Source organism: Raphanus sativus, chromosome 5 (assembly GCF_000801105.2).
Source record: "Raphanus sativus cultivar WK10039 chromosome 5, ASM80110v3, whole genome shotgun sequence".
NCBI classification, from domain to species: Eukaryota; Viridiplantae; Streptophyta; class Magnoliopsida; order Brassicales; family Brassicaceae; genus Raphanus; species Raphanus sativus.
Genome location: NC_079515.1, coordinates 23,406,015 through 23,507,330, shown reverse-complemented (window position 1 = coordinate 23,507,330; position 101,316 = coordinate 23,406,015). Strand labels below are relative to the sequence as shown.

General features: G+C 35.0%; 13 protein-coding genes and 3 long non-coding RNA genes across 19 annotated transcripts; 8 read left to right on the top strand and 8 right to left on the bottom strand.

Annotated features, from left to right (window-relative positions):
• Positions 1-470: 470 nt before the first annotated feature.
• Positions 471-5,942, bottom strand: LOC108861635 (two-component response regulator ARR5-like). 3 transcript variants are annotated; one of them, XR_001950882.2, is made up of 6 exons: positions 5,356-5,942; positions 5,192-5,268; positions 5,015-5,092; positions 4,853-4,923; positions 1,394-1,735; positions 471-993 (listed from the first exon to the last, which is right to left on the bottom strand). XR_001950882.2 is itself a non-coding variant. In XM_018635549.2 (5 exons), exons 1-5 carry the CDS (start codon positions 5,504-5,506, stop codon positions 1,561-1,563), a joined length of 552 nt encoding a protein of 183 aa, XP_018491051.1. In that variant the 5' UTR covers positions 5,507-5,942; the 3' UTR covers positions 1,161-1,560. The 3 variants fall into 3 exon arrangements, 1 of the variants encoding a protein (XP_018491051.1); XR_001950883.2 differs by having other exon boundaries at positions 471-926; XM_018635549.2 differs by lacking the exon at positions 471-993 and having other exon boundaries at positions 1,161-1,735.
• A 5,896-nt stretch (positions 5,943-11,838) lies between these two features.
• Positions 11,839-12,876, top strand: LOC108857552 (uncharacterized). Its single transcript, XM_018631540.2, has 3 exons — positions 11,839-11,997; positions 12,127-12,215; positions 12,515-12,876. Exons 1-3 carry the CDS (start codon positions 11,971-11,973, stop codon positions 12,663-12,665), a joined length of 267 nt encoding a protein of 88 aa, XP_018487042.1. The 5' UTR covers positions 11,839-11,970; the 3' UTR covers positions 12,666-12,876.
• Positions 12,877-18,860: 5,984 nt separating this feature from the next.
• On the bottom strand, positions 18,861-22,628 carry LOC108856312 (aminoaldehyde dehydrogenase ALDH10A9, peroxisomal). Its single transcript, XM_018630085.2, has 15 exons — positions 22,445-22,628; positions 22,051-22,193; positions 21,912-21,992; positions 21,675-21,823; positions 21,403-21,495; positions 21,197-21,320; positions 21,011-21,076; positions 20,843-20,909; positions 20,678-20,754; positions 20,124-20,237; positions 19,910-19,987; positions 19,676-19,827; positions 19,525-19,585; positions 19,319-19,425; positions 18,861-19,110 (listed from the first exon to the last, which is right to left on the bottom strand). The coding sequence occupies exons 1-15, from the start codon at positions 22,551-22,553 to the stop codon at positions 19,020-19,022; spliced, it is 1,512 nt and encodes a 503-aa protein (XP_018485587.1). The 5' UTR covers positions 22,554-22,628; the 3' UTR covers positions 18,861-19,019.
• Positions 22,629-23,181: 553 nt separating this feature from the next.
• LOC108859292 (uncharacterized) lies at positions 23,182-23,674 on the bottom strand. The gene has a single exon (XM_018633180.2). The coding sequence runs from the start codon at positions 23,525-23,527 to the stop codon at positions 23,279-23,281; it is 249 nt and encodes an 82-aa protein (XP_018488682.1). The 5' UTR covers positions 23,528-23,674; the 3' UTR covers positions 23,182-23,278.
• A 3,356-nt stretch (positions 23,675-27,030) lies between these two features.
• Positions 27,031-30,012, top strand: LOC108856964 (serine/threonine-protein kinase ATM). Its single transcript, XM_018630876.2, has 2 exons — positions 27,031-27,298; positions 27,483-30,012. Exon 2 carries the CDS (start codon positions 27,495-27,497, stop codon positions 29,799-29,801), a length of 2,307 nt encoding a protein of 768 aa, XP_018486378.1. The 5' UTR covers positions 27,031-27,298; positions 27,483-27,494; the 3' UTR covers positions 29,802-30,012.
• A 2,747-nt stretch (positions 30,013-32,759) lies between these two features.
• LOC108856191 (putative pentatricopeptide repeat-containing protein At1g13800) lies at positions 32,760-35,956 on the top strand. The gene has a single exon (XM_018629942.2). It carries the CDS (start codon positions 32,861-32,863, stop codon positions 35,753-35,755), a length of 2,895 nt encoding a protein of 964 aa, XP_018485444.1. The 5' UTR covers positions 32,760-32,860; the 3' UTR covers positions 35,756-35,956.
• A 1,793-nt stretch (positions 35,957-37,749) lies between these two features.
• LOC108856317 (uncharacterized) lies at positions 37,750-40,779 on the top strand. The gene is made up of 4 exons (XM_018630090.2): positions 37,750-38,030; positions 38,347-39,886; positions 39,977-40,132; positions 40,310-40,779. Exons 1-4 carry the CDS (start codon positions 38,023-38,025, stop codon positions 40,427-40,429), a joined length of 1,824 nt encoding a protein of 607 aa, XP_018485592.1. The 5' UTR covers positions 37,750-38,022; the 3' UTR covers positions 40,430-40,779.
• A 158-nt stretch (positions 40,780-40,937) lies between these two features.
• On the bottom strand, positions 40,938-44,186 carry LOC108856798 (G-type lectin S-receptor-like serine/threonine-protein kinase At1g11330). Its single transcript, XM_018630684.2, has 7 exons — positions 42,762-44,186; positions 42,547-42,675; positions 42,274-42,476; positions 41,979-42,189; positions 41,652-41,889; positions 41,424-41,568; positions 40,938-41,357 (listed from the first exon to the last, which is right to left on the bottom strand). The coding sequence occupies exons 1-7, from the start codon at positions 44,056-44,058 to the stop codon at positions 41,049-41,051; spliced, it is 2,532 nt and encodes an 843-aa protein (XP_018486186.1). The 5' UTR covers positions 44,059-44,186; the 3' UTR covers positions 40,938-41,048.
• Positions 44,187-46,420: 2,234 nt separating this feature from the next.
• LOC108805115 (G-type lectin S-receptor-like serine/threonine-protein kinase At1g11330) lies at positions 46,421-50,957 on the bottom strand. 2 transcript variants are annotated; one of them, XM_057010947.1, is made up of 7 exons: positions 49,588-50,957; positions 48,072-48,179; positions 47,810-48,006; positions 47,515-47,725; positions 47,201-47,438; positions 46,973-47,117; positions 46,421-46,898 (listed from the first exon to the last, which is right to left on the bottom strand). In XM_057010947.1, exons 1-7 carry the CDS (start codon positions 50,870-50,872, stop codon positions 46,590-46,592), a joined length of 2,493 nt encoding a protein of 830 aa, XP_056866927.1. In that variant the 5' UTR covers positions 50,873-50,957; the 3' UTR covers positions 46,421-46,589. The 2 variants fall into 2 exon arrangements, with proteins under 2 accessions (XP_056866927.1, XP_018432586.1); XM_018577084.2 differs by having other exon boundaries at positions 47,810-47,997; positions 49,588-50,956.
• Positions 50,958-51,652: 695 nt separating this feature from the next.
• Positions 51,653-55,020, bottom strand: LOC108836970 (G-type lectin S-receptor-like serine/threonine-protein kinase At1g11330). Its single transcript, XM_018610057.2, has 7 exons — positions 53,532-55,020; positions 53,349-53,456; positions 53,065-53,258; positions 52,780-52,990; positions 52,451-52,688; positions 52,215-52,359; positions 51,653-52,141 (listed from the first exon to the last, which is right to left on the bottom strand). Exons 1-7 carry the CDS (start codon positions 54,829-54,831, stop codon positions 51,833-51,835), a joined length of 2,505 nt encoding a protein of 834 aa, XP_018465559.2. The 5' UTR covers positions 54,832-55,020; the 3' UTR covers positions 51,653-51,832.
• A 280-nt stretch (positions 55,021-55,300) lies between these two features.
• LOC130512589 (uncharacterized) lies at positions 55,301-57,283 on the top strand. The gene is made up of 2 exons (XR_008946156.1): positions 55,301-55,553; positions 57,049-57,283. It is a non-coding gene; the product is annotated as an uncharacterized LOC130512589 (long non-coding RNA).
• Positions 55,658-59,057, bottom strand: LOC108858576 (G-type lectin S-receptor-like serine/threonine-protein kinase At1g11330). Its single transcript, XM_057010731.1, is given in 9 exon segments — positions 55,658-56,134; positions 56,209-56,353; positions 56,433-56,670; positions 56,760-56,970; positions 57,038-57,231; positions 57,315-57,422; positions 57,496-57,991; positions 57,994-58,451; positions 58,660-59,057. Coding segments are annotated over 9 exon segments (2,535 nt in total). The 5' UTR covers positions 59,036-59,057; the 3' UTR covers positions 55,658-55,825.
• Positions 59,058-62,318: 3,261 nt separating this feature from the next.
• LOC108863494 (MLO-like protein 2) lies at positions 62,319-65,984 on the top strand. Its single transcript, XM_018637937.2, has 14 exons — positions 62,319-62,763; positions 63,084-63,141; positions 63,260-63,528; positions 63,605-63,721; positions 63,825-63,885; positions 63,971-64,134; positions 64,362-64,456; positions 64,536-64,585; positions 64,662-64,702; positions 64,779-64,952; positions 65,030-65,065; positions 65,162-65,229; positions 65,316-65,376; positions 65,464-65,984. The coding sequence occupies exons 1-14, from the start codon at positions 62,641-62,643 to the stop codon at positions 65,875-65,877; spliced, it is 1,731 nt and encodes a 576-aa protein (XP_018493439.1). The 5' UTR covers positions 62,319-62,640; the 3' UTR covers positions 65,878-65,984.
• Positions 65,985-72,202: 6,218 nt separating this feature from the next.
• Positions 72,203-73,518, top strand: LOC108838390 (F-box protein At1g11270-like). Its single transcript, XM_018611337.2, has one exon. The coding sequence runs from the start codon at positions 72,327-72,329 to the stop codon at positions 73,494-73,496; it is 1,170 nt and encodes a 389-aa protein (XP_018466839.2). The 5' UTR covers positions 72,203-72,326; the 3' UTR covers positions 73,497-73,518.
• A 10,221-nt stretch (positions 73,519-83,739) lies between these two features.
• Positions 83,740-85,234, top strand: LOC130512773 (uncharacterized). Its single transcript, XR_008946358.1, has 4 exons — positions 83,740-84,302; positions 84,522-84,733; positions 84,927-85,060; positions 85,144-85,234. It is a non-coding gene; the product is annotated as an uncharacterized LOC130512773 (long non-coding RNA).
• A 4,238-nt stretch (positions 85,235-89,472) lies between these two features.
• LOC130512606 (uncharacterized) lies at positions 89,473-91,307 on the bottom strand. The gene is made up of 3 exons (XR_008946178.1): positions 90,318-91,307; positions 90,016-90,126; positions 89,473-89,812 (listed from the first exon to the last, which is right to left on the bottom strand). It is a non-coding gene; the product is annotated as an uncharacterized LOC130512606 (long non-coding RNA).
• Positions 91,308-101,316: the final 10,009 nt, after the last annotated feature.

Here is a 101,316-nt window from a genome sequence, read left to right as displayed (position 1 = left end):
CTATTTTACTCTGATTATCAACTTGTTGCTTCACTTCCCCAAATCTGTTGATGATTATATGCTCTGTTTTGTTTTTTAATAACAGAGTAAAACTAGTTTGCAATATCACAATCTCAGATTATCAATATCACAATATTTTGATTATCAATATCAATATACCCTCTTAACGAAAAAAACTAACTTCATATGAGAATAATTGTATACTCCCTCCGTACCATTTTATGTGATGTTTAAGCATTTTTATTTTGTTTCATAATAAGTGATGTTCTCACATTTCTAGATAGAATTTAATGTCAATTGAAATTTGTAACTAACTACAAAATACTACATGTTTTTCTTATTGGTTAGACTGATTTTATTTAATGTGATTTTATATAACCAAGATAAATTGCATAAAATTTTGTATTTTTTAATATTTGAGTAAAAACCTTAAACACCACTTAAAATGGTACAGGGGAAGTAGTTTACAAGACAATGAAAATACTTTAAATAGATTTAAATAGAGTCGAAACAGTACAAAAAATAAGACAAAGAGTTGCGTCTCTAACATAAGATTTGCGTCTCTTCTTTCTCATGACTCTAGATGAATAGCTAACTGAATAGCATATTACTATTCTTAATACGTAAAAAATAAAGTACTTAGGAACTCAATTATTCGACCACCAAAATCCAGCAATGAGGCATTGTCTGTTCCTTGTGCTCTGCCAAGAAAAAGGGAAACATCAAAAGGTACTACAACTTTTTTTTAGTCAAAACATACAAGGATCAAACAATGGAGCAGTGTTGCGCTGAGTGACCAAGGCTTGCATAGCTTGGGTGAGCTGAGTGATCTGCTCTTGCATCTGTTCTAGGGTTCTTTGCTGGGTTTTGGCTTGCGTCTCTTTACATGTGCGCGGCATGATAGTTGTTTTTGTTCTGATACCGACCTAATGGCCGGTAAAAACAATAATTTAACTCAATATAGGGATTTCAAAGAAATCATTATATAGGGACCTGTAATTTGAAGAAATAAATTTAATCAAATCTTGTTCAAGGTTTCTTGAAAAAAAATGACCATAATAGAGTTCTTTTTATAGTACTCTTACACCGTCATTAAAGATCCATAACCTAATAGTAACAACTAAAGATTTAAAACCAAAGCAATATGTAAAAAGGAAATATAGAGAATAAGAAAATTAGTTTGAATCCGTTAGTTTGGAGTTTTTAGGATGCTGCTGCATCGTGACCCAACAGGACAGCTGACTTAAAGAACGTTTTTCCCCGTAAGCGAATCCCAAAAAAGCACACAAAGTTCCTAGTAGTAAACTTCCATATTAACAACACCATTTTACATTATCTCGTGTATAATCAGTCCTCTCTAATGAATCCTTCTGTCTAAACTTTACATTTCTACCTCATAAAAATCCTTCGTTTTCCCTCTCCTCCGTTGTCACTGATTCCATCGGCAAAAGAGGCTGTTGAGTTCTCAAAAATTGTAAGCCGAAAGAAGCATGACATGCTTATGTGTGTGAATCGTTAAGCTTTTAAGATCATATCAAGGAATATGAAAAACAATATGACTCAGATATTTACGCGTTTTAGCTGTGAGTAGATATCATTAGCTTGTAGCTCTCTTTTGTGCATAATATTCTTGCAAGCTCTTTCGTCGGCTTTCATTAACGAGTCTCTTAATCTCTTCACATCAGCAAGTTTCACAGGCTTCAATAAGAAATCTTCAGCACCTTCTTCAAGACATCTGAATCAAAAAATAATCCGCAGAGAGAATCAAATATTAGTGATCTACTCCATAAATTTGATAGCTTTGGATCCAGAAAATGGCCAACTCATTACTAATAAGCAATTATATATTATTCGACTTAATTGTTGGTAATGATTGTTCCTTGGTAATAAGCTAAAGCCATGTGACTACCACTAGAATGTGATTAATAACGACACTACCAAATAAGTATTATGCATTATGCAAACGAATTAAAAGCATAAATTATAACTTTTGGGGTTATAACACATCACCGGCAAAAGAATCAAATCTCACGAGAAGATTTTGCTTAACTTATTATTATGGATTATTCTTTTCTTATTTTGTCGCCACCAGGCAGACTAAAGTTACACCAAATCTTAGCTTAATCCCCTATATATTAAAAGAAATGCATTTGTCTTAAATGCTTTCACATTAGACTTGACACGTGGCGGCTTGAGAAGAGTTTGAGATGAAAGACGGTGACGTGGCGAGTTTTTAGAACTTTTCAAAACTTTTATTCTTCATAGTTTCCTAATTTAGAAAATTTATGAGACGACAAAAAAAAATTGAAAAACACGTCATATGTTTGAGGAATTGGCTCTGTTTGAGGAATTGAAAAAGACGTCAAGACAGAAGGAGGAGAAGAGTAACTTAGAGCACCAAAGGTTTGAGGAACGATTTATATATTTTGAAAACTGGAGAATTCAACATCGTCACACAAATATAATATATCGGAAGCGTGTTGTGGAAGTTCTGGAGACATACTGTTTATATTCTATAAAGACAAAACACAACACGAAATACCAATAAGATCGGAAGCGTGGTTGCGGAAGTTCTGGAGACAGACTCTTTATATGTTATAAAGACAGAACACAACACGAAACACCAATAAGGACAATCAAAGGAGGGGAAGTGAAGACCGAAGGAGCAAAAGTGAAGACAGAAGGAGAAGAAGTGTAACTTCTAGAAAACAGGCATGAGGAATTGGACATGATCAGACATGTTTGATTGGAGAATTATTGCAGAGGGTCTATACCGTTGAACGGTGTAGAACGAAAGCATCGTGTTGCCATTGTTGATCCTCTACAATTCTATAAATCAACCCTGTCCATTGTTGAACCTCTAGAAGTACGTTTAGTCATGGAAGTACGTTTATGTTAATCGTTGATTTCGGTCTGTTCTAGATACATATTTGGTGCATGGACGTGTTTTTTATCAGTTATAATAAAAATTGACGTGTTTGTTAATTCTTGGAAGTCAAGTTTTTTTATTGTTACACATGCACGTAGCTGTTTTCACTCAATAGGTAATGATAATGACGATGTAGTGATAAAACTATAGATATTTTAGGATGATGTAGTTAATCCTATTAAACCAACTCTGACGATAACTAACCCAATCCAAATTAAACCAGAAAAAAACGAGACTTGATGTAATATTTAATGGTTGTATGACATTCGCAAGGTAAATTAATGAGCCGTGTATAGAAAATATTCGCGTATATATGTTATGATAATATATATATATATATATATATATATATATATATATATAACTTTGAGTGAACGGCAAGGTGAGAATATATGTTATTAATGTCTATTTACCCGTCATATATGGACTGTAGAATTAGGTTTAAAAACTTATATAAGTCTCCTTTCACCTATTCATATTATTGCATCTATACACTCGAAAACACGTCAATTTTTATAGATTCTACTATAATGGCTGCGGTAACTGCTGTCTGTGATTTGAAACCATTCAAGTCCATGTGGAAGAGTAGAGTTAAGATCATACGTTTGTGGAGATCATATGTTTGTGGAGATAGTACTCTGCTGGTGGTGGTCTGACTATCGAGATGGTTCTAAAAAAATTATACTTAAAAAAAAAAATTGGGATCATACGTTTATGGCAGCTTGAGACTTTGTGTTTTCATATTTAAAAAAATTTGTATGCTAATTTTTTCTATTATTGTTATAAATTTTTGTAGGGTGTTAAGATCAATGCTTCCATTAAAAATGATTTGGTGAATCAGTTTGAATTGTTTCTTTGACAAGACAGTTCGAAGATTCTCATCAACTTCTCACTCAGCCCTTCATGATGTTCATACCAAACAGCCATACATCCATACGAACTTGAATTTCTCTCGACAACATGTGTGAGTTTTCGTTTTCTCTCTCCAAGACTGAATATTTAATTTGAATATTTGAGGGTACCGTATATTTTTTTTTGTCAACTTAGAGGGTACCGTATATAATGTATTCTTATGATATGTTGCATAAATGTAGATGTTATCGGTCAGATTGTTGAGGTTAGTTCTCTTGAAATTGTTTCCGTGATTGGAAAAAACACTGCAAAAATTTCATGTGAGCTGCATAAAATACATGTATATATATATATATATATATATAAATATAAATATCTACAAAATTAAATATTCACCGGAAGTGACGAGTCTAAATATATAAGAATATCAATAATTGTATTTTAATAGTTTATTTGACTTTTAACCAAATTATAATGAAATATTTTTTATGAATTTATTTATGTCGTTAACAATTCTTTGGATTTGATATAACATAAAACCAAAATAGTACTTTTAGTCATTGGGTTATCACCATAAAATCAAAAACCTCAATTTGACCCAACAAAAAATATGATGTAAAATACAGTTATCTAATTAGACGACATTATAATCCGAAACAACCAATCCAAAACAATCTAATATCCAAACAAAAATAGATTTGATGTATTTATATCTTTAAAACTACAACAAAATTAATCATCTCATCCTGCGCAAGGCGCATGTCTTATCCTAGTCAAATATAAAACCACCACCATAGTTACCCACGATGCTTCATAGAATAATATCATATTTTATATCATACAAAAATGATATCATCTGTACAATTTAATTTGGTCAAAATACATATCGGTTAAATAGTGTGATTAACTTAAAAGTTTCCATAAACAAAACCTTTTTAATCACCAAATCTCTTGAAGTAGTAAATGCGAATAAGAAACCTAAGAAAATTACTATAAGTGGTAAAGCATAATCTTGCGTCATTTTGAATTTAAACAAGGAGTAAGGATCGTGATCAGGAAAACAGAACATACCTATCAATACGTGGCAATATATTCTCTGACGACATAATCACAACGGGTATTTCTCTGAAAGCTGCTGATTCCTATAAAAAAATCAATATCAATAAGCACAGATTAGATAAAACTTTCATTTTATTTTTCAAATCGATCAGAAAAAAGGATGGGCAAACTTACTTTAATCTTTTTCATTAGTTCATATCCAGTCATGCCAGGCATAGAGTAATCCGTCATTATCATATTAATCTTCAGATCCTGGAAATATTAGTTCAAATAAAAAATCTTAAATACCAAACTTTGAATGGATTCTCAACAGTCAACACTAAGGATAATTATATATTAAGATTATATTACCTTAAATCCAACAGAACTATGGTTTCCATCTAATCCAAGGTATTGCAAAGCTCTTGTCGGGCTATCGACAACAGTAACTGAGAAATTTCAAAATGTAATAAAAACTGTCAGATTACGAAAATTTACAAAACGAAAACGATAAACCGAAACTTCTTCGAGTTTACCTTTACAAGACGACACTCTGAGCAACCGCTCAATGAATTTCCTATCAACGATGCTATCATCTACGGCAAGAACATGAAGAAGCTCAGGTGATCCTAAGGAAGAAGTTTCGTTGGACATGTCCAACTTTTCTGGACGCATAACCTCCGCCATATCAATCAAAGAATCTGCTTATGATCTGACAAGAAAGTACTAAGTGAGAGATTTGATTTTGCAAAGGCAATGAAAGAATAGGGATTTATAAGGAAGAGTGAGAGGGAAGGAGAGATTCTGAGAGATCTTTGCATATCTGTGGGATTTTGCCTGTCCATGGCGTATGAATATTATTTGTTTATTCTGTTTTCAAAAAGTCATAATATTCAAACTTGGCAAATTCAGATATAAATAGTAAAGTTTTTTGAGGAAAAAAATCAAAGTGGTGGAGATTTTATATTATTTTCCTTGAAGAAGAGTCAAATAGAGCTGAGTGGAAGAAAAAAAAGAAGATCAAACTGGAAATCGTATCTTGACAATCTCTCGATGATTATTCAAAATCGTTGAAATTTTATTTGTATTTGTACATTTCCCATCATTTTCGTATTTTTTCTTAAGTTTTCCATTTAGGAATTTACTAAAATAGAACATGTAATATTCGATAAAATGAAAAACAAATCGTGCAATATAGAAAACTTATAAAGCAAAGAAGAAATCATTTTAGGCCGTTGCCATTGAGTTTGAATGCAAGTTGTCCAGACTTTTTGCTGCATATGTTCTGCTAAAATTATTTTTTGAGGGTTTATTGTTTTGGTAAAATTTTGAGGATTTATTAATAGATTGATAATTTGCACTGATTTTAAAGACATTCATAACTGTTTCTTAATTAATCAACAACTAGATTTTGACCCGCGCTTAGAAAGCGCGGATTTATTTTTGAAATTAAGTATATATTTTTAAAATGAATTTCTACGCAAGATAGTATATAGGTCTAATTGTATTTATGGAAAATCTAATCGTACGAAAAAATCAACATTGAACTAAATTTCATTATAACCGAGTAGATTCTATATTTTTAAAACCAAAAAACTGAAACTGAACTGAAAACCAAATTTACCAGATTTTTTAAATACAAATTATATATCTACAAATATTAATTACATTTATTTAAATCTTTTTAGTGGGGAAATATATATGGTTTATAGACGAATTAAAATATAAGTATTGTTTTCATATTTGGACCTAGGGTCTAACCGATAAACTTGTTGATCTTATATAATCCAAACTGATTCAAATTTTTCATGTCGCATTTTATCAGAGATTGTACCAACTGATATGCTTCTATAAAATTTAGATTTAATAAAAATCTATTAATAAAAATTTGATAAAACTTTTTTAAAAAGTGATTTAGGGCCTAATAACTAATAATTACGGATCCGGCCCTATAGATGAACAAAGTATTATTTTTATTTAATTTTTCCGAAGTTGATCATTGATTTGAAAACAGTGTATATAAAAATTAGTTGATACTTTTTAACTATGATTGTAGGTGATAATAAGAACACAGTGGCAATGGTTGAACAAATATAAAACACAAACTTAGATTTGAAGTATTAATAGTCATAGAATTAAAAGAAATATAGAAAATATGGTTCATTATAAATGTGCTGTATAACTTAAAGGATTGGCATAACTTCTTAATTTTATTATGGTAGTGAATACATAACAAAACAAAGAAAATGTAACTTTATTCGTAACAAACAATAAAAAAGAAAAGAAAGAATATTCACATCAAACTAAATCAAGGGAAATGGATCCCACATATTTCATTTTATTCAATTGATATAGAATTGGTTTGTTATAATTATATGTAAGACCATTAATTAATTACTATAATGCCATTAATGAAAGAGTCCAACAACCTTGCATTGATAGATTTTTTCAGAATATTTCTCTTTTAATAGTATAGATAAAATAATTTAGTTAACATGGTTAAATGTTAATCCATTTGGTTAGTGGTTTTCTAATTTGAATTCAAATTTGACCTTGTTCGATTATGTGGTTTTAGAATTGAAAATTTAATATAAATTAAAAATATGGATCCGGATATCCAAACATGAAAATCAAAATATTTGGATCCATTTGATTTTAATGCATTTGAGATTTTAGTATCCGGATCAGCGGATCCAGATTCAGACACTCTAGACATTTTATTTTCGGAACGGATTCAGAACAAATCTCAGATTATATAGGATAATAAGTTCCACTTCTAGTTTGAACATGGATCTACAAACAATAAAGGAAGTACCAAATATATTTTTTGGGGGAAAAGGAGAGGGGTTTGAATTTAACTCAGGTTTTTTAATATACGAATCAAATCCAAATTATTTCTTATTTGGTTCCGTTTTGGGTTTTCTAAAAGATAGAAAACTGATACGAACCTAACATTATCAAACCGAGTCAATAAATGTTTGATTTATAAACATGTCCTAAACATCTCAATCCAAATAATTCGAACAATGTCATGGCTCTAAACTGAAAACCCAAATGTGCAATGTTAGTTTGTTCACTGAGTTGATTGGTTGAATATGGAAAAGCAGTCATTGATAAATTTAAAATTAGTCGTCAATCTAGCGTAATCAGTGCATCTAACTACAAGTCTATAACCAAACATTGTTTTGTATATCATTAAGAAATAACTAAAAATTTAGGAAAATTTGCAAGTACATGGTATTTTATTGACAATACAATCATGTAAAATGCCAAAATAAGATAAAACTAATGCTAGTATAATCTTAAAAAAAATATAGAATAGTATTGGAAATTTCAAAAGTAAGTTGAGTCTAAAATCAAATTATGGTCATCGTCTGAAGAAAATCAAATTAACCGATTTTTCAAAAACAAAAATAAAATCACACAACTCAAAATTGCCAAAATTAAGCATAACTGTTTCCAAATACTCCCTCTGTTTCTGAATAAGTGTCGTTTTAGAGTTGTGCATACGAATTAAGAAATTATTAAATTTTGCATATTTTCCATACAAAAACATCATTGCCCATACATCTCAACCAATAGAAAAATAAAATACAGAATAAAGTTAATAAATTCTGCATTGAAATACTAAAACGACACTTATTTTAAAAATTTTCTCTACAACGACACTTATTGAGAAACGGAGGGAGTAGTAGATAGATGAGAATCATCAATCGTATCTTGCAACTTGCCCCAATTTCAAATGAAAAATTTATACTATGAGACAGTTTCAAGTTTTTAATTACAAGATGGAGCATTTAGTGCTATTAAGGCAGTTTTTTGTAACAGCTTCCCACTTATCATAACTAGATGGTCACCACATAACTAAAAGCATTAACACTTTGACTAACTAAATCTAGTGTTTTAGCGGGAACTTCTCTCCACCCCTCATCTTTATTTTTTTGGACGGTGTAGATTTTTTCTGAATTTTTTGACAAGATTATATCTACCAATTCACAACCATCCGATTACATCATCCATCTCACCAACTGATGGTCCAGATTTTCTGAATTTTACCATCTCACAGTTCCTTTTCAATTTTTTTTTATCTTTTTCATTTTAACAAAAAAAAGAAAAAACCAAATTTCAGAAAAACTTCATATTCCTCGGACATTTTGCTGCAAAAAATAAGTTTGTTCTGCTTATCATTTCTTTCATCTTCTCAAACCCTCCTTTAAACTATTTTTTCCAATTCATTTCGCAAGTTATAATGTTGGACCATTGCATGGTCATTCCTGGAGAATTGACCTCTGTCGGCTCGTTTTAGGAGTTTTTGATCGACAAGAAGAAGACGACACGTATTGCTCCTGTCCGCGCGGGCATACATACGTGTATACATTAGTCCCCATGTTCCACAGCGTCCACAATGTACATTCACGCCTTTGCCCGTATGTACACTATATGACGGTGTCCGTTTGTACAGTAACGTCTGATGTCCATGCATAAACGATTATCTATGTATTTCAATGAACATGCATGTTGTGTACATGTGTACAGTTAAGGCCTATGCCCATGTACACCTTAGTGTCCATCGGCCACAGCGTGTACAATGTATATTCATGTCTGTGTCCATGTATACATAACTGGGCGTCCAAATGTACTATGAGTCATTTACAAAGGTTGTACCCACGTGTATACATTAGTTCCCATGTTCCCACATGTATAAACGATTATCTATGTACAACAAATGTTCAATGAACATGCATGTTGTGTACATGTGTACAGTTAAGGCTTATGCCCATGTACACCTTAGTGTCCATCGGCCACAGCGTGTACAATGTATATTCCTGTCTGTGTCCATGTATACATAACTGGGCGTCCAAATATACTATGAGTCCTCTACAAAGATTGTACCCACGTGTATACATTAGTTCCCATGTTCCCATATGTATAAACGATTATCTATGTACAACAAATGTTCAATGAACATGCATGTTGTGTACATGTGTACAATTAAGGTCTATGCCCATGTACACCTTAGTGTCCATCGACCACAACGTGTACAATGTATATTCATGTCTGTGTCCATGTATACAGAACTGGGCGTCCAAGTGTACTATGAGTCCTCTACAAAGGCCTTACCCACGTGTATACATTAGTTCCCATGTTCCCACGTGTATACATTAGTTCCCATGAAGGCCTATCAGCATGTATACCTTAGTGTCCATCGGCCACAGTGTGTACAATGTACATTCCTCTCTGTGTCCATGTATACAGAACTGTGCGTTCAAATATACTTTGAATCATGTCCAAAGGCCGTACATATGTGTATACATTAGTTCTCCTGTTCCACAGCGTCCACGAACATGATGTACATAAAAACATGGAGTTAGTTTACTCAATATACTCGTGTACATGTTGTACATAAAAACAAAAATGAAACATGGAGTTTGTTTATTTTATCCGAATTAATCATAATCTAACAAGAACATGATGTACATCTCTAACTCTATCCGAAAGAATCAAAATTTAAATAATTAAGAAAATTAGACTTTACATTGAATTCTCCTATTGCATAAATTTTGTGTACACAAATTCACCATTTGAACATACAATGTTGAAACTTGTAAATCTATGTTACAAATTCATAAATGTCTAATTGAATGTTGCACCATGGTAAAATATATACGTCGATACTGGTAAACAAATGTACATATAGATATGTTCATTGTTGAGCTACTTATAATATTTCAAGATGTAATGGTTATAAAAAAATTCTACATTTGTAAAGCCACATTTGTTTATCTTTTTGAAATATCCACCATACATAGTTTCATGTGGACAACTATATTAGAATGTATATGTGTATAAGATATATTTGAATGTACAATCTTTTTGTTGATTAGCCATATCTTTTTATATATGTCCTCCTTACACGATGTTCCATCAGAGTGTACATGTGTACATTATCATCAAAGTGTACATGTGTACACTATGTATCCAAAATAAAATTATACAAAAACTGAATGATTAAATGTGTAAAAAAATCAAAATTGATCACTGTTGCTCGAATTTCATTTTGTGCCCATGTACTGCTGCTCAGAAATGAACCAGTGACAATGAGGTGAGACTTTAGACAAAGATGACAGTGAAGCTTTATCTCTTACCTCTGATGTGGAAGAAGAAAAACGACGAAGAAGATGATGTTACTGGTAGTCACTCGTCGGATTCTTCCACCGCTGGTGGTTCTGCAAGTAAACAGAGAATTTTTTTTTCTACAAAAACACAATAAAACAAAAGAAATCAAAGAACTTACCGTATGTCTTGGGTTTTTTGCAACTTGCCTTGGAAACATCCTATGAACCACTCTGGTCCGTCACAAATAGCTTCTCTAATAACCTTTCTTTCACATTCGCAACCTATCTCTACAGAAAAATTCCAAAATACAGATACAAATTTCCTAAAGTTCTACTGAGATAAACACAAGAACCTTCACCGCCGTCCTTCTCTTTCCCACGCCGATTACGTCTCCATGGCATCTTTCTCCGAACAATTTACTGAGATTCTTTTTCGTTGGAATTTCCGTCCTTTCACTTCTTCTTCTTCGGTAAAAGTAAAGAAAACAAAATAAAAAAATTTTGACATCCGCTTTTTGTAAATTAAAGTATGTTAAGTCTCATTTTGGGCCCACCACTAATTTTTGAATTTCAAACGTGAAACCAAATAAAACCCATCTTAACTAAATCCTATGTCACCGGTTACGTTTTTTGAAGGTCAATTTGAGTCTTTTCACTCAAAAACTACTTCAGTAGTCGAAACTGTTCTATGTTGTAAATAAAAACTGTAAACCGGTTCTGGATGTAAATGATTCATTTCAAATCAGCCATTTGGCAATTGCTGTCATTTGCCTCGAAAAGTTATATGGACAGATGTCAATAATTCATTGGCTTCAAGCAGGACAACTCACTGCCAATCAGAAATTAGTTTTAGAATTGACAGAAAATATTTGTAATTTCTTACACTCTCCCGAAAAAGAAAAAACAGAAACGTAAAACCTAAAGTCAAAATAAAAAGGGCGTTGAGGGGAGAAGTCTCTTTACGTCTCTCAACAACATTCGCCGTCTTCCTTCCTCTAATCTCTCTCTCGATCGATTTCTTCTCCGCGATTCCAAATGTCGAGCCGTTGGTTGAGACCTGAGGTACTTACATTCATCTTTGATCAGGAGTCCTCCATCCATTGATTCTCTTTTGACTACGCCAAGTGTTAGATCTGGTATCGATTCTTCTAAGATCCGCCTCGTGTGTTTTTTTTTCTTTGCCCTGTTCAGGTGTATCCCTTGTTCGCGGCTACAGGAGCTGCGGTTGGGATCTGTGCGTTCTCGTTGATTAGGAACATCACCGGAAACCCTGAAGTCAGGTTTGTATCTCCTATTAACAGTTGTTGACTTATCTCTCGTAGATATTGCTATTTTGCAAAACGATGTCGTTTAGTCCAGATACTCTGTAAATGAAACAGAAAAGTGTCTTCATAGGGCTATGAACCAGTAATGCAGTTCTGTATAAGATTATACTTAATGTAATGAAATAAGTATAGCTAGCTATCTATTTAGACCAATTTTTTTTTTTTGAGCTTTTGGTTGTTAACATATCTTGCAATATTAGAATAGAGGTTGTGTTCTAAAAGTTGTGGTTTTTTTTTTTGGTTTTTTTCTGCAGATGTACCAAGGAGAACAGGGCTGCCGGAATATTGGATAACCATGCAGAGGGAGAGAAGTACAAGGAGAATTTCTTGAGGAAGTATGTTCGCGACAAGCGTCCAGAAATCATGCCTGGCCTCAACAAGTTCTTCACCGATCCTACTTACTGAACCTACCATTTTTCTCAAGACTTTCTTGTATTGTTTTCTGGAATATTGGGATTTTGATTGAATCTCTCTCAGTGTCTCTTAATAAAAATATCATTTGTCATGTTGCTACTTCATTTATGCTGGTGGCTTATGTTGTCGCTTTTAAGCAGAACTACAACTATCTGTATTGAACTGCTCTTTGGATACATAACTGGAGTTTACTTTGACAGGATCTCAAGTTTGTAAACTTAAGCTCTTACTGTAAAAATTTCATGACTTTCGCATTGTGCTCTATTAGACGAACCCCTAGGCCCTAGCCCCCTTCTGACTAAGGAGACGATCAATTATTCGAAGCAACAAGTAGTGTATGTTATGGACGCTTCTTAGATGTCAAAATGAACACGTAGAGAGAGAGAGAGCGCGAGAGGTCATGTCATTGACAAAATAAAAAGGCTCGTATTATGAAATCTCGTCACTCTATGTGTAAACTAAAGTGTTAACAGTGGAGAGAAAAAAAGTTGGGGTAAATAAACTTTCAGGATCACTGTAATCAAGTAGACAGGTGCAATATATTTCTGCTTCTTCAAACTTCTTGTGAGTTTTGAAATGTGTAGCAGGAAAAACCAAATCTCGGACATGTTTGGTCCTTCTAACCTTTCAGCATCCAACCTCTCAGAATCCTTCTCGAAGTAAAGTAGCTTCTGGTGAAGCTTTGCTAGCTGGTTAAGAACTATGCCGTCCGTGTCAGTACAGTTAACAGCTCTTTTGTAACACTTAAGTGGCTTCCCCAAGCATGTAGCTGTTCGGTTTGATAACGTTTAGCCATGGTTATCTACAACCTAGATTTGTTTGGAAGAAAGAATATGGCTTTGCGAAAATAGTGAAGCCCATACAAAGGCATCCCCATCAGGCCATCACTACAGCTGTCATGTCAATTGGTGTCCCCGCCTCTGGGCAAACCCAATCCAATTTATTATGGATGTGCTACCGAAACGTCCAATTAGAAAATGAGCCTAAACCAAATAGACAATAAACATGCCCAAAACTAAAAAAAAAACCAAATAAACAATAAACATGCCCAAAACTAAAAAAAAAAATTGGATAATTTTTTTAAAGTTTCTGTCACAAAATAGTCTCCAAAACAAAAACAAAAAATTAGATAATTTTTTGTCACAAAATAGCCTCCAAAAACAAAATAACCAAATTAGATTTTATTTTAAGTTAAATATGCATTTATAACCATTGGGTTAACTAATCTAAAACTTAAGGTTTAGAGTTAAGAAGTTGATTTTTGGATGGAGTTTCAAATTTCAAAAAAATAAAAAGTAAATATTAAAATTTTCAAAACAAAAAAGGATTACGTTTGTCGTTTTATTTTTTGAAAGTTTTTTTCTATGACAAAAACTTAAAAAGACTATTTGAGAGAATTTCCTTTCAAAAAAGGTTTTGTTAATTTGAGTAATTTTTTATTTTGAAGAAAACAAAATATACATTTTTTGATGGAAAACAGTTTTATAAAATATTTAATTTCATTTGACGGTTTCACGGTTTTTATGGAAACATATAAATTTAATTTTACAGAAAATTATAATTTTAATGTTTTAGCAGTAAAATACAAATTTACTGTTTTGATGGAAAAATCTAGTTTTGTGGTTTTGGCGGTAAAATATAAATTTACGGTTTTTTGCTGGAAACACACGAATTCATGGTTTTGACGAAAAAACATAATTTTACAGTATGGCGAAAAACATAAATTTATGATTCTGACATGATAATTAGTTTTACGTTTTTGGCAAAAAAACATAAATTTAATGTTTTGACGAGAAAAAATAATAATACAATTTTGACAGAAGTAAATTTTTATGATTGTGAAGAAAACATAGTTTTACGATTTTGGTGGTATAACATAGTTTATAGTTTTCGTAAGAAAGCACAAATTAACCACTTTGATTAAAAAGTGGTTATAGGTTTTAAAAAGAAAACTTCCTTTTCAGGTTTTGACAGGAAAATATAATATCTCAGTTTTAATGTGAAAATCATAAATTAATTAAAAATTAATTATAAATATTATTAGATGTCTGTGGACCTATTCATTTAAACATGATTTTTATTGGACTTGGACATTTTCAGACATTGTCATATATATACCGACGCTCAAAAGGTACTAAGGCATTGTGTGCTCACTCATAGATAAAATGCCCACCAAAGCTAAAATATATTATATGGAAAATATTTTAGGTTGTTTACCAGCAAGGAAGAATTTACGGAGTAGAGGGATAAAATGTGACACACTTTGTGAGAGTTGTGGAGTAGAGGAAGATATGGTTAATCACATATTATTTGAAGGTCTTCCAGCCATGCAGGGTTGCGCCTTATCCCACATCCCAACTTCACCATAATTTTTTTGGTGCATTCGGATTTTGAAAATATGCATAATTTGTTTTGGAGAATTGCACATTACAAAGAAAATGATAAATTCATTTGATTTTTTGGTATTTCTGGAAAAGGTGAAACGACAATATTTTAATGGATCTTAAAAAGAATTCTGGATCCTTAAAAATTCATACGGTCCTAAGTAGAGAGAGAGAGAGTGTACGTTCATATTGAGAGAGGTATTTTGGACAAGGAAAGGCGCTGTGGCATTGCCATGCAGCCAGTATCCCCGTTTACGAACCCCTTCCGCTAACTGGGATAGTTCCAAAAGCATGCGTATAATACGAACGTACCCTCCTTCTTCTCACAAGGTCTTTCATTGTTCGAAATATCTTTCTCACACTTTGGTTCCGCATTCTCCAGTTAGAATATCCTGAAAATTTGCACATATTTATTAGTAAAGAATGGGAGTGTATCAACATCAACAGAAAAACTGGTGTTCGATTACCTCTTTGTAGAAAGTAAAATCTGTACTATAGAAGAATTGACTGCAACTATGACAAGCTACCGTGCAACAGCTCTCTGAAGAGCTGCTTCGCTGTTTGTAGGTACTCGTCTGACCGAGCTGTATATGGATACATGGTTTGGGTAGTGATCCCTTTCTCCATAATAAATTTGAACACGAAACTCTTCTCACCTGATGTAGAGTTATTGAGCTCCGAGGTACAGTCCAACAGGTATTATTCGGACAACAATATCAAGAGTTTTGTCCGAATGAAGTTTAACGCTTCAACAGTGGTCACCATTAAGGCCAATTTAGAGGGCAAGCCATCCAACCACCGATTAGGACATCTATCTTATTAAAACAGGAACATTACAACTTCTTCTAGGTAGAATTTTAAAGGTGGACTTCATATATTTAAATTAAATGACTCATTTTTTATATATAATACGTACCATAGTCTAACTTTGCATTGATGTATTTCTTTAAATACAGTTCTTTTTTTTGTCCATATTCCATATATAACTTTTTACATTTATTACATGTCGATTTAAATAAAATATATACTAAGAATACTAAAAATATTAATCGTTCTATAATTACCCCATACAATTCATTTTAAATTGATCAGTATATTTTCATTGGTCATATTGATTTTATTGGTGCGAATAACATTAGGTAGATAAGTCATAGACACATACATAAAGATATGACTATTTTTATAACTACGTTGTGCTTAATCTACTTTCTAAAACAAATAACACATAGCTTCATATATTGTATAGAATATAATAATATTGTATAGTATTATACTTATACAATAATACTAAAAACAAACCAAACTAAAATATAATGTACATCGAAAATGCTTTGAACCATTACACACCAAATATATTAGACCTCAGAGATAAAATTCACTTTAAAATTAAGTAATAATTATTTTAAAAAATAAAATTTCGTCATGTACAAAAAAAATAAGTTTTATATAAAATTGTGTGTTACAATAAAAAGACACAACTCGCGTTTGCAAAATGTTATTTTTACATACGGAAGACAGTTTTGATATTGTTCTTTAAACACAAAATTGAATTATACAAACTCGATACTACAAAAAACTAAACAATATAGAATACATTTTAAAAATAAAATCCGTGCGGGTGCGCATATGTTTATATAATATATAAATATATTATGTTACACATATTTTCATATAAATAATACCCCAATGTAAGTTTTGTATGATAAATGTTGAAAATACAAAATATATAGCACTATATATTTTAAATAATATAGAAAAATCTACTTTACGTTATCATAAAATTTAAAAATCAAATTTAGTAATTAAGCACATTGTTTATTTAAATATATTAGTACACATTGTTATTTATTAAAATTTTGTATTAATACACATTGCGATCATGTATAACATTTAGTAAAAACAAAGATAAAAAAAATTGACTCCCGCTCGGTCGAGCGGGTGATGATCTAGTTCAAATTAAAGAAGCATATTTCTGAAAAAAAATATTAGTATTCATAATTATGCAAAGTTTTTTAGATAAATATTACTTGTTGATAAAATTATATAAACAGAACTAATTTTTTATAAATATTATTGTTATTATTAAATAAAAACTAAATATGCTTCCATATAAACTTTAACAAAACTAAAAAATATAAGTAAAAATTAATAAAATATAAGTAAAATTTATATAAAATTTAAGTAAAATATTATTTTTGAAATGTGAGATTTGTATTAACAATTGATTTTAGTAAATTATAAATGATTATGGTGAAATTGTTGGTGATAACATTAACAAATATTACTATACAATTAATTTTATAATATCTTTAATAACTATTAATGCAGTTGAATTAGTTAAAAATTAATGTGATATTCATAAATGATTATTAGGAAAAATATAAAAATATGTTGTTAAAATTTTGTTTTAGGGTATTTAAACATGTTAGATCCTATGGCAAATGCCCAACAACTTCCTGCAGAGAAGTATAAGATCTCAAATTATAGACTATTTTAATTATCAGTAGTACTAATATAATTTGCCTCATATAGATAGTTCTAGATCTGGTCCAAGAAGCACTACTGTAGGGAAGTTATTGAAACCGTTGAATTCTGATCTCATATATGTATCAATACTTATACGAATCTCATAAGCATACCGCAGCTGTTTTTGTTTTTTGACGTCGGTTACAGCGCCTTGTTTTCTCCAGTCCACGGAATCAGGAGTCTTCACATCAGTAACGTCGTCGTCGATGATCATCGTTTCCTCATCAGAAGATATGCATGTTTGCATATTAACGGCCTCGATCTGTGTTAGATTGGCGAAAAGATTGAGCGTGAGAGAGTAGTGTATTTTTCTTAATTTTGTCTGACAATAATAGGGGATTCACGTATTTTCCGGTTCGTAAATTTACGTTAAGCTAAACTGAAAGTTATTGGTAAAAGAAAATTTACAAACGGAGAAAAATAAAAACCGACAATTCCGATCAGAACCGTAAACGGAACAGCTTGACCACATTTGAAAAGCACTCCCAAGCAAAAAGAAAAAACAAGTGAATTCAAATTGGTTTTTCATAGAGCTGCTTGAGTTGTATCTTTGGATGTGCGTCTACTGTTTAGGCTAGGATCGTCTCCTCCCTTGACGAGGCTACAAAATTACTGCTTGTAGATGCCCACAACACATCAATAATGAGAAGTAATTGTCCTCGTCTTGCGACTTTTAGACCCTTATGTTGCACACTCACTTGAGATATATGCTGATGAATGAGTGTTGAAACGTTGGTATCTTTTCTGCAGCAAAAGTGAGGCTGAGGCGGCTTTATGATATTGCGAATGTCTTGTCATCATTGAATCTCATTGAGAAGGTAAACTAAAACTATATACATGAACCATCTAAACTATGATCTGTAGATGTAAACTAGTCTAACCATCTATTCTCTCTGGTGACAGGCTCACACATTAGATTCTAGAAAACCAGCTTTCAAATGGTTAGAATACAACGGTGGGCCTACTTTCACATTCAGCAGCGATTTGATGCAAGCCGAAACCAAGGAAAGAGTTTTCGGAACTGATCTCAGAAACGTCAATGTCAATAGAACTAAAACCAAAGAAAATGTTACAGAGGAGGCTGTAGATGACAAAAACATGCAGTGGCAGAGTTATTATGACAAGAGCATTGATGTTCATGTATCAAGACATGGTCCAAGAGGTTATGAGTTTGGTCCTTTCGCACCAGTCACTGGTACATATCCACACAATCTGCAGGTATCTGATATTAAAATGCAGATTGCACAACCACTGTGCTTTTGAAGTCACAGTAGGCTGTGTAGAAATTTTTCGCTTTGATTTCTGATGCCAGTTGTATGCAACTTATGACAAACACAATAATAATATCTGTTACAGAAAGATCTCTTGCTTATCTTGGTATAAACCCAATTATTATATCTTTCAAGGAAACATTAGGAAGTATAGTGTTTTTGACTCAAAGCTTGGAAGGAGGTTTGTACCATCCCCATGGTTCATTAGAGATATACTGTGTCACCTGCTTCACACTCAAGTAGTTCTCAAGTCCCCTGTAATAAAGCAAATATGTTTCAATTCAACACCAAATACCAAAACAATAAAGCAAATATTGTTTCAATTCAATATCAACGACGAACAAATTGGTCAATTTTTGGGACTTAAAAGGTCAAGTTACCATGGACGAATCAATCTGTTGGAGATTCTTTTTATGGTTTTGGTAAATATATTTGTAGGTATACTAATAATAAAGAAACTTACCATTCTCCTAGTTCACGGCCAAAACCACTGCGTTTGGTTCCACCCCATGGAGCCTGACAGAAACATGGCTGAGAGCAGTTGACCCACACAATACCCGCCTCGAATGCCTGAAAACACAATGTTCACGATTCAAAACTGAAGAGATGAAATCTAATCATTAGATGCGTGCAGTTACTCTTTTTTTCTACTAATAGTAAATTAGATACCTTACTAACGCGATCACACCTCTCCAGATCATTTGATAATACAGCGCCTGCTAATCCATATCTGCACATACAGTAAAGTCGGGCATACAATGTTATACATTTATCAGTGGAGTTTCTTGTTCATGAGAAGAAGAAAAAAACTTAAACTCACTGGGAGTCATTTGCCAGCTGTATTGCCTCATCCTCAGTGGAGAATGTTTTAACACAGAGAACAGGACCAAAAACTTCGTCTCTCCAGATTTCCATTGAAGTAGTCACATTTGATATTATAGCAGGTTCAACAAAATACCCCTTCTTCAGATGCTGCAGAAATAAACAAACCAAATTTTAACTGCTAATAGTATCTTAAACATACAGCCCAGGCTTGTCTAGATCTTTCATGTACCTCAGGACGAGCTCCTCCGCAGAGGACAGTTGCACCTTCCTTCCTAGCGTTTGATACAAACTTCACTACTCTCTCGTACTGCACGAGTTTAAGATGTATGACTTAGCTAAAAGTCGTTCTTGAGTCTTGACTACCCCAATTGATAGATAAGAAGGTTTCGAGGGGAATGAAGTTCTAGTTCTTGAGAATATCAATTTGCGTTTAGTTATATTACCTGTCCTTTGCTGACAACAGGACCAAGCCTACAGCCTTCTTCAAAAGGATCTGAAATCTTAATGTTCTTTGTCCACTTTACCAACTTGCGCAAAAATTCGTCAGCAATCTTTTCCTGGCATTTCATAAGAATTTTCTTTTCATCAAAACAACATTACTAGACGTATAGCGATGCTTCTCTATCCTACTTACTTTTAACAGTGGTTTTCAAGGTTTTACAATCACTAATACTAATCCAAATTCTATTTGAATAGCTGATGAGCAATCTTACCCCAGAAAATGGAAAAAAGAAACCCTACTGAACTGTGTATTAATCTTTCCATTGCAGGTTTCATGTAAAGGAAAGGTTAAGAAATGTCTTAATATTTGGTGCTTATTTCAGGATTTGAGAAAGTCGATAATTCAATTCACATAGCAAACCTTTAATTTTATTGCAAACATCATAGTGCTTCTATAGAGCAGCTATGTGGGTTTTAAGGATATATATCACATATCATATACAATTAGGTGAAATATTTGTAATCAGAGACTACTGTAGATTCTATGATCACTTACATGCACAAGAAGTCGAGATGTCGCACTGCAAATCTGACCATTAGTCCAGAAACAACCAAACATAGTCCACTCCACAGCTGATTAGAACAAAAATGTCGTCACTAATTGAACCAATAGTTAAGAATACATATAGCATGATTCTCTTAAGGTTCCAAACGCACTAACCTTTGTCAATGTCAACATCCTCAAAGACAATGATAGGGCTTTTACCCCCAAGCTCCAAGGAAACAGGCTGTGGAATTAAAAAAGTAGAAGATTCACACTCGGACCCGGAAAATATAGGTAAAAAAAAGATAGATACATGGAAAAAGCAACAAGGACACTTGGACTTACTTTGACCAGTTTGGCAGCAGAAGTCATAATGTTGCTTCCAGTTGCCGTGCTTCCAGTGAACACAATCTGGTTAAGTCTAGAATATCAATACTTAAACTAACCAGAAAAATCGAAAGTATAAATGCTCTATCCCCAATTGTTCGACTTTCTGGATACTCGTAAAGATAAAACTGAGTATGATCAGACCTTGTCAACGTTTGGATGCGCTGCCAATGGAGCACCTGCTTCAGTTCCTAAACCAGTAAGAATATTAAGAACACCGGGTGGCAGACCCACTTCGCGGCAAATATCAGCGAGCTCCAAACATGTCCTGAAGTAAAACCATATTAGATTGGCGGGTTCATGAACCAATAGAAGGTTAACTATGGTGTCAACAGAAATAAAATACGCACACGGAGGCCAACTCTGAAGGTTTCAGTATTGCCGTGCACCCAGCAGCAAGTGCAGGAGCGACTTTCCAGACAGCCATCAGTAACGGATAATTCCTTCAATGCAAATATTAGATTATTAGCTGCGTAATACGTGGTGTCGTTCTTTTACATATTGTATAGAAAGAAGAAAGAGCACTTATATGTAAAAAAGATTAACTTCACATATATAACAATAATTTGAGGGGTTTGTCACACCATAAGAGTAGTTTTAGGAACATGACATAGCGACATACCAAGGAGTAATGAGCCCAACTACACCAAGGGGTTCCTTGAGAACGTATCCCTTAAAAGTATCTAACGGAAGAGAAAGAGGAGCCTTCTGCTTCGCATCCAAGCCTTCAGCTAGGTCAGCATAATACTCAAAACATCCAGCCACATCATCCTGCAAAAAGGTTACAAAGCCAACCATGTGTAAGCGTAACATCTAAAAACCACAAAAAACGTTCACAAAGAGGAAAAAGCGAGAATACCACGTCCCATGCTGCTTCATCTAGAGGTTTACCGCAATCAATAGCCTCGAGATTAGCTAGTTCAGACTTCCTCTCCGTTACCTAGATATAGATGATATATCAGCTAGGTAACAAAGAATGCAAGATAGATCATCAATACCTTAGCTGCAATAGCACGTAAGTATCTGGCACGAACAGCCCCGGATGCTCGTGACCAATCCTTTCCTTTGTTCCTAGTAAATGCTTCCCTAGCAGCTACCACCGCGAGCTCCACATCCTCAGAAGTTGCAGCTGGAATATAACCTAAACAAAACACCACCAAAAGCATAAGAGGGAGATCTGTTAGGTCCTCCAAAGATCTAGATAAGGATTTTGCATTCCCGATCATCTAAATAAGCAGACGAAGTTCAAATCTCTCTTGAGTATACATTATCGTACTACTAATTTCAGCTTATTGAATCAAAACTCGCGAATTCATGCTTGGATCCAGTGAGAATAACAGAAATAAAAACAAAAGAGATCATAAATGAGAGTTGATGGAGAAGAAAAAGTACCGATGATGTCCTCGGTGGCGGGATTGACAACAGGGAGTGTATTCCGGCGAACGGGATCGGTCCATTTACCGCCGATGAAGAGCTGACGTCTCGGCACCGTAATCGCCATACTCTGGCTTATTTCTTTTGTGTTGGTTGGTGAATAGAGTTTCGTTCTGATTTTGACTAGATAGACTCTCCTTTTTTTTAATGTGTTATAGCTGTACTTTAAATAAGTGTATTTTAATTTTTTAATTAAGGGATTTAAATTTTTTTAATTATTTTCTGAAACGTGCGTTGCATTTTATCTGTAGAATAGGTTAAATATAGGCTTATATAAATAATAACTAGATTTTATACATTTGGTGATAGGATATAAAATGTTTGAATTTAAATTGTTTTAATTTTTTTAAATTTAAATTATCTTTTCAGCTTACAGTGTGAATTTATCTGTGTTATATTGTATTATTTTATTACTGATTAAATTATGTTCACATAGATAATTAATAATATTTTTATTTAATTGTGTATAATATTATCACGGCATCAAATGATAAGTCGAGGAAGTGTGATTTTTTCTCGTAAAATAAAACTAAACTTTAATTAGGAAGCAAAGGGATCTGGCACACCAATCGAAGAACATTTTTTTTTTAATTTTATAACTTTATAGTAAAATTAAAGAAAAAAGATTTTGAAATATACTTGGTGAATCTTCTTCACATGATCAAACAAACCTAATCTGTCCAACACATCACAAGAAGAATCCAAAACAAATAATATTCGATATCAACCAGATCTGTTCGATTATACAAAAAAACTTTTATTACTTAATGGGAAAGCGAAACGCAAAAGAAATCAATTCTTCTTGGCGGTGGTTTTGGCATACTTGTCTTTGACCCAGCTAAGACCCAACGACGTTCCCGCCTTCACTTTCTTAAACCCCGAACTCGCCGCCGCTTTCGTCTTCCCTAGTCCAGCCTCCATCTTCTCTTTGTATTTACCAGACGCACCACCGCCACCACCGCCGCGGCTTTTACCGTCGTCGGTTGTTTTCGCCGTCGATTGATTGTTGTCCCACAGATCTGCCCAAGAATCTTTCTCCATATTGTTGTATGAGACGAGAGAGAAAGTTTTGACTTTACTTTTGTAGAGAGAGATTTGATTAGGTGAGGAAAGTATCTATTTAATTTGATGAAATTGTGATTAACGTAAGAAAGTCACGCTTTTTTATTTATGTAGAGTTCGGTGGCGGTAGATATATAGATAGAAGATTACTTCTTCGGATCTTTTAATACTAGTTGGCAATATTAAACATTGATTTGACTCTTCATTAATCGGAATTGAATTAAATTATAACTAACTGCATTTGTTGCTATGTTACATTTGTATAGTAAAACTCTATAAAAATTTAATAATGTGAATATTAAAGTAATTTATTAATTTACAATATTTTTAGATTTATGTTGTATACATTAATTAAATTTTAAGAAATTGACTCTTCTTATTTTATTATATTATTGATATCTATGAAATATGTTTCATAAAACTTAAATATTGTTTTAGATATACTTTTATATATGTTATGAAAAATATATTAAAATTTAAAACATAGATGAATTTTATTGTGAATATAAAATAAATCGATTTTTGTTTGTACTTGTATAAACTATATACATAAATTATTAATTTTATCAATTTATGTCATATTTTGAATTGGTTTTATTCAAATCATATAATTTTATTAGTTTATCAAATTTATCGATTTATGTCATATTTTGAATTGATCTTAAAGAAAAAGACTAAAATAACACTAAACCAAACGTTTGTCATAAAATAGCATCACAAGGAGAAAAAGGACCAATTTTTTTTATTAAGGGTAAATATGTATTTATAATCATTGGATTAATTAATTTAAGACTTAGGGTTTAAAGTTAACGGGTGGAATTTTATTAAAATTAAAATTTTCAAAACAAAAGAGCTATTTTGGTTATTTTATTTTTTGAGTGTTATTTTTATGACAAAAACTTAAAAAGTGATATTTTTATCTTACTCAAAACTGTATAACTTTATTAATTTATCAATCTACTAATTTATCGAATATTAATTTATAAAAGAGAAAAAGATCAGAATAGCACCAAACCAAGTTTTTGTCACAAATAACATCACAAGGAGGAAAATGATTAAAAGAAGCTTTATTGAAGGGTAAATATGCATTTATAATCCTTGAGTTAATTAATCTAAAACTTATGGCTTAGAGTTAAGGGGTGGGGTTTTAGGAATATATTCAAATTTGTAAAAATAAAAACATTAAAATTAAAATTTTCAAAACAAAAAAGTGTTATTTTTGTCATTTTATTTTTTGAATGCTATTTTATGATACAAATTTTAAAAAGTGTTATTTGAGAGAATTATCCTATATAAAATGTATACTTTATTTCTTTGTAACTAATTTCTATCGTGTATTGTTTGTAATAAATCAGATTTCTTGAATCTGACGACCATGTATTTATCTTATTAAATTAGAAATACAGATAAAAAAATATTCCTAGATTTACCAATTAACTACACACTAAAATGTACAAATATATCAATTCCTATGTTATATTCTTAGATTATAGAAGTTTATACACGCTGACAAAAAATGTAAAATACACCTAATTTTGAAATTATGAATGAAGTTTTGTTTTTGAAGATAAAACTTTGAAACTTCAAATATAGAGTTTTGCAGAGTTCATAATAAATAATCTTTTTATAAATGCTCATAGTGTAATCAACTTTATTTTATTTACATGTCATACTATCTAGATTAACTTAGAAAATGTTAGAACATTTTCAATACAACTCTATTTTTCCTCAAAAATGGTTACTCTATTCATGAAATAAATCCATGTTTAATATATTAAAATAGAATAGGGTCAGAAGATTTGTAACAGTAAACTCTATTTTAAAATAAATCATGGAGTTGAACTGTAAATGCTCTTAGTAGACCTCATGCAACATCCCATATTGATTGGTTTGGGTCAATATATGTGGGCTTTATCACTAGAAGTGTAGATTAAAATTCCACCCCATCTTAACCGGATAAGCTTGTTCCGATCCAGTTTAGAACTAGCAATTTTTTTTTTCCATCAAAGAGAAATATATTAGAAACGGGCCTGGCCTAGACATTAACAGAAGCCAAATTACAACAAAAAAACAACAAGAGCCCAACAAGATTACAGGCTATAATAAAAATCAAACGAGTCTTCGGCCCACCACATCCAAATCCTTCTCGCGACCCAAATGGAGATTAGGTCAAGGAGATTGACTCGCCACGTGGCGAGATCTGCTCCATCAACGCGGATCGCGTCGTTTCTGTCTCAACTCAACCTCATCCGCTTCACCGTCGCCGGAACTAACACCCTCGAGATCCTCTTTCGTCGGAGCTCATAAATCGTCGAGCCTCTAACACACCAAACACCGTTCTTATCGCACTGTCTTCACTGCGGAGAGTTTGATCGAACCTCTAGCTCTCCTCCGGCTTTGAACCACATCAAACCCTATACCCGCGAACCGGAAACCCCTTTTTCCTTGCAACTCGTAACTTCACCGGAGAGCTTGCTCGTCTATCGACGTCTCATCTGCCATGACCAACCCCACCTTAACGGAAAACTCACCGGACTTGAAACAAATCGAACCTAAAAACTTTAACCCAAAGAACCCGGGTTCCAGATGCGGCAGCGCAGAGCTTTGCTAGCCTCCGCTCTTTGTTACCAAAAGCCGGCGAAGGCGAATCTGACGGAGACTCCCTTCCCGGTAGCTAGAACCGACGATTGTGGAACTGCATGAGCTTCCACCTCCCGGAGAACACCACCACTGAACAAGCAAACCGCTCTCACTCCGCCACAGACCTCAAGATGACCGCGTCGTTACTCCAAAACCGAACCACCGTTTGGGTTAGTATCGGGACCAGAGCTCGGACAAAGCAATCATTTGCAAAGCAGCGGAGAGGGAGCGAAGGAGAACAGAATGACTCAAACAAACACTACTCCGGCACGGACGCACACGCGCTGGCCGCGCCGGAGAAAAAATAGATCAAACTTTTTCTTTTTCTCTTTTCTTTTTCTCACTGGAATGAAAATATCTCTATGACTAGCAATTTTTCTTAGAAAAATTACTGTCCAGTGCTTTCTTGTTCAAAATCAAATTTATAAAAAAGAATTAGTGATTTATGCCCGGTATACTTTAAAGCAGTGTTCAAGAAAGCGCTAGGCGCTAAGCGGGCGGTCACCTAACGCCTAGCGCCTAGAACGACTAAGCGGACGCTTAGATTATTAGCTAAGCGGTCTAGACGTTTATAAATTATAGCAATATATTAAATATATGTAATATTTTTTATATTTAATAATAGTAAAAATTATTATTTATATATGATAAAATTATTTTCATAATAATATATATTACAAATATATTAATTATTATAATTTATGAATAATAAATTATATATTATTTATTATTACAATATTATAATTATTTAGGCGGTTTAAAAAGTAATCGCCACGATCCTGTAACGCCTAGCGCCCTAGGCGGCTGCCTAGACGGCTTTTTAGAACACTGCTTTAAAGAGATGATTGGTCGGCTTGGTCGGGTTTGAGTTGGAGGATCTCAGGTTTGCTGTTAAGATGGTTTTGATAATAAATTTCCGGTTTGAGTTGAATATTCTCCGACTCAGTGGTAGTCGAAGATCGTACAAAATACCTTTGGTATACTTCTCTTCTTCCGTCTTAAGACTCTCAACGCTCACTATCACCACCACACACTCAATTTTCGTAGCAGCGTGAATCAACATTGCTTGAAACAAGAAACATCTTAACCCCCAACAAAACTAAAACCAAGGTTTCCTTTTTGTTGCAACCCTTGTCTTCTGCTAGTTTTTTTTCATATAATAAAAAATCGAATTGATTTTGATCATCCTGATTCAATTTTCTTTTTTTATAATTTTGGGGATTTTTCCCGTTGATCAAATGTGAGCAATATGGTCTCTTGATGCAAAAAAAGTTTTTTTTTTAATTTCTGGCAGGTGAAAGCAGGGATGAAGAAATTGGAGAAAATCCTAAAAAAATCTAATCCAATGGCTGTAGACTCTCAAGTTCCGGTGACGGAGGTAACAATGGGAGAAGATGATGAGGGTTCAGCCCAAGGAGGTGGTGATGATGAAGTGAGGAAGATTGATGTCTCCGGGGGAGACATATCACTTGTTGTTGATTTTAGCAGCTCTTTAACTGGGACTAGTTCCGACAATGTCTTGGAATCTAGTAAAAGCTGTCCGAATGAGAATGAAAACCAGGCTCAGGAGGAGTGTCTGGTTGGGAATCTTGTATGGGCGATGAATAAATCCAAGAAATGGTGGCCAGGGGAAGTTGTTGGTTTCAAAGAGGAGGAGAGTGTCATGGTTAGATATCTTGGTGGTCAGAGCCAGCTTGTTTCTCGGTGCGCACTTTCTAAGTTGAAGCCTTTCAAGGAGAGCTTTGAGGAGATGGTGAATCAAAGAGAGGATGTGGGGTTTTTCGTCGCGGTGGAGAAAGCTATGAGCTTGTTGGGAAACGCTTTGAAACTTGAGATGACTTGTTCTTGCGTTGCTGAAAGGAACGGAGTGGTGCCGGTGGCAGCTATGAAGGCAAAGCCTTTGATACTGCGTGGATTCTCTGTAGATGGAATGGAGACGAGAGAGTTTGTCAGTCAGCTGAAGAATCTGGCGAGATGTGTTTCGAGTGGTGGGATACTTGAGCTGACTGTTATGCAGAGTAGGTTATCAGCTTTTTATTCTTTCTGTGGGCATAAGCAGATACCAATTGACCAGCTACACGGCGAGGTTAAGACGAGTTTGAGTGTGAAAGACAGTCGTGAGTTCGTTGGTTCTCCATCCGTTGTTTCAGTTAGAAGCAGGAGGAGGTTTAGGAAAGAATGGTTTAGGAAGTTTGTCAGCGAGGTTGACAATGCTTCTGTGAAAGACGATCTAGCAAACACGTCTCCTTCTGATTTGGTATCTAAACTGAAGCTGCTTGCTATGGATTACAAGTGGTCGGAAGAGACTGAGAATATGGGTCTCTTTGAGTGGTTCTTTTCCAAGTTCAGAATCTCAGTGTTTCATGATGAAAATGCTTACAAGATGCAGCTGGCTAACATGAAGGATTTGATGGTAGATAAAGATGCAAATCCGGGTACTGAGCAGAAAACCTCCAAGTCAAAGATGAAGCGGTTCAGTGGTGTTCCAGTTGCTGATACCGAGCAGAAGACCTTTGAGTCAGAGAAATCAAATATGGAGACTCTTCTTAATGTTGTTTCAACTCCTGATAACGAGCAGAAGTCCTTGAAACCAGCGCAGAAAAAGACCAAACATACCATTGGTCGTCACTCAGATCTCTCTACTTCTGTTGCAAGTGAGCCGTTTGCTAAAGAATCATCGCTACAATCTCTACATGGGGAAGCTTGTAGTATGGCAGATACACTCAGCAGACCTGCTGCTACATTTGTACAACCGGACTTAAACAGCGGAGGTAATGCTTTAGCCTCTGCAGGATTTGACCATTTACAGGAACCGGAGAGTTTAATACCTCCCAAGGTCCTGCCACAAAAGGAGGAGACGCCAAGAAGTATGATGTTAAACTTTCAGGAGGCGGCTCAGTGTTCAAACTTCACGAGCGCAGACCTTTTCAGTAATGTGATAACTAGTTCAGAGAAGAAAAAGAGAGGAAGGAAGAGGAAGAATCCAATAGTTGGAGATGGCACTAGTGGTATACCTGACTTAAATGGAATAGCTACAGAGCCAGCTTCTCTCCTGCCTCAGCGAAGAAGGCGTCTCAAGAAAGAGGAGTTGCCTAACGGATTAACCAGAGGAATCACAATTCTCTTGTTGAAATTTTCCTCAAAAGTGTCAATGCCTTCAAGGGACGACCTAACCTCCACGTTCTCTGCGTTTGGTCCTTTGGATGCTTCTGAAACACACGTCTCAGAAGAAGAGTTTAGTGGTGCGCAGGTCGCCTTTGTGAGCAGTGGCGACGCGGTAGAAGCAGTTAAAAGCTTAGAGAAAGCTAACCCGTTTGGTGAGACCTTAGTGAGTTTCAGGTTACAGCAGAAACTGATAAGCGCTCAGAGGAACATAGCCCCACCACGAATGCCTGTAGTCTCTCACCGTGAACTGAACGATAAACCGACGAGTGTGGATTCAGTGAAGCAGAATCTGTTGATGATGACTGCAATGCTGGAGAAATCTGGGGATCGTTTATCAAGAGAGACCAAGGCAAAACTGAAAAGCGAGGTCACAGAGCTTCTGGAGAAGGTAAGTTCAATGCCTTGCTCTTCTTCTTCTTCTTCTTCTTCTTCTTCTTCTTCTGCCTGAACAGTCCCTAACATACTTCAATGGGATCCCCTCTCAAATACCTGTTCTATGAACTCCGTTATTATGTGTATCTATCTTTTTTTTGTACTTCTAGAAAAAAGATTAGGTAAAGGAAGATGCTGACAATGCTCTATAGAAAAATCAAGCCTTTTTCATTGTTTACATGTTTCCTTGATCTGTCTGTAGTTAAAATCTCAACTCTTCAGAGACAGTTCTTGCTTTTTGCTTGGATGTTTCCTAACAAAATTGAGATGATAAACGCTGGTGCAGCTCTTGTCTCTTTACATGTGAGGATCTAAACATGCGTCAACAGTTCTGTTTTCCATCACATCGAATCAGACCCGTATTCACAAGAGCGAAATGAACACTAAAAAGCATTGCCATCTGAAAATAGTGAGAAAAGAAATGATGGTCTCGAAGATTTTAATTTTTTTAAAATTCAGTTTTTAACCACTAAAACCGGAATATAACTCGTTCGATTTAAGTATAAATACTAAACCGGATAATCTAACGATTCGTTTGCGGCATATAATGGGCCTCGACGTTTGGATACTCCTTGGGTGTGGGTAGGATATTCAAGTATCGTTTTCGTATTTTGAAAAATGAAAAATGGTTTCATTTGAATCCTAAAAAAAATTGGATCGGTTTACAGTCGGATTCTTCCAAATCCGGATGAACTGTGGCATGTGGAATATGTGTTTGAACTGTGGATGATTCACAAACCAATTCTTCTCTGCCACATTATCGGAGGAACTAATTCGCCAAAAATTTTCATTACATCAGCAATAGAACACTTCGTCGAAATCTTAATCTTCTTCCTATGCTCAAACGGTGGAAAGTACATGCCCAACGGTTTTAACGTCTTCATAGTAGGAGTCCTACGAACAAAAAAACATAAAAGTGGAAATTAATTGTACTTGGTTATACCAGTATTACAAGATAACATGCTCTCTATTTTATGGTATTCCTACCCGAAACTATCAGACACATTACTAACACACTCCAATTACTCAATAAGCTTATTTCTTGCTATCACAAACACACCAGTTATCCTTAGTTCTTTTCAATTTTTTTTTAAACTAAGAGACGCATGTAGAAATACTAACCTCGTTTAAGGTTCCACTGCTACTGCTACTTCCTTCTTCTCTAACTCTTTCATTTATCTGCACATTTTCACCAGGAGAATTATCCTCATCTACTTCATGTTCACCCAAATTCGTTTCTTCTTCCTTTGAGCTCTTGTTCTCTTCATCTTCGGCGAGGCTATCTTGGTTTTCCTCATCTCCATCATCAACATGGTTCTCGTTCTCTCAATCTTCAACAAGGTTCTCATGGTTCTCGTTATCTCCATCTTCAACAGGGTTCTCGTCGTCTCCATCTTCAAGAGAGTTCTTGTCCTCTCCATTTCCAACAGGGTTCTCGTTATCTCCGTCTTCAATAGGGTTCTCGTTATCTCCGTCTTCAACAGCTTCGTTATCGTTATCTCCGCCGTCTTCACTCATTTCTTCGTTCTCGTTATCTTCGTCTTCACTCATTTCTTAGTTTTCTTTATCTTCGTCTCAACAACGTTCTCGTTATCTTCGTCTACAACAACGTTCGTCTCCTTCTCGTTCTCAACAGACTTCAGAATCTCAACCTCCACAACGGGAAATTTCTTTAATACCCTTTAGTATTTCATAAAATAAATCAAATAAATAGTTTTACAAACTAAAAAAAATAAAAGTAGTAACTAGTGATGAAATACCTATATCAACTTATTAGTATTTTTTTCAAATTTGAAAAATATTTAAATCATAATTTTATATTTTGTTCTACAAAATGTAGAATAGACATTCTACAGAGTAGAAAATATGATCCATTTTTTTCCATTGAATTTACTATATTAGAATATGTGATCTACGTAAATAATAGTAATCTAAAAATATATGGAAAACACATTCTGCGCTTATCATATCGTTCCAAAATTTGAAGAAATTGGAATCTACACATTACTATAAATCTAAAATCTTTAGAAATTGGAATCTACGGAATACTATAAATCTAAAATTATTAGAAATCAATTTCGAATATGTTAACTATATTCTAAAAATAGTAAAATACAGATTCTACGGATAAAAATAAGAATAATCAGTTCCAAAAATATGGGAAGAAAATATTTGGAAATACTCAGCTTTCTTATTTGTTAAATCGATTTAAGAAACTGAAAAAAGAAAATTGTGATTTTAATGGAAAGAAAATATTTGGTAATATTTTGTTTCCATATACGAATAATATATTTTATTATAATATTAAATATATCTAAATACATTATAATGATTTTTCTGTTTTATGTTATTATTTCTTATAATTATAATAAATATGTTATTATAATATTAAATATATCTAATACATTATAATGATTTATTAACTATAATTACGAATTTCAAATTAAAATTTTGATTTATTAAAAACATTTCTTTGGAAATATTTTTTTTCATATATGAATAATAGATTTTATTATAATATTAAATATATCTAAATACATTATAATGATTTATTAATTGTAATTACAAATTTCAGATATAAAAATATATTTTATAAAATATTTAAATATATCTAAATACATTACAATGGTTTAGAAGTTTTTTATTTTTTTGGGGTTTTCATATATTTTTAAAATAATTTTAGTTAAAATTCATATTTTAATATTTAACAACTATTTTATTAATTATAATTTCAAAATTTTAATTGAAATTAAGGGTAATATTGTCATTTAAAAATATTTAATCTAATAGGACATGAATCATATGAGAATAATATAATAGAACATAGTTACCATTTTTGGCATCAAATGATTAGGCTATTGGTACAAATGAAGTACAATTACTCTTGATTTTCTTTTTTTTTTGGTGCACATCAATTACTCTTGAATAAATGAATAAAAATAAGCTTAATTCAAAAAAAAAAAATTGTTAAAGAAAGTTAAAGTGGTCGTAGTTAAGTCTTTGTAGGAGAGGGGCGAGGGGGTTTAAACCTTTTTGTTAATTAGTCTATGGCTGCCGTTGAGACCAACCGAGATTATGGGTTTGGTTCCGATTTGCCTATTTTCACACATGAGAGGAGGACTAATTCGAAGCGCGCGGCGATGTTATGGGGTTCCTGCACTTCGCCGGCCGACATCAATCTCACACTCTGAGCAAGTCGAGAAAGAAGGAAGTAAGTTGAAGGTTAATAAAGCATTGGGAATAAACGAAATTGGGGTTTTGCAAGTACTGACTAGTTTGAAGGATCGTCCTTACCGTGCTTTATCGTTTCTGAAACGAATTGAAGGAAACAGAGATTTGCTTTGTGTCCAAGCTTATGCCACTGTTATCAGAACCCTGTGCAATTGTAGTAGCTGTCGTTTAGATCAGAAGCTGGATCAGTTGCTCATGGAACTTATTAAGAAAGGAGATGAAGCACGTGGTTTTAGCGTGAGGGATTTGTTGAATGCAATTGAAGAAGAAGAGGGAGAAGGAGAAGGAGAAGGAGAAGGAGAAGGAGAAGAAGAAGAAGAGGGTTCATCATCGCTGATGTTGAGCAGGCTCTATGGTTCATTGGTTAAAGCTTATGCTAATCTCAACATGTTCGGCCAAGCTATCGATATTTATTGTTATTCCTTACCATGTACGCGTTCGTTGAATTTCATCATTACCCGTCTGAACGCTTGTGGGGAACACGATATGGCTCTGTCTATCTTCCGTAAATACGGTTCGGTTGCGGGTGATGCGGATGATACTCGCGTGCTGGTGGTCCAGGCATACCGCAAAGTGGTCGTTCGTTTGTGTCACGAGATGAAAATGGACGAGGCTGAAGAGCTTGTCGACGACATGGAGAAGAAGAAACGCGGGATTGGTCAGGACGTGTGTGTTTACTCCGCCATCATCGAAGCACATCGCAAGACCATGAACTTCCCTAGAGCTTTGCAGTTTTTCAACGACGTTGTGGTGGGGAAAGGTGAGAGAAAAATGAAGATAAACCGTGTGATCGCGAGCTCCATCCTCGAGTGCTGCTGTCACATGGGCAAGTTCGAAGAAGCTTACGATCTCTTCAAGCAGTTTCGTGACTTGAACGTTTCGCTCGACAGGGTTTGCTACAACGTGGCGTTCGATGCTTTGGTGAAGCTTGGTCAAATGCAAGAGGCTATTGAGTTGTTCAGAGGAATGACGCGTAAAGGGATATCTCCTGACGTCGTCAACTACACGACTCTGATTGGTGGTTGCTGTGCGCACGGCAAAGTCGACCAAGCGCTTGATCTGGTTATGGAAATGGAAAAAAATGGTATAACGCCTGATATCGTCACGTACAACGTGCTCGCCGGTGGGATAGCTAGGAACGGCGATTTAACGAGCGTAAACAGAACGCTAGAACTGATGGAAAGCCGAGGTTTAAAGCCCACTAACCTCACACACAACATGGTCATCCAAGGCCTGGTTGTTGCAGACAAAACAGAGGAGGCTGATGCTTACTACAAGGGTTTGGAACATGATAGGGGATCATATGACGCAACTTTCATAAAAGCTTATTGTAAAACTGGTCGTCTGGATGAGGCCTTTGAACGATTCAATAAGCTGAACTTCCCTCTTCCCAAGAATGTCTACTTCATACTATTCAGTAGCCTTTGCGCCAGTCAGGGTCATCACATCTACAAAGCTCAGTTAGTACTGAACAGAATGTACAAACTTGGAGTTGAGCCTGGGAAGAGCATGCATGGGATCATGATCGGAGCTTGGTGCCGAGTTAGGAATGTTGTAAATGCACGGAGGAACTTCAAAGTTTTACTTAATTCTAGAGAGATTACCCCTGATAAGTACACTTACACAACCATGATCAACAACTACTGCCTGATGGAGCGATTTGACGAAGCCTGTGTTTTTTTTAAAGACATGAAAAAGAGAAGAGTGGTTCCTGATTTGGCAACGTACACAGTTTTCGAAGACCATAGTCCGATACATGATATCATGAGAGAAATGAAAGCCCGTAACTTCGAACCAGACCTTCACTACTACACGTTTTTGATTCATAAGGAGTGCGAGAAGGGGGGCGTTGAAAATGCGGAATATATCTTTCGTCACATGGTTGAAAACGGGGTGGAGCCTGATGATGTGGCCTACGCAGCGCTAATAAATTGTTATTGCAAGAATGGATGTGAAGATAAGGCGCAGAAACTTATTCATGAGATGATGGTGGGAAAGGGGATGACGCCATTTGAATCTTGCATGGTTACATATGCTCTACTTAAGCAAAAGATGGTGGAAAATGGGATGATGACGCCATTTAAAGCTTGTGAGGATCTTTATGCACTTATTCATGAGATGTTGGAAAAGGGGATGAGGCCATCTAAAGCTTGCGTGGATCTCTATGTTATGCTTAAACAAAAGATGGTGCAGAATTTGATGATAACGCCAGCTAAAGCTTGCGAGGATCTTTATCCACTTATGCAAGAGATGATGGAAAAGGGAATGAAGCCACCTGAGCCTTGCATGGATCTCTACGTTAGGATTAAACAAGAATCGGTGGAAACTAAGAGGATGACGCCATCTAAAGCTTGCGAGGATTTATATCTACTTATTCAAGAGATGTTGGAAAAGGGGATGACGCCACCTGTAGATTGCAAAGTGCTATTTGTTAAACTTATTGGAGAGATGATGGATGATGTGGTGAAGCCACCTGAAGCTTGCAAATATCTCTATGTTATATTTATTCAAGAGATGGTGGAGAATGGGATGCTGGCAGAGAAGGCTTGCAAAGAGGTATATGTTACACTTTTTAAAGAGATGATGGTGGAATATGAGATGAGGCCACCTGAAGCCTGCGGAGATCTTTATGTTGAATTTTTTGGTGAGATGGTGGAAATGGGGGAGAGGACACCTAAAGCTTACATGGATCTATATGTAAAACTCACTCAAGGGACGGTGGAAAATGGGATGACGTAGCTGTGGGATGATACACTAATGGCCATGAGGGTTTCTCGCAGATTCTCTGTCAGATATGTAACAGTTTGTAACGGTTAATATATAGAGTGTTCTTTTACATCATCTACTTGTTGAACACATGTTTTAGTTGGTAATTTAGGTGCTGTGCCAAGTTCATAGAGTGTTCTTTTCATTTTCATACAAATTTGGATTGGTTTTCTAGCAATGTCATTAGAAAAAGCTACAACATGACTCTGAAGCTATAGACAATTCATGTCGACTATGCAGAAAGCTAAGCCGCCTCCTTATTCTCCAAATTAAGCCTTGCGTTCCTGACTCCTTTCCTCCAGCTTAGAGAATCTCTCTACTTACTCTTGGCTTTAGGTCCTTGAGGAGCAGTCTTCTTCTGCTGTTGATCTGCAAAGTTTTTAACAGAAGATCACAAACTAGCAGTTACACAATTTCTTCACCTTGGATCATCATCATCATATCTTGCAGGCAAATAAAACGTTCTCTTAAAGGTCTTAGTCTTATTAAAGCATCTAAGGAGGTTAGAAATCTTTACTTTCTTCTTAAGCGCACGTCATTTGAAGAAACGTCCAAAGCCTCCACAAACCAGAAACCAATACATTTTAGCTTCTTCCTTCGTCTACATTACTTGATGCATCTTCAGAGCTGTTACCTTTTTCTGCAGAGGTGATTTTCCCAAGCATGTTACAGTAACTGTAAGACAAAGCTAGTTAGCCAATGGATAGAGTTGATACACATACCTGTAATCTCTTATCTTTCCTACGCCTAGTGAGGCCATCTCCTTCTTCATCTATCACCAAGAAAATATGCAAATTAGGAATGAATTAGCACTTTAACAAAAAGAACACAAAGAGTGGTACAGATAATGAGTTAAAAATCAACTTTCAACGGTTAATAACGTCTCACCTTCGTTAAGGTTTTTGGTTGCTCAATCCTGACATTTTGCTTCCTTTGTTCTCCGCTTCTGTTGCTGCTTACCATCTGATTCCTTCAAAAAATTCTAGTCACCCTTGTCACCTCACTCGTCTTCTTTCTCAGCTATCTAGTTCTTTCACAGCAGTAAAGTTCAGTTCATACAGTTAAGTTGTCTAGGGCCTGAAACACATGACTCAGGTATCAGCAGTGTATAAAATCATTACACAAGTTATAGCAGATAGCTAGACAGAAGAAGTTAGTGGCAACCATCTAAAATTGTCAATTTTCGCCACAATGCAAGTAAGCAGAAGCTGCAGACATAAGCAACAACTCAAGAAATCCACAAAAAAAAAAACCCAGACATTCAAACAACTAATGACACACTTGGTACACCTACACAACTCATCAGTGCCTTCAAATTCATGCGAAAATCAAAAGTCATAAACAAAATAATCAAGTGACTCAATTCAACACTAGCTTTGACCTTTTCCAAGTAAAAAAAGTTCTAAAGCTTTCAAAGTAGAAAACTTTGGGGAGAAATATTCCTTTGGCTGACCAGAGGCAAAAATAGAGAGTTACCAGATTAACTACTACACCTAAGGTTCAATAGAGAGTGAGAGAGGAAACTGACCTTTGGGACGCAGCTTTACTCCGTCTCCGGAGAGACCAAATCCGGTAAGAAGCAAGCGGTTAATAGTGAATGAAAGAGGTTTTGTCGAGCGTCACTTGACTTGACCCCAAAAGAATGAGATCGAGACAGGTTAACAACATTTTTCGTGAATTGAATTCGATTGGAGAAGTCCTATTTAAAAGTATTTTTTTTTGGTCCTAGTCAAGACACAACAATGAACAAATAAATAAATATTCTAACACGACCAAAAAAATGTTATAACGAGACGCTGTCTTTGGATCGACCAAAGGGTAGGTTTGATGATGTAGTTTGGTGGTTGTACACAATTCACATAATAATTGCAAGGGTTGACAATGTCACACGTCGACTATAATCAAATTTAGCGAGTTTAAGTCTTAAAATAAGACCAAAGCCCAAAGAACTTACCTTTGTGGGCCTCTCTCTCTCCTGACCTATTCTCTCTCTCTCTCTCTCTATTCGGGTCGGCTTTTGGTCTTGTCCGGGAAGGTATTCTATTCTCCAAACCCAATTAACGGGACGCCGGGAGGCAAAAAAAAAAAAAAACGGTGATCGACTAACCCTTGTCCCTCCCCCTCCCTCCCGCACCACGACCAAGTGGAAGTCAATGAGAAAATGCTCCTTAATCTCAACGTTTTAGAGATCCATACCCCTACGTTTTCGCATTTTCTCGGATTTGTTTCTCTCCACCGCCATGTCAAGGTTTGTTCCGATTGTATATTTTTGTTGAATTCTGATCTCCTCTGCTTTTTTGTGATTCCCATTTCCTCGGAGACTCATTTATTTATGATCATTTGTCCATTCTTTTTCTTTTACTGAATTTTATGTGTAAAGTTTCAAACTTTATACGTCTTTAATGTTAAATCCGATCCTTCTCAAGGCTGCTCTCTCTGATGATCCCAAATCTAGATGTCCTTATTTTTTTTCAAAACTCAATTCAGGTGTAAAGTTTTCAACTTTGAGGTGTATACTTGTTTAGTCTCTCTTAAGCTCATGATCTCTCATTGCTTTACTGCAGATTTTTCATCTATAGACTCGTTGGAAAACAAACTCAATCTCTTTTCTCTAACCACATAGAGACAAGATCCCAATGGGGAACCTTTAGAACTAGTGCTCTAAGGTCTCCTCACTTCAGAGTTCACTCTTCCTCCGCTAGGATTCCCACTAATGTTTATTCTACTACCAGAAATGTAGTTACTCATCATGCTCAGGTTGCTTGGAAAAGGCTTCTTCTTCACCGCAAGTACTCCATGCGCCAATGGAACTTACCTCGTATCAACACCATAGCTCAAGCCTTCTGCTTGTCTCTCTCTCTCCGTTCACACCTCTTAATCCCCGGCATCGCCGCCGTCACCTGCGGAAAGCTAGCGTTGGCGCAGCAGAAGAAGAGACCTCCTCCCTTAGATCCCTACCCTTCGCATAAATCACTCTACACAAGAGCAAAGAACGGTCCCATCTTTCTAACCTCGCTGCTGCTTTCCCTTATAGAGTTCTTCATCTTGATCGGGAGAGCTTTCTATATCTCTTGTCTGTTCACTCCAAGTATCTTGATGGGTCTGGTTGTTGAACTATGCGGGCCTCGGTTTAGGAAAGTGTGGCTCGAGATGGTCCATCGAACTCTCGAAAGAGCAGGTCCCGCTTTCATCAAATGGGGTCAGTGGGCGGCCACCAGACCAGACCTCTTCCCCAAGGATCTTTGCGCGCAGCTCTCTAAGCTTCACAGCGATGCACCTAAGCATAGCTTTGCCTACACTAAAAAGACTATAGAGAAGGCCTTTGGCCGTAAGCTCTCCGAGATATTCGAGGAGTTTGAAGAGGCCCCCCTGGCGTCAGGGAGCATTGCTCAGGTCCACAGAGCTTCTCTGAGGTTTCAGTATCCAGGACAAAAGTCGAAGTCTTCTTTGGTTGCTGTTAAAGTTAGGCATCCCGGCGTTGGTGAATCCATCAGGAGAGATTTTGTGATCATCAATTTCGTGGCGAGGGTATCGACTTTAGTTCCGGCTTTGAAATGGTTGAGGTTGGACGAGAGCGTGCAGCAGTTTGGTGTATTCATGTTGTCTCAAGTGGATTTGGCGAGGGAAGCTTCTCATTTGAGTAGGTTCATATACAACTTCAGGAGATGGAAAGATGTATCTTTCCCTAAACCTGTGTATCCGCTTGTGCACCCTGCTGTTTTGGTGGAGACGTATGAGCATGGAGAGAGTGTGGCGGGTTATGTTGATGGCATGGAAGGACATGAATGGATCAAGACTAGATTGGCTCACATCGGGACTCATGCTCTCTTGAAGATGCTCCTGGTTGATAACTTTATTCACGCTGACATGCATCCTGGGAACATCCTCGTCCGGAAGAAGGTTTCACGTGGAGTGTTCAAAACAAAGAAGCCACACATTGTTTTCCTTGATGTTGGAATGACTGCGGAGCTCTCAAAGAACGACAGAGAGAATTTGCTTGATTTTTTCAAGGCGGTTGCGCTTAGGGATGGCCGGACTGCTGCTGAGAGAACGCTCAAGTTGTCAAGAAAGCAAAACTGTCCCAATCCAGAGGCTTTTATTGAGGTAATAATACATTTGACTCAAAGCTTCCTTGTACATACACCTTAGTTAAATTGTCAAATAACGTGATGATACGTTTATATGATGTGATAGGAAGTAGAAGAAGCATTCAAATTCTGGGGAACCCCTGAGGGAGATTTAGTGCATCCTGCAGATTGCATGCACGAGTTACTTGAGAAAGTGAGACGTCATAGAGTTAATATTGACGGGAATGTGTGCACCGTGATGGTCACAACATTAGTTCTCGAGGTGAGCTAAACTCTTTTTGCTATTTTCAAATATTTTAGTGTAGGTTTCAGATCATGGTACTTTGGTATAGAAATGCATTCCTATAGAGCATCTATGCATCTTATAGAAACTGAGTTTGAAGATGGTAAGCCTAGGTTTGCTTCAGTGAGTCTTATGGTTGTTGGTTTTGGTTTATAGGGTTGGCAACGGAAACTTGATCCAGGGTACGATGTGATGCACACGCTGCAAACAATGGTGCTGAAAACCGACTGGGCTAAGTCTCTTTCTTACACGGTGGATGGTCTGATGGCACCGTAGGAGAAGAAAGGTTTCCATCTTTTTTTTTCAAGTTTTGTTTGTCATCATAATAGGAGTCGAATCGACAAATTTTTACAAATCTTAGATGAGGGAACATAGAAAGAAAGTACATGTTCTTGATGTTCATCTTTGTTTATTTCTCTATTCTTTTTTTTTTTTTTTTGCATTTTGTTGTTATGGATTTTGGTTCATTCTAACTACATAGATTGTATTTACGCGGTTAGTTACCTGTATTAACCAACCGCCCGTTTGTTCTCTGAACTGAACTGAAGAACAGTGAACATAAAACAATGAAAAAGACTGCCTGAGAATGATGGTGCAGAGAATTTGAATAAAGTGTTCTCCTTGTATGTCTCTGTGTATCTATCTAATTGCCTTGTTCCCTTTTTGGCTTTTCTGATTTGATTTTGACAAGGGTTTTAGCAAGAACCGCTTTCAGTAATAACAAACCTTTGATCAGTGTACTTAGACATAACTTCTTTGTTGTTCACAAAAAAAAAGACATAACTTCTTTGGAATGCTTCTCTTATTCTTTAATCAAACAGTTAAACATTATAGTTTCTCAAAACATAGTATCATACAAACAGACTGCAAACAGACAGATTGGCTTTTGGTGAGCTTAACGTCCTGTTACAGTTGTGAGGCTCACATCATTGATAGAGACCTTCTGACTACTCTGGTCAGAACATTCAGCCTCGTAATCTCCTCTCCTTGCTATAAATGCAGGATGCTTCGGCTTAGGGAGGTTCGTGATCTCGGTAGTTAGCATCCAGATCACTGTTGAAACACTTGGTCTATCGTTTGCAACTTCTTGCACACATAACAATCCAATCTGAACACATTTCGTTATCTCCTTCACAAAAGACTCATCCAGAACTGTTGGATCTGCTAAAGAAACAGCCTCATCCTCATTCCACAGCTTCCACGTCTGTAAAATTTACAGGTAATTTTCAAAGCTAGTAAAGTTACTAAACACAAATTAGTACATACTTACATAAGCTAAAAGGTTTAGATCATTTTCTTCCTTGTGAGAGTTTCTTCTCCCACTTATGATCTCTAGAAATATAACCCCCAAGCTGAAAACGTCTGATTTTTCTGAAAATAAACCTTCCATTGCATATTCCGGTGACATATAGCCGCTGCAATAACAAAATTTTCATTCTAGTTGTTATGATAAAACTGACAATGCTTGTTGTGTATATTGTTGGGAATGGGTACTCACTAAGTTCCAACAACCCTTCTTGTGTTAGCTTCATCTTCATTCACTTGAAAAACTCTTGCAAGTCCGAAATCAGATATCTTGGGATTCAGATTGTCATCTAACAAAATGTTGCTAGCTTTTAGATCTCTATGTATGATCTTTAGTCTTGAATCTCTGTGAAGGTACATAAGACCTCTGCATATTCCTTCCATTATGTTGAAACGAGTCTTCCAATTAAGAATATTTTGCTTAGATGGGTCTGAGAAAAGCTAACAAAATCATTAGTTTTCTCTTCAATCATGCCAAGTAAAAAAAAATAGAGTTAAGAAACAGAGGAGATAAGTATACCAAATAGATAGGCATCCAAGCTTTTCTTTGGCATGTATTCATATACTAGCAACCTTTCTTCACCTTCAATACAACAGCCAAGTAACTTTACCAGATTTCGATGCTGCAACTTGGAAATCACAACCACTTCGTTCATAAGTTCCTCTAGCCCTTGTCCTGACGCCCGTGAGAGCCTCTTCACTGCAATTTCTTGCCCTTCAGGCAACATCCCCTGAACCAAAAGTTAGCCAGCAACTCAATTAGTCTGAGATTATTGATACCTCTTATCAGAAGGATTCTTGTTCAATGCTTTTACCTTGTAAACAGGACCAAATCCGCCTTGCCCGAGCTTGTTTATGAGAGAGAAGTTATCGGTTGATGTAGCTAACACTTTAAACTCAAAAAGAGGAAGATCTTTGAGCTTGACTTGGTTAGAAGCAGACTTTTTATCACTTGTAAGTGCTTCCATTCTTTTAAACATTAGCTCTGCACTTGTATCTTTCTCTGGTGCTGCTAAGCCTAATGATCAATGAAGCAAACAGTCTGAAACTATTATCATCGCGTAAAAAAAAAGAAAAAAAACTCTAACCTGAACGCTTTTTGAATTTACGGCATGCCAAAAGAATGCAGAGCACAGCAACAAACGCAACGCCTAGCACGGATGCTGTGATCATAATTGCTCGCTTACTATGTGTTTCTAAAGGCCTACCATGTGTTTCTACAAGATGCGTTGAAAAATAAATAAGTCAAACTAAATAGAGAAGAAGCAAAACAATAGAGACTATCAGAGTTTAGGTTACTCACCGAGTTCGGGCGCAAGACGAATAAAAAGATCAATACCACTCCTCAAAGATGATTGCATATCAACCAAGTCACCACTCCAAAGCATGCATCCTATTCCTTGATCATATGCATAAGCAGTGCAAGAACAGTTATCTAAACAAACGTTAGGACAATCCTTCTCAGTAGCTACAGACTGTTCCGCATTGGCTGGTACTTTCATCTTCTGCATTTTAGAAAATACATCTCCTTTTCCTCCACCACCAGTACTTACACGGCACTGCAGTGGAATACTTCTTAAGCATTCACTACTCCAGCTCCCTCCACTCCTCTCTGTTTTATTCCTCGGCACAAACCCTTCAACGCAATTACATATCGGAACTTCCTTTGAACTGCAGCTCGCGAATGGACCGCATGTACCGTATGCATCACAGGCTGTCGTTGGAATAGTGGTACCGATCTCCCAAGCTCTCGTAGTAGTACTCCAACTTCTTATATATAGAACTCCATCAGGATCCAAGTTCATGTGGTACATGGGAGAATCAGTAGCATATGACACTGTAAATGTTCCTTCATTATCATCACTGATAATATTATACCCATCAAGAAACAGAAGAGCTACCTCATCCTCTAAGCCGACGAATATCTGACCGTTCCATGGTCCGCTACGCCAGATTGTGACATTGCTTCTCCAGATCATAAGCTCACGAAACGGGGAAAGAGAGATACCGGCTGTGTAGTTCCCTGCTGAAGGATCTGTGTAGCTTTTCCATGAAGTAACCTTTAGATTCTCTCCGGTTCTGTTGCTTTTCCCAATGGTCATTGCTGCCAAGAAAGAATTGTAAGGATGCTCGAAACTCTCCCACAGAATCTCACCCTTGTTTCTGTTTTCTTGCAGCCTAAGATTCCCATTGTCCGTTAGCTGAACCCATGCAGCATTTGGAGCCACTGGTAGGGCTACGTTGGTCGACCACAGAAGGTGGTTTCGACCATTTGTGACCACGAGGTTTCCATCGTCAGAGATGGAAACAACACCGGAAGAGTCGTTGATAGGAGTGTCTTTGTTAGCAACCCAAACAACGGTTTGAACTGGAACCTTAGCGTACCAGATACCAACATAACGTAAATGACCAGTGGAGTTTACAGGAGTGAAGAAACCGAACCTGAAAATACCATTGTTGCTGAGAAGTGTCTCTGAGTCTTTGATCGGAGTCGTGAACGTGATCCTGTCCTCGCCGAAACAGAGCTTCAGAAAGAAGCAAGAGAATGTTGCAAATAGAATTAGAACAAGAAAACAACGTCTGTTGAGTAAAATCACCATAGCTATTTGAAATGGAATGGTGTTAATTTTGCTTTCTTGTTTCTCTTTGGGAGATATTCCTCTTAAGAGAAATCCAAAGAGAGGCCAATTAATAGAGCAGTCGTCTTTGTCTCTATAAGAAGACTTTAAAGAAGTTTGTGGTTACACTAGTAGACTTGTGTTTTTCATCTCTTGAGTAGACTTGTTTACTTGCACAAGTGACCAAAATCAATATAGCAAACCAATCCAAAACAGAAAAGAACGATAATGCATGTTGGTTTTGTTTTTTCTGCCTTTTCCATCCAGTTTAGTTAGTGCATGTCGGCAGTGGCCGACCAAGAACTTTTTTACCGTGTCATAAATTAAATTAATTATTTAATTTTAAATATTTTAAATAATTAAAATTTAAAATAATATTAAAATAGTAATTATATATAATATTAATTTTTTATTTTTTATTAAAAAATAAAAAAATCCACTTAACATTATTTGTAAAATTAATTTGCTTATAAGTCTTCACACATTCATTCTCAACAAAAAAAATAGACTTGTTTTTGAAAAATATGACATTTCATGAACCTAACAGTAACATGTATAATTTTCTTTATAAAAGTTTTTATTTTTGGGAAAAGAATTAAATATAGTTAAAAGTTATGTGTCATCACTAAAGTAAATTGTCTAGATAAATTTTGAAATATATATCACAAACTAATAACTCATATATTACTATTAATATATATATATATATATCTCACATTAATAAACATAAACTAAATATAGTTACTATTAGTTTTTACATCAACTTACATATCATATTTTGTATGATAAATAAATAAATATATCTTATCAAAATTAATTGTAAGTGTACAATAACAAATACAAAACTATAGCAGTACTAATAAAATATTTTTTGTTGATACTTAAATGATTAAGTATTTATCAGTTTATTAGATTAATTAATATATTAACTTTTAACATATTTATAGGTTAAAGAATAAATATAAACAAAAACTTTTTAGAAAAATATTTAAGTTATGATATATGCGCATAACACAGAAAAACTCCTAGTTATTATACATAAAAGTTTTGTCAATAGTGTGAAAATTGTCAAATTGTTAACTAAAAATTTATCACAATATTCAATTTGGATTAGTAAGAAAAATACAGTATTCAATTTGGGTTTACAAACCCAAATACATAAAAAATACAATAACTTTAATTAAAACTAAAACTATATTGGTTTCCGCACGAATTTTTGATTTAACTTGTGTTAACGTAAACTCATAAATTGTCATTTTATAAAAGAAAATCTCATGTATATTTTATGTTGTAGTTTACATATATAGTGGAATATATTATTTTATAATATAAATGTTTGATAATAACTTTTTATTTGTATATAATATTATATTAAAAAATTTATAATTTGATATAATTTGATGTAATTGTACTATTCATCAAAGTTACAATTTGATACAATTTTTGAATTTTTTGGAATCTTAGTAAAAATTCATCAAATTTTTCTTAGATCATTGTAAAAAACATTGGAAAATTAATCTAATTTTTAATATAAATTTGAATCATAAATGAAGAAACGAGAAGAAAAACTAAATTCTGTACTATAGTAAGTAAACCATACAATAACTAAAAAAAAGTGAACAAATGATACTAAAACGCTTGATCACCCAAACACACACAAAGCCACCATGAGCACCAAATAATGGTCAACTCCATTACACAAAACTGTCAACATGAACGCCACCAAACTATGTCCATATTGGATTCCATCAAAAACTGCTTCTCACCAAGCTACACCACCAATATATAATGAAATCCCTCTTTTCCTTCTATGAGATCTTACTTTCTCATAAGGCAGATCTCTTCTCCTATAATAAGACCAGAATTTGCTCTTTACATCTTCAACTTGTTTTCCAAATCTTTTAAATACACATATAATAATTTTTTTTAATAGAAAACTTTATTTTCAAGCAAACTCCATTTTGCTTTATTGGAAAACGTCCATATATATTCAAGCATATATTCTTTTTTCTTTTTCAAACTGAGTAAGTCCACACTCATCACAAAATCCGAACTCTAATTCACTTCCATCTTTATGACACACGTCTGTACTACATCCTGTAATACTTCACAAACTGACACAGATCATCTCAACAGACTGCATCTTCATAATGTTTTAGTCCTCGCTGTCAAGGGAGTACTGTGGCTTCTCAAGAACTTGTATCGGTTTTGTTTTTCTGATTATATTCGGACTCAGTTGTTTCTTCATCCAGGTTAGTTAATGCATCTCAGAGTAGGTCCAGTACTAGAATCTATTGAAATAATCATCACATCTCACTTTCACATAAAGTGTTTTTAACTGAGGTAAACAATACCAAATCTGTAATTAGTGAATCTGAACATAACTTCTCTGAACTACATCTCTTATTCTTTAATCTAACAATTAAACATGCGCAAGATAACAAAATGTGGGAATATAGGAGTTTTATATATATATATATATTAAATAAACATACAGAATGGCTTATGTGAGCTTAACGTCCGGTTATAGCTGTGAGGCTCACATCGTTGATAGAGACCTTTTGACTGCTCTGGTCAGAACATTCAGCCTCAGAAACTCTTCTTCTTACTATAAATGCAGGCTGCTTCGGCACAGGAAGGTTAGTGTTCTCCGTAGTTAGCATCCAAATCACGGTTGACACATTTGGTCTATCGCTTGCAAATTCTTGCACACACAACAAACCAATCTGAACACACTTTGTAATCTCTTTCTCAAAACACTCATCAAAGACAGTTGGATCTGCAAGAGAAGCAGCCTGGCCATCATTCCATAGCTTCCACGCCTTTAAAAAAGATCAAATTTACATAAGTTTCAAAGCTTAAGCATAAGTTACTAAACACTGATAGGTAAACTTACATAAGCTAAAAGGTTTAAATTGTTGTCTTCCTTGTGGGAGTTTTTTTTGCCACTTATGATCTCTAGAAATATAACTCCTAAGCTGAAAACGTCTGATTTCTCAGAAAAGAAACCTTCCATTGCATATTCCGGGGACATATAGCCGCTGCAAAAGCAAAATTTTCATTCTAGTTGTTATGATAAAACTAACAATGCTTGTTGTGTATTTTGTTACGTATGGATGCCTACTAAGTTCCAACAACCCTTCTTGTGTTAGCTTCGTCTTCATTTACTTGAAAAACTCTTGCAAGTCCGAAATCAGATATCTTTGGATTCAGATTCTCATCTAACAAAATGTTGCTGGCTTTTAGATCTCTGTGTATGATCTTTAGTCTTGAATCTCTGTGAAGGTACAAAAGACCTCTGCAAATCCCTTCTATTATGTTGAACCGAGCCTTCCAATCAAGAATACTTTGCCTCAATGTGTCTGAGAGAAGCTAGAAAAAGCATTAGTATTCTCTTCAAGTAAAAACAGAGTTAAGAAACAGAGGAGATAAGTATACCAAATAGATAGGCATCCAAGCTTTTCTTTGGCATGTACTCATATACTAACAACCTTTCTTCACCTTCAATGCAACAGCCAAGTAATTTCACCAGATTCCGATGCTGCAGCTTCGAAATCACAACCACTTCATTCAAAAGTTCCTCAAGTCCTTGTCCTGATGCCCGTGAGAGCCTCTTCACTGCAATTTCTTGCCCTTCAGGCAATATTCCCTGAAGAAAAATATTTACACGTCACTAAATTAGTCTGAGATTAATTGTACATCTTATCAGAAGGATTCTTGTTCTATGCTTTACTTTGTAAACAGGACCAAATCCACCTTGACCGAGCTTGTTTCTGAGAGAGAAGTTATCGGTTGATGTAGCTAACACTTCAAACTCAAAAAGAGGAAGATCTTTGAGCTTGACTTGCTTAGAAGCAGACTCGTTACCACTTGTAAGTTCTTCCATTCTTTGAAACAACAACTCTGCGCTTCTATCTTTCTCTGGTGGTACTAAGGAAATGATCAATGAAGCAAACAATCTGAAAATATCACTAACGAGTAAAAAAGACTCTAACCTGGACGCTTTTTGAATGTCCTGCATGCCAAAAGAACGCAGACCGCTGCAATAAACACAACGCCTAGCACGGATGCTGTGATCATAACTGTTCGCTTACCATGTGTTTCTACAATGAAAAAATGAAGTCAAATCCATACTATTTGAAAATTGATTTTTAGCATTAGAGCTCTGACGTTAGAAGTTGAGTGACTAATATTGTTTTATTTGATTACATAAGCTATTAAGATTAATAAGGTAAAATAGTTTTTTTTGGCCAAAAAATAATAACTAAGTCCCATTAGTCTAATCTCATATAGTTTATGTCCTATTAGACTATTTTTTTTCAAAATGGCAATACTACCCCTAATTTCAATTGAAAATCCGAAATTATAGTTAGAAAAAAATTTAAGTATTAAAGTATATTTTTAAACTAAAATGATTAAAAGAATATATTAAAATCCAAAAAAATTAAAACGTCGAAGACATTTTTTTTTCTTAAAACGAATTTCTTTTTTTCAAGATTTTCTTTTTTTTTTAAGATATTTTTTTTTTAAAAAATATTTTTTCTATTTTTTAGATCAATTTTAATCAATAAATAATAAAACAAAATATTCTCAAATATTCTCTTCTAATATTATCTTTATCCGTAGAACTTGTATTCTAAAATAGGTAGAATATAGTAAACATGTTAGAAATTGATTTCTACTAGTTTTGGATTTATAGTAATATGTAGATTCTGATTTCTACAGGTTTTAGACTTTTAGTAATGTGTAGATTTCGATTTCTACATATTTTAAAACTATAGGTTAAGCGTAAAATGTGTTTTCTAAATATTTTTAGATTACTATTATTTAAGTAGAACACGTATTTTAAACATAGTAGATTCAATAAAAAAGTAGATTACATTTTCTACTATGTAGAATGTGAATTCTACTTTTTTGAACAAAATATAATTTATGATTTAAACATTTTTTGAACTTAAAAATATATCTATATGTTGATATAAGTATTTCATCAGTACTTACTATTTTTTGATTTTTTTTTGTTTGTTAAACTATTTATTTGATTTATTTTATAAAATACTAAAAAATATTACAGGAAAAATGGTACAAAAAAAATTAGATTAATGGGACATAATTGTTGTTTTTTTGGTCCAAAATTTTTTTTTCCCTAATAAAGGATAAAAATTATCCAAAATCTAAAAATATATTTTAAAATAAATAATCATTCCTATATAGTATATATTTGTGTTGTTATCTGAAATTTTTTTTTAATAAAAAGTTCAAAATTAAAAACAAAAAAAACAGATAACTAATATTAATCAAATTTTTTTTTAAAATTTATATAATTGAAAATAAATCATTGAATGATTTGTAAGAATTATTTATCAATAATAAATATATTGCACATACAAATTTTTAATACATGTTTTAGTAAGTAACTATAAAATGTTTATGTGCGCATATGCGGGCGAACCACCTAATTAAATGTAGAAGAAGATAACATATGTGACTATTAGAGTTTATTTTACTTACTGAATTCGGAATGCGAAACTCGAATATAAAGATCAATACCACTCCCCAAAAGCGATTGCATATCAACCAAGCTACCACTCCAAAGCATGCATCCTATTCCTCGATCATAAGCATAAGCAGTGCAAGAACAGTTGTTTATACATTGTTTAGGACAATCCTTCTCGTTAGCTATAGACTTCTCCACATTCGCTGGTACTTTCATCTTCTGCATTTTAAAAAACCCATCTCCTTTTCCTCCACCACCTCCACCAGTACTTGCATTGCACTTCAACGGAACTCTTCTCACACATTCACTAGTGAAGATCCCTCGATTCCACTCAGTGATATTCCTCGGCACATACCCTCTGACGCATTTACAAGGTGGAACTTCCTGTAAACTGCAGCTCGCGAACGGACCGCATATATTGTATGCATCACAAGTTGTCGATGGAATAATTGCATCGACCATCCAAGCCCTCGTAGAAGTATTCCAACTTCTCATGTATAGATTTCCATCAGGATCCAAGTTAAAGTGATGCATGAAAGAATCAGTAGCGTATGAGATCAAAAATGTTCCTTTGTTATCGTTGGAAACGTTGAACCCATCAAGAAACAGAAGAGATATCGAATCCGGTAAACCGATGAAGATCTGACCGTTCCAAGGTCCGCTACGCCAGATTGGGACATTGCTCTTCAAGATCATAATCTGAGGAAACGGGGAATGGGAAATACAAGCTGTATAGTTCCCTGTTGAAGGATCTGTATTGCTTTTCCATGAAGTAAGATTTAGATTCTCTCCGGTTCTGTTGTTGGTCCCAAAATTCATTACTGGCAAGAAAGAGTTATAAGGATGCTTGAAACTCTCCCAAAGGATCTCACCGTTGTCTTGTAACCTAAGGTTCCCTGTGTCCATTAGCTGAACCCATGTAGCATTTGGAGCCACGGTTACTGCAACGTTCGTCGACCATACAAGGCGGTTTAGACCATTGGTGACCACGAGATTTCCTTTGTCAGAGATCGAGATAACACCAGAAGTGTCGTTGATGGGAGTGTCTTTGTTAGCAACCCAAACCACAGTTTGGACTTGAACCTTATCGTACCAGATCCCAACATAACGTAACCGAGTAGTGGAGTTTAAAGGAGTGAAGAAACCGAACCTGAAAATACCGTTGTTGCAGAGAAGTGTCTCTGAGTCTTTGATAGGAGTCGAGAACGTGATCCTGTCCTGGCCGAAACAGAGCTTCAGGGAGAAGCAAGAGAATGTTGCAAATAGAATAAGAACAAGAAAACAACCTCTAATCACCATAACTATTTGAAACAGAATGGTTCCAAATTTTCTTTTGTTGTTTGTCTTTGGAAGATTTTCATCTTAATAGAATCCAAAGAGTGATTAAATTAATAAAGTAGTCTTTACAAGAAGACTTTGAAGAAGTGAAGTGAGTGGTGGAGTTGGTGGAGACCAAATTTGAAGTGGGACGAAGAAAGCAAGAGGACTAATTGCGTTAGAAGACTTTCATCTCTTGAGTGGACTTTGATATGACTTCATGAAGGGTATGTTTCTGTGAAAACGTATGTATTACACTCTCACTACGTATGGTGAGCCTAAGACTTGAGAATAACTCTAAGCCTTCCCCAATTACAAAATGTGTAAAAGACCATCCTTATTTTCTAGAGTTACAATCACAACTCTTAACAACCTTATTGTAACGGCTCCACGGCTTAACTAACTGATCCACGTCAGCTCTCCTTCTTCCCTTGCTCTGTTCCGCCAGTTGCTCTTTTTCTCACCATTGTTTTCCTTCAGTCTCTTCCATACATAGCACCTCCAGAGCTTATCAACTTGTTTACTTGCAGAAGTGACCTAATCAATATAGCAAAGCAATCCAAAGAAAACGATAATAATGTTCTCATTTTCTCTGTCAAGACAGAACCTACTGTGGCTTCTCAAGAACATGAGTCGGTTTTGTTTTTCTGATTATATTCAGAATCAGTTGTTTCTTCATCCAGGTTAGTTAATGCATCTCAGAGTAGGTCCAGTGCTAGACTTTATTGAAATAATCAACACAGCTCACTTTCTCACATGGTGTTTTTAACTGAGGTAAATAATACCAAATCTGTAATTAATGAATCTGAACATAACTTCTCTGCAATACATCTCTTAATTCTTTAATCCAACAATTAAATATGCGCAAGATAACAAAATTTGCAAAGATAGGAGTTTCTAAAAACGTAATATTAAATAAACATACAAATTGATCTTGTGAGCTTAACGTCCTGATATAACTGTGAGGCTCACATCATTGATAGAGACGTTCTGATGACTCTGTTTAGAAGATTCAGCCTCAGAAACTCCACTTCTTGCAATAAACGCAGGCTGCCTCGGCTTAGGGAGGTTCATGTTCTCGGTAGTTAGCATCCAGAGCACGGTTGAAACATTTGGTCTGTTGTTTGCAACTTCTTGCACACACAGCAAACCAATTTGGACACATTTTGAAATCTCTTTCTCAAAACACTCATCAAAGACGACTGGATCTACTAGAGACGCGGCCTCGCCGTCATTCCATAGCTTCCACGTCTTTAAAAAGACCAAACTTAAATAAGTTTTAAAACTTAATCATAAGTTACTAAAAACTGATTAGTACACTTACATAAGCTAAAAGGCTTAGATCATTATCTTCCTTGTGAGAGTTTCTTCTCCCACTTATAATCTGGAGAAATATAACCCCCAAGCTGAAGACGTCTGACTTTTCTGAAAATAAACCTTCCATTGCATATTCTGGTGACATATAACCGCTGCAATATAACAAATCTCATTCACATTGGCTATGATACAAGCGAAAATCAGAATATTTTGTTGTGTATTTTCTTGTGCATGGATACTTACTATGTTCCAACAATTCTTCTTGTGTTGGCTTCATCTTCATTCGCTCGGATAACTCTTGCAAGTCCGAAATCAGATATCTTAGGATTCAGATTCTCATCTAACAAAATGTTACTGGCTTTTAGATCTCTGTGTATGATCTTTAGTCTTGAATCTCTGTGAAGGTACAAAAGACCTCTGCAAATCCCTTCCATTATGTTGAACCGAGTCCTCCAATCAAGAATCTTTTTCTTCAGTTGATCTGGGACAAGCAAACAAAATCATTAGTTTTCTCTTCAAGTAACAACAGAGGAGATATAAACAGAGTTAAGAAACAGAGAAGACAAGTTTACCAAATATATAGGCATCCAAGCTTTTCTTTGGCATGTATTCATAAACTAACAACCTTTCTTCACCTTCTATGCAACAGCCAAGTAACTTCACCAGATTCCTATGTTGCAACTTCGAAATCACAACTACTTCGTTCAAAAGTTCCTCAAGTCCTTGTCCTGATGCCCTTGAGAGCCTCTTCACTGCGATTTCTTGCCCTTCTGATAATATTCCCTGAAGAAAATATTACCAGGCACTTATTCGGTGAGAGTCTCTTTTGAAAATGGATTCTTCGTTAATGCATTTACCTTGTAAACAGGACCAAATCCGCCTTGCCCGAGCTTGTTTTCCAGAGAGAAGTTATCGGTTGCTGTAGCCAACACTTGAAACTCAAACAGAGGAAGCTCCTTGAGATTTGCTTGGTTAGAAGTAGGCTCATTACCACTTGCAAGTGCTTCCATTCTCTGTAACAATATCTCTGCGCTTCTATCTTTTTGTGGTTCTGTTAAGGCAGTTATGGACAAAAGCAAACAAGTTTTTCTAAGAAAAAACAGTCTTGACACAACCTTCAATGAGTAAACAAAACTCTAACCTTGACGCTTTTTGAATTTCCTGCATGCTACAAGTACGCATACCGCAGCAACAAACGCAACGCTTAGTACGGGTGCTGTGATCATAAGTACTCGCTTGCTATGTGTTTCTACAAAAAATTAGGTGAAAAATATAAGTCAATGAAGAGTAAAACAAGTGAGAGACTTAGAGATTTTTTACTCACTGAGTTCAGAATGCGCAAGACGAATATAAAGATCAATACCACTTCCCAAGAATGATTGCATATCAACCAAGTCACCACTCCAACGCATGCATCCGATTCCTTGATCATATGCATAAGCAGTGCAAGAACAGTTATCTAAACAAACCTTAGGACAAGCTTCCTCATCAGCTGGAGACGATTCCACATTGACTGGTACTTTCATCTTCTGCAGTTTCAAAAACCCATCTCCTTTTCCTCCAACACCAGTACTAAGTCTTTCACACCGTAATGGAGCTCTTCTCACACATCCATGAATCCAATTCCCTGCACTCCACTCTGTGTTATTCCTTGGCACAAACCCTTTTACACATTTACACTGTGGATCTTCCCTGGGATTGCAGATCCCATATGGACCACATGTACTGTATGCATCACAATCTGTGGATGGAAACCTAACACCAACTCTCCAATCATTCATAGAAGTTCTCCAATCTCTCTGATATATAGCTCCGTTAGGATCCAAGGTAATGTGATACATGAAAGAATCATTTGCATAGGTCAATGAAACCGTTCCTTGGTTATCATTGTTAAGGTTAAACCCATCAATGTTCAGAAGGGTATCCATATCCGGCAAACCGATGAAAACCTGACCGTTCCAGGGACCGCTACGCCATTTTGTAACATTGCTATACTTGATTAGAAGCTCAGGAAACGGGAAAGGAACAAGACTAACCGTGTAGCTTCCTGGTGAAGGATCTACATAGCTTTTCCAAGAAGTAAGTCCTAGATTCTCTCCGGTTTTAAGGTTGGTCATAAGATTCATTCTTGGCAACAAAGTATTGTAGTTATGCTTGAAACTCTCCCACAGAATCTTTCTGTTGTCTTGTAACACCAGATTCCCATTATCCATTAGCTGAACCCATGTAGCATTTGGAGCCGCGGTTACTGTGACGTTCGTCGACCATACATGCCCGTGTAGACCATCCTTGACCACAAGATTTCCGTCTTCAGAGATTGAAACAACACCAGAAGTGTTGTTGATAGGGGTGTCTTTGTTAGCAACCCAAACCACGGTTTGAACTGGAACCTTATCGTACCAGATCCCAACATAACGTAAATGACCAGTGGAGTTTACAGGAGTGAAGAAACCGAACCTGAAAACACCATTGTTGCAGAGAAGTGTCTCTGAGTCTTTGATAGGATTTGAGAAGGTGATTCTGTCTTCACCGAAACAGAGCCTTAGAGAGAAGCAAGACAATGCTGCAACTAGCAGAAGAACAATGTGACGACGTGCGTTGCCGTTTAGTAGAACCACCACCATAACTATTTGAAACGTAGTGGTTCAAAGTTTTGCTTTGTTGTTTGTTCTCTTTGGAAATTGGAAGGTCTTCCTCTAAAGAGAGGTATATAAGTATAGTTGTCTTTGTCTGAATAAGAAGATTTTAGAGTATGATGTGAAACCTGAGTCCTAAGAAAAATAATAATGTAGAGAAAACATGCGGTCCAAGAAAAGGGGCATGCATTTACTTCAACAAAAGTCTTCAGAGAAGTCATCAATTAACATCCATCTCTCTGAACATGATAATAATGTGCTGTGAATGTCCTTTTTCTACTTGATTTTCTTTGTCTTTTTGTGAAGTCACATCCTAATTATTCTTATGAAGAATATGTTTAAGAATTTGTGTTTAATTATTTCAGGTAAAGTTAAAAATGCCAGAACTCTGTCAGGTTGGAATGCCGACATACTAACTATAGATTTTAGTCCTGGAATATTTTAGTATTCACACAGCTTTACCATGTCCTCTGTGTGGTTTTGTTTGGGTGCAATTACTGAACCACGGACCAATACAAATGTCAAGGTTGCTGTGTAGTTAATGAATTCATAAAAGTCAAAAACTCATCTTCTCCGTATCCAAGTTTGTCTCAATACATATAGTAAAGTTACCCAAAAGGACAAAACCATAATAATGTTTTCATTCTCCAAACAACCTACTTCTCAAGAACATGGATCGATATTCTTTCAGGTTCTCTTTCTTCATCCAGGTTAGTTAATTCATCTACGAGTAGGTCAAGTTACAGTACAAGAATCTATCGAAATTATCAACACAACTTGATCAGTTTTACCTATGTTGTAATAATTTTGATAATAGTACCAAATCTGTGATTAGTAAATCAGAACTTTACTTCTCTCAAGTACATCTTTTTAGCTTCACTCTAACCATTAAACATACACAGAATATCAAAACTTCGCAAACATAGAAGGTTCTTAAAACATATATCTATGTATTATTAAACATACAGATTAGCTGTCTGGCTTAACGTCCGGTTACAGCTGTGAGGCTCACATCGTTGATAGAGACCTTTTGACTGCTCAGGTCAGAAGATTCAGCGATTGAAAATCCACTTCTTGCTATAAACGCAGGCTGCTTTGGCTCAGGGAGGTTTGTGTTCTCGGTAGTTAGCATCCAAATCACTGTCGAAACATTTGGTCTATCGTTTGCAACTTCTTGCACACATAACAGTCCAATCTGAACACATTTTCTAATCTCTTTCTCAAAACACTCATCAAAGACGATTGGATTGGCTAAAGAAGCAGCCTCACCGTCATTCCATAGCTTCCAAGCCTTTTAAAAAGACCAAACTTACATAAGTTTCAAAGCTTAATGATAAGTTGGTGAACATTGATTATTACACTTACATAAGCTAAAAGGTTTAGGTCATTTTCTTCCTTGTGAGAGTTTCTTGTCCCACTTATGATCTCTAGAAATATAACCCCCAAGCTGAAAACGTCCGACTTTTCTGAAAAGAAACCTTCCATTGCATATTCCGGTGACATATAGCCGCTGCAGTAACAAAATTTTCGTTCGTTAATGATAAAACTGACAATGCTTGTTGTTTAGATGGTTGGGAATGGATACTCACTATGTTCCAACCACCCTTCTTGTGTTAGCTTCATCTTCATTTGTTCGGAAAACTCTTGCAAGACCGAAATCAGATATCTTGGGATTCAGATGGTCATCTAACAAAATGTTGCTAGCTTTTAGATCTCTGTGTATGATCTTTAGCCTTGAATCTCTGTGAAGGTACAAAAGACCTCTGCAGATCCCTTCCATTATGTTGAACCGAATCTTCCAATCGAGTATCTTTTGCTTCAGTGGGTCTGAGAAGTTAGCAAAAGCATTAGTTTTCTGTTCTAAGTAAAAACAGAGTTAAGAAACAGAGGAGATAAAACAGAGGAGATAAGTATACCAAATAGATAGGCATCCAAGCTTTTCTTTGGCATGTATTCATATACTAACAACCTTTCTTCACCTTCAAGGCAACATCCCAGTAACTTCACCAGATTCCGATGTTGCAATTTCGAAATCACCACCACTTCGTTCAAAAGTTCCTCAAGTCCTTGTCCTGATGCCCGTGAGAGCCTCTTCACTGCAATTTCGTGCCCTTCTGGCAATACTCCCTGATGAAAAGATTGCCAGTCACTTATTCCGAGATTATACACATCCATTCTTGTTTAATGTCTTTACCTTGTAAACAGGACCAAATCCACCTTGCCCGAGTTTGTTTCCGGGAGAGAAGTTATCGGTTGCCGCAGCTAACACTTTAAACTCAAAAAGAGGAAGATCTTTGAGCTTGACTTGGTTAGAAGCAGACTCATTGCCACTTGTAAGTTCTTCCATTCTTTTATACATTAGCTCTGCACTTGTATCTTTCTCTGGTGCTGCTAAGCCAAATGATAAACGAAGAAAATAAAATTATGATTCAAGAAACTATCATCAAGAAGTAAACAAAACTATAAATAACCTGGACGCTTTTTGAACTTCCGGCATGCAAAAAGACCGCAGACCGCAGCAACAAACACAACGCCTAGCAGAGGTGCTGTGATCATAAGTACTCGGTTGCTATGGGTTTCTACAATGATAAATCAAAATTTAATGAAGTGAATAAGAAAACAGATGAGACTGTTAGAGTTTATTTTACTCACTAAGTTCGGAATGAGCAACTCGAATATAAAGATCAATCCCACTCCCCAAAAATGATTGCATATCAACCAAATCACCACTCCAAAGCATGCATCCGATTCCTCGATCATAAGCATAAGCCGTGCAAGAACAGTTATCTGAACACTGCTTAGGACAAGCTTGCACATTAGCTAGAGACTGCTCCGCATTGATTGGCACTTTCATCTTCTGCAGTTTCAAAAACCCATCTCCCTTTCCACCACCACCACCATTACTACTTACATCCCTCTGCCTCTCGCACCGCAACAGAGCTTTTCTCACACATCCGTTACTCCAATTCCTTGCATTCCACTCTGTGTTGTTCCTCGGCACAAAACCTTTTACACATTTACAAGCTGGATCTTCTCTAGAGTTGCAGATCCCGTATGGACCGCATCTACCAAATGCATCACAATCCGTGGATGGGAACCTCACACCAATCCTCCAACCTCTAGCACCCCAATCTCTCTGATATATATAGCTCCATCAGGATCCAAGTTAAAGTGGTACATGAAAGAATCATTAGCAAATGACATCGAAAACGTTCCTTGGTTATCATTGATGAGGTTAAACCCATCAAGAAACAGAAGAGAGTCCACATCCGGTAAACCGATGAAAACCTGACCGTTCCACTGTCCGCTACGCCAGATTGGGACACTGTTCTTCCAGATGAGAAGCTCAGGAAAGGTTAGCTCAGGAAACGAGAAAGAAGCAAGACCAGCTGTGTAGTTCCCTGTTGAAGGATCTACGTAGCTTCTCCATGAGGTAAGCTTTAGATTCTCTCCGGTTGTGTTGCTGGTTCCAAGAGTCATTCTTTGCAAGAAAGAGTACTTATAAGGATGCTTGAAGCTCTCCCACAGAATCTCACCGTTGTTTCTGTTGTCTTGTAACCTAAGATTCCCATTATCCATTAGCTGAACCCATGTAGCATTTGGAGCCACTGGTACTGTGACCAGAGGCGAAGCTACGTTCACCACTAGGGGTGCATGTGCACCCATTATATTTTAGATATCTAATTTTTTGTAATGGACATGTATGTTGGAAGAGGCTAATTTGCTTATGATGCACCCATAGTTTCTCAAGAACATGAATTTGATTCTCCTCATACACCGTCTTTTGCACCCACTCAAAGGAAAGTCTGGCTTCGCCCCAGACTGTGACGTTCGTCGACCACAGAAGGTGGTGTAGACCATCCTTAACCACAAGATTCCCGTCTTCAGAGATTGAAACAACACCGGAAGTGTTGTTGATGGGAGTGTCTTTGTTAGCAACCCAAACTACAGTTTGAATAGGGATCTTATCGTACCAGATCCCAACATAACGTAAATGACCAGTGGAGTTTACAGGAGTGAAGAAACCGAACCTGAATACACCACTTTTGCTGAGAAGCGTCTCCGAGTCTTAGATAGGAGTTGACAACGTGATCCTGTCTTCGCCGAGACAGAGCTTCAGCGAGAAGCAAGGCACTGTTGCAAGTACAAAAAGAAGAATAAACGGACGACGTATGTTTGGTGGAACTACCATAACTATTTGAAATAGAGCTTTGCTTTGTTGTTTGTTCTGCAAGAAGTAAGATTTGGGTTATCTATGTTTCTATATAAGAAGAAGATGATGTAATGTTTCTTTCAACGAAGTAGTAATGTGTTATGGTGGATTCAATGAATTAGCAATGAGAGTGGAATGAAACTCCAGTCTTGACTTATCTTTTGATGCAGCGTGCGTGGGAGGAAGTCTACTTGCCTTAGTGCGATTTTAGTGGAGTCACTGTTTAAAACGTTTTGAGTACTTTTTTTACGAAATATAGAAAACAATTATTACTTTTTGACTTAATTGTTAATGGAGCGGAGCCATTGTTTAAAGTCTGCGGATTTGAACCCTGGTCGCTACAAGCTATCGTCAGACACTATCAAATTTTTTTTCAAGACATAACTTGCGTCAGACACTTATCTCTTTCTCTACACGTTGCAATCAGTGTTAAACTAGAAGACTTGTGTGTTACAAAAAAAAAACTAGAAGACTTGCATTAAGATCATAGAGACCAGTGGGACTGAAGCATGAGAGCTACGGTTAGTTACAAACTGTGTGTGAGATAAACAAGAGCTGGACTTGAGCTAAACCGATGGCCTATGTTAAATCTGAGATGTGACTCCACCTGAAACCGATCATGATTTCTTGAACCATCGACTACTCCCACCAGTGCTCATTCTCCCCAACCAACTTCATCCTCTGGGTTTGATTAAATAAATGTTTTGAGAATTTGATTTTGAAAAGGATGAATGTTTTGACCATTTGGTTTCTTAAGCTGGTTTGATTCGGTTTTTCTCTAATTTTGATTTTTCCCCGGTTTTAAGCATTTCGATCGAAATTTAACAAACCGGAATAGTTCGGTTTGGTTACTTCTTTTTAAGCAGCTTTTGACAGCTTTATAAACGAAAAATAACAGTTGGTCCAGTGGGCTTTTTGTCACTGTTGGTCTTAGGAGGGAGGAGTAATGTTTTGGATCAGCATTTATATTCAACTACTAAAGTACATATCTCCGACAAAACGAAGTTACTAAATTTGTTAACATAATAATTAAATTTTAAGTAAATGCCATTACGATTAATTATACTAGTATTTATGTCTTCCATTAATTATGTAAAGTGTGAAGAGGAGATGACTTATCTTGAATAGGAATGGTCAAAACGTCCATCGAATATTTATAATAACGTTCATATTTATTTATTATAACTTATCAGTTATAACTAACTCCAAATTAAATTGTATTGACACGAATTTTCTTTAAAAACTTTCCTGTCATTTCTTCGATCAAGATAGTCACTGTCTCGTCTTGGTTTATACCTAAATCTTATTCAAATATGATTAACACGTCTTCGCATTTTCAGACGATCTTGTTGATTAAACATTACGCCTAAACGACCTATTAGGAAATCTCCTAATACGACCATTCAATCTCACAATAATAATGTGTTCTTTCTTCTTTAGTTTGATATACAGTGAATTGTTTATCTTAAAAGTTAGTAAATTTTATTACATTATAATTGTATATCTAACAGCCTATGACAACATTGACAAGTGACAATTTTTTCCTGGTGACACATTTGCAACTTTTTTTTTTGAGAAAACACACATTTGCAACTTGATTTCAAATAGTTATAATAATGATATACTATTTCAGCCTAAATAATAAACAAATAGTCTACGGTATAACTTTTTTAAATTAATAATCGATAGATTAATATTTTTATAAATTAATATAATTTCATAGTCCCAAATTGAATTTTTGATTCAATTAGTATCTTGATAAATTAATAATCTCTATAAATTAATAAAAAATATAGTTTTGGTGTAGTCCCAACATTATTAATTTATAGAGGTTTCACTGTATTTTTTTATCTTCTAACAAATTAATTAGTTTTTTGCCTAAATCTAACAAATTAATTGGTTATGCATATATGTTTTTGCCGACAAGTGTTTGATATATTTTTCTGTGTCAGTACATATATGCAAATTGTTATTTGTTACTCAATAAAGTTGCACTTGTGTCAGTCATAAACATGAAATACGGTTTATAATATATACTTCGATAGTCAGTTATAATCATCTACAGACCCGTCTGCTTTAAACTCTAAAAGTACATCGAGTCATCGACGAAGAAGAAGAAGAAAAAAAGAGTATATATGCATATCATTGATTCCTCAATACTTTTCTCACTTGATCTGATAATTACATTCAAATTTACATTCAAATATATGTATACATGGTATGTCCACTTGCAGTCGGTATTAGGCGTTTAATCTTTTCTTTTTCCGGTCAGTGTCGTTGTTTAATCACATGTTACGTAAGGACCACTCTGAGCCTTTTAAAGATATTAATGGAAATCTGGAAACATTCATATAAGTCTTCTGTATATATAGTTTAAGGGGGCGCCATTAGATAAAGACTATTGCGCTGGCTAATGGAAAGTCAGCTAATTTCACAACATTTTCCAGTAACCAGAATAATTATATAACTATTAATTAATCATTGTCGCATGCATCGGTTCATTCATCTGTCATGCTTTATCTTCCGAATATTTTGTAGGTGCGACAAAGATCATAGTTCAAAATTATTATTTTTTTTTGAAAAAAGGGCTAAAAGAAAAAATTCAAAATTAGTTTCATTGGATTCTAGTATAGCTACATCAGACGAAGCAGCCACATGTTTTTTTTTAGCAGCCACAAGTTAAATTACGCAACAGTCCGTTTACTCCCTTGCAGTCTTTCTCTTTTGATATTTTCATAGGGAAGTATCTCATTCTTTGAAATATTTTATCTTTAGATAGTATATTAAGACAACAAGATCATCAAACAAAATAAAGTAAAAGCATACAGGTTTCCAGCCAGATCCCATTATGCTAATTATGGTATTGTTATTCTTAATTAATTTATGTCAAGTGCCATTTGAGATAACTATTGTATTTGTTTGGTCAAATGGATAACTATAGTATTATACAACAAGAGAACACACAAAGTAGAACAACAAAACTAAACAACTTTTAAGCAAAAAAACTAAAATAAATAACTAACAATAATTAATAAATAACCAAACCAAGCTGAAACCCGAGTATGATTAATCTAGTTGCCAAACAAGACTAGAAAAGATCTGAAAGGGAAATTAAAAAAAGAAAAAAAAAACATGATTGATTGACCCACAACAACAAGGCCAAAGGAATCACAATGAACAAGAGGAAAAGGCACAAAAGAACACGGTTAATAATTGAGAGAAGTCATCACGTTAAGACATGAGCGAACAAATTAGAAAGTCAACGTTGAACGCTTCTAAAAAAGACGTCAGATTCAGCCTTTAGTTTACAGTCTCTCATTGCGGGAAGTCTTATCTTCATCTCCTCTCTTCCTTCCTTCCTTCCTCTTTCTTTCGTCTTCTCATAGCTCCCTCTATATATTTATGACCAGACAACTGGTTTGTTCAAAACTGCGTAGCGTATTAATTCAGAATTGAGAGCAAAAGAAGAACACGAAACTCTCTCTGTGTCCTGTCTCTCTCAGTCTGTGTTTCTATTATATAAAAAAAGACTAGATTTCGGGGAAGGACATAGTCACTTGGGCTTTTTTCCTTTTTAAGTTCTAATGGCGGATCAAGTAAAAGAGAGGACTTTAGAGGAGACCTCTACGTGGGCAGTCGCTGTTGTTTGCTTCGTCTTACTGTTCATTTCCATTGTCCTTGAAAAATCCATTCACAAAATTGGAACCGTAAGTCCCCATATGTTTCTCAAGATTCCTCTGTTTAGTGCTCTTGCTCTGTTTCCTCTGTTCTTTACATCTCTTTTTCTTTCTTTTTTCCCCAATTTTTTTTTTTGTTTCGGCATAACTTTTCTTGTTTAGATCTTCTCTCTTTGCTCATCTTGTGCTGTGCATATCTCTTTTTACCATGTTTCGTATTCTTGTTCTGCTTTCTACTCTGTTTCTGCCTTGTCACTCTGTTTTTCTTACTTCCTCTGTTTCTCTTACTTCCTCTGTTTCAGTCCTCTTCTCTTATGACTAAGTCTGCTCTTTGTTTTCTTTAATGGCAGTGGTTCAAACAGAAGCACAAGAAGGCTCTTTATGAAGCTCTTGAAAAGGTCAAAGCAGGTAACAAAAAATTGACAGCACTGTAAACCCCAAAGAAAAAAAAACATCTTTTGCTACCTAACTTCATCCATTAACGAGCTTCTTGGTTTAACACTATTTTTTTTTTTGGTTATTAAAGAGCTTATGCTTTTGGGATTCATATCACTACTCCTAACAATTGGACAAACACCAATCTCAAACATCTGCGTCTCCCAAAGCGTTGCATCATCAATGCACCCTTGCAGCGCCGCACAAGAAGCTGAAAAATACGGAAAGAAGAAAGACTCCGGCAAAAAAGGAGGAGACGATGATGAAAAACCCAGTCACAGACTTCTCCTTGAGTTAGCTGACTCTTTTATCCCTAGACGAAGTTTAGCCACCAAAGGTTATGACAAATGCGCTGAGAAGGTAACTAAATAATCTTCCATTATCCGCTTGTTGTTCATCCTATAGTATATGACTGTGATCGATGGATTTTTCTCAGGGGAAAGTGGCTTTTGTATCTGCTTATGGAATCCACCAGCTGCATATATTCATCTTCGTGCTCGCGGTGGTTCATGTTATTTACTGCATTGTTACTTATGCTCTCGGAAAGACCAAGGTAACTACTTTTCTTGTGCATGCTGCAGTGACCAGATCATCAAGAAGTACTGTTTGCAAAAAAAAAAAAAGATGTTGATTTACTGTTCTCTTGAGTATCGCAGATGAGGAGGTGGAAGCATTGGGAGAATGAGACCAAGACCATAGAATATCAGTATTCCAACGGTATGCCCTATGCCTTGTTAAATCAGATTCAGAGTCCGAAAATAGTACGAAACTTTATGGTGGATGCATTCATATTGTTATGTAGATCCTGAGAGGTTCAGGTTTGCGAGGGACACATCTTTTGGAAGAAGACATCTCAATTTCTGGAGCAAGACTAGTGTTACGCTATGGACTGTGTGTTTTTTCAGACAATTCTTTGGATCTGTCACCAAAGTTGATTACTTAGCTTTGCGACATGGTTTCATCACGGTAAGGAACTTATATAGTGATCTTTTTGTTTTGTTCATATACTGTTTAGTACAACAGTTACTAAGATGAAGAGATAAAGCATGAAAGACAGAGAGAGCTCAAATAATGTTTTCTATATATTGACTTAGTGTTCACACTGTTTATAGTACAACCTTCACAAACCAATCCTCTAACCACCATTACAAACTCATATTTAAGAAAATAATCTAACTTATTATTTTGTTTAGGCTCATTTTGCTCCTGGTAGTGAAAGAAGTTTTGATTTCCGCAAGTATATTCAGAGATCATTAGAAGAAGACTTCAAAACTGTTGTCGAAATCAGGTTAGGATCAACTTCATTACCTTCTGATAGTCTGAGAAAAAAATTCAAATTTGTCTAAATCTCTGCTAACTTTATGCAGTCCGGTTATCTGGTTTGTAGCCGTGCTATTCCTCTTGACCAACACTAATGGTAACACTCATTGCTTACCGCAATATCTATGCATCAATATTTGCACAAAACTGACATCAGTTTTCATTTGAAACAGGACTACGTTCTTACCTCTGGCTACCATTCATTCCACTAGTTGTAAGTACCACAAACCATTGAACCAATAAACATTTCCTCAGATATGTCCTTTTAACAGAATGAATGTTATGTGCAGGTGATTCTAATAGTTGGAACAAAGCTTCAAGTCATTATAACCAAACTGGGTCTAAGAATCCAAGAGAAAGGTGATGTGGTGAGAGGCGCCCCTGTGGTTCAGCCTGGTGATGATCTCTTCTGGTTTGGCCGCCCTCGGTTCATCCTTTTCCTAATCCATTTGGTTCTTTTCACGGTACGGTTCAATATCCTTAACCACTCGGTTTATCCTAACGGTATGATGATAAACTCATGAACCCTTCACTTTTGCAGAATGCATTTCAACTTGCCTTCTTTGCCTGGAGTACGGTAAGAATTCCATTTCACATTTTATTTTCACACAGACATTGATATTATGGAGCCATCCATACTAATTGTTATGTCATGAACTTTTGGTATATGCAGTATGAGTTTAATCTCAGGAACTGTTTCCATGAAAGCAATGCAGATGTGGTCATTAGAATTGTAGTTGGGTAAGCTAACATTAACTTAGCTGTTGATTCTGAGAAAACGCGGGAAAATTATAAGTCCTTAACTAACATAGTCACAACCTTTGCAGAGTTATTGTACAAATACTTTGCAGCTATGTGACCCTTCCACTCTATGCTCTTGTCACTCAGGTACTTTGACACAACAAACATTACAGTTAGGATATGATCTTAGTCTTTTTTTCCTGACATCATTGCGTTTTGATGAAATGTGTGTAGATGGGTACTAAGATGAAGCCAACGGTATTCAACGAAAGAGTAGCCACAGCGTTAAAGAAGTGGCATCACACAGCAAAGAAAGAGACAAAACATGGAAGACACTCTGAATCAACCACACCTTACTCTAGCCGTCCAACTACACCAACTCATGGCTCATCTCCAATCCATCTCCTTCACAATTTCAACCACCGAAGTGCTGAAAGTTTCCCGAACTCTCCTTCTCCTAGATACTCTAGTCATCATGATGGACACCAGTTTTGGGATCCTGAGTCTCAACAACACCAAGAAGCTGGACCTTCCTCACATCATTCTCTTGCCCATGAAAGCTCGGAAAAGAAACCTGTTCTTGCGTCCGTGGAACTTCCTCCTATAAGGACTAGCAAAAGCTTAAAAGATTTTTCATTTAAGAGGTAGATGATTCTTGATTTCATACAGTGTGAGTTTGTTATATTAAAAGTACGTGTACATTATTATATGTATGAGACCTAAAACATCTATAAAAGATAGATGGATTTATTCTCTGCCCACGCTTAAAGAGCTTAATTGAGTTACATATAAGACCATTAGTCTCCCCTATGTTCCAGATTCACCATACCTATAAAACAGAGAAGCTTTTTAGAGCTTGAGAACAGTCTCAAGGGAGTTACGAAACACAAGAGTCGAATTTAAGTTACTTCTTTCACTGACAATCTCTAAGAGTATCACTCCTAAGCTGAAAACAATCTTCGTGACCAAAAAAAAAAGCTGAAAACAGTCCTCCCGTTGCATATTCCAGTGACATATAGCCACTGCAGGATAAATATACCGGTTTAGTACTGTCTCTGTAGAGAAGAAGGTGTAACATATCGTTAGAATGGAGTAACACTTGCACATTTCCTCTTTAACAAACCTATGTTAATCCTTTCACCAAAACCTTAACCCAATAAGACAAAAGAAACAACTTTCCATAAGAAAATCACAGTAGAAAACACAAGTATGATCAATCGTCAGCCATTTTCTAAAGAAGAAGTAAACATTCCGAACCATATTGCAATACTTGTTGAGGAAGGTTCTAGGAGTCTAGAACCGATATACACGGAAGAGAATATGATGGAGAGATTATAGGAGTTGTAATATATTGAGATAAGGTTGTTGTAATATCTGAGTCTATCTAGTGTCGAGTATCCGATGTATATATATGATGTAACCTACGTTGAAGTAAATAACAAGTATTCTTCTAAGCTTTCTCTTGATCTTTCATGGTATCAGAGCCAACAGAAAATTAAAACTTTCTGTGAGTTCGTAGACAAGAGAACGAGAAGAAAATGTCTGGAAAAGAGATTGTGAGTTCATCGGGTATAGCAGAAGAACGGAGGTCTCCGTACTATCTTGCGCCGTCAGATAACCCAGGGATTTCGATCTCTCCGGTGGTTCTCAATGGAGAAAACTATGCCGAGTGGGCATCTGAACTAGAAAACGCCTTGCGTGCCAAGCGTAAGTTTGGTCTTGTAGACGGAAGCTTGAAGATGCCGGATGAAGTGGAGAAGCCGGTGGAGGCTGAGATGTGGAGAACAGCCAACTCTATGGTCGTGGGGTGGATCAGGGCTTCTATCTCACCGACGATACGATCGACGGTTCCCTTCTCACCGGACGCCAACAAGATGTGGACAGAGCTAAGGAAGCGCTTCTCAGTTGGAAGTGCGGTACGAGTGCATCAGCTCAAGTCGGAGTTAGCCTCCTGTAAACAAGATGGTTCTACTGTTATGGACTATTTTGGAAGGCTTTCTCAAAAATGGGAGGAGTTGTTGAACTGCAAACCGATTCCTACGTGCAAGTGTGATGCAGCTGAGAGCTATGCGAAGGATTATGAGGAAGAGAGAGTTCACCAATTCCTTCTAGGACTTGATGAGGCGAGATTTAGCAATGTGTGTGCGCATATCATTGGATCGGAGGTGCTCCCTGATCTCAACACTGTGTACCAACGAGTTGTTAGAGAAGAGAAGAGGCTCGGGGGTACGCGTCTTGAAACCAAGGAGGCACCAGTAGGGTTTGTGGCAAGGTCGTCACAAGAAGAAGGTGCAACAGGGGCGGTTGCTCGTGGTCGTAGCTCTGTTGTGTGTGGACATTGTGGTCGTACTGGTCATGAGAAGAAGGAGTGTTGGCAACTTATAGGGTTCCCGGAGTGGTTTACTGAGAGAAACCAGACGAGTGGAAGAGGTGGAAGAGGTCGTGGTCGCGGCAGAAGTACCTCACCACGAGTCAATGCAGTGCAGACAGCGGGCACTTCATCCTCTGGAGGTCAAGGCTTACCAATACCGAACATCAGTGCTGAGCAGTGGGCGTCACTTGCTTCCCTGATTGAGCGTCAAAGGCCTGCTCCTATTCCGGATAAGTTGAATGGTACTGTACAGACCGGTGAAGTTATCATCGACACCGGAGCTTCCCATCACATGACGGGAGACTTATTGTTGCTTAGTGATGTCCGGAGTATCATACCTTGCCCAGTAAGCTTCGCAGATGGGAGTCATGTGATGGCTACCAAGAGTGGTAGTCTGCGGTTGTCGATGAAACTGACCTTGGAAAATGTTCTTTTTGTTCCAAATTTGAACTGTACTCTGTTATCAGTTGCAAAATTACTTCGTCAAACTGGTTGCTTGGCTGTATTTACAGATACTTTGTGTATTTTGCAGGACCGTTTTACGAGGACTCTGATTGGAGCCGGTGAAGTTAAAGATGGTGTTTATGTTTATCGGGATGTCACAGTGGCGAGAGGACACAGAGTTAAGGCTTCAGAGGATCAGACTTTGTGGCATCGACGTCTCGGACATCCTGCGTTTGGTGTTTTAAGTTCTTTGCCTTTTGTTTCTGGTGTTAAAGATGTTTCGAATAAGTTTGGTGGTTGTGACATTTGTTTCCAGTCCAAACAAACAAGAGAAGTGTTTTCTACAAGTATTAATAAAAGTTCATCTTCATTCGAGTTGATACATGTAGATCTTTGGGGCCCTTATCGAGTCCCATCTTCTTGTGGTGCTATCTATTTTCTTACAATAGTAGATGACTTCTCCAGGGCAGTTTGGATTTATCTCTTGTTAGAGAAGAGCGAAGTCAAGCGAGTCCTACCGAACTTCATTGCACTAGCGTCTCGACAGTTTGGCAAAAGTGTTAAGACGGTAAGGAGTGATAACGGGACAGAGTTTATGTGTCTGTCTAAGTATTTTGCAGAAGTAGGGATCGTGCATCAGACTTCTTGTGTTGCGACGCCGCAGCAGAATGGAAGAGTGGAGAGAAAGCATCGCCATATTCTGAACATTGCGAGATCGGTTCTGTTTCAAGCTAATCTCCCGGTTCGCTTTTGGGGAGAAAGTGTGTTGACTGCAGCTCATCTCATAAATATAACTCCGACGAAACTTCTTAATGGTAAGACGCCGTATGAACTTTTATATGGCAAGGCTCCATCGTACCGTGATATCAAGACGTTTGGGTGTTTGTGTTTTGCACACAAGACGAGAAGAGACAGGGATAAGTTTGGTTCTAGGAGTGTGAGGTGCATCTTTGTAGGTTACCCATATGCAAAGAAAGGGTGGAAGGTGTATGATCTTGACAAAGAGGAGTTCTTTGTCTCGAGAGACGTGGTGTTTGACGAAGAAGTCTATCCATATGAAGAAAAGAAGATGGAGCAGACTTCTTGTGTTCCGCGTGTGCTGAGTGAGGAACACGAAGAAGATGACCAGTGTGGTGAGATGGCCGATGAAGAAAGCAGTCATGTAGAGGCTGAGGAAGCTGTAACGATCGTGGAGAAGAGTGCTTCGGGGGGTACTGATCGAGTTGCAGAAACTGGAACAGATGGAGCTGAGAAACAGAGTACTCAGGGGGAGAGTAATGAAGAACTTCTGGGTCGGGGTCATAGAAAATCAGTTCCGTCGGTTAAGCTGAAGGATTACGTGACCTACAATGCAAAAGTGAGTTCTGATAAACATAACATTGTCGCTAGCTCCCGATCAGAGACCCCGTCAAAACGGTCAGGTAAGAAACAATCCTTGTATCCTATTACAGAGTTTGTAACTGATGCTTTCTTCTAAGACCACCACCAAGTTTTTCTTGCAGCTGTTAGCGCTGGTGTGATTCCGAAAAACTACAAGGAAGCTTTCAATGACGAGAGATGGAATAAAGCAGTATCAGGAGAAGTGACTGCTCTAGAGTTAAACAGAACTTGGGATGTGGTAGACCTTCCTGCTGGGAAGAAGGCTATCGGAAGCAAATGGGTGTTTACTATCAAATACAATGCGGATGGGACAATAGAGAGATATAAGGCGAGACTCGTGTGTTGTGGTAATCACCAGACTGAAGGTGAGGACTATGAAGAGACGTTTGCACCAGTGGCTAAGATGGATACGGTGCGTTCACTACTGCAAGTTGCTGCAGCCAAAAACTGGGAGGTTCACCAGATGGATGTACACAATGCCTTCTTGCACGGAGACTTGGAAGAGGAGGTGTATATGAGATTACCACCAGGTTTCAAGTCGGATGATCCTAACAAAGTATGCAGACTTAGGAAGTCTTTGTATGGGTTGAAGCAAGCTCCAAGGTGTTGGTTTGAGAAGTTATCAAAGGCATTGGAGAAGCTTGGTTTTGTGCAGTCATATGAGGACTACTCACTGTTCTTTTACATACGAGGAGACAAGAGTATACGAGTCCTAGTCTATGTAGACGATCTGATCGTGGCAGGTAATGATCTCATGCTGATAGAGAAGTTCAAGAAGAAGTTGAGTGAGATTTTTCATATGAAGGATCTTGGAAAGGCAAAATATTTTTTGGGCATAGAGATAGCAAGAGGTCCGTTGGGAATGTATCTGTCACAAAGAAAGTATGCCATCGACATCATTAGTGAGGCTGGCATGCTTGGGAGTAAACCTGTCGCTACACCAATGGAGGCCAATCATAAGTTACTGAGGAACAAAAGTCCACTGTGTAAGGATCCTGCGAAGTTTCGGAGGGTTGTGGGACGTCTAGTATACTTGACTATCACTCGACCGGACTTGTGTTACTCAGTACATGTGCTCTCTCAGGTTATGCATGAGCCGAGAGAAGATCACTGGGATGCGGCTATGAGGATCATAAGATACCTTAAGGGTGCTCCAGGACAAGGTATAATGTTGAAAGCAGAGTGCGACTTGCGTATAAGGGCCTACTGTGACTCGGATTGGGCATCTTGTCCTCGTACTAGAAGATCACTTTCGGCATACATGGTGTTGTTGGGAGATTCACCAATTGCCTGGAAGACAAAGAAGCAAGACACCGTGTCGCATTCGTCAGCAGAGGCTGAGTATAGGGCTATGGCGGATGCGTTAAAGGAGCTCTTGTGGTTGAAGAGACTACTTGCGGATATTGGAGTGATACATGAGGGTCCGATGGATTTGTTTTGTGACAGTAAGTCGGCTATCTACATTGCAGCAAATCCAGTGTTTCATGAGCGTACGAAACATGTGGAGAAGGACTGTCATAGTGTACGAGATGGAGTGAAGGCTAAGATCATTGCTACACGTCATGTACGGACGAATGAGCAGTTAGCTGACATCTTGACGAAGGCATTGGGGACGCCTGCGTTTCGTTACTTGTTATCCAAGTTTGGAGTGTGTGATCTACACTCTCCAACTTGAGGGGGAGTGTTGAGGAAGGTTCTAGGAGTCTAGAACCGATATACACGGAAGAGAATATGATGGAGAGATTATAGGAGTTGTAATATATTGAGATAAGGTTGTTGTAATATCTGAGTCTATCTAGTGTCGAGTATCCGATGTATATATATGATGTAACCTACGTTGAAGTAAATAACAAGTATTCTTCTAAGCTTTCTCTTGATCTTTCAATACTAAACACTAACTTATTCAAAGTATTCAGTATAATGCAACTGAGATCTTTTGATGAGCGATGCATTCATGCACCAAGGATGATGTACAAAAAAGTCAAACTAATGTGATATGTAAAGAAGCGTATGGTCTCTTTGGTCAATTTTTAGGATATGTGAGTTAATGTCAAATATGCCAATATGATTGCTTGGTGGTCAAGATAAGTTGTTTGAATACCAGTATAAAATAATTTAGGTTCCATTCTTATTCATCTGAAATAAAATCAACTTTGTTTGAAAAAAAAGGACTGTATACATCTGAAATTCAAGACTTCATACTTCTGGTTTAATTTTGTATTATTAAAAAAAAACAATCACACTGACTATATAATAAAAAAGTTATATGTTTTCTTATATGTTATATTTTGAATTTTGTAAAATGACTATAAATTACTAAAAATGGTAAAAGCCTCACATTAAAAATTTGGTGATCAAATGTAATGTCTTTTAGTTCAACCCATCGTTTTTCTTTAATGGGTATTGAACAATTTTTAATGATTAACTAAATAGACTAATAGAATGTTTTTCTTCAGGTGATGCAATCGTACTTGAATCTTCATAAGACATATATAATTATGGCAGTAGAATCGTCTTTAATATTTCTTAGAATTTGTAATAGTATAATATATCCAGCTTTTTAAGAAAAAAAAAAGACAAAGAGGACTAAGAAAACAATATCAGCCACTTAAATTTGACTCTTAAAACAAAAATAAGAAGAAACATATTTTGATTAAAGAAAAAGAGAAAGCAGCATAAATAAAAATCTAACTTTAGCTAGAAAGACGTAGCAGCTCAGAAGATAGGAAAAAACTTGGATGAAGAATGGAAATCTTTGGAACTTCCTCCTTATCCTTAATGGAAATAATCTGATCGAAATTTTCCTTTTTTTTTTTGTATTCCGATTCCTAGCTCGTGTGTGTGTATATATAATAATAATAATATAAAGCCTCTTTTGATCAATTAGAGACGAGGAGATACAATGTTCAAAAGACATTGCTCGAGGGTGGTATTGAGAAGACATGGCTCGAGTGTGGAAGCAATTCCACACGATGTTGTAGAGCTGATACTGGAGAGACTTCCGGTGAAGTCTCTGCTGAGATTCAGGTCTGTGTCCAAGAAGTGGAAATCTGCAATCGATTCCCCAAGTTTCCAGGAAAGACAGTCGATCCGTCGTAGGCAAGCACGAGGTCCAGATGCCCTTTTCGTCACCACTTATTATTTTGCTGATGTTGGTCTGAACACAGATGCTCGAAGGTTTGTGATTGGGTCATCAACAGCTTATACGGTCAGGTTCCCTACTTTGGGCAGTTCGCTCTGCCATGGTACTTGTGACGGTCTAGTATGCCTCTACTCTGTTTTCGACCCGAGGGTCAACGTCGTGGTGAATCCCGCCACTAAGTGGGATCAAACTTTTCCTCTTTCCACCATTCAACACTTCATAAACGACATGTCTGAAAAACACGTGTATTTCACACCTCCTAAACTTGGATTCGGTAAAGACAAACTCACCGGCACATACAAGACGGTTTTTCTATATAACTCATCCGAGTTTGGCCTAGACAACGCCACCACTTGTGAAGTTTTCGATTTTAGCACTAAAGCTTGGAGGTACGTTCACCCTGCTTCTCCTTATCGGATAAATCCTCACCGTCATCCCGTGTATTTAGATGGTTCACTTTACTGGCTCACCGAGTGCGAAGAAGATACCAAGGTTTTATCTTTTGATCTTCACACCGAATCTTTCCAAGTCATCTGCAATGCTCCCTTTGCTCATGTACCTGACGACCTTTATAGCGTCACCATTTGTATCCTTGATAATCGCTTGTGCGTATCCAAGAAAAACTGGCCCACCCAAGAGATATGGTCGTTCGATTCTTCTTCAAGTGCGTGGATGTTAATGTGTTCGATAGATCTCACCAAAACTTTTTCTTGGTTTGGCGAACCCAAGTTTGCGCTCTCACCAGTAGCAATTCTGGACAAGAACAAGTTGCTGCTCCAAGGTCGTGACTACTTTGACGCATTGGTGATACATGATCTATGTACCAAATCTTATGATATTCTCTTCAAACCTTCTACCAGCCCTGTAGGTTCTGTTTATTATTTTGAAAGTTTGTTTTCTGTTTTATCAAACCAAATTTGGTTTGTTTAAGTGAATCTTTGTAATTTTGACATCGATACTATTAAAATTGAAGTTGTGTCCATTTAAATAACTGCTATTTATATGAAGTTGTGTCCATTTAAAAAAAATATGAAACCTAAAAAAAATCCTTATATGCGTGTGTATATATATAACTGTTATAATCTAAATAACTGTTTATGCTCTATGCGTGTATACCATGGGTGTTTCACTGTTTCATCGGGAGATGATCAAAATTTGGGCCTTGGGCTTTGATATGTCACGATTTTTTAGATGAATACAATTGGTCTTGAATGTTGAACCCGTAAAAACTCATACGCTGTTAAATATAATGATTGTTCATTCTTCTGACACCTGAAAAAGCACTTATGCTTATCATCAATACAGATGTCATTTATTAGGACATATGTCTTTATTTTATCACAAATAGTCACCATCTCTTGTCGATGGATTTGTCTTTTTCTTCTATGGTCACCGTCTTTATTACAGTATAAATAGGTCTCTCATGTGTTTGGAGAGTGAAGTCATCACAATCAATAAAGCTTCATATTTTCCAGTTCACGTGTTCTCTCTCTTCCTTAAACAAAAGCTTTATCATATATATATACTCCCTCCGTTTCATATTAAATATCGTTTTAGAGAATTTTTTCGTTGCAAAATTAATATCGTTTTAGAGTTTCAATGCACAATTTATTAATTTTATTCTCCATTCTATTTTTCTATTGGTTGAATTGTATCGGTAATGATGTTTTATATTGAAAATATGCAAAATTAAATGATTTCTTAATCCGTGTGCACAAGTCTAAAACGACACTTATAATGAAACAGAAGGAGTAATAAATACAGATTAATAAATATTACCTCACTCTATATTATTCAACACATTATCAGCACGAAGAGCTCTCTTATACCGACCGTTCTTAAACCAAACAAGCGAGGTAATGTTTAAATTTATGTCTTTCAATATATATAATTTATTTAAATTTTTATTTATTATTCTGGAGTGACAGGCTAGGCCTTCTCCGTTTATTTTTCTGGATGAGAGGCGTTGCCTTTCCCGACTGATCGTTAAAATAGGCTAGGCCTTCACGATCAGAGAAACACGTGGTAGGTTTTACCTCCGCGAATAAAAGGTCAAAATGGAAGGCTAAACCTCCTCGGACCTTGATTAAAAGAAAAAGTTAATATGGCCGACTATGTCGCCTCGAACTTTTGAAAATGATCAAATATGCAAGTCTAAGACTCCTGGATGATATGGTGGGCTGGACCTCCAACTTTATTTATGTTACGCAATTTAATTTTTGCATTTATTTTATGCTATTAATTTCTGCATTTAAATTATGCATTTATTCTCGTCTATATTTAAATTATTTTATGAATACAGTAATCATGTTGAACTTGACAAAGCTCGAAATTAATGTCCTGGATATTACGGGAAATAATTATATGACCTGGGCAGTAGGTGCAAAAATGCACCTAAGAGGTAACGGGCTTTTGGAAACCATCGATAATACTAAAACAGTGTCGGATGAGAAAAAGGCTAAAGCCATGATATTTTTACGACACCACATACATGATGGTTTAAAAGATGAATATATTACGAAAGAGGATCCTGGAGACCTCTGGCAATCTCTTAAAGAGAGGTTTGATTACCAGAAGTATGTGATCTTACCAAAAGCCAAACACGAGTGGATCCATCTCCGGTTCCAGGACTACAAAAGTGTAAGTGAATTTAATTCCGCTATGTTTGGAATTACTTCAAGGATGATATTATGTGGAGAGAAAATAAGTGACTATGATATGATCGAGAAAACTCTCTCCACGTTCCATCCTGAAAATGTAGTCCTGCAGCAACAGTACCGGGTGAATGGATTTAAGCGTTACTCGGAGTTGATGCAAATCTTCCTTGTAGCGGAGCAAAATAATCAACTCGTGTTGTTAAACCATCAGGCTCGTCCCACTGGATCTGCTTCATTCCCCGAAGTGAATGTTGCATCATCCAGTTATGATAATTTCGGAGAGGACGAAGACGTGGACGTGGTCGAAGTCGAAATCATGGTCGTGGGAGAAGACGAGGAAGAAGATTCCGTATGTATGATGAAAAAAATAAAAAAGACTTCCACGAGAATGAAAGGGGCCGGGATAATAAAAGGCAAACAGAAAAGATTTGCTACATATGTGGCATGAAAAGTCATTGGGTACGTACTTGTCGTACGCCAAGACACTTAGCCGATTTGTATAAAGAATCCCAAAAGGGAAAAGAGAAAAGTGGAGGTGAAACGAATTTCATCTCTGATGAACCCGGGCCATCCTTTTATGGTTTAAATGATGATACTCATCTCGACGTATCAGATTTTCTGGTTGAGCCAGAAAACATCGATGTGTGATATAAGATCGATGTGATATAAGTTTACTGTATTATAGTATCGTTATCTTTTGTTTTGTAAAATAGATGTTATGTTTCATATTTTATGTTTAATAATATATGTTTTATAAATATTTTAAATTCAGAAAAAATGCCAGACTTTGAGACTTTGGATGGAGATATGTGCTTGGCGGATAGTGCGTCAACGCACACTATAATTAATGATAAGAAATATTTCTCCAGTCTCAAAATAAAAGATTACACTGGAAGCGTAAGTACAATATCTGGTAATGCAAAGATTATTATGGACTCGGGAAGAGCGAAATTTTCAATGCCAGGGAGAACAATATTTGAAATAAATGATGCATTGTATTCCCCCGAGTCTCATAGAAACTTGTTAAGTTTTAAGGATATCCGAAAGAATGAATATCATATTGAAACTATGAGTAAAGGTGGTATTGAGTTTCTTTGCATTAAGTCTGAGAGGAAACATATATTGGAAGAGTTAAGAATGTTATCCTCTAGACTATATTGTACAAAAATAAACATGACTGAGTCCTATGCCGTGGTAAACATGAAGTTTACTGATACATTTAAAATCTGGCATGAGAGGCTAGGACATCCTGGTTTAGTCATGATGAGAAAGATAGTGCAAAACTCGAATGGCCATCCGTTAAAACACGGAAAAGTTTTGCAAACAGGCAAGTTTACATGTAAAACATGTTCTCAAGGAAAGTTTATAACTCGGTCATCACCAGCAAAAGTAGGCAATAAATCACCAACGTTTTTAGAAAGAATACATGGTGATATATGTGGGCCGATTCACCCACCGTGCGGGCCATTTAAGTATTTCATGGTATTGATTGACGCATCTACTAGATGGTCAAGTGTGTGTCTTTTGACAACACGAAATACGGCTTTCGCAAAGTTCATTGCCCAGATAATAAAGCTGAGAACGCAGTTCTCAGAGTATGCCATTAAGAAAGTAAGGCTTGACAATGCTGGTGAGTTTACATCACAAGCCTTTGATGATTATTGTATGTCAATGGGGATTGATGTAGAACATCCAGTTCCCCATGTGCATACACAAAATGGCATGGCCGAGTCGTTGATAAAACGGTTACAGTTGATTGCAAGACCGTTAGTCTTGAGAACAAAGCTCCCAATTTCTGTATGGGGTCATGCTATTTTGCATGCGGCTGCACTGATTCGGTTGAGACCGAGTGCATATCATAAGTACTCCGCATCACAATTAGCATCTAGGCAAGAGCCAGATGTATCCCATCTCCGTGTCTTGGGTGTGCGGTCTATATTTCGATAGCTCCGCCACAAAGAACAAAAATGGGCCCACAAAGGAGATTGGAAATATATGTGGGTTATACGTCACCAAGAATTATAAGATATCTGGAACCAGTAACTGGTGATATGTTCACGGCAAGATTCGCCGATTGCCATTTTAATGAGGATGAATTTCTAGCATTAGGGGAGAAATTCGAAAAAATTCCTAAAGAGATTACATGGTGTACACAGTCGTTGTTACACCTAGATCTCCCTACGAATCAAAGAAAGCTGGAAGTTCAGAAAATTGTGCATTTGCATAAATTGGCAAACCAGTTACCAGATGCGTTCACAGATACGAGAAAGGTGACGAAATCATATATACCCGCTGCAAATGTTCCATCAAGAGTTGTTGTTCCTGGGGAATAAACTGATGGAAACAAAATAAATGAACCTGGGGTTCAGTTAAAGATGGGGAGACCAGCGGGTTCAAAAGATAAAAATCCCCGAAAGAAAAAGAAATTGGTTGAGGAAAGTGGAAAGGTTCCAGAAGAACCTGATATTGAAAAATGTCTGAAAGAAGGCATAAGTGAAAAGGTTCAAAAAGAACCAAATAAAGATATGGATCCAGATGACGAGGAGGGAACAGAAAAGTATGAGATTTCCATCAACTACGCCCTTGATCAAAAGTTATTGATCACAAATAAAATAAAAGATGTTGATGGAATGTTCTCCTTTTCTGTGTCCAAAGAAATCGATCACGAAAGTGATGATCCCGATCCAAGGTCTATTTTAGAATGTCAGAAAAGACATGATTGGGAGGAGTGGAAGAATGCCATTCAAATTGAATTACTCTCCCTGAATAAAAGAGATGTCTTTGGATCTATTGTCATAACGCCTGAGAATATAAATCATGTTGGGTATAAGTGGGTATTCGTGAGAAAAAGAAATGAAAAGAATGAAGTAACACGATATAATACCCGATTAGTAGCCCACGATTTTTCTCAGAGACCGGGAGTTGATTTTGAGGAAACGTATTTCCCGGTAATGGATGCAATTACGTTTAGATTTTTGATGAGCCTTACGGCGTCAAAAACTCTTGAAATGCATCTCATGGACGTTGTGACAGCTTATTTGTATGGATCGTTGGATAATGATATATATATATGAGACTCCTTGAAGGATTGAAAATGTCAGGGGCATTGGAAGAAAAATCCAGGGAGGTATGTTCGGTCAAGTTACAGCGATCACTCTACGGATCAAAATAATCCGGACGCATGTGGTACAATCGCTTAAGTGACTATCTCTTGAGTAAAGGATATGTGAACAATGCGATATGTCCCTGCGTTTTTGTTAAGAAATCGTCATCTGGCTTTGTGATCATCGCTGTATATGTAGATGACCTGAACATGATTGGAACTCAAAAAGAGGTTGATGATGCTCGAACTCATATGAAAGAGGAGTTCGAAATAAAAGATCTCGGTAAGACAAAGTTTTGTCTTGGGCTCCAGATAGAGCATCTCCGAGAAGGAATATTTGTGCATCAATCAAACTATACGAAAAGGTTATTAAAACGCTTTCGTATGGACCAAGCGACTCCTTTGAGTACTCCAATGGTTGGGAGATCTCTCAATGTTGAGAGTGATCCTTTTAGGCCCTGTGAAGATAGCGAGAAGATATTAGGTCCTGAAGTACCTTATATGAGTGCTATCGGTGGGTTTTTATACTTAGCAAACTGTACCAGGCCTGATATTGCTTTTGCAACTAATCTCTTAACAAGATATAGCTCTGCTCCTACTCACAGGCATTGGAACGGAATAAAACATTTATTCCGCTATTTACAAGGTATAGTTGATTTAGGGCTAATGTATTTTAGAAAACCCGAGTTTGGTTTTGCAGATGCAGGATACTTAGCAGATCCTCATAAGGCTCGATCGCAAACCGGCTATGTTTTTACAATTGGTGGAACTGCGATCTCTTGGCGGTCTCAGAAACAAACTCTGGTTGCAACTTCTTCAAATCATGCAGAGACTATTGCGCTTCACGAAGCATGTCGAGAATGTGTGTGGCTAAGGTCAATGAGTCACCACATACAAGATTCAAGTGGAATAGTTAACAAGAAAGAGCCGACGAAAGTTTTTGAAGATAACTCGGCTTGCGTCGCTCAACTCAAAGAAGGCTATATCAAGAGCGACAGGACAAAGCACATCCCTCCAAGATTTTTCTCGTACATTCAGGAACTCGATAAAAATAAAGAAGTGGACATCGAATATGTACGGTCATGCGACAATCCGGCTGACTTGTTTACCAAGTCTCTTCCAACTACAACATTCCGAAAACACGTCTACGGTATTGGAATGCGGCGTTTGCATGACATATGAAGAAAAGACTATGTTCATTATGTTAGGAGGAGATTATGTTACAGTACTTTTTTTGTCCTAGTCATGGTTTTTATCCAATTGAATTTTTCCATGATTAGGTTTTTAATGAGATTGTACGTAATATAGAATGAATAATTAAGGGGAAGTGTTAAATATAATGATTGTTCATTCTTCTGACACTTGGAAAAAGCACTTATGCTTATCAGTTATCATCAATACATATGTCATTTATTAGGACAAATGTCTTTATTTTATCACAAATTAGGGCCGATCCGCCCTACGGGCGGGATAAAATTTAACAAATAATTTCAGTAGTTAAAATAAATATTTAATATAAACTGTTATGATTTAAAAATATACATATTAGATTAATTTTGTACATATTATTGTACTTGAAGAGTAAATGAAACTGTTATCTGAAAATTATGATTTTTAAAATAAATATTACTTTTTTACTTTAAAAATATGATTTTCTTTTCTCTTGTTAAAAGGTTCAAGATGATTTTCTTTTGTTAAATAATCAATGTTTTAATTATATATTAAGAATTGGATGTAGCATTACATCCTTTTTTTTTCATTTTTGTTAATAGAAAAGAAACAAACTTGTTAATAAATGCACATATTTTTTGTTAAATTTTATATACTTTAGTGGATTATCTTATGTTTTTACTAAATATAGCTTTTACAGTAGATTGTTGTTCAAACTTTTGTTTGAGTTAAAATGTATTATTAATTATAAAATTATTTATGTAATATTATATATTTAATTAATTATTTTGACCAAGATAATGAAAAATATACATGTTTGCTATAAATTTAATATTTATAAAGGTACTTGAAAATCAAGTAAATTTTGTTTTAATAAAAAAATGATTATAGTTTTGAAATAAATGTTGCTGTTCAATTGAAAAAAATGTTACTGGTTAATTTCATAATATAAATTTTAAATTTTAATTTTTTTAAATTCATTGTTTTGATTATAAATTTACTAAATTTTACGATATATTCTTGTTGAAATTTTATTTGAGGTAAAATGTATAATTAATAATAATATTATTTATGTAATATTTGATATTTTATTAATATATTCCACAAAATAATAAAATTAGTATTCATGTTTTGATTGAACTTTTTTATTCATTATATTTCAAAAAATAAAGTAAATTATGTTATCTGAATAGATGATTTTGATTTTCAAAACGAATGTTATTGATGCATTTTCCTAATAAAAATTTTCAATTTCTGAAAAAGACTGTTTTAGTTATAAGTTAATTTTGTGGATGTTTTTCATATTTTGTTAAATTTTATGGAAATTTTCCTTATTTTTGTTTTCTTGATTGTTGAGAAAATTTTATTTTGTTCTCTAATTTCATAATATTGTGAATTGTGTTTTAATTAAGTTCTTTTTTTCTGCAAATACACTGATTGTATAAATTTATTTAGTTGATATTGTGCAATTAATTATAAATTGATAGATTATATTTCTTCCCAAAGTGATCAACCTACTGTGAGATCTCTCCAAAATGAAACTAATGAATTTATTTCTTCCAAAATTAAAAACTACAAACTCATTTCTCCATGATATAGTTAAAATTTAATAATCCATACACTATGTTTTTAGTCGGTTTACTGTCTACCAAATATTGTCCAATCGGCTTAACCAAACCAAAGTTTAATTTCAACCAAATCTAACCAAAAAGCTAAGTTAACCTGATTTCTTCGGCTTCTTTATCTGATTTTCCTTCAGTTCATGACCAAGCCATTTCAGCATCTTTACATTCAACGAAGTACTATGTGATGTTATTTGTCACAATGCTCTGTTGCTCTTTCTTCAGATGTTCTAATCACATTAATGTGATGTCACAATAACCTTAATCTATATATATCTATACTATTAAAGTAAAATACCTAATAGCTTTTTGCCACTGCTTTTTGAGTTATTTACGACCAAATGCAACTGCATTTCCTTTTCTTTATGTCGCCACATTAGTACTAACTAATCACAACTCTTCGATTTTTAAACCATATCAATATCAAAACCTCACTTAAAGCCCATTACCGAGTATTAAAAAGTAAGTCCATAAGTGCAGGCTTTTTTAATTCAAAACAGAAATAATTGTTCAGCCCATCACAATCCTCTTGATTATCAAACTGAAAACCGCATCGAAATCATCTTCTGCTTTGTCAAACCCTATACCTGATATAAAAACACTAACCAAGATGAATATAACATATAAATAAACAGAAATGTAAGTCAATGTTTAGATTATACATCACACCTACATATATGTGGTCTTCCTTTACAAAATGCAATATATAATGGTCAACACTTTGATCAGACCACAAATATTTTTTAATATCATTATTTATTTACCAATCTAATTATTTTTAAAATAATATTCAAATTTATATATAGTTGGGATACCATATCTATTTGAACTATAATTATTCCACTCATCCCCTAATATTCGTAATCGGATTTAAAAATAGCTAACTAAATTGAACATTCATTAATAATACTCCTAAATTTTAGCAAGTATCAATAATATTATCGATCAAAACAGCATCTATTTTTAAAATGCAAGTTATGATTTTCCTTAAATCACGTTTCATATAAATGTAAAATCAAAATCAATACAATATTAAAAGGTAAATAATCTCAACTCTTAGTCTGTCCACGTCGACATATTAAATCGACTAATAGGAGAAGAGTAATTCGCCACGTCAGATTCGTTATTTAAATCAGTTGGGTTTCAATCGCGCTGGGCTTTATAACTTATCTGTAGGTCCACCAAGACCACAAACCTGCTTCTTACGACTTCAATCAAGCTAAGCGGAGTCTCCCCGACGCTTCTACTTCATCTTCTCCAATCTCTGTTTTTTTTTCAGTAACCTTCTCAATCAATGACGCTGTTAAAGCTATTCATCAATGTTGTGATCTATCTTCCCTTGGCAATTCTCTTATATAAAGCTCTATCTCTAAACCTAAATCCATCCTAATTAAAAAAAAAATATTATGCAAAAACTATATCCATGGCAATGAATTCTGCCGCGAAGTCTCAACTTACCGCCGGAAAAACTCCTGTCTCCATATATTTCAGTGACATCTTACCAGGTCCATCTGAGTCACAGCTCCGATTCCGGGTAATCCACCAATTAACATACTGAAACGACAATCTTATTAGGCTGAGTCGTTTACTTTTTCTTTCTTCTTATATTTGCAGAGAATCTTATAAATGTTGGTGAAGCATTCTTCTTCAACTGTGCTGAGAAGGCAACAATTCTTGGTACAAACGCGTTGTGACTCGAAAGCCCATCTCCCAAAACTCATCAGAGCAATGAGTTCCAAATCGGAGGCCACAGACGCTGAGAGTGTTCTTCGAACCGTCACACCATCGCTCGACCCCGAACGACACAAAGGCCAAGCTGGTTAGAATTCGAAATCGAAGATCTTTTTTATGAATTTTTTTGAATCTAAAAGTTTGAGTCTTTGAGGGGTTAAAGCTCTCGTGTGTTGTAAAAACTTGATTCTACTTTAAGGGAAGATAGCTGTGATTGGAGGGCGTCGTGAATTCACTGGAGCTCCTTATTGTGCCGCCATTTCAGCTGTCGGTTCGAAATGAAATGAGGAGGCGAAAACGTTAGGTGGTAAGGGAAGCTGGTTGGTGAAAGATAGTCCCATGAAGCCATATATATTGTAGTGATCAATATTGAGACTGGGTTGCTGATGATTTGCTTTGATGTTTCTAAGGTTAACTTCTGCTTCTGGGGCATTGTTCAAATATGATGCTGCGGCTGGTGGAACTGAGGCGCATCTAGCACTCTCTTCAGCTAAAGCGTCACAAAAAGCTCTGTGTGATAAAACTATCTTTCCTGTTCCAATTCATTCATCAAAGATCTTGAAACGGTCCGTCCTTAGGGTTGTAGAATCTCGACAATACCTGCTACCTCAGAAGTGTCCTTCAGGGCCTCACCTACACTCTTCCTTTTGCTATTTTTGCCTTAACTCACATACACTCCTCTCACTGTAAGTATTCTCCTCCTCTTAGTTCTGGCTTTGGTTTCGCGTATTATGTATATCTGATATCTGCTATCAGCCTATCAATGAAATTTCTCTTAAGTTTCATATAGTCTACTGCTTGCAAGCTTTTTAATTTTCTTTCTTCATTTGTTGCTATGCATCTTTGACATAGCATTTGGTTTTGGTAGGCGACCCATGGGAAGGAAACAAGATTCTGCTTCTCGGTTAGTTGAGAAAAATATAGCAAAGTCTCTTTGTATAGATGAGAAACCAATGCATCAAACCAAGATTTTAAACTGCCTCAAAAACTTTGTCATGCATCTTAAGGTGGAGCGTCACGAGCAGGCTCGAGGGACGGCGGTGACTTGTTTTAACTGTCGAAGCATTGATGCTTATTAGGCCTCCTTGATAGCAACAGCCTCCTTGACCTCGGTGGCTTCACTGCCCGTTTCCTTGGCAGGTTCACTTCTTCTGGGACAGTAAAAGTTGATAGAGGGAAAGTCCTGGACAGTGTGGTTGGTGTCTTGAATGTGATCTTCCCTCCGTCCTCTGTGAAAACCTTTTACTCTTTGTCTTTGCTGTGTTCTGCTCTGGTTCAGTGATCTCAGTTTTCTTTTTTTCTTACAGAGCAAGACAGAGACCATGAATGGTAATTCAAGGAGAGAATCAGAAACTGAGTCTTCATCAAGCCTTGAGTCTTGAGACCCTCCTAGCAGATCATCTGCTTTTGATAGATTTCCTAGCAGATCATCTGCTTTTGATAGCTTACGAAGGTACTCATATCTCCAAACACCATCTTATGCACACTGACACAAAAATAAAAAATGTCTACTGTGTTTGATATTGGGTATCTGAGTCAGACTTTACGTAACAGTTTGATGTTTGATTAGTGATAAAGGCCGGGTTCTATCTGAGTCAGACTTATCATCATCATTCCCTTACTTTCTTCAACTAATATGATTCATGATATCTGATTATGAAAACTTTCGCAGATAGAAGAGGAGGGTCTGGTTACAGAAAAAATGAAATTACTCGAAAAACGGTAATGAAGCTGCACATGAAGAGTTGATGAGATTCTTCCGAGCATCTCACCGTTGCGGAGATTATTGCATGGCTTAACAACGGCAGCAGTGAAGATGGCGGTTCTTGGTTGGCCGCCTTCACTGAGATTTCATCAAGAGATATAAACGTTTCTTTGATCTTGGTAAGTAATTGTTCTTATTTGATCGATTTATGGTTTCTCTTTTAGAAACAATCTATATTGTGAAAGTTCTTCAGCTTTTACTATTTTTGTAATCCTTCCTTTACAAGTGTTTTCTCTATCCCTAAAATAGTTGATGGATTTCTTTTTCTTTTGTTGTTTTGTAACTGAGTGATGGGTTTGTGTTTGGTTTCAGTTGCAGAGATGGTGGATTGCATTTATGAAATTAGCCTCTGGACCCAAGTCCTTCAGCTCCAGCATCCGATGAAAAGCTTTTCAGAACGTCTGGATCTTATATTCTCGGCTTCCACCACCGTATACAATCATTTGGTAATACTTCGAAGAACCAACAATAATGATGATTCCGTTGGTGCTAACGTAAATATCTCTCGGTCTCTGCCAATCTGTATTAGTTGTTACACACCAGAATGGAGCTTCGTTGGCAGAGCAATTGAAGAAGGGTGTTGTTCTCCCTAGAGGTCAGACACATGGTCTATCTACACTAATCAGTAAGTGTTAAAAGACTATTGTCTATGTTAAATGTTGCTTAACACATTATTCTTATAGCTTATAAAGTATACTAATGTTCTTTTTTTTTACTGTTTTGTGATTTTTTATGGCTTTGGATCACTTGCAGGAACTTAACATTCTAGGGGTTTAACTGTGGTCCAGCTAGGATCATGAAATGCAAATATCTTGACTTGAACGCAAAAATACACACAGCGTTACAGAAACCAGGTACTTGGACTGAAACCTGGTACTTGGACTTCACATGGTGGTTTTCAAATAATCTTGCAGTGGAAGAGATATGATTGAAACGCATGAGCAGGTTATCCTCTTATTTCCTATAGTCTTAAGGGATTTGTTACTGCTTCGAAACTTCCATTCAGTTGGTAATTGTATGTTGGCTCACATCTGCGGTTTAAACAAGCAGAAGAGACTGCAACTAAGCTAAATTTGGATTAATTAGTGGTGATTGGTGAATAAGTTAGTAGGATCTTTCCATCTTTGTTGCCATAACTTAATTCAGTTTCTAATCATGTGTGGTTTTGAATGTTTATTTGTTTTGATTTGAAAATTTACATATGTGTATATGCCTTGCAAGATGTCAAGGAGCCGATTTGCTCTGTAGCTAAACTACAAGGAGAAGATGGAGATTCATAAAAACCTAAGTGAACAAGAAGTCAAATCTTGAAGCTAATGAAGGAGCTCTTTGGTATATTTTGGGTAGAGGGGAGGTTCAAAAATAAGAGAAACACGTCATGCAAAAGTTCCCAAATGTCTTTTGGTACCTGTTTCAGTGATGATTTGTTTTAAACGTGTCTCTCTATTATACTGCTTTACTGTAAAATCTCTAAACTAATAATGTTGGAACAGTAGAATTTTATTAATTTTTTATATTTGTATAGTTTAATAAATTAGTTTATTTCACCTTTTATATATTCATTATTTATTAATGGCTTCCTATTTTTTATTCATCCAATATCCTACATCTTATTTTGATCCAATCATCTATTCGCACACTATTCATTCATGCATTCAATTAACAAATGTTGGATTCAAAGTCTTACATCATCTTTCGGAAGTTCAACGCTACAAATAAAAAATTATTTATTATGATATCATCAAAATATATTAGAGTCAAACTATGAAAAATAACACCGAACTTTAAAACAAAACAAAAGATAATCTCACTAAAGTAAAATATGGGCACCCTTACATAATATTACATTTTACACACTTCAAATTCATGTTATCTTATAAATTACTAAATTTTAAAATTAAAATTTAATATTGCACCATCAGACATAGTAAAGAAATGGTTTATTTCCTAATATCATTATTTCGTACTCGATTGCAAAATGTTAACATAAATCTAAAATAGTATTTTAAAATGTGTTATTGGAGAACTTAGTTATTCTTCACACTTATTTATTTATGATAAGTTTAGATATTCTTCGTGTTTGTATTAGTATTCACAAAGATTAATCCAGCTTAAGAAAAACATAGAATATAATTTATTAACTAAAATATTGTTCGCATTTGTATGCTGTTTTAATTAAATTTGTGTGTATGTATATTTATGTTCATATATTTATGTGTGTACCATACCCGATTGATTTTGGTTGTGTGCAGCCAGAATGTTGTTAAACTTTATAATTTGCTAAGTATTCTAATAACATAAAATATATTGTTCAAAAATAAAAATAAAAAGCTTTAAATAAATTTTAAATAATATATAATTAGTTATGGATACAAAAAAAAAATTCCATGTAAAATTAGTTTTTTTTTTCTTGACTTATCCATGGAAAATTAGTTAAACTGAACAAAAAATATATTTTCACCATTTTTTCATCATAAACTATTAAACATCAAATATTTTCCGCGCGTAGCGCGGACATCGCATCTAGTATAAGGAAAACGATGATGCACTTATGACTTAATGAATACTACCAAATATATTTTTCCGATAAAATAGGTAACTAAAGTCTATACTATTAATGCATTAAGGAGTACTATTAACATTAATTTGGAGATCTCGCCAAGATATATTTTCATAGAAATGCCATTTTCATATTTGTTTTTCTTTAAATTACTCACGCCTATAAAATAGGTAACTGAAATTACTACTATTAATTAATTAGCTAATACTATACAAAATTAGATCTCCCGAAGATATAGATTATTCTCCAAGTTTTCTAAAAACCTAAACACTCCGCCAAACCCTCTTCCTATTATAAATAACGACGTCTTTTGACTATAGAAACATATACTGTCAAACAAACAAATACGCACAAGTAAACATTCTTTACACTGACCCAAAATTGAGTAAGAAAAAAAAAATGAAAACATTATTTACACAAATTTGTGTAAAGTTCACACTATTAAACTTATATGTTCCATGTAATGTTTTGAAACTCATCCCGGACACTGAATCAGACAACTTTCCGGACCACTTGGTCATTGGATCGATCACGGGTTAATAAATTAATTAATTTTTAAGTTAAATATTCTCTAAATGTTTTTTAAAACATAAAATAATAGTTTGGATGTGTATATACTTTATGAAATCTAAAAATATCAAGACTTAAAATTCATAAATATTTAAACATATAATATCTATACTATTAAAGTAAAATACCTAATAGGTTTTTACCTTTATTTTTAAGTTATTTACAATACTATGCCATTTCCTTTTTGAAAATTTTAATTAATTTTGTCCAATATACTAAATCAGAATGCAGCATTTATTAATCCATGTTTACTCCTAATATCTCTCTTTAAATCTTTTTTAACTGTTTCTTTTCGGAAACTTAAAGGCCATGTACGTTACATAAACATGTATATATATATATACTCTATAAATAAGTTTACCAAGATACATTTCACATACACGTTTTTGTGTCATCAAAGTGTGTATGTTTTCAGAAGAATTAATGTTTGTTACACTAAACATACACATATACTTTTGTTTGTTATTGAATATCTCATAGCTAATCATCAAGAAAATTATGCAACATAATGAATAGTTTTCAGACGTTATTCCAACTTTCATACATAAGTTTTCCTGATAGGCAACTCAATCTATAAACATAACTAAACAGATTTCGAAGTAAGATAGGCAACTCAAATATTTTTAGGAAAATAATAACAAATCAATACAATTAAAACAACAGTTTTTTTAACATTCATTTTATTTAGAGAAGTAAGTACATGAATGCGCTTATCTTTAGTTTTAAATAAAAAATGGAATTAAACCAACCGAATAACCAACTGAGATATAGGAAAATTACGGGTCGCAAGAAAATGTTAAAGTCAGACATATCAAATTTATAGTTTTGTAACATGTTAAATTATTGTGTTTAATGTCCACCTCACATTATATGTTATCAAATATTCTCAATGTATAATCCTAATTGCATAAGTAATCGAGACAGACTTTTATGAATATAATCACTATAATTGTAGACTTATTTGATATAATATCTACAAAATTTAATATAAATTTAATTTATTATTATGTTTTTAGTAATATTGTTTTTTTCAAATCAAAAGACAAAACCAAAAGAAAAAACCAACGGCGATTTAATACTTACAAATATGTTAACAGTTTTTATATCTCAAGAACAGAAAAACTAAAATCAAATTGGAACCAAACTAGAAACCCAATAGGTATCTGAATATCTTAAATACAGTTTATATTCTTACAAATTATATTTAATTTAAAATTTAAAAATATTCTAAAACTGCCACCTGTAAACCGAACTACCCAAAAACAGATTACCCTACTACTTTTTATCCAAAATATTTTAAATTATCTTAATTTCCCGTTAGAACATAATTACTCAAATATTTTTATCCAAAATATCTAAATTTATCTTAATTTCAATCCAATTATTCAAAATTATTCAAAAAAGAACCTGACGAGAACCGAACTGAACTCAAAAGTTTAACGGGTTCCTAATATTATAATCCGAACCAAACCGAAAACCAAATTAACTAGGCCAAAACCAAATTCAAATTCATAAATAACCGAATGGCTCTTATATCTTTTTGAACTGAAAAACGAAAATCAAACCAGAATCAACATGAAAACAAAAAAAAAAGAATAATACAAATTGGAACCAAATCAAAAACCAAACATCTATATCTAAACATATTAGTGAACCAACAAACAAGTTAATAAATATGTTAACAAGAAATAATTCCGCGCTTTGAAAGCGCGGGTCAAAATCTAGTATATATATATAACAAAAAACACTAAAACAAAATACTAATCTTCGATTTATGAATCAAAACCAAAAATCATAATTTCTCACTGAATCCCACAATTGAAACATAAGATAGAAGAAAATAAAAGAGTTATCAATCTAAATAAAATAGAATAACAAAACCACGGCGGACTCCAGGGAAAATCCACAGCAACTACTATACTCTCACCACGTTCAATGTTTCATGCTTCGCAGAATCTGAGCAGCTTGCTCGAGATTAATTGTTCTTGAGAAAGTAAGCTGAGTGTGAATCACTGACACTTTAGAAGCCTTAAAATGCTAAAATCCTCCCATAGAGACTCACCAGTCACTGTGTTATAAGAAATAGAAGAATAAAAAATATGAATTACCAAGACCATGTACGCTTTGGTATTCTAACATAACTAAATTCAAAATAGCATAGCAAAGTATATCTTTCAATCTGTCTAACATAAGCCATCCAAAAACTTCTCATAGACACTCACCAATTATTTATTGTTGCAGATGTTGTTTCCAGTACAAAAGAGAGCATACCTCATTATCAGAAAGACCCGTTCGTTAAGCCTCAGGCTTCCAGCACGTCAATTCCATTCCTTCACCGTATTTGTCTATGGTCCGTACGGATCTCAACGTAAATCATAGAATCTGAAGCAAGTGGTTTAAATTCAATATAACACATCTGCTGCTTCATCGTATATATTGTTTTTGTGGAAGTTCTCTACTAATGTTGAGATTTAAAGATGATACTAACAGTAAGTAACTTACGATGGTATTAAAATCATGAAGAACTGAACTACGATGAAAAAAAGAAAAGAAATAATCTAGCTTGGTTTTACCGAGATTGGTACATGATGAATGAACGTCTTGTAAGTGTTGGCATAAGAGACAAATAGGATCCTGGTTGGTCGGCGTAGTTAATCCGCCTGAGAGAGTTTATCTGCTAATAATGTTTGTGAGCAAAGACCTGATGAATTTTACGGATGCAAGCTATTGTTTTAGATCCAAAGAAACTACATAGACTTGTCTTATTGTAGATCGTGTTCAAAGGTTTGTTAATATTGACTTTCTTGTCTGTCGTGAAACTCTGGCTGTCTTCTTTCACTCTGGATCTAAGGATGTCAACTGGACACTCTGTCCATGGACGTCCATCTGGACACGTCCACGTCCATCTTTCTTCTCCAGCTGATCTCTCACCGCCACCTCGTGATGCACCTGTCGACAACTAATCTCTGACACAGGAAGAAAACAAATAAAAATGTATCAGCTAACAGAATGAATGGAAAAATAGAATGGAGAAGGAGGAGATCTAAGCAATCAACTCCTGAGAATCTGTCTATGTTTTGTATCTCCACTTGAAGTAGGGATGGTGGCTGATGATCTTCAAGCTTCCTTGGTTAAATATGATAAGGAACTTCATATACATTACATCTTTGCATCTCTCTGTTAATCATCTCACTCATAAACAACAGGTTGAGTATTGAGTAAGAAAGAAGTAAACAACTACAGACCATCTCAGTCTTTGTGGTTGAGACAGATATGAATATGAGTGAGATGATTAATAGAGAGATGCAGAGATCGTATGAATATGAGTGAGATGATAAAAAGAGAGATGCAGAGATCGCGATTCGCAGAGAAGGGATCGTAACATATTTATAGCAGATCTAGCCGACGTAGTACATCGCCAGCGAAAGCTTCCAAGTGGGCTCACTAATTAGGAGGAGTTAAGATGATTAATCACCATGAAAATCGTTACAGGAACTGGATCGTCCCTTCCGCCGATCAAAGCGAAACGATAAACACGAAGATGCGCACCACCGCTGATTAGGGTTACGCTCTGGTCGATGGGCTTCAAGACCGGATAGCAATGAAAAGCCCAAACGTAAACACGAAGGACGCTGCGCAGCGTTTCATTAATCAATCCGACGTGGCGGCCGCACAGCACTCGACTTTGTGACTTGTCATCCGACGTGGCTTCACAGGAGGGATGAAAACAGTTCTTTATATATAAAGACTAGGATTGGCCCGCCCTACGGGCGGGAAGTTATAGTAAAAATGATTCTATATGAATTTATATTAATTTTATGAAGCATTTGAAAACAAAACATCGTGAATTGAAAATGATATTATACACAAATAAATAATGAATAGAGTTTTGAGACCATATTGTTATTTTTAATAATCAATTTTGGATTTTTAAAGTGACAACAATCTTCACTATTCTCTATTTTTCAGAAAATATAAAATTAGCAAAAGTAAATTAGAATATATATATTATATATATATATAGTTATTATTTTATTTCACTTTGGCATAATAAAATAAAATCTGAAGTTTATATTACTATATTTAATTCAAGAAGTTTCAAGATTTAAAAAACATTTACACTAATTAAATTGATCATGATAATAAATTAGTCTAACTCAAAACCAAATCAGTTAAAATATATATAATACAATTTGATAAAATAATGAAATATCAATTTTAAAATACCAATTTTATAACATATTGTGTTTCAAAAATACTGATTTTTGTTTGCTCAGTTTCGCGAGGCTGCAAAGAGAAGAAATAGTTCTAGAATGCTTAATGTTATGTCAAACTACGGTATGCAGTACTGCACCAAGTTCTACTTGCGTATTTGTCATTGTTTTATGCTCCTATCTTGAAACGAAAGCTGATTAAAATCATTGTTGCACGTGATGAGGTTGTTACGATTGTTAAAAAAATAATTTTAACTATATTTTGTAAGTATATTTCATTATACTGAATTGACATATGTTATAAATATATAAGTCTAATTCATATTAATTTACTTCTCAGTTATTAAAATTTGTGATATTTTTAGTTACTACAAATATTATACATATAACATGATAAACAGAATGAATAAAAATAATTGAGTTTTTGTTATGATCTTAATATTATTTTATTTTACTTATTTTGGTTATCTATAAATAAAGCTTATTTTGGGTTTAAATACATTAAATTCATAACTTTCAAGAGAATTAAAAAAAAATATTTTGATATATATATATAATCAATTATGTTCCACCTTGTCTTAGAACTATTTTATATACATAATCAATTTTGCAACATCTATATTTTTTTTGCTATATATAATCATTTATGAATAATGACCCTAACCGATTATGAAAACACCGTTATCGACAAAGTAAAACAAAAAAGACAAAGTATAACAAATTATGTTATGTGCTTAAAAATCTATATTGTTGTCTTTGGATTACACATGATAATGCACGATATGTAACCGACGCTTTTTCTAAGAAAAAATATATAGACAATCAATTTAACCCATATTAAATATTCGAACACGAATTTCATAGGACGGCTCAGAGTGGTGCAGTCAGACGTGTATTTTAATAGGGTGGTAGAATTGTCGGCTGTAAAATCGTCTTTGTAATCATCGTTGTAATAGCATAATTATTCGATAATAATCGATTCAGACGTTCAAAAAAAATCGTTTCTTTCTTGTTTTGAATATTCTATCCTTAATTCATTTTATTCTTAATCTTGAATAATTTTCTTTAATAAATAGAATTTCGTCTCCGCCTTTAAATTTCTACAACCTTCTTGTCTTTTTATTATTAGTTTTGCTTAACCATTTGGTAACTTGAACACAATCGGTAACTATGATAACCATATGTTCACATATAAATTTGTACCTTCTTGCAAAACGTTTTTCTTAACCATCTAAAGCTAAAAACATTGTACTAAGTCATTTGTACAGACATAATTTAGCAAGTAAATCTCAAATTAACATATATTTTATATATCTGAAAGAGAGGCTCAACTATCATCTTACATTTATTTAAAACAAACTGGGTTAATCACTTAAGAATAGCATCTCATTCATTTGTAACTATAATATAATTTCAGATACTTCTGAAAGAGATTGACTGACTGATCTACTTGATGCCTTTAGCTTTTTAGTTGTTCCATTTGTTCAAAATCCAAAAGACTAACCACATTATGTTTCCTAACTTTTACAACCTTCACTATGAAGATAGATTTATAATCTTTTGAAAAAAATAGCCCCTTAACGAAAAAGATACGTCTGGTGGCATCAAACGCAGCTTGGCCAATTTTGGGATAGGTCTTGAGGTCAGACTCATTGTCGAGGTAGAAGCCAGGAGTATTGCAGTGTAGAAAGAAAGTAAACCGTATATAAACAGTGGTGTCCGAACCATCCTCCTTCTTTAGCAGCTTCGAACAAATGAAGCTCCACATATAACGTTCTATCCTGCACATGGCCCCACGTGTTTTAGAAAAAGATGATCATTAGAACTGACTAAAGTAAAAAAGATAAACAATTTTGTTCATGTGTAAACGCAGATGTGTGAATAAATGCCGGACTAAAGCTGGTGCTGAGAAAATGCAAGGGTTAATGTCTCTTCTATGTTTGAGAAAGATACACCTACAACAAACAAAGCCTTCAATTTAGTGACAGTAGAAGCACTAAAACCCACATAAGAAAAAGTTTATGAAATTTGCAGACAGACAAAAAAACGATACTTTTACATAAACCGAAAATTCACACATACACACGCAAACATAAAACAGAACCAAATCAGAATAGTGGTACTTCTGCGATACAGAACATGAATAAATATCATGCTTCTTCGAGCGATACGATGATAAGAAGAGTTCAAGAGTTCAAGGAGAGGAAACTAACATATATTTATACTGAACATACACCGCCTCTCAGATCTAGACGACGCTTGGAAGACACATCATGTGAGAGCAAATCAATAGGATTTAAGACGAATCCATAAAGCAGACCGTTTCAGTCATGAGGAGAAGGGTTAACGTCACCGCCTACTGCCGCACGAAGAGGAGAACGAACTTTGTGTTTCCGCTTACGCCGTCTTAGAGTTAGAGGGACATCGTTTTTTATTTCCGGGCCGGATAATCTCACAACTTGAAAACCAAATCACACATTAAAAAAAGCCCACGATGCAATCAATTAAATGATATGGTGCATATAGAGGAGACGGACACATGGCGACTTCAGGATAAATGAATTAGTGACATGACATCTGACGTGTCGAAAGGAGGGAAAGAACCCTATTTTATAGTAATAGATAGTCACCATCTCTTGTTGATGGATTTGTCTTTTTCTTTGGTCACCGTCTTTATTACAGTATAAATAGATCTCTCATGTGTTTGGAGAGTGAAGTCATCACAATCAATAAAGCTTCATATTTTCCAGTTCACGTGTTCTCTCTCTTCTTTACACAAAAGCTTTATCATATATATATAATATATATATATATATATATAATAAATACAGATTAATAAATATTACCTCACTCTATATTATTCAACATACGCATAGTTTTGGATTTTCAATCCATGATTGTGACACAACAGAAGTACGTATCTCCGGTTTATACAATTAATTTTAACAACTCAAGTGCCCTTTTTCATTTATACTGGGTCAAAATTAACAAAATCCATTTTTAATCTCATGCCGAATTATTATGTGTAACTATAACATTATTAAAAGCGTAATTCTCTCATATATCTATTTTTAAAAACTTTTGTCATAAAAATGGCCCTTAAAAAATAAAATAATCAAAATAACTTTTTATTATTTTAAATTTTTTAATATTTATTTTTATTTTTAAAAATTTGAAATCTCATGTCCCAAGATCCACCCTTTAACTCTGAACTCTAAGTTTAGATTAATTAACCAAATGATATAAATGCATATTTTATTCTTTACAAAAATTTATTTTGGTCATTTTATTTTTTTATGACTATCTTTATGAAAATAAACTAAAAATGACTATCAAAAGAAATTTCTCATATTATAATTATATATGAAATCAAATAATGAAAAACATATAATTTTATTTATTTAATTACTATGGGAATAATAATAAAGTAGTAGCTATATTTTGTTATTTTTTAAATAAAACACTAGAGTATGATCCGTCTTTAAAAAGGTGGATATCTTTTTTTTGTTTTATATTTTTCTAGAAATTTAATTTTTATATCTGTGTTTTTAATCATATTTATATTTTTATTTGTATAATATTTTTTAGATGATTAACATGAGATTTTAATCTATTCTATTAAAATAATTGGACCAAACATATATCAATAGGTCGTGATGTTGTTTTAGTAGAATAGATTCAGTAATAACTGTTTACGAATAAATTAAAAGTTAAATGTGTGAAATGACTATAGCACAAATATATAATTACGCAATATCACAAATTTAATCAAATTATCAAAACATCTTACTGGTAATAATTAAATAAATTTAACACAAATACGATTACAAAGAAAAACATAAATATCAGTACAAAAAACATATAAATATAAAAATTAAATTTCTAAAAAAAAAAGTAAAACAAAAAAAATATACCCGCTCTTGAAAGGGCGGGTAAGAATCTAGTTTCTCTTAAATCTTTAATGGTGATTTAGTTCACTAGACTCTTTTTCCACTTTTTTTGTCAATTGATATTAATTACGTCCAATGGGCTAAGAGCATCTCCAACGTATACCTCTATATTTTTCTCTATAATAGAGATCAATTTGCTCCAGTGTATTAGACAGAAGCCCACAGAAGAAATATGAAGTCCAATGTAATAATTTTAGCCCATATGTTTAGGGTTTGTTGCAAGAGAAGTTTCATATAAATATGTGTAATGAAAGTAATGGAAGTAACAAACCCTAAACAAATGGGCTAAAATCATTACATTGGGCTTCATATTTCTTATGTGGGCTTCTGTCTAATATTTTTTTTATTAGACAGAAGCCCACAGAAAAAATATGAAGCCCAATATAATGATTTTAGCTCATGTGTTTAGGGTTTGTTGCAAGAGAAGTTTCATATAAATATGTATAAATATGAGTAATGAAAGTAATGGAAGTAATTTTGGCTGTGCTTCTAGCAACCTCTCTTTCTCATATTTTATGAATCAAAAGAACTCTTTAATCTCTTGAAGACAATCAACAAGTTCTTTCCTTTGTTTATCTTTTTTACATAATAAAGCTCATCTGAGCTATGTTTTATCTCTTTAGTTTGTGTCTCAATAAAGCTCTATAACACAAATCTCTCTTATTCTCAAACACTATCATGGTATCAGAGCACCAGGAGTAAATCCTTGGATCTATGAGTTTTATTTTTCACCACATTCCAACGTACGACCATCCTCTCACTAAAGCTCCAAACTTGCCTTGTGACCAAGGGAAAGCCTTTTACCACGTCTTCATCAAGCTGCTGTCGTGTCTCTGCCAGAGATTTCGTTAACATGACTCCTGGGAGAAGCTGTCAACAGAGTAAAGCCGAGCTGTGTTTCAATAAGTTATCACAGCCATATCTTATCAATGGTAATCTCTGGACTTTCTCCAAGGAATAAACGTTTTGTCATAGTTTAAGAGGGATATTGGTTGGCTCGTTTTAGATTCATAGTTATGGAAGCTTGACAGTGAATGAGTAGGATATGGTTGATTTTTGAAATGATGGGCTGTGGTTGCAAGTTTCTGGTTTTGTGGCTAGCACACAAGGTGCTCGACAGAATGACAAAGAGAATAGCTGGGTTATAGAAATGCAGAAGTTTTGGTGGCAGATGGATAGGAAATAGAGTTGAGGTTTAGGCTGTTGTAGGATGGGTGTTCTCTTTGGCAGTGAGTTAGCTTAAGTCTAGTTAGGAGGATTAAAAAAAAAATCCTCAACTTGTTGTGAGACAAATAGGTCAAAAGAACCTCAAGATGTTCTCACACTTATGTCTATTCTCCAAGTTGAAGTCATCTACCTCCTTCCCGTGGACCTTCACCTATTTTTGCTCTTTTCAAGCCACCTCCATTTGCATCTTCAAACTTGGCTCTACTGCTTGATTCACTATCCGATGCCAAGTTTGCGGGGGAATATTAGACAGAAGCCCACAGAAGAAATATGAAGCCCAATGTAATGATTTTAGCCCATGTATTTAGGGTTTGTTGCAAGAGAAGTTTCATATAAATATGTGTAATGAAAGTAATGGAAATAACTTTGGCTGCGCTTCTAGCAGCCTCTCTTTCTCATATTTTATGAATCAAAAGAATTCTTTAATCTTTTGAAGACAATCAACAAGTTATTTCCTTTGTTTATCTTTCTTGCATAATAAAGCTCATCTGAACTATGTTTTATCTATTTAGTTTGTGTCCCAATAAAGCTTCTATAACATAAATCTCTCTTATTCTCAAACATTATCACAATGTACATCTCTATAATAGAGTTTTTCTATTTTAGAGGAAAATATAGAGGAATCTTACTTTTTACCTTTATATTTAGAGATGAAAAATGGTAAATCTCTATATTTTCTCTTATAAATAGAGAAACTCTATTATAAAAACATACATTAGAACAAATCTACCTCTATAATAGAGTTTCTCTATTTAGGAAAAAATATAAAAATATAAATAGAGGTGGGTTGGAGATGATCTAAAACATGCATTAGTGTCCTTACAAGACAGTCCAGAAATTTAAAAATACAGCCCATTACAGGAAAGTGTATTACGTCATTCATTTTTCATGTGGTATCTTCTAGACTTCGTCCATATATTCAGCCATACACGCGTCTGAAACACTTTCGATGGTAACCATAATAGCAGATATCATTTGTATAAGTTCCAACGTGTAATCTCCTTTGAGAGTTTAAACACAAACCCCAGATGTGGCTCTGATATCTTTGGACATATTAAAATTGTTCTTAGCTCTGTATTTTAGGTTGAAGAATGAATCGTCGTTTTGGGAATTTGACGGAGATGATATCTCTTCACAAGACATGTTATATTTAACGGTCCCTATATTTAACGGAATTTAATTATAATTAATTGTTGACTTTTAAGCAGTGTAAATGACTTGTCAACATAAATATGATATTAAATTGGCCAATACTCCCTCCGTTTCATATTAAGTATCGTTGTAGAGATTTTTTTTCGTTGCAAAATAAGTATCGTTTTAGCATTTCAATGCAAAATTTATTAATTTTATTCTGTATTTTATTTTTCTATTGGTTGAGATGTATGGGTAATGATGTTTTTATATGGAAAATATGCAAAATTTAATGATTTTTTAATCTGTATGCACAATTCTAAAATGACACTTATTAAAAAACAGAAGGAATATTAAAAAATTGATGATTTAAATTGTTCAAAATTGAATTTAAGTGTTTTTTTTTTTTGAAAGTTTGAGATTATTTTGGTGGTTTTCTCAAACAAAACCAAAGCATTGAAGAGATCCATGTGGTTTGGCAGATTCGAATATTTTAGAAATTAAAGAAATGAATTTAGTATAGTGCTCCATAAATAAATGATGAAAAATAATTAACTTCCCATACATACAAATTTGGGTTCACACAGCTCGCCGTAAGTTTAACTTCTGAACATATATCCTCGAGCCCCACCCCCACATGTGTCAATCGTAAATAACATCCCCACAGCTTAAGAACATATATCCACGCACACGAGTTTTATATATAGATAGATACGCATACGTCATCTCCTCTGTGGAAAGCAAAAAAAAAGAAGAAAGTACTTAAGACATCTACTTTTTTATGGTACTTTCCCCCTTTTTCCATAAGATCATAGCACTTTCAGATATCTATCTTTTTCTTGGACTTTTCCCCTTTTCTCATTAGGGAATGAACAGATGCTTGGAATCATAGCATAGGTATGAAGTTATAGTACTTATTTCTAATACAGAAACTGTTTCTCTTTCTGTAAATCAGTCGTTAGATAATATATGTATGGAGCTGATATTTTCTGCTCTAGTTTGTGTATTATAAAATTTAAAATATTTGTAGTTGAACAATTATACTTTGGAGTTAATTTGTCTGAAATGATGATTAAAATACTGACCGAGAACTTCAACAAAAAGTTATGAACAAATGTATAGATATTTATATCTATATAATGATATCTAATACAATTCCTTTTATTCATCATAAATATAAGTTATAAAATTACTTGAAAATTACTTAAACCCAAACATCTTTGAAAATGAAAATAGTCTATAAAAAGTCAAAATAAAAAATTATAGTTTTAACAACTTAATATTCAACAAAATGAAAATACTGAAAAAGAAAATAGTTTATAAAAAGTCAAAAAAATTATAGTTTTAAAAACTTAATATTCAACAAAATGTTTTAAAATTTTACTATATCTCGTCAAATCTTTTTACACTGATATGATTAGGTTTTTCTCCATCACCGCCGTGTCTAACCCTTACTAAAAAATTTCAAGTACCTTGTTGGGTCCAAATCTCTAGGATCTGAAGGGTGCAAAATTGAAAATTAATAAACAGCAAGAAAAAAATATAAATTCAATTTTTTTTAATAATTTTGTTTGTAAATTTTTTTTTTGAATTTTAATTTATTTTAATTATTTTTACAAATTTTTCTTAATTTAATCCATTTTGTAATTTATTTTTATTTTGTTATAATTTTTTGAATTTATAAATATATTTTGTTTTTATTATTTTTTTTTGAATTTATAATTTACAGTTTTTATTAATTTGTATTGAATTTTCCTGAATTTTTATCAGTTTTTAGATTATTATATTGAATTTTATCCTATTTTATTTATTTTTATTGATTAAAAATATTTTTTTAATAAGTAAACCGCCATGTCACCGGTTTTACCTGCTAGTGAACAGTAACTGGTCACAATTCTAACGTGTGCGGTAAGTATTACAGTTTCGATGTTTAATGTGTTATTGATACAAGTTCGTTGTTTAGAATGTTAGCAGTTGAGTTCCAATGTTTTTTTTTTGAAACACATCCTGACTGGTTCAAACGCAGCGGTTGCGGTTACGGGTGCGGGAGTTTGCGGATGCGGATGGTTGCAGTTTCAAGCGTTACATGGCGTTTTATATGACTAACATAACGTTTAAAAATTGTTGCGTTTGTGGGACGTTTGTGACTGGTTGATTATGAGATATTACAGCGGTTTAATAATAAATTATCAATAGAAACATATATAATATTATATAAATATAAAAACATACTATTGTGATAAAATATAATAATTATTAATATAATATGATGAATAATAATATTAAGTTTATTTTTTAAGAAAATTAAGTAGTTGAAATTTATAATTTTAATATATTTTTATGAAGATTTATATTAGAACTTTTAAAGAATATTTTGTTTCTTCCTTTTATATGTGTATATTTTTATATATGTATTTATATTAACTTTTAAAAATTATGATGAATAGCTACTTTAAAGTTTTTATAAAGAATACTATATTGTTTGTGAATTTAAATTAATATATGAAAATGTGTATATATTTTTATTTATAATATTTTCATTTTTAGTTTTAAATTTTTAATTTTAAAATATTTAGAAAAAATAATTTAATATTTTTTTATCCAATCGCAACCGTCCGCAACCGCAAACGCTTGCTGGAATCAGCTTTTGATTTTAAGAGGTTTGAAGCGATTTGTAGCGGTTTGTATGATTGTTTTAAAACGCTGTCAACCGCTACCAACCGCAAAAGTTGCGTTTGCGGGTGGTAGCGGGAAAACCAATCAACCCTTAGGGGGCATTACAGTAAACCCAACTACCGGAAGTTCAAATACAGACATGACAGATTTTGCCAAGCTATCAGCTATTAGATTCTTCTCTCTAGGAATCCAGACAAAGGAAACAGATTCAAACACAGCAGAAAGATTTAAAATATCAGAAACCACGCTGTGGATTTCTGCAACACTCGATCCCAAGTTAAGGCTCGTCACAAGTTGCTTCGAGTCCACTTCAAAACGGAGCTTTCTCAGGTCCTGTCGTTGACAGGTTAGCACCGCTTCACGCTACGCTAGAC

What these genes read in the sequence shown, in the direction of transcription:
- LOC108861635 (XM_018635549.2), bottom strand. Translation starts at nt 5,506, where the DNA reads ATGGCGGAGGTTATGCGTCCAGAAAAGTTGGACATGTCCAACGAAACT. An exon ending in CAGAGTGTCGTCTTGTAAAG is followed by an intron (nt 5,269 to 5,355) that starts GTAAACTCGAAG and finishes GAAATTTCTCAG; the next exon opens with TTACTGTTGTCGATAGCCCG. An exon ending in AACTAATGAAAAAGATTAAA is followed by an intron (nt 4,924 to 5,014) that starts GTAAGTTTGCCC and finishes ATTTTTTTATAG; the next exon opens with GAATCAGCAGCTTTCAGAGA.
- LOC108857552 (XM_018631540.2), top strand. Translation starts at nt 11,971, where the DNA reads ATGTCGAGCCGTTGGTTGAGACCTGAG. An exon ending in GCCGTTGGTTGAGACCTGAG is followed by an intron (nt 11,998 to 12,126) that starts GTACTTACATTC and finishes TGCCCTGTTCAG; the next exon opens with GTGTATCCCTTGTTCGCGGC. An exon ending in ACCGGAAACCCTGAAGTCAG is followed by an intron (nt 12,216 to 12,514) that starts GTTTGTATCTCC and finishes TTTTTTCTGCAG; the next exon opens with ATGTACCAAGGAGAACAGGG.
- LOC108856312 (XM_018630085.2), bottom strand. Translation starts at nt 22,553, where the DNA reads ATGGCGATTACGGTGCCGAGACGTCAGCTCTTCATCGGCGGTAAATGG. An exon ending in GTTGGGCTCATTACTCCTTG is followed by an intron (nt 21,496 to 21,674) that starts GTATGTCGCTAT and finishes TTTGCATTGAAG; the next exon opens with GAATTATCCGTTACTGATGG. An exon ending in GCGGAGGAGCTCGTCCTGAG is followed by an intron (nt 19,828 to 19,909) that starts GTACATGAAAGA and finishes TTATTTCTGCAG; the next exon opens with CATCTGAAGAAGGGGTATTT.
- LOC108859292 (XM_018633180.2), bottom strand. Translation starts at nt 23,527, where the DNA reads ATGGAGAAAGATTCTTGGGCAGATCTGTGGGACAACAATCAATCGACG.
- LOC108856964 (XM_018630876.2), top strand. Translation starts at nt 27,495, where the DNA reads ATGAAGAAATTGGAGAAAATCCTAAAAAAATCTAATCCAATGGCTGTA.
- LOC108856191 (XM_018629942.2), top strand. Translation starts at nt 32,861, where the DNA reads ATGGGTTTGGTTCCGATTTGCCTATTTTCACACATGAGAGGAGGACTA.
- LOC108856317 (XM_018630090.2), top strand. An exon ending in ATCCAGAGGCTTTTATTGAG is followed by an intron (nt 39,887 to 39,976) that starts GTAATAATACAT and finishes ATGATGTGATAG; the next exon opens with GAAGTAGAAGAAGCATTCAA. An exon ending in TCACAACATTAGTTCTCGAG is followed by an intron (nt 40,133 to 40,309) that starts GTGAGCTAAACT and finishes TTTGGTTTATAG; the next exon opens with GGTTGGCAACGGAAACTTGA.
- LOC108856798 (XM_018630684.2), bottom strand. Translation starts at nt 44,058, where the DNA reads ATGGTGATTTTACTCAACAGACGTTGTTTTCTTGTTCTAATTCTATTT. An exon ending in GATTTGGTCCTGTTTACAAG is followed by an intron (nt 42,190 to 42,273) that starts GTAAAAGCATTG and finishes CTTTTGGTTCAG; the next exon opens with GGGATGTTGCCTGAAGGGCA. An exon ending in CTTGGATGCCTATCTATTTG is followed by an intron (nt 41,890 to 41,978) that starts GTATACTTATCT and finishes AGCTTTTCTCAG; the next exon opens with ACCCATCTAAGCAAAATATT.
- LOC108805115 (XM_057010947.1), bottom strand. Translation starts at nt 50,872, where the DNA reads ATGGTGATTAGAGGTTGTTTTCTTGTTCTTATTCTATTTGCAACATTC. An exon ending in GATTTGGTCCTGTTTACAAA is followed by an intron (nt 47,726 to 47,809) that starts GTAAAGCATAGA and finishes ATTTTTCTTCAG; the next exon opens with GGAATATTGCCTGAAGGGCA. An exon ending in CTTGGATGCCTATCTATTTG is followed by an intron (nt 47,439 to 47,514) that starts GTATACTTATCT and finishes AGCTTCTCTCAG; the next exon opens with ACACATTGAGGCAAAGTATT.
- LOC108836970 (XM_018610057.2), bottom strand. Translation starts at nt 54,831, where the DNA reads ATGGTGGTGGTTCTACTAAACGGCAACGCACGTCGTCACATTGTTCTT. An exon ending in GAAATTCAAAAAGCGTCAAG is followed by an intron (nt 53,259 to 53,348) that starts GTTAGAGTTTTG and finishes CTGCCTTAACAG; the next exon opens with AACCACAAAAAGATAGAAGC. An exon ending in AGAAGAATTGTTGGAACATA is followed by an intron (nt 52,360 to 52,450) that starts GTAAGTATCCAT and finishes GTTATATTGCAG; the next exon opens with CGGTTATATGTCACCAGAAT.
- LOC108863494 (XM_018637937.2), top strand. Translation starts at nt 62,641, where the DNA reads ATGGCGGATCAAGTAAAAGAGAGGACTTTAGAGGAGACCTCTACGTGG. An exon ending in ATGCTCTCGGAAAGACCAAG is followed by an intron (nt 63,722 to 63,824) that starts GTAACTACTTTT and finishes TGAGTATCGCAG; the next exon opens with ATGAGGAGGTGGAAGCATTG. An exon ending in TACCATTCATTCCACTAGTT is followed by an intron (nt 64,703 to 64,778) that starts GTAAGTACCACA and finishes TGTTATGTGCAG; the next exon opens with GTGATTCTAATAGTTGGAAC.
- LOC108838390 (XM_018611337.2), top strand. Translation starts at nt 72,327, where the DNA reads ATGTTCAAAAGACATTGCTCGAGGGTGGTATTGAGAAGACATGGCTCG.